This window comes from Semicossyphus pulcher, unplaced genomic scaffold, assembly GCF_022749685.1.
Source record: "Semicossyphus pulcher isolate SPU_LCO1_2020_fin unplaced genomic scaffold, fSemPul1.0.p SCAF_22, whole genome shotgun sequence".
In the NCBI taxonomy this organism is placed as follows: Eukaryota; Metazoa; Chordata; class Actinopteri; order Labriformes; family Labridae; genus Semicossyphus; species Semicossyphus pulcher.
The window spans coordinates 20,825,836-20,967,088 of record NW_027211696.1 but is presented as its reverse complement, the minus strand read 5'-3'; the positions used below and the strand labels follow the sequence as shown (position 1 = coordinate 20,967,088).

Below are 141,253 nucleotides of genomic sequence, written 5' to 3'. Positions count from 1 at the left end.
AGAAAGACGTTTTATTTGTGTTTAATGAGTTTTCATACAGAGCAGCTGCAGCCGCAGGGTGTGACTCAGGTGGGAAGACGAAATGAGAAACTTCCTTTATTTAATAGAATCTGTCAAAGTGGAGAGGAATAGAAAGGGGGGGGGGGATGAAAGTGTACGACGAAGAAATGGCAATAAAATGAAAAGGAAGGAGTTCAAAGGAAGGAAACAAGATAGGACGCAAAGAAAAGGAAGGAACATAAAAGAGCTGAGAACAAAGACGTGTGTTCTCCTGCATATGACCAGGATTTACAGAACAGGAACCCTTCAAGCAAATACAACGTATTAATCAGACAATGCACAGGTGATGTAGTGATGTCACGTCGCGTCTCCACCTCCGTGAAGCTTAAACCCCCCCGAGCGGGTGCTGCCATCTTGTTCATCTGTATTCAGAGTGTGTGCAGCAGAGATCGGCTGGTGGAGCCGCAGTATCAACGTCCCACCCCTTTCTCCACCCGACACACACCTTTACCCTGTGTCCTTGGCGTGTCGGAGCCCTCAGGTGTCCTTGGCGTGTCGGAGCCCTCAGGTGTCCTTGGCGTGTTGGAGCCCTCAGGTGTCCTTGCCGTGTTGGAGCCCTCAGGTGGGCTCAGTCTGCAGCAGAACAGCTTCTTGTGTCGGTCTGAAGCAGATATTCACGCTGATGGAAAGTTCAATGACTGTAGTGTTAGTGTTAGTCACGTCTCCTCTCGCCGTTCCTCCTCTACTCTGCTACTCGGGAACAGAACGCTGCAGGAGCCCCGTTTGTCCACAGAGCTGTCAATCATGAGGCCACGCCCCCTTTTTATAGCATCAAATAACTAATTAAAAGTGTCAGAAAATGAACACTTGGACATAAATCAGCATGATAAGAACTAACTATAATGACAGAAACCATGTTTGAGAAAAATGTATTTGACGTGTATTTTGATTTTATAGTTTGACTAATGTCCCATCTGTTAACATGGAGGAGGCGGGCTTTATGAGCTATACTGCAGCCAGTCAGCAGGGGGCGATAGAGAGGGTAGAGCTGTCATGTCGGCCATCTTTTGTTTTCTGTTTGTGTGTTTTTGACTCATTAATATATCTGCAGCATGTTTGTTATTTGTGCACGTTTCTGTTTTGTCTTATTTATTTGTTTTTCAGCCAGCATAAAAAAAACAAAAAACGGTCTCAAATCCAAGATTTTTATTTTTTTTACACTCACAGTAAAAGTAACATTTTTAATGCAGGATTTTTTACCTCCACTAGATTGTTACAGAGAGGTGTTACTAAGTGGTGACTCGTTCAGGGGGACAGTTCCCCCTCCTACCCCCTCTTAACTCTGGCTCCGGCCCTGCAGCTGTCACTGAGGCTCCGGCAGTCTGCAGACCTGGTCCCGCAGGAGCTCACCTTTCTGACTGATGAAGGCTGAAGAAAGCTTTAAAATCAGATCCCTCTGCTGACTCCAGAGTACATTTCACTGCGCAGTTTCTTCCCTCCTGACGCGCTGCTGGTGGTCGCTGCATGGAGCTGCTTTTCTACACACACACTCTCTCACACACACACACACACACGCACACCGTGCAGAGCAGATCTCCAGTCACAGACACCGTCTCTGCGCGCAGACACAACACCGTCAGCCCGGACAGGTGAGTGCAGCTTCTTCCTCCTCCGAGCCGCGCGCTGCTTTTTGGTGTATTTCCTTCTTCTTCTTCCTCCACACCGAGTCTCAGTCAGGTGGATTTGACTCGTGTGTGTGTGAGGCGACAGAGAGCAGCTGTACCAGCGGCTGTCGAGGCAGAAACACGTTGGATCGAAGCTGACAGAGGCTGCTGAGATGCTCAGGGAGAATCTGGATCACAGGTAGTTAAACAGCTTAGACCACAAAACATCTACAGGTGTAACTTATGAGCTGTAAGTGAAAGACATCGATGGGGGATGGACGCAGTGTGGAGATCAGGGGACTTAATTGGTTAATTGTTGCTTAATTGGCTCGTGACCGGGAGTTTTGGATGCTGAACGTGCAGAAGCTTCCTGATGATGTTGTTGAGTATAGTTAATAATTTTCAGTGATTCTATTGGCCACTAACATGATGAATGTGACATGAAGGAATTCCTGGTTACATGCAGGAAGCTGAAAACGAATTATTTGTGCTCCCAGAGAAGTAAAGAGACTTCATGTGTTTTAAACATTCATTAATTCGGTTGTACAGAGAGATGAGTCTGAAATGTTGTGCTGCACGCTCTGATCCTCTGCTAACCAGATTTACACATGTTGGTTTGAGAATGAATTATTTATTGATGTGTCAATCAGCACGGAATTAATTGGCAGTTTTGACACTTCTTTAAAAATGTGGTTTAACCTATTTGACATCAACAGGAACAGAATCTGTTTGAGGACTGTTGGTGACACAAACAAGACGTCACACACGCTGGGATCTTTGTGGCAGCTCTGATCAGTCGTGGTGTTCACAAACATGTCAGTTTTAAACATGAACATTTCCACCTTCAGTGACATTGCTTTAAAATGCCTCTAAACGTTGTGAAGTGTCAATCACAGGTTGATGAGTCTTATTTGTATTTGTGGCTCCGGTGACGCACGTTTGACGCTCACGTCTCTCGTACATGTTGACAGCTCAGGGACAGGTTAGACTGTGACGCACACTTTTCTAACATCAGTGACTTTACTTGTGTTAGCCTGTTTCTCTGCCTCAGTCTTGTCTCAGAGGTTTGAGCAGCTTCTGATGGCTGCTGTGCACACGTGTGCTTTTGTGCTGCAGGACTTGAAATGTTATTTCACACACAATAAAAAGGCGGCTGCAGCGTTCATGTCTGAATCGTTGCTGCGCTAGAAATCATCTCTTTATCTGGACGCTGCTGCTGTTCTGTTTGTCTGATGGATGTTATAAGGTCACGTTTTTCCTCACCTGTCGGATGGAGCACTGGTGCATCTTTGTTTATAAGGCCAAACTGCATGAACGGCCTTCCAATGTTCTCTGCCGACTCTTCAAACCCTCAGGAGCTGCAGCCGGACACATTCTGTCCGTCATTCCTCGACCTCACTCAGAGCTTTCAGTGCCTCCCTCATCCTGCTCTGAGCTGCAGAGTCACCTGAAACCATTTTATTAGCATGTAAGATTATAAGAACAGGATTATTGGACCAGTGAGAGTCACGCCTTGTTTCTGAACGCTGCTGATTTCATGTTTTGTCCAAAGTTTGTCTCGGCCAGGACTCTTTAAAGAGATTTAGTGGTGGGATTATTCCTGGTAACAGAAAGGTTAGGGATTTATCTGCACCTGGGATCCTCTCTGCTGCTTTCAGAAAGGCTCATGCTGAAGTTGTGACGCAACAAAAGAAGCAGAAAGTTGAGCTTTAAACCTGCAGACAAATATGAGTTGAAGGGCCGGATTTGGCCCACGGGCCGCTGTTTGCAACCCACTGCTGTTATGGAATAATTCATGATACAGTATGTTCAGCTGGCAGCTCCTGTGTGTGTGTGTGTGTGTGTGTGTGTGTGTGTGTGTGTGTGTGTGTGTGTGTGTGTGTGTGTGTGTGTGTGTGTGTGTGCGTGCGTGCGTGCGTGCGTGCGTGCGTGCGTGTGTGTGTGCGTGCGTGCGTGTGTGTGTGTGTGTTTGCCTGAGAAACAAGCAGATGTTGTCACAACTTTCTTTTCTTCCAAGAAGACAGACAATTTCCCTCCGCACCATCATCACCAGCACCACCATCATCATCATCATCATCATCAGAAGGTGTGATTTGAAATGTCAGTGTGATGCTGTAACGATGTTTCTGCACACAGTAGCTGTGTCTCAGTTCGGGGGCTGCATCCTTGGAAGGACGCGGTCTTCGCTCGTAGCCTGCGCAGACGCTGAGGACGAACTGAAATGAGACGGTCCGGTCGACAGAGGACTTCCTGTTAGTGTCACCAGCTGTTCCCGCCCTCACCAAACGCTGCTCCTGTTGTCTAGCAACAGGTAGCTTGCTTGCTAACTAACTAGCTAACATAACGAATGTCGCGTAACTTCACCTATTATTTAAAAAATCATTTGTTTCAAGGCCTCTTTCGGTTTTTAACATCTGTATCTCTAGCTATTCGATTCTTTTGCTACTCGAGTTCAAAACAAAACGTTTTACATTCAAAGTGTGTTCCTCTGTCGCTTGAGAGTCCGCCATCTCGTTTGAATTGGTGGCAATGCATCATGGGATACGTTGGGCCACGAAGGATGCACCCGATGGATCGTGGCCGGGAAAAGGAGGACGCATTTGTCGGCCGCATCTGAAGGAGCCTTTGAAATGGGACAGCCTTCAGCGCGCCGCTGTGACGCAGTCGGCCTTTAAATACGTGCTGTCGAAGGTTGCAGCCGCTGTTATTGGGACACGGCTCACGTAAAGTAATTTATGTTACATTTATGACTTTACAATCTCATAAATTTTCTCGTTATTGGCCACTTTTTTCAGGCAAATTTAGAATGTATAAATTTGGAGGAGATTACTCTTAGCCTTCGGACGCCGCCGTGTTTCTGTGTACGTTTTGGTGCATTTTTAGATTTAATTCAAAGTTGTGTCGAGGATTTTGCGGACGTTGTTTATCGAGCTGCAGTGAGAGCGTCTCGTGGGTCGTCTGTGACACATTTACACTTTCCTCTCTGAAAAACAAACATGTTTCTCTTTTATCTCCACGATGTTTTCATGTGAAGGATAAAGACTTTTGTTTTTTGTGACAAACTTTCAGAGAGTGAAATCATTCTTCGTGATTTGGCCGAGTGACAGCACGTACTGTCACACAGCCTGAACGTGGAGGCTGCCAGGCTCCATCACCGCCTCCAACAATCAGACCGCTTCGGGGGCGAATCCGTCATCCTGTCGGCATGCAGGTTACTGATTGATCACCCACTTTATCTATGGAAGCCTGTTTAGGACAAAAAGCAGATTTTTGCTTGTGTACTTTATTATCTAAACATGAAGCAGCTCCACTTTCAGAACCAGCACAACACGACAGGAGTTAATGATCCGAGCGTGACAGAGAGTTCGCTTTGTTTGCTTCTCGTTCGGCTGATAAGAAGCTGAAGCAGCTTTCACATGGGAACCAAGCCTGGAGTTACACCTACACAGGTAGATGATTCCTGTCAGACTCACGTGAACGTTGATTTATGGCGGCTATAATGGAGACGCCCTGTGGATTAAATACACAGAGGATCAAAGTAAACATGTGACGATGCAGCGGGGAGATAAAGTCAGTGACACAAACTGTGAACTTCCTCCTTCTCACGTCACTTTCGTTTACGGATGCACTCGTGAGCAGGTTTGTTTCACGAGGACTAAAACAACAGCATGCGACAACAACTCACACACACTTAGAAGAGGAAATATGTTGGCGGCACGTTTAGTCTTTTCTGTTCGGAAACACGAAGACGAAGTAGACTTTCATTTATAGGTCATTTCTTCTCCACAGGGGAAACGATAAAGACTTGTACATGTCGTCCACATGTGTCTTCGGTTGGATGGTTTAATGTTTAAAAAGAGATCAACCTGAATGTTTCTAATCGTCCTCTACAACATCCTCATCCTGCGATGATGGAGCAGTTACAATTAGCTGATGATTCCCCCGACTCATTAAACTGTGTTCAGGACTTTATTACTGCTTTTAGTTCATAAATATGTTTCATTCATCACATTATAGATTCTGGCAGATTACTATTAGCTAGAGGCTACATCCACCTCAGAGGCCGGAGACAGTCTTGCTTTTTAACGTCACCTTCTCATACTCAACCGTCTGCGTCATGAACGTTACTGTTCTCATTCTTGTCTCTGCACTACGCGTGATACTGAAGGATACCTCTAGAGGGCGCAGCAGAGAGCTCAGGCCGTATGCAGCTACTGTATGAGCGGGATGTAAACAGCAGACATGGAGACGCTCGAGGAGGTTACTGTGATGTTCATCCTGAGATCACAGCAGAAACAGCGACACCGTCTGCTCCGTCCCCGCTCCGTCTCTCCAACACGTTCCTCTGTGCACGGACGTAACGGTCCCGGACTTGTTTCCATTTAGTCCTGCAGGTTTCCACAGCGTTTATTTTGGAGGACATGCACGGCCGACGCTCCAAACAGATGCAGGGAACGTGGGGCAGCCATCATGAAAGCAGGTATATGTCCAAGTATATTATAGTTAAAGGACGTAGCCACCATGACAATGAAACTGAAGCTCCGCCTTGTTGGACGGTCTGTTAGTCCAATAAAGCGCACAGCAACACAGATTATGGGGACTGACTCACTGCTGGAGACAGCCTCTAGTGGACACCAGAGGAACTGCAGCTTTTACTGGCATGAGACCTTCCAGGAGGGACAGGAGAGCAGGTAACATCAGGTTAGCGCTGCATACAGGGCTCACAGCGGACAGTGAGAGAGGCTGAGGATATTAACATGCTGTAACATGATGTCCGCTGTCCGTCCCTGAGCACATCAGGTCCTCGTCTCCTCTGTAGACTCAGATCCAATCGCTCACTGAAGATGAACGAGGATTTACAGAGCGAGGACGGCTAATTACATCTGGAGCTGGCCGTCATTCAGCGCACTCACCTTTCGCAGAGATCATTAACACACGCTCTGCGGAGAAAAGGTTTATTAATCATCACTTTGATGAGCAGCTTTAATGTTTTCCTCCGAGACCTCAGTGATATTTAGCTAACACGAGCTGTACGGGGGTCAGAGAGGAAGGATTTACTTTGACTTCTGCTTTTAATTTGGCGGGCAGAGAGAGACACACAGGAAGCTTAGATCCATTTAAAGCAGCCTCAGGGACTGTTTCCTCTGAAATCACAGAAGGTGTGTCCCACTCACCGTGAGGTGAAGATCCGGGGTCTGTTCGGATTACGTTTTTCTATTGTTGAGATTAAAAGGTAAAAAGATTTAGATTACAAACCCTGTTTTTGATACTAATTATGTGTCGGGCAGAAACTCGTGTCCTATTCCAGTTAATCCCCGACACGCTGCACAAGGCCAAGCCAAACACAGGAGGGGAGGAGTCTGGCCTAGCACCTTGTCAGGTACCTGTGTTCGACCCAGATCATCTGGTGAAGTGAGGGCTTCACAGACTGAATCTAAAACCTCCTGAACGACTCGCAGACTCATCAGGACGTCCTCATAATATCAGACTAACGTGATATTTAGGATTCAACATCTGGAGGATTACGTCAGAAAAACAGAACATAAGACTGACAGAGAAAAGGAGCCTCTGAAACTGTACACATTGTAGCCCTGAGGCTAACATTAGCTAGCGTGCTACTGTTGTTATTAAACCAACAGGTACAATCTCAGCTCCACTTCCTGCTGAGGGATGGACAGTCCCTGTTAGACGTGTCCTCCTCGACGTGTCCTCCTCCAGACTTGTTTTTTCTCACGGCAGAGCTTCATCTCGCAAGATCACGTCAGATGAAACATCAAGTGTTTATCTTGATGTGTATATCTTGTGTTTGATATTAACAGAAGGATATCTGTGAAGTGTCTCCTCGTGTTTGATGCAGCCAGATTTTTAAATCTGAATTCTTTAAACTTGTGAATTCAGAGTCTGAACGCCTCCGAGCAGTCCGGCAGTTTTCAGGGTGATGACCTCTTAGTGAAGGGGACGCAGACGGAAAGACTTGCATGCTAACGTTAGCCTCTGCTAAGATCACGCTGATGACTCACCTAGCATAAGTTTGTTTTACGATGAAAGGTGTGTTAGAACCTCTAAAGACCTGTGTGCAGTCTGTAAAACTTAGGCTTAGATCGAGGATGAACTTAAAGGTCACTGTGACCTCTCATGAAGGTTTTTGGTTAATTATGACACAGTTTCACACTAATGTCTAAAAAGATCAACTAATGAAGCTAAGTGATGAAACGCAGACGTCCTAACGTCCTGGATTCTCGCGTGCATGCATGATAAAAACAGTAAAGGGACCTGCTTGTCACAACATCGCTCCACAGCGCTGCAAGTGGTCAATAACTCTGCAGGGTACCTTTATATGTGTGCTTATTAAGACTAAATCTGCAGTATGCACTCAAGTTTTATACACAAATTACAAGTTAAAACCTCCCTGTTTAACCTGTTGAATTTAAAAACGTCTCCATGTTGACACAGACAGATGTTTTTATTCCATCTAAATGTCCATCAGCAGACAGGATGCTGAGGAAAGGAGGAGCTGGACACAAAACACACACAGATTCATGAGTCATTCTCCTGCCGAGCTTCACTCAGAGACGGAGAGGAGACTGTTTTCATCCCTGATACTCAGCACCGCTCAGACCCAACATGTTAAACATTTCATGCTTTTACACTTCACATGGATCCGTCCGCAATTCTCTGCGGGACTGACATGTGTTGATGTTTGTTTATCATCATGTGGCCTTTAACTGCTCACCTTACAGTGTGGGATAGAACCTGTAAGTGTGGGGATCACTGTGCCAGCTCCTAACTGCCAACTTTCTGTCAGTTTTATAATCGATGAATTGACTTATTGTTGCTGGTAAGGTGTAATCTATGAAGTAAACTGGTAGGCCATGCCTGAAACATGTTGATGAGGAACCACACAGTGTAGGTTTGGTTTCAGAAGTCTGGCGACGTATCAAAGTGTATTTTATATGAAGATTATGATGAAATTGGTGATTGTGCTTTCCATAGTAACAGCACCTCAAATCCTGTTTCATCGTACAGTTTGATCCTCATACTTTTTACTTTTCAGACTTTTTTTTAAAGGGGTCTGTGTTCAAAGCTCACCAGCCTCTCTGCGTGGGTTGCTGTTGTAACATCAGTAACCGTTTCCTCCGGTGATGCAACTTTTCAAAGCTGGAGCATGAGAAATACAGATCCATCATCTCGCCCTCCAAACAATCACGCTGTCAAGTCTGAGTGCAGAACTCCTCCGTTACACCTGACAGGCTCTGCAGAGATGAGTGACAGCTTTGAATCTATTAAAGCCAGAGAGAGACGAACAAATTTCACATTAAGCCTGTATCGAATTTGCAAAAATTTCTTGCCGTGTTTTTTTTCAGTCCAGTCCTTCGAAAATCAGTCTGCAAAAACGGATTTGCGCGGTGCAGCGTGAACAAGGTCTTAGAAATTCCTATTAGAGCAGCGTCGTCCAGGTCTAGCGTCTTTTTTAAGGACAGTATAACCTGCAGGTAAAAATCTAGATTACACCTTTTTATTTGAAAAACCTGCAGCGTGGGTGACTTCACTTCTGACAGCCAGGTTTTGCCTCAGGCTGCCATCAATAGACAGATAGACCTTTAGTGCCATCGCAGTGCATGAGTGCAGTACAACGAAATTAGATGGCTGTCCTCACAGAGATCAATGAATTAATACATTTTTAAAAGACGACATCCTCCTTAATATTGTACACCTATATATTGCACATTTGCACCATCCTTAATATTGCACACACCCATTTATTGCACATTTGCACCATCCTTAATATTGCACACACCCATTTATTGCACATTTGCACCATCCTTAATATTGCACACACCCATTTATTGCACATTTGCACCCTCCTTAATATTGCACACACCCATTTATTGCACATTTGCCCCCTCATTAATATTGCACACCGATATATTTCACATTTGCACCCTCCTTAATAATGCACACCCATATATTGCACATTTGCACCATCCTTAATATTGCACACCCATATATTTCACATTTGCACCCTCCTTAATATTGCACACCCATATATTGCACGTTTACACCCTCCTTAATATTGCACACCCATATATTGCACATTTGCCCCCTCCTTAATATTGCACACCCATATATTGCACATTTGCACCCTCCTTAATATTGCACACCCATATATTGCACATTTGCCCCCTCATTAATATTGCACACCCATATATTGCACATTTACACCCTCCTTAATATTGCACACCCATATATTGCACATTTGCCCCCTCATTAATATTGCACACCCATATATTGCACATTTACACCCTCCTTAATATTGTACACCCATATATTGCACATTTACACCCTACTTAATATTGCACACACCAATATTTTGCACATTTACACCCTACTTAATATTGTACACCCATATATTGCACATTTACACCCTCCTTAATATTGCACACCCATATATTGCACATTTACACCCTACTTAATATTGCACACACCAATATTTTGCACATTTACACCCTACTTAATATTGTACACCCATATATTGCACATTTACACCCTCCTTAATATTGCACATTTACACCCTCCTTAATATTGCACACCAATATATTGCACATTTACACCCTCCTTAATATTGTGCACAACCATATATTGCACATTTGCACCCTCCTTAATATTGCACACCCATATATTGCACATTTACACCCTCCTTAATATTGCACACCCATATATTGCACATTTACACCCTCCTTAATATTGTGCACAACCATATATTGCACATTTGCACCCTCCTTAATATTACGCACAACCATATATTGCACATTTGCACCCTCTTAAATATTGCACACACCAATATTTTGCACATTTGCACCCTCCTTAATATTGTGCACAACCATATATTTCACATTTGCACCCTCCTTAATATTGCACACACCCATATATTGCACATTTACACCCTCCTTAATTTTGCACACCCATATATTGCACATGTGCTGGTGGAAATGTAGTGTTGCACAGTGTTAATGTTCGGGTGTTCAACTGTTCTGACATAGAAACTCTTGTTCAGCCTGTTCGAGCTTTGATGCCCTGAAACGACTTCCAGAGGGCAGCAGTTCAAACAGGTGGTTCCCCAGGTGGGATGAGTCCTTAAGGATGCTGTGTGCTCTTCTGAGGCAGCGTGTGCTGTAAATATCCTCCAGGGAGGGGAGAGGGCAGCTGATGATTTTTGGGGGCTGTAAAAATGACTCTCTGGAGTGCCTTGTTGTGTGCTGCGGAGCAACTGGCGAACCACATATGCAGTAACTCAGCACACTCTGGATAGAGCAGCAGCAGAGGGACACCCGCAGTCTGTCAGCCAAGTTGTTCTTTCTGAGCATCCTCAGAAAATGGACGCGCTGCTTTGTCTTCTATACGAGCGTGGTGGTGTTAGCATTCTAGGACAGTTCATCATCCACGTGCAGGCCCATGACCTCAAGTCTAACACCTTCTCCACGCAGTCCTCGCTGAAGGGATGCAGATCAAATTTCTGCCTTCCGACGTCGATGATCAGCGACCTTCATCTGGCAGGTTTGGCAACAACAACCTGCTGCTCATTAATTTTTAAGGAGGATAATTGAAGGTGACTGAAATGAGCTGATTAACATTTTTATCAACACCCGTCTCTCTCGCCGAACAGTAAGAGGACAATTTGATGTGAAAAATCAACCTGGAAATAATTTCCCCGTGGGACAAGGTCCTTGAAAGAACTTTGAAAGTTTCTAACTGTCGAGACTTGTCTGATGTTTGTGAACGCATCAGACTAAAAGATTTATTGATCATAAAGATAATATTCAGAAGATGCATCCAAAATGTAAACTAGTATCACAGCCAACAGTGTGTGCATTAAGCTTTCTGTCAGTTCAGAGCTGTAAAGTGTTTGTAGCTCGTTTTGTAGCTGAGCGTCCTTCAGTGGTGGTGAGCAGCAGAAATGGCATCACGTCGGGTTTGTGTTAAGGCTGAACTATAGTGATGTCGACTGACAAGTGTGAGGGGAAGCCTTTAATGAGGCCTAATGGGAAGGACACGTTAAATAGTGTTTGTGTCTGAGCTCTCCTCATAAGGTGAATAAGTTCTTAACACATTCTGGCAAAGAAGAAATGTGTCTTACAGTCGGTATCATCACACCTATAAACACCAGACATAAAGGAGGGATTTAAGTGGGCCTTGTTCGGTGCTCAAAGATCCCTGTGAGTAAATGTAGTCAGTCAGCTAGCATCCAGTAAATTCTGCTCAGTCTGACTCTGCTCGTCTCTAATGTGTTAAATCGTGATTATACTCTGAGTCTTGGTCAGGGTGTCGTCTCACACTGGACACGTGCGGGTCAGGTGTACTGAAAGTCTAAACTCCCCCTGAGGTTTGATGTCAGGTTGTCTGCCTGTGGCTCCGTCTGCAGGGTTTCCCCTCTCTGCCTCTTTGACCTCTGCAGACTCTCCTCACCAGTCACATGACAGAGAGGAGACTTCAAGCCGCAACCAATCATTTCTTTTAGGGCAACATTTTCAGTCATAATAAATCCACAAAAACCAATCTCGGAACCACAGACTGAAAAAAAAGATGGCCGACATGACAGCTCTAACCTCTCTGTCGCCCCCTGCTGACTGGCTGCAGTATAGCTCATAAAGCCCGCCTCCTCCATGTTAACAGATGGGACATGAGTCAAACTATAAAATCAAAATACACGTCAAATACATTTTTCTCCAACATGGTTTCTGTCATTATAGTTAGTTCTTATCATGCTGATTTATGTCCAAGTGTTCATTTTTCTGACAAGTTTAGTTTTAATTAGTTATTTGATGCTGTAAAAAGGGGGTGTGGCCTCATGATTGACAGCTCTGTTGACATATGGGGCTCCTGTGGCGTTCTGTTCCCGAGTAGCAGAGTAGAGGAGGAACGGCGAGAGCAGACGTCACTAACATTAACACACCTGAGGGCTCCAACACGCCAAGGACACCTGAGGGCTCCAACACGGCAGGGACACAAGGTAAAGGTGTGTGTCAGGTAGAGGAAGGGGCGGGACGTCGATACTGCGGCTCCACCAGCCGATCTCTGCTGCATACACTCTGGATACAGATGAGGAAGATGGCTGCGCCCGCTCCGGGGGTTAGGCTTCATTGGCTATTGCAATCTTCTCCAGGCATCTGTTTTGCCGTAGATGTCTTCTTGAAATTCAAACCCCTTTCTATCTTCTTCACTGGCTATAGACTGTAAACACTGAGCAGCACATGGAAGCTATGAGCTTACTTCGCTGACAGCGCTGACATATTGGCATTAACCCTCATCAGATGATCGCTGCCGTGTTCTGAGATTGATAAGAAGGTGCAGAGTCCCCTTATAAGAATGTGAATGTTGCAGATACTGATCACAGAGAATGGATCTGTGTCTCCAGCTCTGCAGCGGCACATGAAATAAAGACTTGTTTCCTGAAGCAGATCTTCATTGTGCACGCTGAACCTCAGACAGAGATACAGTCACTCGTCACGCTCCGGTGTAATCATCAGCAGAGAGTGGGAGGATTGTTCGACTTCTTCTTTTACTCATTTCACTCTATTTATACAGCGAAGAGCGAACAAGAGCCCAGGCTGAATGTTAACACTCTGCTGGATATTTGTACTATAGACTAAATTAATGTAGCCTCTCTCTCTCTCTCTCTCTCTCTCTCTCTCTCTCTAAACATGTGACTTATGAATATGGAAGACAACAGTTGCATCAGATCTCTGTGCATGTGTTTACCTGCAGCTGCGACTTAATATCTTGTAGATTCGCTGCAGAGACGAGAAAAAGAGCATTATTTTAAACTCCTGCTGCATCTCTGGTCTCTCTTTAACCCCCAGAAAAGGATTAAAACAGAGAGCAGAGGGCACACAATAGGCTGATAGCCCTTCAGCAGGATCAGACACAGGCTTCCCGGCTCAGTGTGACTCAGGTTTAATTCTGTGGCTGTTTCAGGTGAGTTTTATTCAACGTGCAGAAGAAACGAGAACAATCAATGCTTTGGAAATCTCCCTGAGCAGTGTGAGTTTCTGCTGACGATTAAATGAGCATCATGCTGTGTTGAAGCAGACTTCAAACGAACGATTGAGACCGTAAACTCGTTAGGAACATGTTTACTAAGGGAACAAATCAGGAGAGGAGGAGGAGCATTTTCTCTTAAGCCCCTTTCACACCTGATCTGCACTCTGACCGGGCTGCATGTGTGAACGTAAACGGCCAAATCTTTCACCCCGACTTTCTGCAGACTATTTCCTGCAGCCTCCTGGTAAAATGTCTGCAAGAAGTCGGGGTGAGCCGACATGTGAACACAGCAGGTAACAGTCAGGAACCTTCACGGCGAGCGAGTGGGCGTGGTGATGACGGTAATATCATGTGACCGGTGTGAAACCAGAAGAGCGACACAGAACAGGATGAAGAAGGATCGTTTACAAGACGACAGCAGAGATGAGAGATGAAGAGATTCAGGAGCTTCTGGCTGTGAGGGCCGACGCAGAAATTGTTCAGCAGTTGTGAGGACCCATGAGACCCCCCCTCCCCATCCAACAGGCAACATCTGCGGTGAGGGAAATCACTGTGAGGGCAGTCAGAAGTGGATGTGTGAAAAGACTGTGATCCGACCAGTGGAGTCGCCCCCCACTGGCCATTACAAATACTGCAGGTTTTACCCCCTCCTACATCCTAACTTTCTTCTCGTCACATTTTCAGATCAGGCTCCTTACTTTGATCAATGCTGCCTTCACAACATCAAGACTGATTTCAGCCTAAATGGATGAACACCACATCGAGAAGCTGCTTCCTTGGTGTCTCCATCAGCTCATCTCACGCAGGACAGACGTCACGTGAAGAACAGGAGTTGACAGACGTGTGAAGACAGACAGACAAGAGGGGAACTGCAGCGTGGAGAAGAGGCGTCTCGTGAATGTGACGTCTGTGAGGACTTGCAGTGAAGCAGCCAACATGGCCGACAAAGTTTTTCGCTTTTTAAAGTTAGTCTCCAAATATGAGCTGAGCTTCAGTTAGCTTAGCACAGAAACTGCCGCTACAGGGACACATCTTACGTCATACTGTGAGGACGCTTCAGAGCCTGGACGCTGCTCGGTGACTGCAGGACACAAGTACAGTAAACGTCTTTTTAACACGTGTCTGAACTTCTACTCGAGTAAACACGGAGTGATACTCAGATACAGTCTGTGGTTCGAAGCTTCTCGAGGCCTACACCTTTAAAGAGGAAGTGAAATTTCTCTCACTACTTTCTGTGAAACCTTTTGACAAAGCGAAGAGCCTTTCTTCAGACTCAGCATGTTTATTTATTGATAATGTAATAATATAGAATTTGAACCCTTGTTCTGTTTCCTCAGTGGATGGATGTCGGGGCAGGTTCCCTCCTTCTCAGCATTTTCTTTAGTCTCTCAAAGATTTCCAAAAGCTTTTTCCTTAAGAATAAAACCTGCTCTAAAGTTCAGAGCTATAACTGCACCATAAGGTCTCTGTGTGGGAGCTAATAACAAGATATAAGTTATGAAACTCGGTGCGGCATTTATAGGAAACATCATTAATCATCCCGCCCATCGCTGCGTTACGAGGAGGACAATGGCCCTCGTTTATCACGCCGTGACAGAAGCTAACACGAAATGAACATCAGGAAACGTTCAGAAATGATCACACGCTCCAACATGAAAGGTGTGTCGTCAGAATCAGAGACGTTGGTCCTCTCCATCATCACGCTCAGATCCCTTTGCATGCTAATTCTGTTTATCTCTCAGCTGCTGCTGCATCTGAGCACAGATTAGCTCCTAGCAGCTGCCTTTAGCATCCAACGAGCACCCTTACAATCCTCCTTCATCCAAAACAAAACAATAATCACATGAAGCAGTCTTAAAGCAGCATTATGATTTTGACATGTCAGACTAAACAGCCTCATAATGAAGCGTCAAAGCATCCGATTGAGAGGCTTCGCTGTTTGTGATGATCGTGTCAAACAGATCTGCAGACTGGGTGTGAGATCGGGACGAGCTCTTTTCTCTGAGGATTAACATCACAGGCTGGTTTTAAAAGTAGATCAGGCTGCCAGCAGACCTTTCTTAGATAAGACTGTGACTCGGAAACTTTGAAGTAGCACCAGAGGAGGTGGGCTCGTTGTAACTGGAGAGGATGAAGCTGTTGACGAGGATCATGTTTGATCTTCGGCAGCTTGTATACTGCTGTGTGGGATTGCATAAGATGGAGAAAAGAAGAACGATTGTGTGTGTGTGTGTGTGTGTGTGTGTGTGTGTGTGTGTGTGTGTGTGTGTGTGTTTGTGTGCGCAGCATCAGTGCTGTCACTGTTTGTTAAAGCCTGTTTACACTCCCACGGTTTTGGCACAATGTCCTGATTGCTGTCACTAACGATGGATGGAGAAGTTACAGTATTTAGTTTTTCATCTGTTAATTGCTGAATTCAGGATTTATATTTAATTGAATAAAGCTTTGAAAGTGGAATTCTATTTTATATAATAGGTATAAAACGTTTTGTAATGTCTCCAGTGAATGTGTTCAGCCTGCAGCAGTGAAACAGGCTGTAATGGCTGCAACATCATCCTTTGCCCGGTTAGACTACGTCCACTAAAAGTTCTTGTTCTTGTCACTGACAGGCTCAGATTGTTATTCCACAACATTAAGAGCAAGACTGCTACAGAACTGTTAATGTAAGATCCTTTTTTTTACCCAGAAACAGCCTTCAGATCGCTCTCTTCAAACACACCAGACTCCATTAACAAAATCAGTCATTTTAGCTCACAGAACATTGGAGTTGCTGGTCTATAGTTGCCTTGGTCGGTTCTATTTTGGGGGGTTCTTTTTTTTGTTTTGGATCCGAGCTTACCATTTAAAACGCCAAAGTCACACAACAATACAAACAAACAAACCAATCGAGGCGAGGAGCAGCTCCTGTCCTGTGAGATAAAATCAGTGTTTTTCTGAATGGAGTCTGGTGTGTGTGCAGAGAGCGATGTAACGTCTGTGTGTGGTTAAAACAATCATCTTCCTCTGTAACAAAAAGGTCTATCTCTGTAGGGATCCTTTCTGTCATGTTGTCACGCACTTAGAAGAACAATCTGAGCCTGTCAGTGGAAACAACAAGAACTTTTAGTGGACGACCTTTGACCCATCAAGGATTATTTTGCAGCCATTACAGCCTGTTTCACTGCTGCAGGATGAACACATCTACTGGAGACACTCACACACGTTGTGTACCTGTGAGTCATTTATGTTAAAGTCGGGGCCAGATTAGAAAAATAGCAGAATTGTCCTTTAAATGAAAATCCATATTTGTTTCAATAATTCATGATAAGATGGCGCTCTGTACTCGCTCTTTGTTTCAGGAACAGAACAGTCTGACAGAAAGTGACTGTCAGATGCAATCAGGGGAAGAAGTGTGAATGTGCCATCTGCATCACTGTGACAAGCACAATAACAGATTTTCCTGTTCTTCGTCCTTGTACTCGTCCTCCTCTTCTATTTTTACTGGACCCCCCCGCCCTCTCCAACCCCCTCCTCCCGGCTCCTTATTCAGAGTGTGAAGTTGTTTCTCCTGCAGCTGCGTTGACACTTGAAATCCTAACAGACATCAAACCTGGAGGACCATTTCACCCACAATGACCGACCCTACATTTCACCAACTGTTGTCTGGCAATGTGGAACAGATCGGAGACGCCACACAGCAACTCTACGCTCCGTCGGCAATGTTGTCTGAATGTGTGCAACAGTCAAGGTCGGAGCTGAAGTCAGAACTGCAGCTCGACTCTTTGATCGGAGAAAACACTTGCATGTCTAATTCATATCAAAGCTTCATTCAGAGACTTCTCTGTGACTCGGCACTTCCTCTCCTTTTCAACACAAAGGAAACCATGATGTAGCTTAACCCAAACCGGATTAAATAGCACTACTATCCGGCTGTCCCAGTTCCACACACATAAGTTATTTATATCTCTGCAACTGAAAACACTCACAGTAACCAGAAAACATCTTTACAGCGCCCTCCACTTGCTCTCTCCGTTGGCTGTAAGGTGATTTAAAGCGTTAAATGCTCTTCGCCTGCACAAATGCCTCGAGACAAAACCTCCAGTACGTTACAGTCACACTAAGATTTCCCGACAACACGAGGAGGTCTCAGAAGAGCCTCCAGAGGTTGAATCCGAGGAATAAACAGCAGGTCTGAGTCAGAGAGGTGCAGTCATTTAGGAGGGTGTCAGCAACACAAGAGAAAAGTGTAAGGCATGAATTGAACGGGTCAGGCTAGCTGCTAACATTAGAATGCATGGCTAGCTAGCTTACTACCTAGCAACCTAGCATAGACAATCTGACCTCGTCAACAGGAAGTCAGCCGTTTCGTAAGACATTAAACTCTGTTAACCTTAATTTCAACATGGTTAGTGAAACACTGGGCTGCACGATGGTGCAATGGTTAGCGCTGTTGCCACACAGCTAGAAGGTTCCTGGTTTGAATCCCCGTTTGGACACAGCGGGCCTTTTTGCATGTTTGCATGTTCTCCCCTTGCATGCGATGGTTTCCTCCAGGTCCTCCGGCTTCCTCCCACAGTCCAAAGACATGCTCATTAGGTTCATCGGTGACTGAATGTGAGCGTGAAAAGTTGTCTGTCTCTGTGTGTCAGCTCTGTGATTGACTGGCGACCTGTCCAGGTGTAACCCCGCCTCTCGCCCAATGACAGCTGGGATAGTCTCCTTTTCCCTCGTCTTCTACGTGGATTTTCTGTTCCGCTGTAGCTGCTAGCTTTTTGCCTGGAACCTGTTAGTTAGCATGACATCACGTAGCATATGTAGCATCTAAGTTCAAGACTCGTTTACACGGTTCTCTTTTTAAAAAGGCCTCATCTAAACACCTGTAAAAATACTGAAGACTGAATTTTGAACAAACTACTGGCGTTAGCATTTGTTAGCTAGCTACAGCTGATTCAATCTGTTAACAACTAATCTGATTCTTGCTTTTGTCTTTTTTCCTTGAATCATAAACCCTTTGTTGAATTGTTGTTGTAATCTTGCAGTGTGATCTTTTTACTTTGAACATTTTCCCTGTGAGAACGTAAAGCTCGAGCAGTAACGCTTCATGAGGCTGTAAGTGCATTAAAAACACCTCCCGGTCTCATTATCTAACCAGCAGATTATGTAGCTCCGACTCTGATTTTCAGTCGGCCTTCTTTGAACTTCATCGCTGAGAGAAACTGGGTCATTTTTCCTCATTGAGAGAAATAATGAATAAAAAGGATTGAACCAAAGGCTCGTGGAAACGGCAGAGATTGATTAATGTTGGGTGGTAGTGAGGCTCTGCAGATCTGTAACCTTCTTTTTATTAGACTGTGCATCAAAGATCTCCTCCGTCAGCCTGTGAAAACTATGAATGTTTAATGCCTCAGAGAAAATCAACCTCTGAACATTTAGTGCAATATGTTTGTTATACATGACGAGTAATTCATCTTGGAATTCATTTTGAAGACACAATGCTGCTTTAGTGTCACATCCACAAAAATAAGACACAACTTGTAAAGGAAAAGAAACTCGTTTCTGAGGAGATGAGACTGTCGGCACGTTATCAGCATCAGCAGATATGTCATTTTTCTGCTGGTATTTTCCGCCGATAAAACTCAGCACGAGTGTGCGCGCACTGCCTGCACAAAGTTCTCAACAATATACAAATTAAGACTAAGAGAGAAACATAAACATCAGAGCAAAACTAGCTCACATATTCACGGACGCACGCACGATAAAAAGAGTCCGTCTGCGATCACTGATGTCTCCGTAGTAGGTGCAGTAAACAGGTCCGGGCATGTCTCCCTCACTGCTGTGTTTCGGGGGGATGCTGCATTCAGGTGTGCTCAGAATTGTGAGTGATCAGACACAAGATACAACGCCTCTTCATGCGTGAAGAAGGGAGCACGATGTCTGCGGTGTGGCAGTTTTTCGCCACAACAATAAGAGCAGGCATGATGTCAACTCCACTACAGGGAGACTCGATGTTCTCTGCAGTTAGGTGGAAAACAACACGTGCCTCATATATCGGTACTGAAATCGACAAAAAGTGTTGGAAAATAGGACCATATCAGATATCAGCAGAAAATCCAATATCGTGCATCCTTAATTTTTTTAAAAAACTTTATTGAAAACAAAAATCATTAAATCCTGTACAATGCACAGGGTTTGTTGTCCTGCAAATCCTTCTCTTACACAAACACCATGTACATGACGCACCTGAATGTCCTTGAGTACTTTTAATAATTAATATATCAGATCAATGCTTGTGCGTTTGTAGAGCCTCACAGTCCAAATAACACCTTCCTCACAACGGGGGAGTACAAACAAAACATCCTGAGAGGAGTTAGAGGTCGTCCAGACGACGGCTGAATCACTCAGATCCAATAAAACATGTTTTTATTGCAGACATGTTAATAAGGATAAAATCAGCTCTCCGACAAATGAAAACAATCAAACAACACTGAACATTATGGGCTGCAAATTATTCCTCAGACGTTAAAATATCTCAGCTGGCTGCTGAATTATTCTTCCCACCAAAAACCTGCTCTTTGGAGCCTCGTTGGATTAGCATTGGCTGTGTAACAAATGCATCACAATCACTGGCTGTTTTTCTAGTTCCGTTTAGTTATACTTGGTACTGAGCCCACAGAAAAATCATCACACACTGTTTTGTGGATGCCGTTTTGCAGTCTTGAGGAATTATGTCCGTCACCATCTTGATGTGTTGGAGCCAGAAGTGACCATATTTGGACAAAAGGCTGGAGCTGAAGTAGTAGAGGGTTAGCAAAAGTTCCAATATATAAAGTTTATGATCAAGGCTTGTTCAGTTGCATGCTAATTAGCGAGTTAGCGACAGAGTTTCCTTCAGAATGAATCTGTTTGTGGTGGTAACCAACGAGAGTCGTTCATCAGACTATTGAACCTAAAGTCTGGTCCACACTAACAGATGTTTAAAGTCCTAACAGATGTGTGCAGAGCAACGATCCGACCCAAACAGCACACCGCACACTAACACATTCACTCACCAACAACCAGAGTCCCACTCTCACAGCTGGAAATCTGACTGAATCTCTGGCACTCAAACGAGACTTCAGAGTAAACAAACATGGCGGCCGACGGGCAGGAAGAACTGGTGATGATAGTTTTTGGACTTTTTACAGAAAATTCAGGAAGAAAAAAGAACAAACTGTGGATGAAGTGGTGGAGACGGTGTGAACACGGGCTGCACATGTTACTTTATTGGCCATCGCTTGGATCCATGTGACGATCCACAGAGAGCGTGCTCGGCTGTCCTCGGGGTTCCCCCCCACACAACAGGAGATCAGATCGTACATACTGAACATGTTTAATATTTAGGATTAGGGCTGATCTGAGAGCTTTGAAGGATTTTGAAGATTGTAAGCGCTACATTTCAATTTAAACATGACACGTTTGTTACTTATCTCAGAGGAAACTTCTGGCTCGAACGGTCTGCAGAACACGGCCTGTTTTCTCGACAGTATATCAGACTTTACACACAGCCAGATCTACTGTTGCAAAGGCGAGGGTGACGGAGGTCGTGCTTGTCAGGGAGAATTAGCATTAGATATCTGATGCCTTCACTGTCGGGTTTGTGCACAAAATGAGTCCCAACCCGGAGAGGAACAAACATAGAGCCATGCAGGAACAGATGTCAGAGGTGTGTGTTTTTGTAACACCTGTAGGTCCTGTAGGACCGAGCTCTACACACTCTGATAAACAGACATTTTAATAAGGCATGAATGTGCAGAGCAGGAGATATGGAGCGTTTTGATGAGTGTCGTTGGTGTGTGTCAGTGTGTGTCTGTGTGTGTCTGTGTGTGTGCAGTAACACCTGTGAGTGTTGCAGCTCCATCCCTCAGGTCCCTGAGAGGCTGTCAGAGGAGGGAATCAGAGAGACAGACAGATCTCCAGAGAGGAGGTGGGGCTGTCAACTGATTACATCCCTGTGTGTGTGTGTGTGTGTGTGTGTGTGTGTGTGTGTGTGTGTGTGTGCGTGTGCGTGTGTGTGTGCAGTGTATGCTAATGCGAGTGAGCTGTGATGAATGCTGTAATCAGTGGCTGTGTATTGTGTCAGCAGGAGGAGATGGTTGTTAATAAGCTGTATCTTAATCAAACAGCCTCGGGGAGGAAGAGCTGCAGTTAAGAGAGGAGACGCGCTGCATGTGTCTTTATCAGCATACATGTGTTTAAGAGAAGTGGGACCTTTTGTGTGTTTACATGATGTCTGTCTCTCTGTTACACGGAGCAGGACGATGCAAAAAGCAGGCAGAGTTGAATGTCCAGTCCAAGGCTGTGTGGAGGACTTGCAAGCAGCTGTGTTCTCCGTCACCTCTTTTCTGTTGAAGACAAAGGTCAAAACACATGAGCACGAGGAAAAAGGCCGAAACGAGGCGGCACAAAGGAACGAACTGGCAACATGAGGGCAGACACACAGGGTACATTTACTAAGACAGTCAGGGGAAGACGAGGCACAGGTTAGAGCGGGAAACCACAGGAAGCAGGAACACAGGTGGTTTCAAAATAAAACAGGAAATGACAAAATGCAAATATAATTAACAAAGGCGTGACCTCAGGTAACTTGATGGAGTGTGTCAGGATAAAACATAAGAACTGGCAACTTCTGCTCGTCTCTGTTCTCTGAAGTTAACGTCCCAGCCTCCTCTCTGTCCATCACAGTTACACATATAGTTTGAAAATGCCTGCAATCGTTGCAGATGTTCTTTGTGTCTCTGGGGTGCAGCTGCAAAATCCGTTGTTCTTCCGGAACAATTGCTGTCACTGCATGAACTGATGGTGCTCTAAAAGAGCTGCAGACGATGTCAGCTTCTGGTCTCCAGCTTCACTTGAATTGCAAGCTGGCTTCTTAACTACACTACAGACAGGGAAAATGGCACCCCAGAATATGAGAGCAGAGGATGCTGTTAGACGGGATCTCCTTCAGCCTCTTTGATCCAGACTGTTCAGTGGCTTTGAAGTGAACGCTCACGAGAAGTTGGATTCAGGTGTTTCCTGTTAAAGAAAGGTGACTGTGACTCTGTGATGGTTTCAGCAGACTCACATGCAGAGGATGAAGTCTCCACATTAGACCCACTAAGGCTGCATAATGTGACATTAAAGCAACAATGGTTTATGTTAATGAGTGTTTGTGGGAGGCTCAGCGGAGGATAACCAGTTGGTCTCGGTTTTCCTTCATTCGTCCCACTTCTCTGTTTCAGTCGTTCTCCTGCACTCTCTCTCCGTCTTCTTCACCTCTCACTGCCTGTCTTTGATTCTGTTCTCTTCTGTCCCTGGCAGGGAAACACTGATGCTGAGCTGATCCTCCGGGATGTCGACTGTGAAGGAAAAAGAGGACGACATCTATATTTGAGTCCCTCCTCAGTCACCGACTCCTGAAGCTCCTGATAAACACTGAGCAGCAGCTGCACCTGCCTCCCTCGTCCTGTCATCTCTGCTCACGTCTGGATTTAATCTTTTTTTGGAGAAAGAAAAGTTCAATATCAGCCTCAGGGATTTGACCCCTGACCTCCCCCCTCCTCCCCCCTCTCCTTCCCCCTGCCATGTCCAACGACAGCAGCCTCCTCAGTGTGTGGGAGGCCTCTGATTGGGCAGACACCTCCCAGTGCCCGCCCTCTGTAGGCGGGGCGACCTTCCTGATTGTAGCGTACAGCGCCGTCATTGCGATCGGGTTACTAGGCAACGCAGGCCTGGTGTTCATCATCGCTCGGCAACAGGAGTTGCGCAATGTCACCAACATCCTGATCGCCAACCTGTCGTGCTCCGACATCCTGATGTGTGTGGTTTGCCTGCCGGTGACCGTCATCTACACGCTGATGGACCGCTGGGTGCTGGGGGAGGCCCTGTGTAAGGTCAGAACACACACACACACACACACACACACACACCAAGCAGTAATCACTGTGGCCCATAGAGCCTCATGCTGTTTATACAGTCTGTGAATGTAACCCCGTCTTCTTACCTGTCTCCAGGTGACTCCCTTCGTTCAGTGCATGTCAGTGACCGTTTCCGTCTTCTCGTTGGTGCTGATCGCGTTGGAGCGTCACCAGCTGATCCTCCATCCTACCGGCTGGTCCCCCGCTGCCGGACACTCCTACCTGGCTGTAGGGCTGACGTGGCTGGTGGCCTGCTTCATCTCTCTGCCCTTCCTCTCCTTCAACATCCTCACTAACGACCCCTTCCAGAACATCAGCCTGCCTGCAAACCCTTTCAGGTACAACATCTATGAAACTGTTTTTGAAAGAATCAAAGATTTCTCCAGATTTTGAACATAAAAGCGACCTCAAACTAACTTTAGATCCTAGCTAACTGTCCGAGCGAGTGGCGCTACACACTCATGGTGCACAGCCTAAACAGCTGGGTAACCATTGGGTTATCTTTGAAAATAACAACAACAGCACGTAACTGCAAGACAAGATGAGTTAGAGACCTCCGTCATCTTTGGAGAAATCCAAAGATGCTCTTTTTTGAAACACCTACGCAGGAGAGAAAAGACGGAGTTCAGAGCTGCTTTAAGTTGAGATAAAAACAAAATCAGGATTTCTGCCACATATGTGTGTAGGTGTGTGTGTGCGTGTGGCAATCCAACACACCGTTACAGCATCAGGAAAAAGGCCAACACACTCCAACATTTAAAACAGCAGAATGTCCCCGGGGAAATAAACTATGGTGGCTGAGAAGGGCAAAATCTCTGCAAGAGCTCAAAAGATTTCCCTGACCACTGTCCAAACAAACGACTAAATCACCTGCACGATGAAAAACCTGCAGCAGAAGGCCAAAAAATCCATTCATGGTAAACGTGCTGCAAATACATGAACAGAGCGAAATCCAAAAGGAAGCCAGAAAAGAAACGCAACAGAAAAAAACCGTTAGAAGGGAAGTACTGCGTCCACTTCTTCTACATGCTCGAAGGCAGCAGCACAGTCGCAGTCCTCAGCAGTGTTTTTTCTGCATCTGCTCCTGTTTGGTGATTTTTTGGCTCCAAAACAAACATGTTTGCACCGAGCTCGGGCACAGCTGAGGCTGACTTTATGCAGATTATGTGCTGTGATATTTTTGGCTTGAAATTATATTTGCAGCAGCTCAGACCTCCGTTTACCGCAGCTTCAGTTCAGCGGCCATGTGCACACACAGAATAGAGGCTTTCACAGGTCCAAACATGGGATTCAATCTGAAAACAACCCAGCCAGAGGGGCACAGTCGGACCGGATCCGAATACATCTCAGAATAATTACAGCCCGTCCAAAGTGCATTTACTCAAACAGACCTCCACAACACAACACAACACAAAACAACACAACACAACACAACACAAAACAACACAACACCGTGCACCCAGGTTTTTACCACATTCACTTTTGCATCCACTTTCAGGAAGATGAGGGTAAAAGTAAAAGACGGGACTGAATCGATGATTCCTCAGGCATTTAAAAGGAGCCTGACTGTAAATCTGGACTCACTATTGCACCACATGAATAAAAATGAAGTTAAAAATGAACATCCTTCTCAGAGATGTGCATCACTAGTTGAAGAAATGCATCAATCAGCAATTAAATATTCTTATTATCCAATTTGAATATAATAAATCTATACATGTGTGTATATTTAACTGTGCACACACTGCCTAGTGCGTTGAAACCGAACCCCTCTGCTGCGTTCAGCTGAGGAAGAACGAATTCATCACTTACATCTGTTCCATCAAGAAGTGGTCGTACTGCAGTTTTACACATTCGCACCAGCTGATTAGAAAACGTTTGCAGCTGAGGGAATGTTACAAGTTAAAGATCTGTCGCTCTGTCTCAGACCTGGATTTCGTAACAGTGCTGCCTTCGTCTCTTTGTTAAAGTCCTTCAGACATTTTCATTATGTAAATGATCCTCGCAGCTTCATTTCAGACGTGACAAGGCCGTCCTGGTGGATTCTGAAACTCACAGAAGCCTTTAAAAGACGACTAACGAGAGTGTGAAGGACATCAGATGTTCTTACGGTGAATCTTTTTAATCGATTAAAATGAATCATTGATTCGTTAATTGATATGAGCTCCAGTGTCAGGCTCCTTTTCAAGTTCTATGTGTGCCAAACCAGTAAGGTATGTCTTTATTCAGGTGGATTGCAATATGAAACATAAATCAAGCTAAGTAACCTGAATTGAATCATCTCATTACCAATAACTTCCATCATGTGGCGGCAGGTTACAGTCTAGTGGATGAGTAATCCCTGTCTCCTCTCAGGGATCATCTGATCTGTATGGAGCTGTGGCCATCAGATAAGCACCGTCTGGCCTACACGACGTCGCTGCTGCTCTTCCAGTACTGCCTGCCTCTCCTGCTGGTGCTGCTCTGCTACCTCAGGATCTTCCTCCGCCTGAGACGACGCAGGTACATATCATAAATATTCAGTTTTCTTAACGTCACCAGGTGTGCCACAAGGTTCAATTTCAGGACCCACTTATATTTTACTACTCGTGTAAATCATGTGGGTCTTGATGTAAATCTTCTCTAAATCGTTATGCAGATGACACCATTGTTTATTGTTGTGCAACAAAGCCTGGCTTCCTGCAGTCTGTGTTTGACTCTATTCAGTCACACCTGATGTTGTTGTTTCCTGCATCATGCCTGCACAAGGCATCCCAATTTCATATTGATCATCTATTAAAAGAAAGTGGGACTACTTTTTTTGTAAGCAAACTGCACTTTTATGTTCTAAAAGGAATTCTTATCATATCCAGTGTGTGTGTTGTTATGTTGAGATTAAGGCTCTCTATTTATAACAACATTAAGCCTGAGGTTCGGAATGGTCTTTCAGTGAACTGTCTGACAATAGGTGTCCTGCTGTGTTGTGCAGGGACATGGTGGAGCGCAGCCGGAGGACTCGAGGAGCCCAGAGGATTAACGTCATGCTGTTAGCCATCGTCGTAGCATTCGCTCTGTGCTGGCTGCCGCTCAACGTCTTCAACACGCTGTTTGACTGGCACCACCAGGTCCTCCCGGACTGCCAGCACGACGCCATCTTCTCCGCCTGCCACCTAACAGCGATGGCTTCCACCTGCATCAACCCCGTGGTGTACGGCTTCCTCAACAGCAACTTCCAGAGGGAGCTGAAGGCGACGCTGCAGCGCTGCCAGTGTGGCAGTCGGGCAGCGGAGAGCTACGAGAGCTTCCCTCTGTCCACCGTGGGCAGTGAAGGCATCACGAAAGCCACCTCCCTCAACAGGATGGGGTCAGTGTGCGTCCCCTCGCCCAGATTTGAGATCAGCTCTGCGATACCAGCGAAAACAATACCAGCTATCACCTAACTATAAGAACAACCTTCTGACGACCGGCTGGAACAGTGTTTAAATAACAGACCGCTGAACAAGTCAAATACTTCAACTGTACTTCCATACGTTTCCAGACAGAGTGAAACAGCATAATTCAACCAAGATGGCCGCTCAGGGGCCAGAAATGATGAGGATGGAGGCCCGATGATGTAGCTGTAAGTCCAGATCAAAGGAAACAGTATCTTCTTGTTGATGGAGTCTGTTGAGGATCTGTTAGCCGAAGCGAACAGGTCCCAGGTAAGAACAGGTCGACATACATAATGTTTGGTGATCCATATAGAAGACATGGAAACAAAGACGTAGCTTTTGTATGTAGTTCAGATTGAGGTTGTAAGCTCTTGTTTTACAGTGTGACAAAAAAGAATGTAAGTAAAAAAATATCTATTAAAAGGAGTGATAGAGAAAAGGATAGTTTGTTCTGATTGAACCCTGTTTGGATGTTAACTGTAGAAAACAAGATGGACAAAGGATACAGGCTCGATTTTTACTTTATCGAGCACTTTTTCAGACGGTTAGTTACAATATCACATGATGTTTTTTAAGGATTTTAATGATTTAACTCTATTTGGTAACATAACGCAATAAAAAGTTAGCGGATGATATGCTAACTCTTAGCCCCGAAGGTAAGACAAGGTTTTCACGTTGGGTAGTAAGCTAGCTATATCAAGGCATGCTATCAATAGCACCTTACATTAAAGCAGATAAACTCACAATATCATTCATTTTACATTTTTATATTTTTTCAGTTTCAGAATGTGAATTTAAAAGATAACTTTTCCGAACTCTACCGAGTATCTCTCTTGTCTAAAGGTGGGCCCATTTGTAGGTTAATGCTAAGCTAATTTTGGGTACTCGCTGTAGGCCGTGATTTAAGCAAAAGGTCAACTCTGATCATTAGCTGTGTCTCAGTTCAGGGGCTGCATCCTTCGAAGGACGCGGTCTATGAAGGATGAGTCATACGTAGCCTGCGTAGACGCTAAAGCTGAACTGAAATGAGACGGTCTGGTCTACGGAGGATTTCCTGTTTGCGTCACCAGCTGTTCCCGCCCTTACCCTTGTGTCACCAAATGCAGCTCCTGTCGCCGAGCAACAGGTAGCTAGCTGGCTAACTCTCTAGCATAACGTCACATAACTTAACCTGTTATTTTAAAGATAGTTTGAAGTTTCAAGGGGCCTTTTGTTTATTAAACATTTGTATCGCAGCTACTCGACTGAGCTGAAACCAAAAACTTTTACATTTAAAAGTTTATTCCTAGGCCGCTTGGGAGTCCGCCATCTTGTTTGAATTGGTGCACAATGAATCTTAGGGTACGTTGGGCCACGAAGGATGCACCCGATGGATCCTTCGAGGCCTGGAAAAAGGAGGATGCATTTGTTGTCTGCATCTGAAGAAGCCTTCGAAAAGGGACAGCCTCCGACGCGCCGCTGTGACGCAAACAGCCTTCAAATACGTCCTTCAGGATGCAGCTGCTGGATCGTGACACAGCTCGTGACCTCCAACCCAACAGGGGAACTATTTTAGGTTTGTGAGAGAGATGAAGCAGTAAAGTGGAAACGTGTTTTATATGTAACTTTGCAAAGTGTAAATGACATCATTCTGAACACTGTTGATAAGCCTGCCTTAGTGAGCATTTAAAGTGATGATCAGAGGCTGTTTAACACGAGTGTATTATAGAACTCATTTAAAGGTTTCCATCACACACCACCGGACACGTGATGAATATGCTGTTGTGTGCATATTTTGAATGAATGTATTTTTTCCTTCATAAACACGATACAGTCTGTGAGATATACGGTCATCATCGATGCCAACCAGCCTTACTGATCTCTGAATGACTTTGTGGGCCGTTTGAAGTTCTGTGGACTCGACAGGTTTTGTAGCAGTTTTCAGACCCAACAACACAAGTGACAGAAAACAACAAGAGTCGTTTTAAAGACACGATCTGGTTTTATCTGCTCTGAGATTATTATTGATAACATGAAACAACAACGTTTTACTTTGTAGTTTTACATTTAATCATTTATATTTCACCTTCTCCATCTTTTATTTCAGGATTTAAACTGTCTGTATTCTTCTTAACAAAATCCAGATTTTCCTCTTCATATTTAATGATGTCTTTTTAATAGGGATGCATGATATTATCTGCACGTTATCGGTGTCTGCAGGTGATGGCTTGAAAATGACATATCAGCATCGGCACGTGACCTTTTGTACAACGCCTCTTCCGTCAAGCGTGAAGAAGGGTGCAAGATGTCTGCGGTGTGGAGACATGATATATACGAGCAGGCATGATATCAATTCCACTACAGGGAGACTCGATGTTCTCTGCAGTTAGGTGGAAAAAAACATGAGCATAATATATCGGTATCGCAATCTGCAAAAAGGGTTGGAAAATATCAGCATATTGGATATCGGCAAAACGTCCAATATCGTGCATCCCTACTTTTCACTCTTCACGCTGGAGCAGAATTATGATTTATTTTCTCTTTTCACATTTAATTATTGACATTATTTCTGCCTAATCTTAGACACACAATCAGGGAGCTTAATTTTACCGTCTGTGTCAGTCAGTGAGTTTTGTTGCTGAATTCTCTGTTATGTTCGTCGTGCCATTAAAACCAGTGTGAAACATAAACAGGTGTGTGATGATGTTTTGGTTTAAACTCCACATTAAAAAAGAATCACTTGTTATTACAGGAAATCTGCAGGTACGTGTTTTCATAAAGCGTTTAAAAATCACACGTTCATATAAACAATAATCAGGAAGTGATGTCATACAGACTGAAACTGTCCCTGGTATCATTCTCTCTGATGACCAGCGAGACGCAGGGTCATGAAACCAAAAGGTTTTACTCGACAAAAACAACACGCAGGAGATGGTGATCCATTTTCAGCATCGTCCTAGGATTTCATATCCTACGCTGTGTTCTGGACACTATTTTCTCTCTTAACAAATCCAGTATCGCTACGCCTGTGGCAGGCCGGTTTCTCTGAACTATCCCTTTAAGTTGTAGCCAGCAGCTAAACTCTATAGCAACAATATTCTTATTCAGTCCTTCCTGGATTTCACAGAATTTTCTGTGATCGTCGCGGCTGAAAATTCCTGATTTTGAGGCGTCTTTTAAAAAAAATGTTGTTGACAAAATCCTCCTTATTAAACCTTTAAAACTCTGGAGCTCCAGACTGGATTAGGAAGCTCATGAAAGAGAGACGATCAGATGATTGCAGACCTCAGGGGATCAATACTTTGAATATCAAAGTTTGATTAATGACTTCACACGTGCAGGGAAAAATTCTGAAGTGTCAGATTTGCTGAAAAGTGCGGCAATCGGTTGGATTTGCAGGAACGCAACACAGCAACTTTCTGGATGGACTGATCAGTGTCCCATGAATTATGGGAAGTGTAGTTTCAAAACTTACAAGATTATTATTCTCCAAAAAGAAGTAACATTAAATTACAGATAAATTGGATCTCATGTTCCTGTACACTGACTCGTACACAGATATTTGTGCTGTTAAGGCTCGAAAGCCACTGGTACAGATATCTACAGTGTGTGTGTGTGTGTGTGTGTGTGTGTGAGTGTGTGACCTTTACTGCTGTGTGAGTGTGTTTTCTGCAGTACAGTTTGTTCTCAGGTCCTTTAATGGACACGAGCCAGGACCACCCATGTGCGGCTCCAGTGGTGCTGCCCTCCTGTAACGTACGGGTGAAGTGTTTCCTCCAGCTCAGTGAGACGATGGCGGAGGTCTCTGGAGAAGCGTAGGTGGACGCCAGGCTCGACATGAGGGTCTACCTGGGAGGGGATTTACAGGGTAATGACGGGATAACATATATTATAAAACAGCGTTTTTCCAACAGAGGATTATCACAGAATCAACACATAGATGTTTAATCAAAATGACCCAGTTTTCAAGACCCACTGACCAGCTCTTCCTGGAGCTTTCAGCATCATCTCACAGCTTTCATACATGGATGAAAATCTACGGTTCAGTTGTCATCATGTGGAAAAGGTCACTCCTCATAATCATCTCCCCGGAGCAACTGAGCCACCGCTAGCAACGAATGCAGGCTGTGAGATGCAGGTGAAACTGCAGGAGGAGTAATAGTGAACGATAAAATCATGATGTCAAACTGATTGTTAAAATCACTTCTAAAGGATGATGTAAAAACCTGCACTTAAAGCCAAAACTTTCAAGTAGAGCTTCTTCTTCTCCAAATATGATAGGAGAGGTTTATATTTTTAGCTAGCAGTTATGTTAGCTAGCTATCCATCATTCATCCTTAGCAGGCTAAGCAAGTTAGCCCAGGCGTCCCTCTCCCTAGCAACGTTTTCCAGCTCCTCCTGGGGGATCCCGAGGCTACCCCGGCCAGACAGGATTTATAATCCCTCCAGCGAGCTCTGGGTCTGCCCACATGTTTGACCGAATGTCGCTTAATAATTTAAGACCAGGATTCTGTCACAGAGACGGAGAGTCTGGCGTTACTCCTGGAAAGGTGAATCCAGCTGCAGCCTGCCCTTCGAGCTCTGGATGCACTCAGCATTATCGGGGTGAAAACACCTTAGTACTGACTTTTTGTCAAGGTTACCTGTGATGTGTGGGCCAAGCATGTAATTTCATTGAGTCAAGGCTGGTCTGCCTGTAGAGAGGAAGGTGTCTGAGCCTTTAAGAAGGATTGCATTCCCCCTGTTTGTTTTCTTCCCGCTGTAATTAAAGAATAAACGAATGTTTACTTGTTATTAACGTCACTGTTTGTTCTGATTGTGTCTCCTGAGAGGCTGAATTTAATTAAAATCCTTATCTAACTACAATCGAGTACCATTTACCTCCAAATGAAGGGAGATTGATGCCACCTGGGTCTAAGAGAAACTAATTAGAGAGCTGCTCTCTGATTGGCCGCAGACAGCAGGTGACGGGGTAGAAGAGATTTGAAGACGGCAGACTGGTCTGTTTTTAATCATCTGCACAGGACTCGAGATGATAAGATGCGGCCGCTCTTAATAAATAGCTTTTACACTGAGAAATGGAAGCATGCACGCTCCAACCGTCCGCAGGAACAACAACCACCATCAGCATTCTGATTCTCTTTCTTCTTTCGTCCTCGCAGAGATCAGCTTTGCAAATCCATCTAAATCTATTATTCCTACATTCAGCGTTCCCTCCAATGTGGGGTAAAATCAACCGAGTGAAGCCTCCCTGTGACGTTAGAGCAGAACGTTTGATACGCTTCATGTCGGCATGTTTACATGTTTCCTGAAGACTCACACATACTCCCTCGCCTTCCCTTGCAGTTGATTCCTGCAAGCTTTGATTTTTTTGGTTTAATAAAAACGTTCAGTTGTGTGTGTGTCTGTGTGCACGTGCACGTACGGATGTGCACACTATGGGAGGAATGCACTAAAGGATCGCACGGCTTTTTCACCGGCTAAACTGTGCTAAAAGTGACACAAAAAGACTCAAAGCACATGCAGAGTGTTCAATGCACTGACTTCCCTACAGACATATATCAACGTAAACCTCCCTCTCAAACCTGCTGGTTGTGTGTTGTTTCCCATCAGGCTAGCATCGCAGCCATCTAATTAGCTTTGTGTATGTATACGCGGCCGTGCACACACATGAACCTCATCACAGCACCGTCTCAGCTCTGTGTGCAGAGTCCAGGCCAGTTCGGTTTCCTGTTCCTGCAGCACACAGATTGAATTACCGGTCTAACTGACCCTGCTGTATCACTGCTGGGTCTGTGTGGCACAGGTGTATCGGGGGGGTTCAGTGGTTCTTAAAAAGATATCTAGCTCATATAGGCCTCTGTAGTATTAGTGTCTAATGTCAACTTGACTGGAGTAACCAGCTTTGCTAGCCTTAGAACATTAAAATGCGATGCCTTCTGTTTTCTCTCTCATTTTGGAATTATACAAGAAGTGTTTTTATTTCGGCTGCTGGTGATATAATAATTACTCCACTACTGTGAGGCCTCGCTGCTGTGAGATAAAAGAAAGCAGGCAGCATCAACAGCTACCAGGCCATTGTCCTCTAATGACTGGAAGGACACAATTCATCCGATCAAGGCCTGATTTCCCAAAGGGGGGAGGGAGTTCTGGTCCAGCACTGTGGGTCATCCTCTCCGCCCATTATCCTTCCATCCTAATTATGGAAGCTTACTGTCCTGCAGCAGACAGGCCTCAGACAAGCCACCATCTCTGCAGGAACACCACACAGTATGACTGTCTGTGCACAGCGACGATGTGTCGTATTTTAAGCTGCACTCTGAGTGTCGAAGATGCTCCAGAAATGTAATGTAACATGACAACAGCATAGAGATAAGATAAGGTTTTTCCCACCAGCAGTTTGAGTCCCTGACATGGCTGCAGGAGGAGGATGGGGGGAGGGGGGGGGGGGGGGGGGGCAATTTGACACTGTACACAACTACACAGTGTGCGTGTGAGATCTGAACTGCAGAGGGATTTGCTGGGCTTCTGCATGTGTGACTCACTTTGCATACATTAGCATTGCTTAGATTTATAAAAAGACAAAACATGGAGCAGAACAGAGGACGGTTAACGAGGGGAAGCTGCAGGATGTCATTCCCCAACAGAAGAATCAGTCTGGAGTCACAAAGTGCGGCAGCTTCAGAGGAGATTTCACACTAATTTCTCTTCTTTTTCTGTCTCAGCTTGTGGCCAAACGGTAAAACACAACGCAGTGCCATCAACCCCCCTCCCCTCTCTGTTCCCCGTTTCCTTGGTTACCTGTGATGGCACCCGCAGACACACACAGTTGCTATTTGTGAAAGTCACACACACATTGAGCGAAGAAGCATTTCAGCAGCCTGGCATGAAATGTGGTGGTCTAGTTTTTTGGGGAGAGCAGCTCTTTGATCACCTGAGTCACCAGTTTGATTTTCTCACACACACATACTGGTGCTGCTATCATTGTGGGGACCATCAGTAAAATAATGCATTCCCTAACTCCTTACACAAACCTTAAAGTGATAATCCCGGAGACATTCACGTAAATAAATGTCTGTAAGTCTCTCTCTCTCTCTGAATGAGGTAACACATGGTGACTGAGCCGACGGCCCACTGATGAAAGCCTTTGCATTTGCAGTATATAGTATTATTATGGGCTGGGTGTCTGTGGCGGCGCCCAGTTAGTGACGCGTTTTCCATCAGCCAGCAGTGGTTGGTCTGCCAGAGAGGGTAGGCGGAGCTAAGCGGCTGCTTTTCCGCCCTCTGCAAGTGTTGCGAGTAAACAGTAATCTACTATGGCTGAACAAACAAAGAAAAGATGGATGACTACAGATACAACTTCAACAAGAAGTGAAAATCCAAAGAAGAAGAAACAAACTCGACGCTCAGATGAAGCAAACAGTCTGAAAAGGAAAGCGACCGTCAGCCAGGAAAATCAAGAGTTACAACCGGAGCCGACCGTGGACGTCTGGTTATATTGGGAAGTGTGATCCCACAATTACCATCTATTGCCATTAGGTGGCGCCCGAGAGAACGAAACTGAAATCTTTACAATTGCCAGTTTAACCATCATAACTAACCAAAACCTTATTCTAACCTGCAGTCAAGTCTTTAGAACCAAGTCCTAACCTTTAAAATGAGGGACAGCCAAAACGTCCCCACTTTCCAAAACGTCCCACTTAGCAGGTTGAAACTCGCATTGGTCCCCACAAAGATAGAAATAGAAGAACACCACAATAATACATATCTGGTTTGATGAGGTACTGATGTTAGCATTAAATCTTAGCTCGGCTTGTTGGATAACTATCAGTTTCTCTAAAAGATCTCTAATGAGTTTTGTTTATGTTTGCTACTTACCAAGTAGCGACAGGCGGCCATCTTTGTCCTGATTTAAACAGTAGAGTGAAAAATGTTGCAACCCAAGCCTGACAAAGACTTACAACCAGGAGACTTTAGCCCTTGTTTTATAATCTCAACCAAGTACTTTTGGTGCCTGTATCTAACCATGGCTATGCTGTCAAAGATCGTTTAGGTTTAGGAAACAGCCTGATTGCATTTTGGAAAAGATCATGGTTTTGTTGAAAACAATATGTCAACTCAAACAGCAGTCTCCTGTTTGAAGAGGGTCTCTAACAGAAAGCCCTGAAGGCTCGGAGCACTAGCTAATAACAGCACAGTAAAGCTGAATAAGGAACAAGTCAATAGGAAAGAAAAATAACATCCGTACAGATAGGATGAAATCTACAGTATTTACCTCACATCAGGCCTCCATTAGTACCAAGCATGTTACAAACCCACTCTCCATTATGCTCTTTTGTATCGATGTATTCAGCCCATTCAATTCAGACCCACCAATGCGAGCACTTACACCAGAATATAAATACAACTCCACTACCGCTCTACACCTAAAGAGCCTCCACTTGACTGTGTGGTCACTGAGTGCCATTCAGCAGCATTAAGAGCTGTTTGCTGAGGCTTTTACGAGCCTGTGTCTGACTCAACTTTGAATGTGAATCTAATTTATTGGAATAATTAAATCCTGAAGCATTAGACGAGTTAAAGGAGCACACTGTTAGGTGTTTATGCATGAGTGCAAAATGTTCCACTCACAAAGAAAACCCGAAGAGGACATGCATACATTGATTTTATTAAAAGAAAGACCAGTTCGAAATGGGACTACAGCCCAGTCAGACTCAAACACAGGCCCAACACCAACACCTGCAGCAGCAACCTGACATCACTGTGCTAAAATATGAACGTTACAGTCATGGAAGAAATGTGTTTATAGGATTAACATTAATTAGCTCATGGTTTAGGACACCATGTTGATCAGTTAGATTCAGATTACTTTTTTGCTGTATCGAGTAACGTAAGGTGTTAATTCTGTATTCAACTAATCCTTTATTTAGTTACTTTTTCATAAACAGTAATCTGTTACTGTAAAACAAATCTCTGTATTTCTCTTTTCCTTTTGTCTCCACAGAAACAGAAACTCTCTGATCCTCTGTTTCTGTTTCTCTCCTCCTTCTTGGCAGGTCGCTGCGTACCAGCAGAAGGTAAACACAGCTGTGTCAGTGCTGACTGTAGCTAGCTAACTCAGCTAGCGAGCTGTCAGAGAGGACAGCATTTACTTTGTGGAAATATTCACATTATTGTGAATGTTTGGGTGAAAGGGACGAGAACAACACGATGGTGAAATGTAAGCTGTGTCTGGAGGAGAAGTGCTCGTCAGCTGTGAAGAGCTCGACTTCAAACGTGAAGAAGCATCTGCAGCTAAACACAGCTCCACAACACTGGTGGGACTAAGAGCCTGTGTTGTATTGTTGTCATGGAAACAGCTGTGCTTAATACTGTCTGCCTCTGCCCAGTTCACTGTCAGACTGTTAGCATCCTAAAGAGCTGTAAAGGTTACACTCCGTCTGTCAGTCCTGTTATCAGGCTGCAGAGTTACAGATTATGGGCCGTAAACGAGGCGATGTAACGACGGGAGAGTCGATACATTCAAAGGTAGACGTACAGCAGGCTGCACGCCGTCCTGGCGATATAACACACGAGTAACGAGTCGCACAGGGGGTTTAATTTTTGTTAAAGCAAAAGTAATCTAACAAGTTACTTTTCTCAGGTGGTAACGCAGAAACGTAGCGAGTTACTTTTAAAAGTTACACTGTCTGTAACAGACGTGGAAAGACAAACGAGGATGTGAAAAGCCTCCACAAGGGGTCGCCGGACAGGGAGGTTAGAATACAATAGGTGAATTTGAGTTACAAACTGACATATGACCATTTTCATCCAAATAAAGTGGTTTAGATAATCTTGTTTCTGACTTCTCAGTCGTTACTCTTGAATAAAACACCGTCAACGGCCTTTCTTTACCTCGTTAGCAGAGAGAACCAGGTCTGTATTTGGGGAAGGCTATTATTCCTAATATCCACAGCCTCCTGGTTTTCACATTAAAGGTATTCAAACCTGTTTTTAGCTAGCCAAAATTAGGATCCAAATAATGTAATAAAGTATATATATATATTAAGTATCCTTTTAACTCGTATCTTGAACTCCTCAGAATAATGCAGCACACGTGCTCCCTTCTGCTTGTGGATAAAATAAATGTTTTTCAGTTTAAATTCTGCTCTCTTGTTGTTGTTGTTGTTGTGGTCGAGTTACTTGCAGAATGATTTTGTCCTCGACCTCGTTGTCTACACTGAATGAAGTCCCAAGGAGACTCTCAGCTCAGCAGAATGGAACCTTGGCTGCTGGAGGAGTCATTTATCTGAGAGGATGATGCTCCCACACTGCTGCTGGACTGAAGGTTAACATCTCAAGAGAAAAGAAAAGAGCGCACAGTTGATGCCTGTCAGTGTGACAAACCACATCTGAAGGATCAAGTCGGCGGACTGCTAAATGATGGCAGAGAGGAAGTGATTAAATGACCTCCTCACTGTCGGCTCCCGACCTGCTGAATTCCTGCCCTCAGATCTGCACCTCTCCCCTTCTCCTCTGCAGTTTGTTGCCCCGGGTCATTTCTCAGGGCTGCTGATATTCATCTGATAGCTCCTCCATAATTCATGGAGCCGTTTGCTATAAACTAACGAAAGGAAAATGTGCCAACTTAATATTTTATCAGGAAATGAACTCACAAACAACCTCCAGTGTCCAAAAATAAAAAAAACATGAACATACAGTTACAACTAGCATGCTAGCTCGCTCGTCTCATCTGTGGTCTGATGAACAGTAAAGCACCGTGTCGCTACTTTCCAAGCTTCTCTAGCTGCCTAATTGAAGTGCAGCAGAACAACATGTATGTTAGAGAGAAGTCGTGCAAATATTGATACAAGCATGAAATCTGATGTATGTTTTTATTAACAGGTTTCCTTTTAATAAATCTACCCAATTAGAATGGCGGCCATTTTTAAAGATGGTAACCAAAATTGGGCCCTGCAAGTTGACATCCTGCTATCAAACTGTATATTCCAAATAATTCAAGGTGTTTTTTGCTCGTTTAACGTTGAAATACTGATTGTGCTGAAGTAAAATTACATTTGAAACTGAACAGTAACTAAAAATAACCAATATGACTTTAGTTAAGCAGATGTTCAGCTGTTTAAACCAGCAGAGTGGTTTTGTTTGGAGTTTTAACTGAAAACAGGTCAGATTAATGCAGTTTTATTGCCTTTTTCATTACAAATGTAATTTTCCATCACTACATCTTTACACAGGTGTTATACCAGTAAAATAGCATATTTTTAAACATAAAAATTCAAACCAAGATCATTGAAATTGGCCAACTTTACCCATTTCTATCTAAAATTTGGAGGCCAAGAGGGCGGCCATCTTGAAAAATGGCTGCCAATTTGGATTTGAAAATGTAAGCCCACGAGAAAGTTGGCCCTGTGTTTCAATTCATGCCAGATTGTATTTAGCTAGCCTTACACTGAAATAATGATTGTACTAAAGATGAAACAATAAGGAAAAAAACAATTTAACTTTTGTTAAGGTGTCAGAAGTACACTTATGGACAGCTTGGAACTCTCAGCCACACCTTTAGCAGTTTAACTGTTCCATTACAAATGACATATTGTCATTTTGTCACTGTTAAACTAGTATCTTAGTATCTTTTAAAACATGAAAGTTGACACCAACATTGAAATCAGTCAGCTTCACCCTTTTCTATCAAAAATTCAAATTGGAAAGCCGAGGAGGCGGCCATCTTGGAAAACGGCTGCCAAATTGGATTTGCAAATGTTAGCCTTCGAGAAAGCCAAGCCACATTTAATGCTTTTATTTGTATACATGCTTTTCCTGCCATCAGCTCCACTATTTGCAGGACCTGTTTGAGCTCGGTTTGCATGTAAAAGCAGCCATTAAGGCGTTCTTCACTCAAAAGTGGGCGGAGTTTCATCCTAAGTAACTGTGGAGCCCCTGTTTGTTAAAACTCTGAGGCTGAGACAGAAGTAAAGGAGACACACTAAGTGATGAAGTAGTTTATTAATATCAAATTAATCAGTAATACAGTGTAAACAGTGGGATGAAACCGTGACGTCAGTCGTGTCTGGAGTGAATAAAAAGCCACATTTAGACAGGATGTGTCTGAAGGGGAGGTGAGGTGGTTTTTATTTTACCTGCTCTGATTTTAATCCCACATGAAGCTCAGAGGAGGTTTATTTTCAACCCCACCCGAGTCATATTAGTCACAGACACTATTATCTGCTGTTTCTCTGTGAACTGGCAGATGCTCTTGTTATTTAAATCCCCTCTGCAGCGACGTCCTTGTAAAGTGGATTAAAGTGGATCTCTGAGCGGCCTGTCCTTCAACTTTTTTCAATCAGCTCAGCGTGAAGTTTGACTTCGGTGGGAAAATGGAGGAAATCGAGACTGATGTATCTAATGGGATAGATGGAAACAACATGAGTACCTGTATGCCAATGTCAAACTGACAACTGTCTCCATTTAAAGTACGCCGAATTAGCCGTTAGCAGCTCCTGTTTGCAGAGTGCCTCTTGATGACTATCATTAGATCACTGTGATACTGATGCTAATTCTAAGGCAGGTTGTGGTGCATCTTTTTTCTCTGATTTCTAAGCTGATTCATGGACATTTATTCTGAAAGGACGTCAGATATAATGATATCCCCGAGAACAGGAAGTCACATTAAATCTGAAAACATGTGCATATCTGTGTGTTCACATCTGACTCTCAGGAGGGGTGCCATTTTTGGCGCAAATGTCCCTCCTGCAGTGTCTCTGCCTCCTCCTCACCAATTGGCGCCAACCTTGGAGGCTTTTGTTTTTCCCTTTTGGCTTTTAGTCCTATTTACAGCAGAGGCAGAGCCGTGGCTCGGTTCTGTGTGGTATTTTGCTGCAGGTGGGAGGAGACATTTCTCTCCTCCTTCGATAATCACATACCCTGAAAGCAGCTGAAATTGGGCCATTCATATATTAGAATTCATTGAGGGTTTGCAGGGGATGGATGTGTGGAGATCACAATGTAAAGGCTCAGAGGATTAAAGGGGCTGCTTCTTCTTACTGTCAAACTGATCCTGGATTAGTTCTGTAAAATGTGTTGAAGAAAAAAAGCAGTTATGAGCTCAGATGGAGCTTATTTCTGTTCAGTCATGACTTTTATATTTTGTCAAGCTGTGTCGCTCGTCTTAGAGCCCAGACACTCATTTATGTCTGAAGTCAAATTAAGCTGACATGGGGACGTCAAACATCAGTGAAGGTGGTACCCAACATTTAATGTAGAAACAAGAGGTTTCCAATAAAGCAGGATGTGTGAAAAATGTTCTGCACAGATCCCACGCAACACGACAACAGGCTCTGATTACAAGGTCTGAGTGTAGACTGAACACAAATGATGTTTATATATGAAATCTTTGTGCAAACATTCATCATGTGTGTCAGCTTTTTGTGCAAAGTATATTCAAGCAATTTCATTCATTCAATAACAGTACTTTTTGTTTGTTGTTGTTATCAGTGTTTCTGTTGTTCAATTTTTTTCTTATGAATAATTTGTATACATGTTGTCACCAATCCTGCCCCCTTGTAGAGACGTGCTGGTTCAAATATGTGATTGTTTTGGAGTTGTGTGTGTAACAAACCAAAGACAACATGAATCAAGAAAACCTTGACGTAGGACTGCTCGATTAGACTGCACTGGTTTTAGTGGATCTTGAACAGTGAAGGTTCCTGAACCTCTCCATCTACAGTGATGCTGTTAGACTGACACCTGGTGGAGAATAAAGAAACTGCATGAAAGTTATGTTACTGCATGGATCTAAAATATCTGATGGATCTGATCCCATTGGAAGAGACAGCTGAGTCACATGTATTGCTTTATTGTTCCTGCTGTGCTCAGACTCTCTAATCAACAGCAAACACTCGCAAAACGGACACAATGTGCAATAACACTCCTGTAAAGAGTGCTGCATCTCTCCATCATCTACATGTGCAATACCTATTTTTATTTAATCATTTTTATTAATGGGAAATATCACTATCTCACTTCCCAACATGTGCAATACCTCTCTTATATTATTATCGTATTAGCTCTGTACATATATTTAGGATGCACTTGTTTACTTCCTTTTATATGCTCTTTATTGTAACGTTTCACTTTGCTGCTGTAACACTGTAAATGTCCCGGTTGTGGGACGAATGAAGGATTATTATAATATTACAATTTAGGCCTTAGAAACCTTATTGATCAGCATTTAAAGTAAACAGAGACCTTTCTGCTCATTTGTTTACTGAGGTTTTTGGAAATGCTCAGATTTTTAGCTGTCATGGCTCCAAATCACCTTGGGGGCAAATGTGCACCATCAAAGTAAACTAAAAGTTCTTGTTGTTTCCACTGACAGGCTCAGATTGTTATTCTAAGTGTGTGACAACATGACAGAAAGGATCCCTACAGAGATAGACCTTTTTGTTACAGAGGGAGATGATTGTTTTAACCACACACAGACGTTACATCGCTCTCTGCACACACACCAGACTCCATTCAGAAAAACAGTGATTTTACCGCACAGATCACAGGAGCTGCTGGCCTGCTGCTGCCTTCATGGTTAGTTTGTTTTTATTTTGTGTTACACAAATATTGTGATGCATCTGAAGGAAGCATTTTTAAACACCAAAGCCACACAATGAAACAGACAAACTAACCTGTCAAAGCAGGAGCACCTCCTGTGTTCTGCATGGTAAAATGACTGTTTTTGTCAGAGGGGTCTGGTGGCTCATGGAGCAAATCCAAAACTTTCTTAACTTAAGTAAAAGTAGCACATTGTTCGTATATTTAATTACTCAAAAGTGAATGTAATCAATGTGAAATTTAATCAGTAACAGTATTTTAAAGTAGTTCTCTGTATTTGTGTTGATAAATCAATGAGCAGACATCCGAGCAGCAGCCATTAACTTATTTATTATATTGAATTTACGAAAAGTAAAAGCAAACACTTGAATAAACAATTTTGTACATTTTTAGTCTGTTGTTATCCGATGGTTGGTGTGTGTTTGTTGAAAAGCATTCCACTGTACACAAGGCTGACGACGTTCGACAACCTTTTTTGTTTTTTTAACCTTTTTTAAAAACACCCAGAAGCGGACGACGCGGACGCTCCGGCAGCACGCGCTCTGGAGTAAGGCAGACACGACCCCTTCACTGCCACTGAGACGCTGGGAAATCAGAGGACTAATACTAATACATAGAGAGGGAGGAGGGGGGGTAATACAAAAGCTGATCAGCAGCCATGTTGGCTTCCTGCGGCCTCTGACCCAGACTGCAGAGCCCGGCTTCTCGTCTCTGTACACGGACATGCATCTGAGAGGAGCTTAAACTCAGGAACGCAGTTCGTTTTAAATATCAGCTGATTGTTGCAATGAAAACAAAACATTTACAGGAGAACATTTAGTATTTTTAAGCCTGGATCTGTTCTGACTTTGCACCCTGATGTTGTTTAAAGAAAAATACAGAAAGCTTGCTAAAAAAACTTCAGTCACTTGAGATGTCTTGAATGAAAAAACGAGCAAACGTCTAACTGCAGCCTGCAGACGTATTTCATCTGTCGTGTCTTGAGAAGCATTTCTGGACTGGAGGAACTTTTTGGTCGGATGACCTGGGAACGATCATAGTCCTAAGAACACGTACTGCAGAGCACAAGAGGAAGGTGTTTGGTGTTTGGTGATGGGATGAACACGAGACACTGCAGTACGAGCACCCTCCATCTTTAAACAGTTAAAACATTAGCTTTAAAAAACATTCGGTCTGAAAGTCTTTAAGGACATTTTGTGACTGTATCACAGAGACATGATACAATAAGAAACACGTTTGATGTTGAATAGGAAGCTAGTTTGGTTAGCTGGCAGAGTGAGCTGTAAGCTGTCCTACAGGTGAGACGTTTATTATTTAACTCAGATTGAAATTAAATAAACTCCAAACTAATTGATTATATTTTTCATCGTTTCAAGAACTTTTTGAGGAAAACATTTTCTGGATTCAGACTTTAAAAGTGAAGCTTTGCTGCTTTTCTGACAGTAAATCAGGAGTTTGTGAAGATGAAAGACGTCACTTGATTTAAGGAGCATATTTCACAACTTTTAGATTTAACAGACTAAAATATTCTGCTGACAAACTGACAATGCAGCCCGACTGAAGTTTATTTAGGAAGCTTTCAGAGCCTCGCGCTGCAGCCAGGTACTCAGTTTGCTCTTTTGAATCTCAAAGACTCAGACTGAAAAACACTAGATCCCTCCTCCTGTCCGTGTGCACGTCGCTCTGTAAACGTGGAACCTGATGGTCGAGCTTTAAATAAAAATCAAGGCGTTGTTTTACACTTTGTTTTAATCCCGTCAGCTGAGACAAAAAGCCGACTTGATGACATTTTCCTCATCGACACCAACACGTGACGTCATGTTCATGTAGAAACATCTCATTGGTAATTATGACAGAAAAGAGAATCAGTCGGGAGATAAATTAACCGCTTTAAATGTGCAGTTTAGGCCAGATATATAATACAGTGGTTATCTTTTACCTGCACACTGACACTAGCACTATCTTGAGACTCCTATAGTCCTGAACCCTTTGTTCTGTGCGAGCTAACCATGTCAGAAACAGACAAAGTCGACAAAATGGACATCAAATAAAAATCTAAATCTTCGGTCTGGAATGGAAATTTCAACAGTAGCAAAAAAAAAACATTCAGGTTTATTGACATGTCGTGATATTCTACACCTGGCAGGGCTTCTGCAGGCGAGAGAGCAATACCAATACTTCAACGTGGACTAACTGAAAGTAAAGTAGCATGGCCTGCAGTAAGAGTCCACAGTGCTAAAATCTGCCCTCTCAGATACCCTGACGGCCCTCTGTGTGAGTGTGTGGATGTTTGGGACGTCTGCAGGGAGGCGGGCACTGCCACCGTCGCCCTGCAGCAGGAAGAACAGGAAGCGACTGAAAAAGGAGGTAAATATGGAAACCAGCACACATAAACGTGTGTGTTTCTCTGGGGGGGGGTTTAGGGGGGGCAAAGCAGAAGGCTGACAGGGGGGTTTAGATAAAGATGATGCAGAGGTACCAGAGATGACAGGTGCACGAGTATCTCCGACAGTATGATGATGGGGGGGATCTGAGGGCAGTTCTGGGGGCATTTGCAAGGCGCCGGCCCTTCTAGAAGGTCTTCCTGTGGATGGCACGTGCTCTGTCTTCTTCATATTCCCGCTTCGACACCCACATCTTCTTAAAGGTGTCCAACGATGCCAGGATGGAGCCACTGCAGGGCGGAGAGGACGGTTCAATATCACATTTATCACATATGTGAACCTCAAACACAGGAAGTGCTGAAAACTGAAGTCTTACCCGATCCATGTGGAGTACAGCCTCTCCTGGGGAGCAGAAATCTGAACAGGACAAAAGCAACAAGGTGTTTTTTATTTAAGCTGTGCTCTTCACATGTCCGCTGTTTACACGTCTCATGTAGATGCTTTCTAAAGTTAAAGTTTTGCTGACATTCGACGTGTTTTCAAACCAGCTCTTCAGATGTGCTAACAGATGTCTGCCGAATAAAACAAAAACAAGTTCGCTGTGATGCACTTTTTTCCAACTAAACAGATGAAAATGAAAAAACAAACATCTTTCACTCTCTCATTACATGAATTAAAGTTTCACGAGTTAAACACTGGTTTCAACACTAGCAAATGTGCTCAAACAAAGTCAGTAAAAAACATAAATAATTAACTTATAATTAAGAGCGCGTGCAGACGTTTGTGTACATTCACAGGTGGATTTCAGGCTTCAGAGATGCGAGCTGCTCAAAAACACAGAGCAGAGAAAATGACATGTAGAAGCTGCACAGCTCAGCTACACGGACAGATAACATGGACTCACCTTGATCTTGACGTCTTTGGGTGCCAGCTTCTTGACTTCAGTTAGTAGTCGTTCCCCAAATCCTGAGAGAAAACAGAAGAGTTAGTAAATAAGTGAGAATATCAGTGGGAGACAGAGGGCATGATCTGAGGGGAGATCTTCTTATAAGTGACCCAAACTTCCCAGGAATAAATCAAATTTAAGATGTAAGCTGTCATATTTATAACACTTCAAAACAGCACAAACGTCCATCTTCACAGGTCCTTGAGATGATGAAATATTGCACATCTGTGTAACCACAAGGAGCAGAGAGTCTGCAGAAACATTTGGAACATCCAAAATTGAAGACCACCACAACCAGCAGGTGCACGTGTTCCTCGTCTGCCCTGCTGTCCAGACTATTATATTAGTGTGTGAGAACAGAGAAGTCATCAACACCCACCTTTGATCAGTGTGGATCCTCCACACAGCACTATGGTTGAGAACAGCGTGCGTCGGAGGTCCATGTCAGACTTCTGGATAGCGTAGGCCAGGACCTCGTGGATCCCCGAGCTCTCGTCTCCGATCAGGTCGGGTCTGAACAGCAGCTCTGGAGCGCGGAACCGAGCCGGACCGATCTGAGAAGGAGGTCACAGGTCAGGGTTTGTGGTCGGGAGGAGGAGGAGGATTTCAAAGAGGGAAATATTGACTCACGTTTAAAGTGCTTCCATCAGGGAGGACGTACTGAGCCTTCTCTGTTTCTAAAGTCTCGTCCTTTTGTGGGTTGAGTGACAGATAACAGGCTCTCTGCAACACAGAGGGAAACGCGTTGGAATAGACAAAATAAAAGTTATTCATATTTCAAAATAAAACTCCCACTTGCAGCTTCCTGTTACCTCTTTGACGGTGCGGACGACCTCGAACTCTGCGGACGTGTTGAAGTTGTAGCCTTCTTTACGCAGCAGCAGACGCAGGTACCGCGACACGTCTCTGCCTGCGATGTCCACACGCATGATGGAGTGAGGGATGGCGAAGCCTTCGTAGATGGGCACCACGTGAGTCACACCATCTCCAGAGTCCAGCACAACACCGGTGGTACGACCTGTGGCGTACCTGCATGAAACGGGGGCACAAGTTTAACAATCAGTTTCACACTTCATCCCAGGATTCATGACCCCTGCGATAAATGTTGGACTACTTCTTAAGTTAAGCAAAAGGTCAGAAATAGTGTTGAGGCTCATATTCCACTGACGCTGAGGAGCACTCGGCACCAGACGCAGCGAACCAGCTGGTTCATGTTCTAGTGTAAGTGGTCACGTCTTCAATAACAAGCGTTTACTGTTTGTTCCAGTGTTCATTTCGTTAATTAAAATTAGGACGAAAAATGTTCTTCAGCGACTTTTCTTTCCATGACGAAGACGAGGCGTCGATGAGCTAAAAATAGATCATTGACACGTATGTTTTGTTTTCTTTAACGGAATGAGGCGGGACTGAAATGTTGGTGGTGGGCTGTCAGACATTTAAAATGCATTGTGTCCCCCCCTGTGTGTCTGACCTGTCCATGCAGGGCATTCCTGTAGCTGGGTATCACAGAGATAACGGCTATCACAAAGGTGGTTGTGAACTTTCTGTTACCCAGGTTCTCTGCTTCAGGCTCTCTGCTTCAGGCTCTCTGCTTCAGGCTCTCTGCTTCAGGCTCTCTGCTTCAGGCTCTCTGCTTCAGGCTCTCCGCTGGCTATTTTTTTACTTTTTCAAATAACATCAACATAGTTTTAAACTATACGGTGAAACCACATGAAGGATGTTTGTCTTCAGAAGACCTGAAGTCAGCAGAGAAATAAGCCTAACCTAAGCTAGGGGCCGCTCGAGGGCAGACCCTGAAGCTCTGCTGAATCAGATTTGCTGCTTTTCACACTTTCGCTTTATTCTGGGTTTTTTTACATTTTAATCATGTCATGTTTTTTTGCAGAAAGTTCCTGTTACAACCTTAAGACTGAAGAACAATGGAGGGTCCCTTTGAGACTTGTTTTGTTTGTTTACAGACTTCCGTGCTCTTGCTCCTGCATTGCTCTGTCTGCTGGTCAGAGCCACTTTGAATCAGGGACACTCCTGCAAGTGTTGAGTCGGTAAAACTGCATGTTTTTTTAATCACCAGGAAAATTAAACTTAGTGCAAACTCCAAGTCGAGTGGACCCTGTGATAACTATGTTTTTTAAAAGTTCAAATACTTGTCTTCACGCCTCGTAATGTCTGCAAATGTGCAGTTTGGACTGACACGCTGTGTGGTGTGGTTACACAGTGTGCACCACATGTTGCCCCAGCCCCACTTGAGAATTCAGTCAGCTATAACACAACAGTGACAGTAACAGCCTTGTTTTCTCTACAAAAACAACTCAAAAGTTGCAGAACTTGATATAACTGATGAGCTGACCTAGTAAAGTAAATACTACAGCTCTGTCTCCATCTCACTAACACATCCACACACAGAGCGAGGTGTACTCACAAGCTGAGGACAGCCTGCATGGAGATGAAGAGCGCCGGGACGTTGAAGGTCTCAAAGAAAACCTCTGCAGCCTTCTCTCTGTTCTTGCTGGGGTTGAGAGGAGCTTCAGTCAGCAGCACAGGATGCTGCGAACAGAAAGATGCATTCAGAGAGGGATCCCTGACCGTCCAGTACCAGATCTGCCAAACATGTGACCTTGTTATCATGCAGCAGCAGGAGGAGAGGCGCTCACCTCCTCGGAGAAAGTCTGCAGCTGCTCCTTGGAATAAACGTACTGCCAGATCCTCTCCATGTCGTTCCAGTCGTTCACGATCCCGTGCTCCATCGGGTATCGAACCGACAACAAGCCCCGGTGCTCCTGGTCAGCAGAGAGGTGGGGAGAGACATCAGTCAGAGGATGGAAGTCAACACCAACAACAAGTACAATCAGTAGAAGCTTCTGCACTACCACTCGGTGTGTTCCTGCCTGGTTCAGGATAACTTTTCAGGATAAACGGCCAAAACTCTCCTTGTAACACACAGCAAAACACTAAGCATTTTTAGTCTCATAAATAAACAACTCACTCTGAGGGAAAGGCTGTTGTTAACTAGCTAATTAGCAAGCCAATGAATTAGGCTTGGGCACAGGCTGTAATGTATAGTGTTTATGTCTACCTGCACAGGGACGACACATGGAAGTTCAGTGTTAGCTAAATCTGGTTCAATCTAACAGTACTTCCTTGAATGAGACACCATCTGACAAACAGAAGTAATAAACTAAACTACAACAGCTGCTGCATGTGTGCATCACCAGTTTTATGGCAACTGGCAAAGAGAGGCAAAAAAAAAGGTCACATGACATCTCAGCTCATGTTTGCCTGAGGGCGTGTGGGAGACACAGTGGAAGGAGGCTGTGTGATCAGATGATTAAAACTTCATGCTTGTTTAACTTAAATAAAACATTGGACCTGTTCAAGAATTCAAAAAGTCGAATTTTTTATAGTGTTTTGATTATTTTTATGCCATTTTTATGGATGACAGAGAGACGACTGAAAAGATTAAAGTCCCCGTCCAGTGAAGGTTGGCATCTTAGCCCTTAAGCCTGGCATTGGCTTATTTCAGGTTGATTCAATTTGGAGGAAACCAATCGACCAATCAGAGAATTGCAGGAGGGACTTGGCCTTAGGCTGACTATGAAGCTCCATCCAAGAAGAAGTGCAACAGAAAAATGACAGACTGTAATGACAACATATCAACTCTTAAATCATCAAATGGTTCAGTGGCATAAAAAATGTCAAGTTTTCATTTTTGCAGCCTCTCTGCAGCTTCTGAGTGGCTGCTAGATGGATGAGTCAGTTACTACTGACTGGTTTGGGTGACACACAACAAACTATACATGTGTCACCATGAACACATGTCAGACTGAGTGTATTGTAAAGTCATATACTGCCTTGTATCAAACTGTTTTAATGTTGCTGTGATTTCTTTAATTCGTACACTGATGACGATAAACTTAAAACACAGGATGCAAACAAACACGACCGCCAGTCCTGGAAAACGCTCAAGAGATTCAAATGCTTAACAAATATCCCCAATGCATTAGCAAGAGTGTGTGTGTGTGTGTGTGTGTGTGTTTGTGTGTTACCTCTGCCTTGGGTCCGATGAAGAGGTCTCCCTCCAGGGCTCCTGCCATCACGCGCACGTGCTTTGGGCGCCCCACACTGCATCACACACACAGAAATAATCATTCAGAAGTTAACAAAAGAAAGAGACACACAATAACACAAAATAAATCAGAGAAAGTTCATCTGTAACTTTTGTTATTATAGTTTAAAGAAACAAAAAGCCAAACTTTTTTTGGACCAGCCTCTTTAATGTGAATAGTTTCTTCTTTTCTCCGTTTTACAGAAGTGTACATTTTGTATTTTTGTGATTACGACTGTTTGTACAACAAAATAAACAACATGAATTTGTCAACTTGGTCTCTGAAATTTAGATGTGTATTTGTCTAAAATGTATGGCATCTTACAGAAAACTTTCAGTGACACACAGATTAGTTGATAATGTAAAGGTGTGTTGAACAGACCCTTGTAACCTGAGTGCTGTGGAAACACTTACTAGTTAGGGAAGCAGTATTTGGGGATCTGGTCTCCTGCAAAACCAGCCTTGATCACCCCCGAACCCTGGAGAAAAAGACAGATATGACATTTAACATCAAAGAATCATTGTTGAACTGAGCTGCAGTGTTTTAATCTCTGAGCAGAAAGGGAGGTCATAAGACGAAGCCGGGGGCCACCAGCAGTCACACACTGTGCCCTACATCCCTCCTGTCTCAACGGCTACTTTGTCTCAGCCTTTCTGGTCATGACAGCACAGGACAAAGTTAGAACAGTCTGTGTTGAGGACTTTATCTCAGACAAATATCAGCATAGAAAATATTAAAATATAAAACCTGATAATAAATTATGATGGGTGTTGCCATAAATCATACCCTATATTATTTAGATAAGATATCAAATTTTGATAGTTGTGATTTCCATGTATTTATTGACCAAATACTGTCAGGTGATGCGTGTGTGCACAACCGACAGACTTGTGTCCGTCAGTGTTGGGTTCATAATGGATCTAGCACTTTGTACAGCAATAAAAGGGTATATTTTTGCTAACACCTGTCAAAACACAACATGTAACGTTAACATGTATGACAAACATGCGCAGTAGCAATATTTCTGAAAATTACATTCGCTCTTTTCATCATCAGCGACGATTTGATTATTTGTATTCCTGTGACTGCAATGCTAACATCCGTGATGGTCAAGCCAAACCTACTGTTTATGCTAACAATACATTTGCAGACACAAATAGCCTGTATCCTGCAGAGCTAATGGCTCAGGACGATGACTCTCACATCCTTGCTGACAGCTCAGCCTGCTATGCTAGCTATTTAGCATTACGAACACGGTGCAGATCTGTAATAATACAGCTACAGAACCAGGGACAGCGAGCTAACGTTTTGGATCTTGCCAACCGAAGCTTAGCTAGCCGGTTAGAGATGCAAGCTAGCTGAAGCTTTAGCTAGCGCTGAGTAAATCAAGGGATGCTACATCTATTAGCGACTGGAGCAATGCTAGAAGGTTTTGGGTGCAACACTGTGAAGTAAACTGCATGTTTAGTGAGGGTAGCCGAGGATGACCACTATATATTTAGCGAACGTTGTAACACAATAGTTAACCAAGCTAGCAGTTAGCCAGCGTTCCCAGACAGCGGCCTCGGTTTGGGTGTGGATGAATGACATCATCATACTTACATTATCAATCACAACCGGCTGGTTAGCTAAAATGTCATAGGATTCCATGACGGACTGGATAATTCAGATATGTTTGTATCGATCCGTGCGTGTATTCCTCTTCGTTTAGTGTTTTAATCATGTAAAAGATAACGCCCTGTCACTCCGCACTCTGCCGTCTCGACGCCGCCGCTCCTCTGTGCTGCCGCTGACCGTTGGCCCGCCTCCTCACCACAACAACATCAGCGCGGCGTCGGTTTGACTAACAGGAAGGTCAGCCAATCATATTAATGAGAATTTTGACTGACACGAGCAATAGCGAATCACAGTGTTTCATCGAATAGCCATGCGTTTCTTACTTGTTTGCCGTCAGAAGCAGCAGCTTTGTCAAACATGTGGAAACACCAGCATCTTCTTGTGACAATAACGCCCAGTTTAACGTTAATGGTTTATTATTCTAATCTGGTGAGTCAGTGCGCAGAATAGTCACCTTTTAGAAAAGGTTACTTTTATAGTTAATAAATGATAAATGTAAGGTTTAAGGAACGAACAAACAATTTCTATATTGGCAAAATCTAAGCTATCAAGTCTGCAGTTAAACATGACATTATGTATTGTACAGTTTTAATCCTCAAGTCTGCAGTTTTAACTGTTTATTACTAATTAACTTAAGTTTAGGTCGTTAAGCTTGCAGTTATAAATGTTAAAATGTAATTAATGAAGGATTATCACATCCAAAGTTATTAAGTTAAGTTAAAAAGTTGTTAATCAGTGGATATTGGTCCAGATGTTCTGCAGCAATTTCCAGCTAATCAGTGGCCAAAGATCAAGGGGATTTTTCACAACTTCAAAGTATCATTAAAACACTATAAAATCTACAATTTACGTCCTGCATTCAAAATATACTCTTGAACAGAAGCACTGGCATCAAAATGCTCCAAAGAATAACTATTCAAAATAGGTAATTACCTTTAATGCATTAACAACAGGGAATTTCAACATTAAAACACTGCAGAATATTTCATAAACTGATGGTATATTGTGTATTTAGAAATGTAATCTACAAAGTAACGATGGCCGTCAGACTGAAATGTAGTGAAATAGAGCTTTATATTTGCCTGATGTGGAAAGACTCAAATAAAGTACCAGTACCACATAATACTAGTAACTGTCAGCCTGTGCTACTGCTTAAGTAATTTTACTCGGCTTCCTGCTTGTCGCCAAAGGGATATGTATTGCGCGAATCGTGTCGTTTCCAACACACTATGAACGCAACAAATACCGTCACAACTGCCGACCAATCAGAAAGCTGCTAGCTAGCCTGCCCAGGTAGTTGACATATCTGTATGAGCAAAACGCATTATAGACGTACGGTTAGAACAGAAAAACATTTTCTATTTGGATATATCCCTATGTTTCAGGTATGTATTGTTTTTGTATTGGTGTTTTCTAAATTATTAGGCAACGAGGTCAGATATATTATTGGCTAAACTAGCATAACTGTCGGTTACTACCTTTATGTGAAAGTAACTTCTTAGCTCACATTAGCATTAGCACGAGAGCTTAGCCTTTGAGGTCAGAGCAGCTGATATATTGAGTTTGAAGTAAACCTTTACTGTCAAACGAACCAAATGACATTTAGATTGATAGATGGGAACTTTAGGTGTTTTAGTATTTTCATTCTTAAAGTCCTAATGGTTGCTAGTTTATTTCACAAAAAGACTTTTGTTATTGGTTTCGTGTTATAGTAAGTAATGTTGTGTTCAAGTGCTCTGTTAAGTACCCGTCACCACTTTGGACTTGAAAGAATTTGTTTGGGGACATAATTAGTATCAGCAGTTTGGTTTCACGTTCAGGTCGAGCAAAGGTGGTGTCTGTCTTCACTTGAGTAAGATAAAGAGAGAGTAAACCAAGAGGGAATAAAGTGTCCAAAGGTAAAAGAAGATCTGTCAGGGACTACATTGAAAGTAACAATCCAAAGGAAACAGCCCAGCATTTTGTAAATTAACCAAATCATTTTTAGAAGTAAATAAAAGTAAGAAACTTCACTGACACTACTATAGCTATAAAGTAAATGTAGTTTGTTAAAGGTAGGTTCTTTCTCTTTAGAGGCTTAGAAAGTATACAATGAGAGTATTGTAAGTAGGGCTGCAAGTAACGATTACTTTCATAATCAATTAATCTGCCTAAATGTTTCATGATAATAGGATAAGTCATTTAGTCTTTAAAACGTCTAAATATTGAGAAACATGTTTAGCACAATTTTCCCCCAAAACAAACCAAAAGACTCTGCGTTTTCCTCCACTGTGTCTGAAACCTAAACAAATCCTGGGTAAATGTCTGTGTTTGTATTAATAACTCTTTAAATGCTCTCTTCACAGGTCTCTGCTGCAGTCTGATGGGTTCATGATCACATCCAGGAGAGCAGAGCCCGTTCAGCACCATGGCCCTCGCTGAGGAGCAGCCTGAGAAGTAAGAACACGCCTCCTGACTTTATGTCATGTTGGGTTTTATTGCACAAATTTAAATCTGCCTGAGTTGTTTTCATGAAGGCATTCGATGCTTAAGTCAAACAGGAGATCATAGATTTTTTTGTGGTTCTTAATTGCGTAAACTGTCCATTGAATATACTAAAAAGCAGCTCAAGTGTAAGTGTGTGTTTACAAAACTCCTGCACGGTTTTAATTTGTAAATACAGGAAAGGAAGTGGTTGTGATTGGTACCTGCCATGTTGTCTGTATTAACTCAAACAAACCAAAGAATTGGATCTGATTGTTACATAATTTGAAAGCAAAGTTTGGTAGACAGATCTTGCTTTATAGGGAATTAGTAACATTGTGATTCTGTGTGTGTGTGTGTGTGTGTGTATGTGTGTGTGTGTGTGCGTGTGTGTGTGTGGTGCAGACATTGCTGGGTGTGTTTTGCCACTGAGAGAGACGACCGCAGTGCAGAGTGGGTGAGCCCCTGCAGGTGTAAAGGCTGCACTAAATGGATCCACCAGTCGTGTTTGCAGCGCTGGCTGGATGAGAAGCAGAAAGGAAACAGTGAAGGAACAGTGAACTGTCCTCAATGTGGCACCGAATACCACATCACCTTCCCCAAGATGGGTGAGTCAAACTTTACAGCTTAATAACAATAAGTGTTCAGTCAGCCTCTGATATCGTACGTTTGGAAAATATTCTTCTTCTTGTGAACATGCGGTTTGTTGAAAAGAAGAAGAATTCAGTCAAACACACGTCCTCTAAATGTCAGTTTTCCTTTCCTCCTCAGGCCCAGTGGTGTATTTCCTGCAGCAGGTAGACAGAGCTCTGTCCCGGGCAAGTCCTTTCGCTGCAGTCGGTGTGGTGATCGGGACGGTGTACTGGTCTGCCGTCACTTACGGAGCTGTGACCGTCATGCAGGTACAAAGAGCTGATGATATACTGCTCAGTAAAGACTGTAAAGCCAGCGAGAGTTACAGTTTGTTCACTTCCTCGTGGTGCTGTGCAGGTTGTGGGACATAAGAAGGGTCTGTATGTGATGGAGCGAGCCGACCCGCTGTTCCTGCTGATGGGTCTGCCCACCATCCCCGTGGTTCTGGTGCTGGGAAAGATGATCCGCTGGGAGGATTACATCGTGAGGCTGTGGCAGCGATACTCGCACAGGGGGAAGCTTCAGTCAGGTACAAACACACACACAAACACTTGGGATCAGCTGATATAATGTTTTACAGTGCAATGAATCAACCTAAATTTTCCCTCAGGTACCGGTCGGTATCTGCCCCGTGTCCCAGTGGACGGGCCCGGATCAGGAGACCACCTCTCTGTGTCCAGGACTCTGTGTGGAGCTCTCATCTTTCCCTCCATCGCTAGTCTGGTGGGACGGCTGCTGTTTGGACGGGTGACCTCTAATCTTCAGCGCACTGCTCTGGTAAATATACTTCATGTACTCTACATTTACAACATAAAGCAACCTTTTTCTGAAGAGCAGTGACATACAAAGTCATTGCAAAGAAGCAAGAAGAATTTTTCAACCTGAGTGAGAAATTTTAGTGACGCTGTGTCCTGAAAGCCAATGAGAGATTCTCAGGATGTCCTGACATTGCATCAGAAATGGTTTAACCAAAATCTGTTGTGGCTTCATAGCGCTGTAGTGAGACAGATCTCAGCCCACCTGTGACTTGCTAGATACAGTGAAACTGCCACTAAGCAGAGACAGATGGACAGGCGCTCCACAGCTGAAACAGAACACCGGTAGTTGTTGTCCATCAGAGAAGTCCTGGTACTGATCCGAGCTCACAGCTCATCACACTGGGCACTGGTCAGCCTCAAGGAGCTGGAAGCAGCATGAGAGTTCATCAGACACAGCTCAGGAGGAGGAGGGAGGTTAACCAGCTGTGTGAGACTTAGGACGATGTTATGAGTCCAGCCATGATTGTGCTCTGGATGAATGTTGAGTCTCTTCCTCTGGACTAGAAGTCACAGAAGCTACATTACAGGCCTTAGTGCTCACTTCCGATTTATTGCTCGGATCCAATTTTTTTTCTTTGGCTGTTCATATTATTTTTTTAAATTTGGCCGACATCAGATTGCAGTGTGAGCTGGTCATGGTCCTGAACTGACTCGCATGCGCAGAAGAACAATAACATAGACTATGCGCAGCACGCTGTGGTATGTAAACAAAACATGTGCCATAGAGGTCAGCGTTTACGGTTTCATGCATAAATTATTCATGTATAATATCACCAATTATTTATATCTCTCGACACCGGTCTTCAGGATCGGACAGGATTACCATCAAGGAAAGGTAGGCTGTAAATGTTCATTTACTTATTGTTGCCGCTGGATCATACGGCTGTATTCTCGTGCGTAATGGGCACTGGACAGCGGGTTGTATTATCTGTGGGCACGATTGTCGGTGCCCCTGGTACTTCTGTTTGAGGATTATAATAAATGTTCTGTGTGAGTGTGTGTGTTTCTGCGAGTAGAGAGAGTGAGCATCAGAATGAGGAGAATCTGTGCTCTGCAGCCACACTTGACACGGGAATTGTCTATAGACTTTTCAATACGCCATTACTCATTTTAAAATTATTTATTTATTTGGCATATTTTCCCGCCAACATTTTGGCCGTTGATTTCTTTATCTGAATGACAACGAAACGTGCAACATTTTTAATGATGGCTCTTTGTGGAGCAATGGCTGCTACTTCACTATGGAGGTGTGTGTGGAAGCGGAGTCAGAGCCAAGATCCTTCCATGTTTATAGTTACAGTTTGACTCCCACCTGCGCAGAATTGTGACCAATGTTAATGAAGAGTGACGTAAATGTCGCATGAATTCCGACTTGACAGTTCAGACTCAAAACATCGGACCTGAATCTGATTTAGGACCACATGTGAAAGTGGCCCAAATCCAGTTTGAAAACATCAGACTCCATGTGATTTGTGGTGTTCACACCGTCGTGGAAAGAACAGACCCAAGTCACATATGAGCAGAGATTAGCCTGCAGTGTGAACGTAGCCTTAGATTCATATACCACACACTTGTCTTTGTGTTTGACTGTTGCACAGCTCCCACACTCCTGTTCTCCTCTTCCTCCACAGGGTGGCATCGCATTCGTGCTGATCAAAGGAGTGCTGAAGGTGTATTTCAAACAGCAGCAGTACATCATTCAGGCCAAACGGCATATCCTGAACTACCCCGAGAGAAACGGAGAGGGACAATATGAAGGTGCAGAGGAGGACACGGAGGACAGTGGGAATGAATAGTTTCACTAACTCAGGCAAGAAAAAGAAAACTGTGGGGCAGGAAGAGATCAAGAGAAAACACAGGATGATGCTCATGTAGACGAGGGGAACGGTTTCTTTCACTTTGTTTCCACCTGGCTTTAAACATTTCACACAAGCAGCCGAATCTCAGACAACAGAATGATATTTGAGGAGTTTAACTTTGACCTTAACTGTTCTACATGAGACGTCAGGGGTCAGTTCATGTATTTATCCACTTTCAATGTGTTTACATCCCCTGCAGTTACCTGATTCCTGCAACACCTTTTATCAGGGTTCACATTCAATCCAAATATTATTGCAATCGCAAACAGTGAAGTGCAATCTAATAATCACGAGCTGCATTTTGCTTTCTGAAGGTAAAACAGCAACATTATAACAAAGAGATGACCCAGCCTAAATCTCAGTGTCAATAAAAATTGTGATTCAAACATTCTTAATAATCCTGAATCATTTCGCAATTATAATATTTATCAGAATAATTGGAATATAATAATTTCCTTCTCATGCAGCCCTTTCTTGTGGACAGGAAACCTGGGATGATAATAGGGTGCAGAGATTAGAGACAGTTGATATGTCAGCATCTGCAGGAAAATGAAAGATTCATATTCAACATAATTCCTTTAAATTCCTTTTGAAGCTGAAACTAAAACAGGGTTTTTTTTAGATTCTAAAAAAGTCAGTTTACACCTCTGAACTTTTTGTTAAATTCACACGATCACAGGAAAACAAGATTAGGATCATCTTAACCTGCTTGAAGCCGAAAGCGAACCATCAAACAGGCTCATGTTTTGTTACACCTCATTCTCACGTACGAAGCCTTAACCCCCAGTATTTAATGTCTTCCTGTTTATGTGCCTTATTTGAAGCACTTTTTCATCACAAACACACTTTACAAAGTCAGCTGACAGCCAAGTACTGAACTGTAACACCATCTGCTGACCTACAACATCTACTGCCATGTCCCGCTTTGTATTCAGCAGAATGCCCTGACTGTTTTCCTTTTAACTACTGTTTCAAGATGTTCTCATTCTTGCTCATTCTTTCAGAGGAGTGTTTCCTGTCCGCTGCGGCTTACAAACACAATAAGTTGTACAATGAACTTTGGTCCATGTCATTCGATTCATACAAGAACAGCCGTGCCATAAGCATAATTGATCTATCACACTTAAGTCTCTATTAGTTCTCGCACACAGTTCAGGAATCAGGTGTTCTTGTTTTAATATTTAGACCTGCTGAATCACAGGTGCTCTGAGCCTAGAGTTTATTTGAAGCTGTAGAGAAACAGCCAGTCGAAGCATTTCATAGGTGTGTTGAACACGATGAGTTCAGGTCATTGTTGATTTCACTTGTTGCACTTCCTCTTCCTGCACAGCTTAAAGTGTCTCAGTTGTTTGGAATATAGAATAAAAGTTTGAGATTATCATGCTACTGATAATAAAGCAAAGACACGTGCCATGCTGCCTACATTACTTTGATTGTCTGGTTTGAAAGCAAAAAACACGGAGAGATGCGGTTATTAAAGCGTTTGTTTTCTTTGCCAAATGAACGAGCTCTGGGACTGACGTTGTTGTGTTTAAATTAAAGATGCTTTTATTTAATGTGTTGGTGAATATTGTTTAATAAAGCTCTTTGTTAAAACAAGCGTGACATTTTTTAACTCTCACAAACACAACTTGAAAATACAAAAACAGATTTTATTTCCCAAATCAAAACAAAGACAGGCTTTACAGATTTCTGCACTACTTAAATGTTTATTGAGATCTTTTTAGTTTGCTTTTTTTAATATAATAATAAGCATTGTTGAGTAGCAGCTTTGGCACTGTAATCAGCCAAAGAAGTTTGCACCCATCACCCATAATTTGATACTTTGTCTGATTGTGTATCATTTATTCCAATCTGGAAAGAAAATTAAGTAAACAAATGAGTGTAGTGATGTGAAAAGCACAATATTAGCTTTATATTGTGGAGGAGATTAGCAGGAAATGGAAATAAAGTGAAGTGTAAGTACCTCAAACATGTACTTAAGTACATTTAAAAGTGATTTTTCCTAATTAAAATGATAAATGTTATATTTTCTTGTTATCCCGCCCACTCAGCTTACTGATTGGCTGTCGCGTTCCGACGACGCTTGCTGATTGGCTAATTTCGCTTCCCTGGGCGTCTGAGCGGAGTGAGCAGAGAAGAAAAGGGAAGAAGAGATTGTTGGCAAAGAATGTAAATTATTCAATGAATAAAAGCGGATAAAACTCTTAGAAGCCGACAGTGTAGATGATCGTATTTTACCATGAGAAGAGTCACACTGTTTGTTAACGGAACCTCCTCCAATGGAAAGGTAAGCTGTGAAGATAGAAGAGGGAAATAGGTGTGTTGGTTAGCATTCATGTAACGTACAGGCTAATTTAGCTTACCTGAAGTTAGCTAGTGTAACAAGCTAACGTCAGATATTTAGTTTAATATCCGGCCCTGTAATGTGAGCTGGTGTGTGTTAATGGGTGTTATCATACAGGTGGTGGCTGTGTACGGCTCTCTGGAGGATTTACTGTCGGTGGCCAGTTCGAAGCTGGGAATAAGAGCCTCTAGTGTTTATAACGGGAACGGCGGCCTCATAGACGACATCACGTTAATCAGGTAAGACATAAAATAGTGTTTCTAGCATCATACGTAAAGTAGAGTTGGAAGTACTCAGGTCATTTACCAAAATAAAAGTAGAATACCACACTCTTGAAATATTCAATTAAAATGCTAATTCAGCACAAGCACGTATAATCAGCACAGCACAGGTAGCTCTAATTCGCACTTCCTCCTCTGGCACCATTAAAATGTTTACATTGTTTGCATGTGATTGTAATAAAGGCTGTGTTTCTGTTCCTGCAGAGATGATGACGTTCTGTACATATCAGAGGGAGATTCATTTGAAGGTAATTTGAAGTGTGACTACAGCAATGGAAAATAAGACCTATACATGTTAGAGCAGAAGTGTAAGCAGTACACATGAATCCTCTTCCTCTGTCTGTGTTTAGATCCTCAGGAGGACTTCAGCGGCCTTGAAAAGTGTCAGACTCACACTGATTGGCTGACTCTGAATGTAGGTGGACGCTGCTTCACCACCACCAGGTAAATGTGACTAAACTAGACTACAATACTAGTTTAATTCTAGTTTATCGCTACTTACTTTAGGCTGCAATTTGCTTGCAATAACCCAGAGATGGTCCGCCAGTGTCACATGTGTTTATTTGCTTATTGTAAATTCAATTCTTTGAGTGTTTTCTAATGCTTACTTCCCCTGTACACTGTGCAACCTGGGTAAATGGTTCTTTAAGTCAATGAATCATAATAATTGATACATTGATTTAAAACTGTGTCATAAATTATGAAAAATACAAAAATTGGGACGTTTTTTTTCTACATTTAGCTAAAAAAAACACACAAAACATATTGATCCAAGTAAGTTTTGACATCAACAAAATATTTGTTAATACTCCAGCAGATATTAAAAGTGTGAACAGTTTATAGTTTTTTAAATGTTCTCATTTTATGAGCAGAGTGCAAAGTCTACATTTCCTACATTTGTATTTCCCATTATTGTGATGCGATTTCTGGGAGTATCTAAAATTGTTCCATATCCCTAAAATCTGTACAACCTGAAAGGTATGTAAGATGTGTTAAACTCTATGTATGACAGATCTGAGTTAGCTCAGATTTAAACAGGGTTGTGCAAACAACAGTCGCAGGAAGTTCCTCTTTGGTAGTTTAAAATAAAAACCTGCTAACGCAGAGGCATCAGTCGTTTGAGCTGTCTGATTTTATTGTAAGTAATTCTGTGTGTGTGTGTGTGTGTGTGTGTGTGTGTTTCCTCAGGAGCACGCTGGTCAGCAAAGAGCCTGAGAGCATGCTGGCCCACATGTTCAGAGAGAAAGGTGACTGAACGATTCACTTCCTTAAGAGGAGTAATTGATCTCTTCACGCTGTTATAATATCTGTTTGTCTCTTTGTTTTTGTCCAGATGTTTGGGGGAACAAGCGCGACTCTCAGGGGGCGTACCTGATCGATCGCAGTCCAGACTACTTCGAACCCATCCTGAATTACCTGAGACACGGACAGCTCATCATCAATGAGGGCATCAACCCCCTGGGTACAACAGACACTCAATCCTGTGTTAAACAAGTCATTTATTATATCACTGCCTGATGTTCGGTTTGTCCTCTGCAGGTGTGCTGGAGGAGGCTCGATTCTTTGGTATCGAGCAGCTCGCTGAACAGCTGGAGACGCTTATAAAGGTGTGTAGAGCACACAGTATGTAGACTGATTTATACGGCACATTTCATGCAAACATGCAGCTAAAACATGGCAGAATTTTAAATAACAGACAGAAAATAAGAAACATTTACAATAGATACACGGTACAAAGTGAATTCAGATTAAATGTACACCAGGGTTAAAAAAAGGTTTACAAATCGATGCTTAAAACTCACAAAGAGGCTTTAAAATAACTGAAGTGTTTGTGTTGTCCAGGCCTCTCAGCCTCCGGACGATCACTCTCCTCTGAGCCGCAAAGAGTTCATCAGATTCCTGCTCGCCACGACCACCAAGTCAGAGCTGCGCTGTCAGGTAAATAAAAACAGCCGTACAGACTTTAAACACCCACATCCTGTTTGACACTCTGTATGTTTGTGGTCCGTCAGGGTCTGAACTTTACCGGGGCCGATCTGTCTCGTCTGGATCTGCGCTACATCAACTTTAAGATGGCCAACCTGAGAGGAACCAACCTGACCCACGCCAACCTGAGCGGGGCCAACCTGGAGCGAGCGGACCTGTCCATGGCCTGCCTGGATGTGAGTCTGGTTTTCATTTCTTAACCTTTGTTTAACCAGGAAAGAAGCTGTTGAGATGAAGACAGGCAGCAGCGTGTTTCTGACAAACAATGAGCAGACATACATACAAACATAACACAGGAAACATGATACAATTCAAGACATGAAATAACAAGTGACACCAGTCACTGGGTCTAAAACGACCACAACCATTAATACATCAGGCAGAACATCTACAGCCAGGTGTGTCCAAGTTATTCAAGAGCACCTTAAAAGCATCCGATGACAGCAGTTCTGTTAGCTCCAGCTCTTTCTGTAATTCGTTCCATGTAAAGGGAGCAGCAAGCTTAAACGCCTTTTTCCCAGATCAGTTCAGACCTTATCGTAAGAACTCGTTTCGTAAGAGACTGTACGCTCCTGCACTCTTCTGTCTGATGTAGCTTAGAAGGTACGAGGGAAGCATACCTAAGAGACTTGTAAATAAGAACAGGCCAGAGTCTATTCGTGGACAAGACCATCCAACACGTGCAGACAGCAAACCGTGATGAGTGAGGGCTTTAAAATGAGCGATGAACCTCGGTGGTGTCCAGAGCATGTAAGTAAGGCGTGCATGTATAAAACATCACCATAGTCCAGCACAGACATAAAAGTGGCAGCAACCAGTCTTTCTTTAGACTCGAAGGAAATACCAGAGTTTACACATCCAGTCTTAAACGCCAATTTATCCCCCAAAAAAGTCACTTTAAGCCAGCCATGACTTTAAACCTGGCCTGGTCCTGAAGAGTGTCTGGATCACAGGCCTGGAGTGAACAATGCTCAAAGTCTATAACAAGGTTTCTGCTTTATATTTGATCAGCACAGAAAGAAAGAACTGTTACGTTTGTTTCATTTAATAATTGCAGAAGAAGATGAAGTAATAAAGTGACAGAACACCGTGTAAAAATATGTTCGTTTCATGTGTTAATATGAGGAAAGTAACAGCCTCCTCATCGCCCCACACAGACCTGATGTGTCTGTGATATTTAAGTGACATGCTTCATGTATGTCTTCAGTCATTCACTTCATCCCGTTTCTTTCCATTGATACACAAACCCCTCCCTCCTCCCTGAGCGTTAAACCTGTATGTAGGAGTAATTACATTTTTCGAATAAGAATAAAACGAGACGCTCATTTTTCCACATGCACCTAAAGGCAACATGAGTTTGTTGAATCAGGAGTCTCAGAAATGTAACAACACAGTGTCATATGTCACACGGATGTAACGACCTGTAACTAAACACAATCCTCCAAATATGTGCCGAAAAAAACAAAGACACAAGAAGTTAAAGTCATTACATCAGTTTGGTTTTGATCAGCAAAAAAACGTTTAGATCAGAAGATTTATTTGTGACTGTATTCTTTAATAAACTTTGTGTGTTGTTTAAAATCAAACACAAACAAGGCTCGACATTTTTCTATGCACTCGTCACAAGAAAGAAATGCTGCATGATTACAAACAGTTATTGTGTGTGTGTGTGTGTGTGTGGGTGTGTGTGTGTCTCAGGCAGCCAACCTGCAGGGAGTGAAGATGTTGTGCACCAACGCTGAAGGAGCGTCACTGAGAGGCTGCAACTTTGAGGATCCTGCAGGAATCAAAGCCAACCTGGAGGGTGAGGCAGCCAATCACACGTCTTCTCCAGACACACCTGAGCAGGTTTAATATTTGCATTGAACCCATGTGTGTGTGTAAATGCGTGTGTGTGTGTGTGTGCAGGAGCCAACCTGAAGGGTGTGGACATGGAGGGCAGTCAGATGACGGGGATCAACCTGCGAGTCGCCACGCTGAAAAACGCCAAACTGAAGAACTGCAACCTGAGAGGAGCCACGCTGGCCGGGACCGACCTGGAGGTGGCACACGCACGAACACACTTACACACACACACCTTTACCTGCTGCTGTGAGGCAGTCTGTGATACATTCAGGTGTCGTCTGTTTTTCCCAGAATTGCGACTTATCAGGATGCGACCTGCAGGAGGCGAACCTGAGAGGCTCCAACGTGAAGGGAGCGATCTTTGAGGAGATGCTGACTCCTCTGCACATGTCTCAGAGTGTGCGCTGACACAACAAAGTCTTCTTCATAGTGCTTTAAATCACAGGAAGTGGCGTCAGGAGTCGTGACACGTGTGTTTCATGATCAGCAAGAAGCATTGAGATAAAAATAAATGCACGTTCAAGCAAACAATCCAACTTTAAAAATGAATTAGGGCTGAAATTAACAGTTATTTTTATTAGAAATACATTTCTTAATTGTTCTTTTGATATATCAGTTTGTTTTAAGATAACAGCCGGCACACAGCACAAAGCGACGTCCTCAAACGTCTTGTTCTGTTCGACAGTCCAAAATCGATAAATATAACTTATACTGAAATGAATAAAACAACAAAAGCAGGAACGAGAAGATTTTTTGCTCGTTAAATGATTAAAAGATTATTAAGAACGGCGTTTAACGTTCTGTTGATTTAAATAAACGACTAAAACATGACTCAGTGTTTTATCTAATAGAGCTGCAACCATCGATTATTTTGTGACATTTAATTTGTTGATTGTTTCGCTGATTCACCCGCTATCTCTTCGTCGATAAAATGTCAATAAGTAATTTAAAAAAGGGGGTCAGTGTTTCCTAAAAAAGATGCTGATCGAATGTCGAGTTTTTTCCACGACCAAAAGATATGTAGTTTACTAAAAAGAGAGCCAGAAAATGATCTATATTAAATAAGTTGTAATGTGAGATTTGAGACTTTTTTGTCTTTAAAAGAATCTTACAAATAGTTGCAGGTTAATTTCTGGTTCACACTGACTTTGTGTTTTGTGTCTGAAATGGAGAAAATCTGATTTGGAGAAAAAACAAACTGAAAATCAAGTTTCTACTCTGGCGTTCATTTTAAGTCTAGTTTGACCATGAAACACACGTCTGTTACGAGTCTGATTCCTCTCCGGACTCGTCTCTCCCTCATGACGACCAATGAATGCCAAACTGTCTTCTGCTCTGAACCAAACGCCAACAAGTGTCCACGTGTTTTAGAGTTTCTCCTCGTTTCTTTGCATCCATCAGAGAAAGCAAAAAGATCTTTGTATCATTTCTAAAACATGTCTTTGTGTCTTTTCAGAGGAAATGAACAAGTGTACATAAATGAGAATCGTTAGCAGAGGCTTCTGAATGTAGTTCTAGATTGTTCTTCAAAGTTTATGATATTCATAAGCCTCCAAACTACCTTTTAATGAAAGTAATCAATGCATCGCTGACCTGTGGGGGAAAGGGTCTTATTATTCTAACATCTGCAGCAGCTTTAGTCTTAAAGGGCCAGTTCACCGATTGTCAAACTCAGTCCTCTCATGCTATCATGGTGAGCTAATTCCATTGTGGTAGAAAAAGATCAAATTTTGCTCTGTGCCTCTGGAGGGCGCTACCTGCTTCTCCAACGGGCCCTGGAAAACCTCCACCAGACTACGTAAAACGCGTCATCTGGTGGAGGCCAGGGAGCTCGCTAAACGACACTTCCTATATCTAGCCGCCGCCTCTGATGTCATGTCTCGTTCAGACTCGTCAGGTTTGAAATGTCGACTGCAGACCTGAAGATGTTTCAGACGATCCACCGGTATATTCTCGTCGTATTTCAGATTCTGTCCCTGCCTGCAGAGAAACAGTAGTATTTCACTCCAGCGTCTCTCGCTGGGCCGTTCCTTCCAGAAGGAGGGACGCAATGCATGCTGGGTGTTGTAGGAATGTAGAATTGGCGAAATCACAAGCTGTTTGTACAACTATGCTTTGGTGCCAATTTCAAATATTACTGCTTCTATGGATTACAGAGAACACCAGCTTTGGAGGAAGTACTGGGGTTTACTGAAGCTTAAATGTGGTGAAAAGAGAGTGAGGTTTGGTTACAAAGGGACCTCGGCTTTGTTTGCATTGTCTTTCAAATGTCTTTTTTAAGGCCTTTTATCAATTTGACATTAAAGTGAAATAATTTTTCTGTGTATGTGAACAAACTCCACCTCAGTCGTATTTACCTCTGACAGATAATGATTGACAGGTGCTCACTGTTCGTCCTGCTTCTTGTGTTACTGATTTCGTGTAAGTAAAATGCCTTGAACAGCTGAAATGTAAATGAATAAGATTGTGCACATTTATATCTATATAGATGAAATCCTGTAGCGTCAGATGTATTTTAGAAAAGTTTAAAAGGTGGGCTCACTGGTGATGTCTCTGCTCATTGAACTGCTGGTTTTCTACATGATGTTTGGTTCTAACAGGAACATGTGTGTAGTAGTTAATGTCATATGTCATATCCTGCTGAATGGTGTGTGTGTTTCTTTAAGTCGACACACGTTACATGTGAAACCACCGAGGTGCTAAACCTGATCTGTGTCTGTTCTGCTGTCGTGTTTATGTTATCATGTTTAATAAATGTTTTTTCTTAAAACTTTATTTTCTTCTTCATTCTTTAAAAACAACAACCTCTCACTGCTCTTCCCCTCTCCTGTGTGATTTGCAAAAATTATTAAAACATTTATTTATTTTTTGTATATTATAATAGACCTTTCTCTTATTCTTTACACCGACTTTGCTGTTTAATATTTTGTATATTCATCCATCCATCCAAGAGGCGAGGTTACACCTGAACAGGTCACCTGTCAATCACAGGGCTTACACACAGAGACAGACAACCTTTCACGCTCACATTCACACCTACGGGCAATTTAGAGTCACCAATGAACCTAACGATCACCACCATCTGATAACGAGCATGTCTTTGGACTGTGGGAGGAGCCCACGCATTCACGGGGAGAACATGCAGACTCCACACAGAAAGGCCCTCTACGTCTGAACCAGGGACTCGAACCAGGAACCTTCTAGCTGTGAGGCGACAGCACTAACCACTGCACCACCGTGCAGCCTTTATCTTAATATCTGAATATGAAATTGTTTCATATACACAATGAAACCAAAGATATTTTTTAGCGTACATGGAATTTCAATGGTGCTGAGGATGCATGGAATTAATATAAAGACAAGTATAAGAGCAAGGGAGAAAACATAATGAAAATATAAGTGGCAATAATAAATGAAAGAAAATAAAATGTAATAAAAAAGGTATAAAATCTATTTGTGAAGAAAGAAGACGGTGCAGGAATTTAGTCACAATTGATTTTATTCTTCTGCATGTTTGTGATTTACCAGAATACAAGAAACATGTTGCATTTTATTGATTATACACTCAGATTAAATCCTGTACAACAGCGTTGTGTCGTTTTGATTCAGTTGATTTAAAAGAGAACGGTTTGCTTTTAATCAACAGCAGCTGGATGTTGTACCTGCATGAACCAACAGAGGGCAGTGTGGTCTGAGTGTCCGTTCCTTCAAGTGACACTATTACTGAGGATTAATAAACGAGTACAGTAGTGATATTACAGTGTAAAATACTTAGCTACAAGTTAAAGGATTTCTTTTAAAATCTGACTGCATGCAAAGTAAAATTTGACAAAAGATGTTTGTTAAAAGTTTCATCATTTCCTGAAGCTAAATTTGATCAAACAAAGGAGGAAATAACGCATTTGTTGGGGACGATTTCCAGCAGCGGATTAGTCCACATTTGGTGATCTGCTGAGTACTCGGAGCTGCAGGTGTGTGTTGGATTGAGTGAAAAACAATCTAGAGTCTGTGTGTACAAAGTCATGAAGGAACATGTGACCCAGTGCAGCAGTGAGGCTCACTGACGTGTTTTAACAACAATATAGAATATCAGCAGTCGTCCTTCAGCGCCTGCACTCTTCCGCTCGGTGCTGTTGATAGAAAACACCAGAATGAGCTTCAGGCTAAACCTCCAGATCCGGGCCCTGACCTTTCAGATGTTGATTTGGCCGCAGCTCCGGTTTACATCTGTGGTTTATTTACGTCCACGTGCATTCCTGGTGTTTCAATTCAGGAACACGTAAACAGGTGCGCCCTAAAAATCAGACCCGAGAATCAACATCGTATTTACTGTAGTATAAGACCATGATGGGTGTGTGTTTCCTCTGTTGTCTTCTGTTCAACCACTGCAACATGATGTGGTGCTGTGTTTAAAGGGGAAATGAGTCTGTGGGAGGAGGGGCCTGATTGGTGGTTTGTGGTTGAGAGACAACAAGTGCTCCAATCAGAGTTCAATACACATCTATAAACCACAGTAATAAATCACAGCAGCAGTGTTTGTCTTCTGTACAACAACATTAACTCACTTCCTTAAAGCTGCAGTGAATTAATCTGAGCAACTTTGGGGCTAAGACAGCGTGAAAACCTGCCACTGAAACATAATCACCTTTCAGAAGTTTTTATGGTGACCTTTTTAGCAAATAGTTTCTTACATAAGTACAATATTCACTCTTTTTAGCTGCGTGTATCACTGCAAAATAATAACACGATTATCACAACAATCTGCAACTTTATCAGCTTTATGTAGTGAACACAACTTAATGTTCTTGAAGGGCAATGAGGTATACTTTTCCTGACTTATACTCTCCTGTTATCTTTATTTATCTCGGCATTTTGGCTGTCGCCATCTTGTTTTTTTGGAGCCAGAAGTGACCATATTTGGACCAGTGGGAGGAGTCGGATAGGAGCTGGCTGTTAGCAAATGCTAAGCTCTTGATGCAAGAGGAGGTTTTCCAGGCACGTTCAACTGACCCAGAGTTTGATGGAGGGATTATATATTCCACCTGGCCTGGGAACGCCTCGGGATCCCCCTGGAGGAGCTGGAAAATATTGCTAGTGAGAGGGACGTCTGGGCTAACTTGCTTAGCCTGCTGCCACCGCGACCCGACCCCGTATAAGTGGAAGAAGATGGATGCATGGATTTTGGCTAGTTATAAACAGGTTTAAAACTACTTACAGAAAAAAGGACCTCACTGTCTTTTAGTACAACTGAATGGTGAACAACTTTTCAGGTAGCTGTGTTAGCAACTTGTTAATCACAGGTAGCCCCGCCCTAACCCCTCCCCTCTTCCTGGTCTGTGTGACTCTCAGTGGGAGCATCAGTGACTAAATGAACATCATGCTGTGTTGAAGAAGACTTGAAACTAGAGACTGAGACCATAAACTCATTAGGAACATGTTTACTGAGGGAGTAACTCAGGAGAGGAGGAGGAACACTTTCTCATAGACTTCTATAAAATTAGACTCCTCTTTGCAACCAGTGGAGTCGGCCCCTGCTGGACACTAGAAAGAACTTCTACATTGGCTTCATGTTTCCGACAAGGTGACAGAAATCAGTGTCTAAAATAATGGCTCCATCTGATGTCATATTTTTGCAGCTTGAATTCTCATCATGTCAGTTTTTGGTTTAACCAATATCAGCTGTTTTGCGGCCTGGCTGGTATAAACCATCCTGACAGCTGCCAAACACAGCACTCCCCCATGCTTTACTCACCGTGCGTTATAGGAAACTGGTGGGTGTACTTCCTGAGCACTGTGTTGCTTCACTTGATGTTTGGTCAGACCTTGCAGGGGTCCTTGGCTCATATGAAGGAATAAAATGCGTGCTTGTGGGCTTGAAGTGTTTATGTTGAAGAGGCCGCTCTCTGCACACCTTATTGAGCTGAGTGTGCTTATTACAGCTTGGTCAGTAACGCTGGTTGGTTTCAGAGGATGTGGTGTTTGCAGAGGGATGTTTGTACAGCAGGGATAGAGGGTCTTCTATAGGAAGGTTCAAACCAGGAAAATACAACCTGGGTCAAGAATGCCAACAAACCTTTGGTTAAGGTGGAGACTGTTGGTCCAGGAACCAGAAGAATCTGCAAGATCAGTTGTGTTTGTCTGGTCCCTGTCCTCTTCAGACTGACTTCCATCCAGTCTGACAGGTTGGTGCAATTATAACTAATCCAACATGGGCCAGGTTTAAGGGCAGTTGAGGCATTTCCTGGCTGCTGCTGTTGTGGAACGTTCTGAATCCGCTATATTGATCAACCTGTACTGTAATTCATGTTACATACAAATGGTAAATAGAATGGACTGTACTCACGCTTTTCTAGTCTTCCAACCACTCAAAGCTCCTTTTACACTACATGTCACTTTCACCCATTCACTCACTGATGGCACAGGCCTGAGAGCCAATCTACAATCAGATCTCTGCACATTCATACCCGATGGATACCGGGAGTTCAGTTCAGCGTCTTGCCCCCACTGCCCAAGGACACTTCAACATGTGACTGCAGCTGTCAGGGATCGAACCCCCAACCTTCAGATTGAGAGACGCTCGACTCTACCGCTGAGCCACAGTTGCCCCCAAGTACTGAGGGTTGGCTTTTGATTTATGTCATGCCAAAGGTCTTTGATTGAGTTTAACTAGAAGCCATGTGAACTGGATGTTGGAGCCAGCTACCTAGCCTAGCAGCCTTCCACCCCCTCGCACATTTTGTTGCCCTGAATGGTTGTTTCGTTCTGAGGAATTTGGTTCTGCAGCCCCTTATGGCGTCCTTTGAAAATAGAAAATGAACTTAGGGGTTCAAGACTAATTCACATTTGCGGATAGTCTTGCAATGCTAAGCTAGGGAAAAGTTGAGAGATGATTTGGTTCAAGAACACGTGACAGTTGGCGTCATCTACCTGCAGAAAGCCAGTGTTTACTAATCCTTGTCTGGTTCATGCCCCCTCATGACCTCCTGTAAAAGACCACGAAATCTGTGCAAGGTGATGGCTTGTCCGATATTTGTAGGTTACTGCTTATCTTCTAGTTCATCCCAAGCTCAACTGGAACATCAGCTACAAAAAAACTGCAAATTGATCTACTGTGGTGTCTGAAAATGAGCAAAGAAGGCAAAGAAGGATTACACCAAATACTGGAATTCTGCATTTGCTCAGGATGTAGTTAAGCATTTAAAATTGATTGAACTGATTCTTTCTTTTACAGCATACTTTATTCTGCTTCCAACTAAATATGGTGCAGGTGAACATAATTTCATTTGCAGTGGTAACTGCATTAAATATTAAAATATGGCCTATCCAAGATAACATGGACAGTTGCTGGGCCAACAACAGCCACTAACAGAGTTCTGTTACAGGTAGATAGATTTGTGTGTCGTCTGCATAGAGATTTAGTTTATGTTGTATTTTTTGAAGATGCGACCAAACATGTACATAAAGATCAAAAGTGGTCTAAGTATTGAGCCCTGTGGAACGCCTAATTCAACGTCAGAGCAAAAAGAAATAGTATTATAATGTCCAAGCACTTGGGTATAGTATGGTACCAGTGTTTTCATGAAGCTGAATAAAGACAAGCTAAAGAACAGTTGTTATGGTCCATTATAGTAAATATATCCATCTCCTGTGCAGAAAAAAACAAAACAACTATTAGTTGACCTTCTCTCCCTCCCACTCTGAAGCTCCAACAGAACGCTTATAAACCCATGTGGCTTTTTTAATTAATCTCAGCTGTTTAAATCAAACCTCCGTCCATCCACATGTCTGTCATGGTGTTGAAATGACAGCAGCCCACACATATATGAGCTCATGTGTCTGAATCACTGTCACATCTGTTCCACTGACATCACCGGAACTATCATCCCTAATGTTGTCGGTTTTATTAACATGACCTGTTTGAGTTATTATTGGAAAAGAAAACACTTGTGATTTATTGAGGAATAAAGTTACAGACAGCATAACGATGGGTTTTCCCTTGTCCAGTGAGGGAAAAGGTCATGGGGTCATCAGTTTTAGCTTTTGCAGATTTTTAAATGTCTAAATCTGCAAAAGAAAAAGTGAATTAATTCTGCTTATATCCAGCGTGGTCAGTCTTTAGGCTTCCTCTGCAGCCCGATGAATTCTTAATTTAGGTCTTGATGGTTCCTTTCACTTGTTTTCCTGATTTCTTTCATATTTCTTGTCCTTGTCATGTTTCCACTATTTCCACTCACTTGATCCCCTCACCCACCAGCACACCTGCTCCCCATTCCCTCATTATCCCTCTTCCTGCACATATACCACCCCTCTTTCCCCACTCTTTTTCCAGCATTCGCTCCAATTTCTTGCCTGCCTCTTCACAGCTCCAAGTGCCAACCTTTGCCTTGAACTTCTTACTGACTTAACATCTGATTCCGTTCAACTGCTCTGCATCTTTTGAATCCACATCTTTGGGCGTGAAACTGAATACCTGCAGACTCTCGACACTCTCTGAGAAACCTGGGATGACACGCAAAGAGAGGTCTTAAAGTGTTCATAACAGGCTTTATTTTAGACATTTACGTTATGTGTGGGTGTTTATACACTATATCCTTTATGTGGGTGTGTGTGGATGTGTGTGTGTGTGGGATGTGGCTTTCTGAGCTCAATGAGGGAACATTTTCTTCAGGCCAAATAAAGCTGCCCATGTAAACTCCACATTCCTGAGCTTGCGGTGTTTCTGTCTCAAACTCTCTTTCTTTTATGGAGGGAGGAGGCTGCATGTGTTTGACTTTTGAACATCTGCACGACACTGACCCTGAGTTTCACACACTTTCTGCTTACTGTTGCATTAATCTGCACGTTACAAAGCAGAAGGATTATTTCATATTAGTGTATTTTAAGCAGTTAGATGGCTCCTAGTTGGCTCTACAACTGTTTGCAGCAGTGGTGGAAAGTTACTTGAGTATAAACATAAGTATATCCATTTATGCTACGTTATACTCTTCGTTTCAGAAGGAAAGGTGTACTTTCAACTGCATTTCATTTATTTTTAGATTTCATATTAAAATTAATCCATGAAACAGGCTTATTAAAAAAAGTTATCATCTCACAACTCCTCCGATTGATCCTGTGATCCTTTTGGAGCTACTTGAAGCTGTTTGTGTACTTTTACTGTGAAACTTTAACTTCATGGAGCTGATGATACTTGTGTACTTTTACTCACAGTACATAACATTGTGTCCCATCTCCTGTTCAGTGTCAGTGAGACAGGATGATCCAGGATAGAAACGTTCAGACGGACTCTCTGTCCCACCCAGAAACCACCGAAACCTCCAACCAGCTCCACAACAATCTCCCCGCGGCTGCAGCCTCGGTGACCTCAGGAGGGACACACTCGTGATCCTGGACAGAACCACACACACAAACACGTGTGCACGCATGCTCACACACTGAATTACAGGCGACCACACAGGGCGTTATCACACCGAGGGTATAAAACTCTCTCTGCTTGATTTACTGTAAATACAAACTGCAGCATTACTCTGCACTATCACCCGGCCCGGCCCTGAGCAGGACTCTGTCATTAGAGAGCAGCTCGGTGAGGCTGAACTTCTCATCTTAATTACACACTGTCCTTTGCAGAACCTCAGAGAGCCTTCAGGATGCTCCAGCTCAGCAGCTCTGACAGTCAGAGATACACAGAGGACATGTGGCTGATCAGAGTCGGTCACATGTGCCTCGGCCTTCGAGGTCACTTCAGCTCTCATTTGCATACATGGTTTTTGGGTTTTCCACAGCTGAAGTGGACCTGGAAGAAATCCAAAAACACGACACCACAACACACGAAAGACTTTCCACGAGATGCTGAGAGAGAAACAGGATCTGACTAACACAGTCAAACTCTTTTGATCATCACCCTGAACTTCGAGCTCCATGTGAACTCTGGTTAAGACCTCCTTTGTTCAACTGATGCCTAACATACACTAGAAGCAGCTGAAACTGTGATAAATACAATCATCATATATCATATACATATCATATCATGACATCACACCCACTTTTTACAGCATCAAATAACTAATTCAGAAAATAAAACACTGTGACATAAATCAGCATGATAAGAACTAACTATAATGACAGAAACCATGTTGGAGAAAAATGTATTTGACGTGTATTTTGATTTTGTAGTTTGACTCATGTCCCATCTGTTAACATGGAGGAGGCGGGCTTTATGAGCTATACTGCAGCCAGTCAGCAGGGGGCGACAGAGAGGGTTTGGACTCACTTTTCGGGAGCTGTTATGTCGGCCATCTTTTTATACAGTCTGTGATTGGGTCAAAGCTGTTACAGTTTAGTGCTAACAAACTAGCTAAACTAAGATAGTTAACAACTTTCTGCTTATCATGAGCAAGCATGAATTAGCATATTAGCATGCTGATGTTAGCATCTGGCTTATAGCACTACTTTTCCTATTTTTTATGCCGTTTCCCTTGGCCTATATTGAGCGCCAAAACTGTTGAGATTTTTTCCCATCATGCTCCTGGTGGAAATTTACAAGAAGAAAAATCAACAATGGACAAAGACAGAAGCAGCTTGATCTCACTGCTGCCCTCGTGTGTGCACTGGTTAGTGTTTTCTCTGATGGTTGCTAACATGAGGAGATAGCATGCTGCTAACAAAGCAGTTCATTCCTCCCAACTTCTAACTTGGATTGGAGCTAGACACCGCTAAAACCGTGTGCTAAAAGCAAGTGAGCATCCAACTACGGCGTCACATTCAATAAGGGCGCGATGACAGTAATCTGTAAGTCTTCTGAATTTTAGCCAGGGTACAATTTTAGCACCATCACCCTCAAACAATAACCGTTTTTCATTTGGGACAATGAAAAAAATATCCCAACAAAGTCGTCAGTGTGCGCTCAGACGAAGAAATTACATCTTTAAAACTCATTTGTTGTATTTGTCTTTAGTTTGTACCTTTTTCTTTGTGGGTTGTAAACTTATTCCTCCTTGTTTATTGTCTCCCTGTAAAACACTTTGTACATTCTGTTTCTGAATGTTCTGCATAAATCATCTTCATTTATCCTCTTGTGGGAGGAATCTGATGAGAAGAGCACCTGTGTTTGCTCCTGTCACAGTTTAAAGAAGTCCTGAGGCTGGTTTTTGGTGACTGGGAATGTGTGTTTTACTGGCCTGGCTCGTCCTGGCTCTGCTCTGTCCAGAGTCAGGGTTTGGCTCTGGCTCCAGTTCTGGGTGGGTCCAGACTGGTCTGGCTGTGTGGTTTAACAGGGTCAGTAGTTAGCGCTGGGCTGGGGTTGGGGCTGCTGCTGTGGCTTTGGCTCACAGCTAACAGAGACATCTGCTCTGTGCTCTCACAGGGAACATCCAAAATAATGACTGAGTACAAATCTCCTCTGCAGGGAGGAGACTGGAGGACTGATCATTGCATCAAAGTAAAAGTACACTATAAAGAGGTGAAAATAAAGAAATTAAAAAGGTAACTTGCAAGAAGAAGGAGAAACAGAGTCCTGGTTAATGAAGCATCTGCAGCCTCACACAGGTAAGACGAAGGAGCAGGCTATGAGCTCTTCCTGTAAACTTCCAGGGGGCTGATGTTCAGCTCCATCACTCCATAAATATCAGCAGCACTACAAGGTCCGCTCAGAGACCTGCAGCAGCCAAAACCCGAGCAGTTTTTACACATTAAGATCCACAACACCATCTGCAAAAGATTTGAAATCACAAAGGCCCTTTTTACGCACGCAATCCTGACAATTTTCTGTCCCTGAAACTTTCCAGAGTTACAATTTCACACAAGTCCCTCACAGCGGGAGATTTCCCCTGTCAGACGAGCAGGGGGTCTAATGAGGCAAGACATGGCGTGAAAAGTACGCTGCATTCCCCACAACTGGCAAACAAACGGCCATCGACCCTCCCAGCCTGAAATAGTTTAATTCCTCCACTGCCTTAATGACTGTTCCTGCAAAGCAAATTACCAACATTTAGAGTCTTCACCCTCTTTGAACTGGACTCTTGTTTGTAGGAGTTTAAGAATTTAAACTTTGCAGTAATTGTTCGGGATGTTTCTGCACTTTTCAGTGTCTGTTTGGTAGGAACGATCTCACAATCGTCTCTCTGTGTCTCTGCTCACAAACACTCACGGTCATTGTTCACGGCCTGACACTCAAACACACATTATACCAGTCTGACAATGAATCCACAATGGACTCCGTGTGTGTGTGTGTGTGTGTGTGTGTGTGTGTGTGTGTGTGTGTGTGTGTGTGTGTGTGTGTGTGTGTCTGTGTGTGAGTGTGCGCGCGCTGGGTGGTGATGTAACCAGAGTTAGTCTAAGCAGCTGATTTTGATCACAGGAAAGTGATACAGAAACTTTCCTGTGTACTTTACTCTTTGCTGTACATGTGTCTGACAGCATCAGTTACTTTACAGATGATTTATTTCTGCACAAAAACAAAGGAAGAGTTTCAAATATGATGTTTATTTTAAATGAAATACCCAACAGTTTATGGAAAACTTAAACGATTAGTGACTCACTAATAAATCAATTAAAGGAACATTTATTCGCTGAAACATTTCACTAAAGTAAAACTTAACATTTATAGCTTTAATGACACTCACAGAAACCATTTTACTCTTTGATAGTTTAACTTGCATCACATTTACATTGCAGGACTTTCACTTGTCATGGAGTACTTTTAAAGCACAGTATTGGCAATTTATCTATGAATAAGTAATGGACTTAATATTTCTTTGAGTAGCTAAAGTTGTTATAAATGTAGTGGTGTAAAAAGCACATTATGTCCCTCTTAAATATAGTAGAGTAGAAGGTGGTACAGAATACCAGTACCTTATGACTAGGTACTTCATTAAAATGCTTCCCAAATGTTTTAATTGGTATTATCATTTATTTTACTTCAGTTAATCATCAGAATACTACTTTAAACACGATGTGTTATTAGAACGAAACAACAAAGACAACAACAGTAGAAGTATAAAGCTGAATATCTCAAGTAAAATGCAGGTTTTTCACAATTGTAGTTAATCACAGTCCTTTCCTTGACTGTTATTTATAGTGTGGCTTTAGTACATTGACTGTAAACATACTGTAGATGAGTTAAACATGGTATTTGACTTGATTGTGTAACTTTACAGTACTTTCCCCGACCTGCATATACAGTGTGCTGCAGTAAGGGATCTGAATACTTCCTGCACCACTTCCTAATCTCTAACCAAACCCAATGAAAAGAAATCAATGTTTAATCTCTGGTCAGACATCAGAGCACAGCAGGAATTTAAAGGAGAGGAAATCCTTTCCCTTCCTGCTCCTGCGAGACAAAGAGGGGGGAGGTGAAAACACACACACACACACACACTCTGGGGGGAGGAGGTCCGGGCAAGGAGCTGGATTCTCGCTCCACTCGGAACATGGAGTCAATGAATTGATGGCTCTGGGGGTATTAATCGAGTGGGGGTGTGTGTAGGAGGAAACTCCCACTGAAGGCGTTTCTTCTCGGTCAGTGTTTGTGGAGACAATTCGGTCAATGAGCTGCACTTTTCCCACGTTTTTCGCTGCAGGAGCGGAGGGTCGCGTGAACTTACGCCGCCGAGATTTTAACGGTTATATCCGCGACAGGAGATGAGTTTAAGCGACTAAAACGAGTCTTACTCTGTTAAAAGCATTAATCACAAAGCTGCAGACAAAGTACAAAGTTCAGCCTGTTTTAATGAGGTGTGTTACAGGAGAGAAAATTCAGTCGGTGTTTTTTAACTCCTGGAAAGCTAACGTCTTATTAGCTAACTTAACCGTCGAACCGTTGAATTCACGAGCTCGGATATAACGGCTAACTCATACAGGTAAGGCTCCGTTTCAAAACCTTTCTACCAAACATACTTGTTCTTTGTAAGCTAAATTATCTTCGTGAAAACGTTTCTGTTCTCAGATGAAGCTGATTGTTTATGGGACAGTTTAAATTGTTTGAAAAAGCGTAGGCAGAAGTATTCACGTCATTCATGCTAACTTTAAGCTAAACAAATAACGTTAGAAATCATGCAAAATGCTTAATAGTTAGCAATGTTTAAAGTTGTGCCTTTAAAGCATTTTAGGACATAGCTTCGTTAGTTTATTTGCATGAGTATAAGTTGTACTGCACTCCTAAAAATACTCCGAGCAAAGGTTCTGCACTGAAAGCTTTGTTTGGCTGAAAGTACATACGTACAAGTTAAGCTAGGACTCAAGTAAAGAAATTAAACAAAAGATTAAAATAATGACAATTAAGTCCAGTGTTTTTTTGAGAAAGTGCTTATAGTACCAAAAGTACAGGTTTACAAAGCAGTAAAAAAGTACTGTGAGTGTTATACCTACTTTATATTGTGTCTGACTGTTAATACACATTAGTAGCATGTTACTGTTGTTGTTGTTGTTGTTGTTGTTGTTTGTAACTAGCCACCAGTGGTCAAAGAAATAACTGTTAAGATCTTTAGCTTAAGTAAAACTACTCTGTGAAAGTACTCCATTGTAAGTATAACTCATACAAAGCTTTGTTTAGGTAAAAAGGTTTGTGGGGGGGTATTTTCAGATGATTTACTAAAGTAAAAGTACAAACACTACACTATAGAAGTAGTCTATTGGAAGTTAAAGTCCTGAATTGTAATTATATTATCTGCTAAGTAACCACCAACAACTTGTGGAGTAAATCACAAACATATTCAGAGTGATAGTAAAATACAGTATAAATACTCATTTGCATGTAAAAGTCTTGCATGTTAAAATAGAAGTCCTGCATCTGTTTTGTTGTGTACCTTCAACAAAATGTACTTCTGAGTCTTGTTGCATTAATATTTATGCAGAATCAGGCGAGGAGGAAATAATTGTTTGTTTTCCGTACCTTTACCAAAGTAAAACCTTGAATTCAGGACTTTAACTTTACATGGAGTATTTTAACAGTGTAGTATTGCAACTTGTACTATGGTAAATAATACTTCATCCATTACAGTAAATACTCCTCTGGTGGGATGAGCGAGGTATTTGCATGTTTGACGTACATTATAAAAGCTGTAGTACTTCCCCATCTGTCACTTCCCAGCAGCAGAAGCTGGGTGGTGAATGGCATTTGTACAGTGCATGGTTACTGTCACAGTGATCTGATTGTCATGTGTGTCTGCTGGGCTGTTAAATCACAGTTTGTGTTGTCAGGATGGAATATGTGGAGTGTGCACGAGGAGTGTGACTCACTTTTCCACTCAGCCTTCACATCTCCTTTTATCATCATTCAGCTGAGACCAGCTCCGACCAACACCAACTCTTTTCTTTCTCCTGCGTGTTCCTGCAAATGAACTCTCTGTGAGGTTTACAGCCTTCTCGCTCCACATCAGCATGGTGTCTCTTCCTGTTTGTGTGTTGTTTACCAGCTCAGATGGATGGATGGATGGTGTGATGGGTGGTGTGGTTGGTGTTAGTATGAGAAGTATTCGGAGCTGCCAGTCGGCTGCAGAATCTGGTGTGTAGGTGAGGCCTGCAGCACGGGACGTTTAACACAGAGGCTGCAGGAGAGGGAGAGGAGTTCAGTTGTTAGAGCTGAAAGACTTTCTGTCTCGATGTCTGGCTCCAAAAAGCAACTTTTCAAAGCATCCAAGAAATTTGATTTGAGGCTAACTCCAGCCAGAATTATAGAAGGTAAAAATGCATCCATCTCTCCAGGACTCATGCGTAATCTTTCCTCCACCCACTGCGTGGAAACATCCACTCACTGCCTGATGTGCTTAACACATCCACCTTCTGTGTCCTCCGTCATTATGATAACAGCAGCTAAAGTTTCACAGGAATTAACCGCTTGTTGTCTGTCTCATTAAAACTACCAATATGAGGGCTTACAGACTTTCCAAAAATCAAGTAAAAAAATTTGAAATGAAACACAATTCCTTCAAATGAATTTGAATGCATCCACTGCTGCTGCTAAATGATATCTGACGTATTTGTCTGGCACCATCACACTGATTTTAACATTTGTAACAGCTGTATTTACTCTTCAGATTGATGATCATACAAACATGCACAGATATCACAGCAGATGCTTGGGTGTTGCATCTCTCTGCTCTTAACGGCTTGGCTAGCTTGTGTCTTCCATCTTCATAACAAACAACAAATATTTAGATCACTGATATCATATGTCAGTCTGGCATGCAAGAGGTCAAGATCCCCTGGATTACAAGTCAAACTGCCTCAAACTGTCTTTCGCACATTGAATGTTCATTTGAAATTAAAACAGGTCATTACAGTTTGAATCTTAACTCCTGCAGGTTTGAAAGGATGTTTGAGTTTTGAATATAAAGTGACAGCTCGAAGCCTTAAGTACAGACAAGGGACACTTCATCAGTAGCAATAAGGAAACAGTTCCATTGTGTGATAGTTTGTCTGCTCAGTTTCAGTGGCGGGCGGAGAAAACAGTTAGATTGTAATGTGTCGATCTGCAGCAGCCACCACCTAACTGTCAGCTGACCAGACAAACTGAGAGGTCAGCAAAAGGCAGCTTTCTTAGCTGAATTATAATTGCTGGTATGTTAATGTTACATTATGACTGTATGTGAGTCTGAACAACATTCAGCAGTTTCAGTCTCCTCTGACGTCTTCCTGCAGGCTAAGATTGTGTGCACTCTCTCTTTACTTCAGACATACGAGTGAAACCATGAGCTTGGATTTTTAGAAATATGAAGTGTTCAGGGTTTGAGTTTTTCCAGAACAAACAATTAGCTGATTAAACTATTTGGCTGATTAATTCATGAGGAAATGAATCCTTACTTGCAGCCTTACACCAAGAAATGTGGTGAACAGTGATCAGGGACGAGCTTTCTGTTCAGCCACTCTGACAAATCTGCTCTGAAGAGCTGCAGCTTCATATTGTTGCAGGATTTAAAATCTGGATCCATTCACTGTCAGTGTGTTTGCTGAATATGTCATTGTGTATGTGAGTGGGAGGGAGAGAGACCACAGCATTTCCCAGAATTCCTTTGGAGGAAGGATTTGTCACCATGAATCGTTTTGTGACTCCGGTCACATAAAACTTTGTAATTCTCACAAAAAGTCTCATTAATTTAAGAGGCTGCTGGTGCCAAAGTGTGTCCTCCATATCTCTCTCAGTGTGTGTGTGTGTGTGTGTGTGTGTGTGTGTAAAATATTAAATATGTCTTCATAGAGCTGGCACACTCTGCTGCTCTGCTCATCATGCTCTGCACACAGTCTGAAGGACAGACTCAGTAATGAGATGGATCAGGATCTTGTCCTCTGTGTCGTCCCGGCTTTAAGCTCCCGAGAGACACGAGCTGAGGGCTCAGTGAGGGCAGCCGACCCGTGTTGTTTATGAGGCTCATTAGTTGATGAGACTCCTGCTGCATTTACTGTCCTTTATTACGCCTTCAAACTTCACGAGTTCACCAGCTGAACTTCTTTTCATTAGTCAGACTGATCGATCAGCTGCCGCCTGCAGCCTAAGTGTTGTGATTATGGGAAGAATAATACAGATGTATTGTCACTGCATTTGGTTTGTCGTGTTGGTGAGGCTGTAAATTGTCTCTCCTCGGCTCCCACACAGAGATAATGTGTTCAGCAGAGGACTTTCACACCTTCACGGTGACACATGCAGCAAATGGTGCTGCTGTCTGCCTGTGTTTGTTTTAGGCAGAATGTGTGTCTAAAAAGTGTGATTTACTGCTCACACCTGACACACATTTATCAGTCACAGGTGGGCTGAGGGGGGGGGGGTCTATGGGTGTCAAAGGTTTATGGGTCCACATCAGCACGTCTTCACCCCCTCTGACAAACAGCTGCACAGGTGTGAACAGCCTGCGAGTCTAAACACCATGCTGTTGTTTCAGTACCATGTGTTTTCCCAGCAGCCTTTGCTGTCCATTCATTTAATGAATTTCTATAAAAACATAGGAAAGGAAGGAGATCGATGTTGAGACTGTTATAAATTAAAGACGGTGTTTGCACAGTGACCGATGGTCTCTCTCCTCTCCTCCTGCAGTTTGATCCCAGTCTGAACTCGCAGCGATCTGATGTGTTAGGACACCATGTCTCCCCCCCGCTGTGTGCTGCTGCTGCTGCTGTCCTGCATCCTGCTGGTTCTGCTGGTCCAGATTCCTGGGGTTCAGTCCAGACCGGCCACAGAGGACACAGACACAGGTAAGATACTTCACAGATGTCTGCAAACTTTACTCTGTTTAGAAGAGATGCACCGCTGGAGGAGAGCACCTAAAGCACCTGGAATTAATACAGCAGGTGGCTGTTTGTAATGTACTTGTGTGTACATAAACAGAATCATTTTAAAACAGTTGCTTCGTGCTTCAGTCCTCCCATAGCTCAGAGTTTTAAGTCAGTCTACAGCTTCAAATATTAGTAGTAGCTTTGCCTGATGACTTGTATACAAAATGAGACATTCAAAGATGGTTTATGTACAAAAAGACAACATTAACACCTGAGTGTCCCATAAAACCATATCAGGCCAAGTTAATGGAACAGCAGGCAGTTTCCTTTTTATTGTTTGGCACATTCACTTTTTAATGAACGTTCATTCATTAGAGCTGAGTAAATCTATCTTCATACAGTCAGAGTCATTATTGCAGCCCAAGCAAGCAATACGTCTGTAGCACATTTTATACCCAGAGAGCAAACGGAAGTGATCACAGAGCACGAGGAACAATAAAGAACTATTAAAGCAGTAAGCCTGCAATAGAGACAACAGACACGAGAAAGCTCAATGCAAACAATGGAAAGAAAAAACACACAGAACAGAAATAATGAATCCAACAGAAGGACCAGTGTGCCGAGCGGCTTCAACTATGTCAGCAAAAAGATGGACAATGACAGACGGAGAAACTTTAAGAGAAAATCAAAGAAGAAGAACAAATTTGACGTTTGGATGGAGACAAACAGTCGGTGTGGTTGTGCAGACAGATGTTACTGGTGCTGCTGGTGTGTTCCAGCCTGTGTTTAACTGGTTTGTCTGGTGCTTTCCTCCTCTCTTTTGTCTGAACGCTCTTTCATGTCTCTGTGGTCGTGCTGTTTCAGACTCTGAATTACACAAAAAAGCTCATAAAACTTTCCAATGAGAGAATTTCTTTAATAGGAGAGTGACTTTTTAAAGGTTTGGCTGCTTCTTCTCGGCCGTGAGGCATCTGAAACTGGTTAGAGAGTCTTCCTGGTGAAAGCGGGGCTTGGCTCTCGGGGTGCTGGTTATGGTCTGTGTATCCTGTCCAGACTCAGGAACAGATGCTCACAGTCTGCTGGGTTACAGCCGCTCAGACTGAAACACAAGAAACTCCTTTCAGAAACTGCTTCCTGCCTGTATTTGTGTGTGTGCATATTCATGTATATATATATACCTCCTGTGTGTTTGTTTTCTCCTCCAACCATCTGGGCTCCAGCTGAAGGCCAGTCGATGTGATACTTTTGTTTTGGAGCCCGTAAATTCTTGTTTTTCTCTCGCATCAGATTTAGCCGCCGTGTTGCAGCCGCCTGCTTTCAATTTCCACCTCGTTCTGTTGTCTTGTGTCTCAAATGAAGGTTTGAGACGTTTGAAATGAAACCACTTCCCTCCCTGTACTCTGTCTGCTCTCTGAGACTCAGTAAAATATTCCTGTAAGAGCGATGAACCGACGGAGACCTTATAAAGAACCCAGCCCTGTCTAACCAAACGCTCTGCTGGTTATAGAAGCTGTTTGATGTGTTTAACAGCAGCTGCCATAAGCTCTTATTTTCAGCTTTTACACAGTTTCACACGTGTCCCAGCGGGTTGTTTTTGTAACAGGCTTCTTCTGTTCACCTTCACCAGGACTTCAGGTCCCGGAAGGGAAAAGTACTTTAACAGAGGGAAGGCTGGTTAGTAAGGAAGACTCGAGAACTAGCAGCTCTGTGAGGTTGTACTGAGCTGAATGCTAATGCCATCACGCTAGCATGCTTACAGTAGCAGTGCTAGCATGCTCGTGTGTAGCAGGTAGGATGCTTATCATGTTCACCATCTTAGTTCATCATGTCAGCATGCTCAAGTTTGGATTGAAGTGTTTTCAGATCAAGTTAAGACTTTGTTGGTTTTTCAACATGGAGGTCCATTCATGTTGGTACAGTCTGTGAGCAGGGAGAGTCTGGAGGTTTGTGTGTGTGTGTGTGTGTGTGTGTGTGTGTGTGTGTGCGTGTGCGTGTGCGTGTGTTTTGTTTGCATGCTGTTAATGGCCGGGCAGAGAGGGAGGAGGTCTGTGAAGTGTCGGAAGTGTTCGGGTGTAGCGCTGTGCTGTGGCGACAGCTCCTGTCTGCACAGAGTTTGAACAGGAAGGCTTAAAGCCTCATTCACAGCGACACTGTTCACTGATCCGGGGTCAGAGGTCAGAGGTTAGTCCTCACACTGGTTTCATTGTCTGTTGGAGGGAACATCTGAGGAGCCTCAAAGTCTGCCTCTCCTGTTTGCACACAGCTTTTAACATTCAGCTTCTTTTGTAGCAGACGCAGTTAAATCCTCCGAAGACGAAGAAGACGATGAGTCATCCTCAGAGGAAAACAAACTGTCCAACGAGCTGTCAACCAGCAACGAAAAGATCCAATGTGAGCCTCCAGCAGTTCTCCTCTCTCGTCCTTTGTTATTGTGTTAAAAATATGAATCAGTGCAAACAAAAGTCATTGTAATCATGAGGTCTGTGTGTCTTTGTTAGCGTTGGCGCCCCAGTGGGTGATGCCAGAGAAGATGGAGAAGAAGCTCCACGCCGTTCCTGCCAGCAGGACAGTGAAGTTTAGATGCCAGGCGACAGGAAACCCTGTTCCCTCCCTGCGCTGGTACAAGAACGGGAAAGAGTTCAGGAAGGACCAGAGGATCGGAGGCTTCAAGGTGGGTTTCTGACCCATCCTGTAAAGAGGGAACAACAGAAGTCATAACAGTTGTTTTAAAGTCGTTTTTTCTTTCTGTGTCAGATCCGAGATCACATGTGGACTCTCATAATGGAGTCAGTGGTTCCATCTGATAAAGGGAACTACACCTGTGTGGTGGAGAATGAATATGGGAGCCTCAAACACACCTACCTGCTGGATGTGGTTGGTAAGACTTTGGACTTTGTCCACATTAATCTTATTTTCAAAACACCTCCAAGTCCTGTCATAAAGATCCCATCCACTCTGAAACTCTGAACAACAGGAGAGAGACAAAAGGCTTAAACATTCATTAGTCCCTTTCTACAACTCTCTCTCCTCCAGAGCGTTCTCCTCACAGGCCGATCCTGCAGGCAGGACTGCCGGCTAACCAAACTGCAGTGGTCGGCAGTGACGTCGTGTTCGTGTGTCGAGTGTTCAGCGACCCGCAGCCGCACATCCAGTGGCTCAAGCACATCACCGTCAACGGCAGCAGAGAGGGACCAGACGGACACCCGTACGTCCTCGTCCTCAAGGTTTGTGTGCACCAGCCAAAGACCGTTTATGTCAATGTTAAGTCTGTTAACCACCGGGAATATGTTTGACCAGTTACACATATACTGTCAGTTAATCAGTGAATTTGCACAAACTTTAAAGGCAAACTGAAAGCTTGACTAGCAGAGGATCCTGGGTAAAAATGCAAAGTGCTGAAGAAGCTTAAGAAAGACGACTCCTCAGACTTGGCTCCTCACAGGAAGCACTGCTCTCCATGTGTTTATACACATGAATCATGTCAAAGTCATACTTTTGATTTATCATTTGGGATGTGAAACTTTTATTTAGAGGTTTGGATCCAGCTCGTGGTGCTGCAGTGAGTTCTGCTCGACTTAGTTTGAGTTGAAGGCTCACAGAGGTTTATAGCAGCTGTGTTAGACATTTACAATTTGTTCCTAAAGTTTTAGAAAGAAATGTACAAGCAAATTTGAAGGTAAACTGAAGCACAGCAGGTAAAACTGTATTATTATTACCTTAGTATTATTTACAGGACAAATCAGTGAAACCAACTTCATGGTAAAAGAAGAAATGGGTACCTCAAACTTTTGTCATTGCAGTCGCAGATTAAGATGACGACATGTTCGAGGCCTGCTGTGATTCACTGACATGAAGTGTATTTGTTCTGACCTTCTGTCTTTAAATGACATGATTATAGTTACATTTCTCTGACTGAGCAGAGTTAGACCACATCTGTGATGTCATGTGGACTCTGTGATGAAAGACAGGGTGGGTTGTTGTGTCTGGCAGGTGGCCAGCAGCTTCTGCACGTATTATTATGTTCTTTTTACAATCTTAACAAAGGCTGAGGACAGAATCAGGACGGAGTTCGTGTTCACATACAGGCATCTGTTTGCTCTCAATGTTGCACACAGCACAGTTTACAGACATGCATCTGGAAACAAAGACAACACACATAAACATACACATACATAGAGGTTTATATACTGTATAGATGTAATTAAAAGTGAACAATGACCAAAAACATTTAACATCTACAAACAACTGAAGTGTTTCTAAAGATTATAAACAAAAGCATAGTGAAAAGAAATAATGCCATGTATCGACATGGAGCTTTCCTGCATGTCTACATGTCTACAGTTTATTATTCAGTGTTTGAATGAAGATGAATGATATGTCCATGTTTAGGCACAGTGTGTATTTTAAACTGTAAATATATAAATATATAGTTTGTAGTTCAGTAGCAGACGGACAGACAGCAAGGGGGCAGAAGAACGTATTTGCTTCCTCGTCAGACCCTGGGACAAAACCTTCTTAATACTTTGGTGGAAACACGACTAATGTTTATTTTTCTTCCTGTTTGGACTCAAACAATGAACAAGTATCACAAATGGTAGAAGTATGAGTACATGTGTGTGTGTAGCAGCCTGATAAATCTTCTTCTACTGCATCGGCCTGTGCTGAATACCCACTGGAGCAGCCAATGTGGATTAATCCGCCGCTGAAAGTAGTCCCTTGAAAATGCTCCCGTTTCCTGTTTGTTTGATTAGAAAGTAAAGTGAGCAGCAGTTTCAGGACTTAACCGAGCCTCTGTGTATTTGTGAGATGTTTTTAAAGATGGATGTAGTCACACTAACACGTGGATTGTTTTGGTCGTTGTTAATAATAAAAGACAATAATGTGTGTCTGTGTTTTCCAGACGGTGGGTTTGAACACCACAGATAAAGAGATGGAGGTGTTGACTCTGAGGAACGTCTCTCTGAACGATGCAGGAGAGTACACCTGCCTGGCAGGAAACTCCATCGGCGTGTCTCATCACTCTGCGTGGCTCACCGTCGTCAGCGGTACGTTATCCACGGTGTTTGCGTGTCTCTGAGGATCCGACTCTCTGCTGATGTTTGATCTCTAACGCCTCTCTGCCCTCAGACCTGCCCCCCGCCCCGCTGCCCTCTCAGACCTACCTGGAGATCTTCATCTACTGCCTCGGCTTCTTCATCATCATCATCCTCATGGCCATAGGCGTCATCTGCAGGCTGTGCTGCGCCCCGAAGAAGAGCGACTTCAACAGCCAGTTAGCCGTGCAGAAGCTAGCCAAGAGCATCCCTCTGAGGAGACAGGTAACACAGCAATGTCCCTCCACTTCCTGTGTGTGCTTTTACTTCCTGTTGCCGTAGCTGGCTGTAGTTAAGAGGCATAGTAATATTTCTGAACTCTGAACACGTCCACATTCATAAGGAGCTCAGACAGCACACACACTCACAGCTAGCCTCCTCCTCTGCAGGTGTCCGTGGAGTCCTCGTCCTCCCTGCAGTCTGGGATGTGTCTGATGCGTCAGTCTCGTCTCTCCAGCGCGGCCACCACCATCCTGACGGGAGTGTCAGAGTACGAGCTCCCCCACGATCCTGCGTGGGAGCTGCCTCGAGACAGGTACGACGGCCTACACAGCCTGTCTCTCTGCTTCTCTCTCTCTGTCACACATGCACAAAGAAGGTTCACAGCTCCAGGAACACATTTTATTATCAAGCGTTATGACTGGTTTTTGTTTTTTTCTCAAGTCACCACTTAAGTGCATCATTTAACTAACTGCAGTCCAGCCTACACTTGAGGCTACACCCTTCCTTTAGTCCAGTCTTCTGCTGTTACCTTCTGTACGCTCATTTCAAATTATGTCTGTCTACCGACGTGGTGCCAGTCGATCCTCAGAAACCCACAAAACAGTTTCTCACACCTTCTAATTTCTTCCCTACGTGTGTGGTCCTTCTCCCCAAGATAGAAAAGTCTCGTTTCACTCTGTCTCAGGCTGAAAATAGCTCATCCAGCAGAAAAAGGCCAAACAAGCTCAACTCTTAGCTCCTCACAACTCCTTCCCACAAGGTGCTGCAGAGCTCTGACAAGTTCAAACACATACCTGAGAGCTTATTTTGTAAGATGACTCCCACATCTCTTTAGTTTACTTTGAAATCATCGTGCCGTATGATAAGTGATTGCTACCCTGACAACTTAACCGACTGTAAACTTCAGCTCTGCAGCAGAAGTTGATCTATGTTCAACCTTCATGCAGACGATTCTGCAGCTTTCTGCTGAAGCCGTGCACCCGTGTTTCCACTGTCCTCAGATTGTGGCCATGTCCTGTTGCACAAGTGATTTTCTAATTTGTGAGTCCTGTTGATTCAGACCTCATGAGCATTATAGAAACCTCTTCTACACCAGAGCAGCCTCTGACACAGGACTTTAGTCTGAACGCCCACTCAGTGATTTCCCTGCTGCTTCTCTTTGATGAGCATTCTCAGTCAAAAAGAAGGGAGCGACATTATACATGTGTGTAGTCCATGTGTGCTGTGCTTTACATCTTAACCTTTGAAGGAAAAGCTCGATTTGTCAGCAGAAAAGTTTACCTTAGAAGACTTCCTGCTGCTTCCTGCCTCCTTTTATCTGATCTTTAAATTCTCACTTAAGTCATATTGTTTGCACGCTTTATCTCCATGTGTTTTATAATTGCTGCTGTATCCAAACTGAGCTTTTCTTTTGGCAGCATGCGTGCATCACAGAGTCTTGTTCTTGTAACCTCACAGACACTATAAACTGTGACTGTCAGTAACACGTGTGCTGCGGTTGTCGTCCTCAGGCTGACCCTGGGGAAGCCTCTGGGTGAGGGATGTTTCGGTCAGGTGGTTCTGGCCGAAGCTGTCGGGATCGATAAAAATAAACCAACTCGTCTGACGAAGGTCGCCGTGAAGATGCTCAAAGGTGAGAAACTAAACCGCCTCCCTGGATTACGGCAGACACAGTTTGAATACAGAGTTTAGCTCATAGCTCAGGTTAATAGTCATTTTAAAATGTGTCTATATCAGACAGAAACACAAAGAATTAAAGGGAAGGTTGTACAATCAGAAAACACACAAATTCTACGTCCAAAACAAGAAGCAAGAAACAAATCGACATTCAGTTGTTTTTAGTGTTTTAATAGTAACAGAGAATTTGATTTTCCACCTTCATCCTTCTCCTCCTCCGGTCTCTTAACAAACCAGATCTGTTCTTCTTGTTGTTTGCAGCCGACGCCACAGAGAAGGATCTGTCTGACTTGATCTCAGAGATGGAAATGATGAAGATGATCGGCAAACACAAGAACATCATCAACCTGCTGGGAGCGTGCACGCAGGACGGTGAGTGACCGTTGTACACGTGTTAAAGATGCGGAGGAGAACTCAAACTCTGGTGTGTAAATGTACTCAGTGTCTTCCCTCCTCTGTCCACGCAGGTCCTCTGTACGTGGTGGTGGAGTACGCCTCTCAGGGTAACCTCAGGGAGTACCTGCGCGCTCGACGACCTGCAGGGTTGGAGTACTGGAGCGGGTCGAGGGAGGCGTCTCTGGACAGTCTGGAGATCAGGGAGCTGGTGTCGGCTGCGTACCAGGTGGCCCGAGGGATGGCGTACCTCGCCTCAAAGAAGGTCAGTTTTGAACATCATGCAGCAGCGTGATTAATCCTGAGGGTGGAGATTTAAATGGGGCCTTGATCTGCACATAGAGATTAGTTTGGGACTTGTTTTATGTTTGTGTTGGTATGAATCAAAGACAGGAAGTGAGTCTTGTTCTGTCTCCTCCCTGCAGTGTATCCACAGAGACCTGGCAGCCCGGAACGTGTTGGTGACAGAGGACAACGTGATGAAGATCGCTGACTTCGGCCTCGCCAGAGACATCCACCACATCGACTACTACAAGAAGACCACCAATGTGAGACAGATTATCCGTCAGTACATCGATAACATTTAGTTTGAATGTGATTTATTCTCACTGTTGTCCTCCTGTTCCTGCAGGGTCGCCTGCCGGTGAAGTGGATGGCTCCTGAAGCCTTATTTGACCGAGTTTACACGCACCAGAGCGACGTGTGAGTTTAACTTTAAAGACCTTTTCTTTCAGGCATTCACTTTGTACTTATAATAACATAAAGCAGCCGAATCAACATGACAAACTGAGACATGTTGCTGCTGCAGGTGGTCGTTTGGAGTCCTGCTGTGGGAAATCTTCACCCTCGGGGGGTCTCCTTACCCCGGCGTCCCCGTGGAGGAGCTCTTCAAGCTGCTGAAGGAGGGACATCGCATGGAGAAACCCTCCGCGTGCACCCAGGAGCTGTGAGTACACCCCAACACGCTGTCCTCTCAGGGGAAACGCAGCTTTTAGATAAACAGTATAACACAAATATGAATGACCTTAATGCTGCTTTCAGGTACCTGATGATGAGGGACTGCTGGCACGCCGTCCCGTCCCGCAGACCCACTTTCCAGCAGCTGGTGGAGGATTTAGACCGAACGCTTTCTCTCATGGCAAACCAGGTGACGTGTGGCTCAGAGGCAGACCCTTTCACTTCCACTTTAACCGACAGTTCGACAGCTGTCAGCGTCTACAGCCACATTTTGTCGTGCTGCTTTTTTAGTCGATGTTTTAAAGAGCGGGCCGACGTGAGTGAGACAGGAAAACTTGAGCTGAACTTTAAACTGTTTTCAGCGTTCAGATTTGAACAGCACGAGTCCTGCACCGACCTGTTCACCAAGAAAGGCCCCCTGTTATTAAACACACAGAATGCACAGTCACTTTAAAGGCCTTTGTTTTATCTTGCGCAGTAGGATTTCTTCATCATAATTAATTGCAGCCTGTTCAGCAGAATGAGTCTATGTTGCTAACGTTACTCACTTTGTGGAAATGTACCATCAGATCAGTGGCTGTGAGCTCAGGTCAAAGGTTGTGTCGTAGGCTTTGACCTGCAGGCTGAAAGGGCTCCTTTTTAGATGTTTACAGTTCTGCGTCACTTTCTGCAAAATGTCCAAAAAATACAAATACTGTATTTGTGATTTAATGTAAATATATTTTCTATCCAACATGCAACTTGTTTCTGGGTTCTCGGCCCGCTGCAGGACTCAAACTGCCTCTGTCCTGTGTTCTGTTCACACATCGAGACATCAGCCTGACGTCTCTGTTTCTGTCTCTGCAGGAGTACCTGGACCTGTCCGTTCCTCTGGTCCAGTACACTCAGGTCGACTCGTCCGCCTCTCCTCAGTCCTCCGACTCTACATAGGCGTCCAGGGACATTTTTTTCCTCCTGGATCACCTTCATCCCGTTTCCTCTGCTGCACGGGGCGACGGCGCTCCCAGACGAGCTGCTTCTCTGTCGTTTATCAGCAGCAGCAGCAGCCTGATGTGAAGAACAGCTGGACTTGAGCTGGATCCTCAGCCAGGCCTCAGGAAGTGGCACACACACACACACACACACACACACACCATGTCAATCATGACGGGTGCAGAGACTCAGAGAGTTCACCCGCTGATAGAAGAGTGTGTGAGCTGCGGCCGCTTCCTGTTCTGCGTCAGTGCTTCGGTTGTGTTAATAATGTTTCAGTGTGAATATTGTAAATAATATTTGTGTTTTATGGAAGACAAAACTGGATTTATAAGAGAAATATGAAATGAAAAGAGAAAAGGATGAAGAGAGAAAAGAAATAACTGAATGAATAAAATACACAAAACTTTTGTAGATAAATCTATAAATGCGTCCTGTCTCTTTAAATCTAAAGATACTCATTTATAGATTTATTTCTTTGTGTGTTTCTCTTCATTAACTTCTTTTGCACCAGTATTTATGTGTGGTCCTCTGCAGTGATGTCATGTTGCCAAAGATGATGTCGTCCAGTGTTACAGTCGAGTTTTGCACTTATCCTCCGGCTGCTTTCAGCCCGACATTTACAGAAAAGCTTCTAGTTGAATGTGTAAAATAACTGAATCTAACAGTATTAAAATCCTTTGACTTTGTACTCCGGCTCTGTGGCTGTTGTGTTCTGATTCAATGGACGTGATGTGATTTTAGACGAATGCAGTGTGTCGGAAAAACATCCCAGCTCTTCTCACTAAAACAACCACCAAAGTGAACTCGAGATATGAGAGTGCAAAACAGCTTCTTTTAAAATCATGATAACCATTGTTCCCTAAGACGTCTGATCCTATAGGAGTCTATGAGAACATGCTCCTCCTCCTCTCCTGATGTATTCCCTCAGTAAACATGTTCCTGATGACTTTATGGTCTCAGTCTCTAGTTTCAAGTCTTCTTCAACACAGCATGATGTTCATTTAGTCACTGATGCTCCCATTGAGAGTCACACAGACCAGGAAGAGGGGCGGGGCTACCTGTGATTGACAAATTAGCATCTCTCCGGCTCCACCCTCTTGTCCAAATATGGTCACTTCTGGTTCCAAAGACAACAAGATGGAGTCAGCCAAAATGCCAAACTGAAGACTTCAAAACATTGGCTCCATGCTTTTCTTTTCTACAATCTATAGCAGTTATTATAAAGTTATAACAGTTGAGGATAATTAATTATTTACATGATTATTTGAGAGTGCTGGAAATATCTGTTTAATGACATGAAAGTAGATTCTGATGTGAAGAGAGGCCGAACCATGCAGGGTTAAATATCTTTGATTTGACAAAACAGACATTAATCAACATGTGGTAATATCTGAACATGTGCAGCTCAATCGCTGTATTTAAACAGAGTCCAGCTTTATAACCCGACATCCAGTGTGGTCGTCCATCACAGACATAAACACTTACCTGATGAAGAACGACCTCAAGGAGGAGGATAAAACACGACTCCCTGTGCGTCCAACAGGAAGAACTTATTGAATATGTGCGTTGTACAAAAACAGATGAATTACAGGAAGGGGAGTTTGCACCATCTATCACACGCACTCACACACACACATATGTTTTCCCTGCAGAGCCTGCAGCAGCGTTTCCTCCCTCAGAGAGGAAACGTTGTGTTACGTACGGCAGGAGGCCCCATACATCATGTGTGTCTGTGTGACATGTTATTCTCTCTGTAGCTGCAGGCTGACGAGTGCTGTGTATTCTGTTACACACTAAACTGAATCAGTCCAAACAGCCTCTGGCTCCCTCGTCCCTCAACACTTCCTGTTTCCTGCAGAGAAACATCCATTTTCCCCAATGTCAGAATTCCCTGAAAATTCTAATCTTTTCCAGAGAAAACGTTCCCGACTCCCTCAGAGAATCTGCCGATGTAGATCTTTGACAATCATCCCTCTCATGCAGAGGTTATGAATAAGTTCTGTTAGAAATAAAACTGCATATGTCTCAAATAAAACAATAAAACCAGCAGTGAGGAAACATTCGGGACATCATCTATAAAAACTTTGCTTCCTTATTGCTTTTATTGCGCACCTTCAGTAAACACACACAGAGCGGCGTGTCTGTGCGTCTCAGCTCTGACTCCTGGAGATGAGGCCTGTTAACAGCTGCTGTCTGCAGTGACGCCTCAGCAGACCCTCACAGAGCCATCAGAGCCCCCTGCTGAGCTGCTGCAGGTAAACACTCCTCTGTAGGGTGTGAAGAGTCCTTCTCACCCCGCCTGATGGGAGCTAATGGGCCATAACACTGAGGTGAGGAGCCATTATGGGTCAGCTATTAGCTTCTGTGACAGATGGTCAAGTGAGAGCCGACACGGTGTCACTTAACTCCCCCCACACGGAGCCAACACGCCTGGACAAACACTGAGAGTCATCATGATGTTTACCTTTAATAGTAGCAGTACTTTAAACTGCTACAGGGAATTCTTGTCATGTATTTTTAAGCATGGGCTCCTTTTTTACATATGTTGAAGTCTAAAGGTACAAATAGTGTCTGAGTGTCTCCAGTAGATGTGTTCATCCTGCAGCAGTGAAACAGGCTGTAATGGCTGCAACATAATCCTTGATGGGTCAAAGGTCGTCCACTAAAAGTTCTTGTTGTTCCCACTGACAGGCTCAGATTGTTCTTCTAAGTGTGTGACAACATGACAGAAAGGATCCCTACAGAGATAGACCTTTTTGTGACAGAGGAAGATGATTGTTTTAACCACACACAGACGTTACATCGCTCTCTGCACACACACCAGACTCCATTCAGAAAACACTGATTTAAGCTCACAGGACACAGGAGTTTCTTGCTGCTTCTATCACTTAGTTTAGTGTTATTTTGTGTTACACAGATGTGAACAGGTGTGATTTGAGGGTGTTTTTGAAGATGTCCAGGGAGGCGGCGTTGCAGATCTCTGCAGGCAGAGAGTTCCAGAGGGTGGGGGCCGAAACACTGAAGGCTCGGTGCCCAACAGCTCGGAGGTGAGAGTGAGGGATGGAGAGCAGGCCTGCATCTGAGGACCGCAGACTCCGGGATGGGGTGTAGGGATGGAGGAGGTCCTTTAAGTACTGGGGGGCGAGGGAATGGAGAGACTTGTTTTTGAGGAGGAGGAGGAAGCTGGTTCTATGTTGCTCTACAGTCATCTCCATTAAACTTTATGTGCTCTTCTTTATGACCTTTGACACGAGCCGAGATATCCTGCCAACTTTCAGCAGGTGTTCAGAGTCATGATCAGCAGTGCTGCCATCATGTGGCCTGTCTGTCTGTCCGTGTGTGAAACCCTCCATGACTCAGTGAATGGAAAACTGCTGCTGTGCTGCTGAAACAAAGACAGTTTTATATCCACTGTTACTGTAATGAGGACGAGCTGTGAGCTCGGTGCTCTGTTGATCGTCTGTGCTACGGATCCATGAAGAACTATCACAGCAGTTTGAGACGACTCTGTTACAAGTAAAAGTCGTAAAAACACGTTTTTATAGTCACATGCAGTTAAAGTATTTTTGTTTTAATATATAATCATGTCTGTTTCTGCTTCTCATGTGTAATGTGTATTTCCATTCAAAGAAGTCGAGCTGTGGAAGTTTAACACAGACAGACGTCAGCTTTAGACACTCAGAGGTCAGAGGACGTGTTTATTCATTAACGCCACCTGGTGGCTCGTCTACAAACTACACAAATAAAGTTTATTCTTCCTCTTTGTAGTTTGACCTTAAACTGATATTTTAGAATGAAGCAGTGAAATATCTCTAACATGATTGTTGTAGAAATGTTTGACACCATCAGACAACATTTAAACCATTTGCAACCTTGAACACAGCAGGAGGAGCTTTCCATGTCAGAGGAACATGGCCGTCTTTTCCATTTTGAATGCACGTTAATGTACAGAATAGACATGTCTGATACACGTAGGCAGCTGGATCCAAAAGCTTCCTATTGGTTACATGAAAAGTGCAAACCCACAGCAGCATGTCAACGAACGCAGAGCTAAGATCTTGTTTTCATCTTTGAATCAAAAGTACCAGTTTCCCTGTCAGCAGAATCCAGAATATTTCATTGAAACAAAAACAATTAAAACATGGCTGCAGATAAAACCAACACGTAGTGCACACAGCCATAAAACCTGGAGGTACTTGCGCTTGATGTATAAAAAGCTATTAACTGCAGTTTCTCAAAATCATAACATACCGTTAACAACAGTGAGCCACGCAGATTGATGAGAGATTCCATCAGAGTTTCCAGCCAGGCAGGTGTACTCTCCTGCGTCACTCAGAGAGACGTTCCTCAGAGTCAGCGTCTCCATGTCTTCTTCTTTGTCTGCAGTCTGTAAAACGTAAAGAAATGTGACAAGAAATCAAAAAAAATTGTCAATTAAACCGTCAACAAATCTCACAAAAACGCCAAAACCAACCACATGTAAGACCCTCACAATAAGTCTTTAAAAACATACGTAATATAGTGAAATAGTGCATTTATTTGGGACTATTTCCCACGGCGGATGAATCCACAATCACTGCTTTAGAGCAGGGGTCTCCAACAGGTAGGTCTGCCTGGACTTTAGTAGGTCGCCAAGAGGTTCACAGACTCTGTACAAAAAAATCCAACGACAATAAATGCACCTTGAAAACCCCTTCCCACTTCAGTTCAATCAAACACACAGACGTCCCGCCCCCTTCAGTACAAAACAATAGGATAGGCCGATCAGCTGCCAATAAAAAACAGTGATGCCTCTGGCATGTTTGTCAACGTCTGAACCTAACCAATCACAGCAATGTTGCAGCAACCTCCATCGACAGGTCGGGTCAGTCGTGCTGTATGTTGAGCTAAAGTGAGTCTGGTGCTGTTAGCCTGTGAGCCACAGTGAAGGTGGCCACGCCCAGACGTAAAATCTCCACGGGGAGCGGGAAAGTTTTATTCATGTGAATGAGTGTGTGCGCCTCATCTGTGGCATCAACGGTTCAGTGGACAGAAGAACCAACAGGGGGCGCCACCAGCAGTTACAGGGATGTAACGCAAGTAGCTCTTGGTCACTTCCACTTTTTCAAAGTAGCTCTGGATATTTTTTTCTCTTCTTGGGCCTCTTTAAAGAATCTCACAGATCTGCCTTCAGGTGAACTTTGTTTTGAGGGTTCACAAAGTAAATGTTTGGAAACCATGGATTTAGACTTTACAAACCAGATTTTGTATTTTGGGGTCTAAATAACTAAAAAGTACAAACATTTTTGGAATTGCTCCAGTGGATCTTAACTTCCTGTGGTTTAACTACTTTGAATGTACGAACGGTCGATGATACAAACCTTGAGGACGAGGACGTACGGGTGTCCGTCTGGTCCCTCTCTGCTGCCGTTGACGGTGATGTGCTTGAGCCACTGGATGTGCGGCTGCGGGTCGCTGAACACTCGACACACGAACACGACGTCACTGCCGACCACTGCAGTTTGGTTAGCCGGCAGTCCTGCCTGCAGGATCGGCCTGTGAGGAGAACGCTCTGGAGGAGAGAGAGTTGTAGAAAGGGACTAATGAATGTTTAAGCCTTTTGTCTCTCTCCTGTTGTTCAGAGTTTCAGAGTGGATGGGATCTTTATGACAGGACTTGGAGGTGTTTTGAAAATAAGATTAATGTGGACAAAGTCCAAAGTCTTACCAACCACATCCAGCAGGTAGGTGTGTTTGAGGCTCCCATATTCATTCTCCACCACACAGGTGTAGTTCCCTTTATCAGATGGAACCACTGACTCCATTATGAGAGTCCACATGTGATCTCGGATCTGACACAGAAAGAAAAAACGACTTTAAAACAACTGTTATGACTTCTGTTGTTCCCTCTTTACAGGATGGGTCAGAAACCCACCTTGAAGCCTCCGATCCTCTGGTCCTTCCTGAACTCTTTCCCGTTCTTGTACCAGCGCAGGGAGGGAACAGGGTTTCCTGTCGCCTGGCATCTAAACTTCACTGTCCTGCTGGCAGGAACGGCGTGGAGCTTGTTCTCCATCTTCTCTGGCATCACCCACTGCGGCGCCAACGCTAACAAAGACACACAGACCTCATGATTACAATGACTTTTGTTAACACTAACACTCGACACAAGAACACAGCATCACTTCCGACAACTGCAGTTTGGTTAGCTGGCAGACCTGCCTGCAGGATCGGTCTTTGACGGCGCTCTGGAAGACAAAGTTTAAACAATGTTCACATGAATTTGCTTCTCTGAAGGGAAAGCGTCTAGATGCCTCAAAAGGCCGTCAGTCTATTTTCTTTCTGACTCCTTGCCGGGGTTGGTTTTGACAATTCTCTGATCCTAGTCCTCCATGAGGTTCGAGGGTGGCAATGCTGGGGTAGAAGGGGTGGTGAGGGGTTGGATTGGAAAGATGAGTCTTCTTTGAGGAGTTTGGGGAGTTAGCTGTGAGGTTTTGGGGAGGGCTCTTCATCGTTGTGGCTGATTGTCTGGTTTACAAGACAAAGAATATGAGGGTTAGAGGCGAAGTGACCCAGACTGGTGGAGATCAACAACACGATGTTAGCCAGTGCTACTTGCAACCGACTCAGGGGTGTTGCAAAGTTGGAAGCAGCTTCCAGGCATTTGTACATGGGGATTTAATATGGATGTTTGTCTGCCAGGTCCACGACAGTTTCATACTTAGGCATGAGTCCTTCTGCTGGTAGAGTAACAGCTGTTAGAGACGAGCTTCTAACACTTGTGCTAGCTTTCCTCCTTCAAAGTCTGTTACTACCCATTCCTGGGGGTATCTCCCACTAATCACGTTTAGCTCAAGAGAATTCCTTCATTAAAAAAGGAGTAGAAACCACCCACAGTGGTTTCAGAGATATTGACTTACCAACTTGCAGATGTTATCTGCAGTTGGTCAATCAACATTCAGTCAAAGTCTATTTCTCTTATTTGCTCTTTCATGTCGGGAACACGGGCAGAGTGCACTCTCAGCCACGGCCTCCTGAAACACTTGTTTACCACAAATACAGGCCTTTAAATCTAAGCTCTGTGATTGGTCATGTTAAGATATCTATCTGTAATTGTTTAAATCTACTGAGGAGAAAAAAGACTTCAGAAATCTGTGAAGTATCTTACCTGTGTCGTCTGTGGGCGGTTTGGACTGAGCCAAAGGAATCTGGACCAGCAGAACCAGCAGGTTGGAGGACAGCAGGTTGGAGGACAGCAGCAGCAGGACGCAGCGTGGGGAAGACATGGTGTCCTAACAAACCAGTTCACTGTTTCTTCCAGTCCCTGTCCTGTACTCGTGGGTGAAAGAACTTCCTGGCAGAACGTCCTGAGAGCAACTTTGAGGGAACAAGTACCAAGCAATCACAGGACACTAGTTCTATCCGCTCACAGCACAGGAGGGCGGGATTAGGCAGAACTGTAAACAAAACTGTCTATCCCTGGTATTTGGATAAAAGGCCATGTAAGCAGCAAGGAAGAGGACAGCAGCCAATCGGGCGGCTCGCTCGCCGCAGCAGGGGGAGTTTAATGAGAAATGGAGCGCTGCCTGTATGAGTATTAAACTTAAGCTAAGGTTCAGGCTTTCAATTAGATTATCAGGCTCAATTTAAACCCAGCTAGAGAAACAATTACACTGGCAGTCTGAAGCAGCACGGGATCATGGGAGTCGTATGATTAAAACAACCACCGTATTTCTATATGCTGTGATGTCGGCAGAAAGTCCATAATGTCAGTGCAAGTCAGCAAAACATAACGCAGATCTCGTCGTGTTTCAATGTAACATATTAAACCTTAAAAATAACATTTCTATGGGGGACAAATCTGCTTCAGTGCAGCTATCACCATGAAAATCACACAAGCCAAAATCAGTCATATAATATCCTTTATTTCACACAAAAATCCAGCCAAGTCGGCGTACAGACTTCTGTTCGTACATCTCACTCAAACATCTGATAAAACTTTGACAATAAAATGATCCCAGACCAGCGAGCAGGACTCATAAGAGCTCCACGACCAGCATGAAAGCATCTTCTGAGCTCCGGCCTCTTCCTCTCTCACTACATTAAATATAACCGCCTCATAAATTAAACTAGTTTAGGAAAATAAATATCAATTCTAATCACTGTAATCGGCCTCTTTTTAAACATTTCTAACACCGTTTCAGAAACATGACTGAGCAAATCATCCCAAAGAAACAATAGTAACATTTGTAAAAGTAATCATAACCCCGAATCACCGTCTAAAGCTCTTGGCTACAAAAGGTAATCATTGTGATAAAGCTGCATGTTTGTGTCGCCGTGCATATGTGAAAGAATATTCAGGATTGCATGCGTGTTCATGATTGCCGTGTGTGTGTTATCTAGTTCTCGGCTGTGGCGCCTTCCTCCAGGTTGTCCACAGATCTCTTCCTGGCGAACAGGTGGGTGGGGTCTCGGCCTCTGAAGCCGGGCTGGATGTTGAACACGGGCATGTTTCTCCAGCTGGACGGGTTGCTGTACGCTGCGGCGCTAGAGCCGGTAGCGCAGGGTTTGTTCTGGACGAGCTGCAGGAAGGTCTCCATGTCGGGGCCTAAACGCGCCATGAGGCCGGCTCGCACCGCTGCCACCGTCTGCTCGTCACAGGACTGCAGGACCTGCAGCAGAGTGCTGTAGTATCTGGAGAACAAGACGAGACAGGAAGTCAGGAACAAAATGTGCACAATAATTAACTTTAACAGGGAACTCTGCTATTTACACCTGATTTGACTCATTTTAGGGTCTAAATTACTACAAGGCACAAAAGTTTTTAGATTTCTTCAGCAGGCAGCCATGAAGACTAACAATGGTGCAGACTGTAATGGTGGCAATGTAATCATTGGGGAAACACACACCTGATCAAAGTCCATCCTTTAAAAGTTCTTGTTGTTCCCACTGACAGGCTCAGATTGTTCTTCTAAGTGTGTGACAACATGACAGAAAGGATCCCTACAGAGATAGACCTTTTTGTTACAGAGGAAGATGATTGTTTTAACCACACACAGACGTTACATCGCTCTCTGCAGACACACCAGACTCCATTAACAAAAAGTTATTTTACCTCATGCAAGTTGCTGGTCCACTGCTGCCGTGATCGGTTGTTAGTTTGTGTTTTTGTGTGACTTTATTGTTTAGAGGGTTAGCTCAGACACAACACAGCTCAAAAACACAAACAAACTCACTGGTCAAGGCAGCAGTAGACCTGCAACCCCTGTGTTCTGTGAGGTAAAAATAGTGTTTTTTTCAATGCAGTCTGGTGTGTGTGCAGAGAGCGATGTAACGTCTGTGTGTGGTTAAAACAATCATCTTCCTCTGTAACTAAAAGGTCTATCTCTGCAGGGATCCTTTCTGTCATGTTGTCACACACTTAGAAGAACAATCTGAGCCTGTCAGTGGTGGAAAAATCCTGTTGTATGAATTGGATGCTGAGTTAGACAATAGTTGTCTTGAATATCTTGCTTCCTGCTTAATACAAGGGGGCGGGGCTTAGCCTCAACCAACCAGGCCACACCTGAACTATTAAGAGGCCTGGATCAGGCCCTGCTCAGACTACAGCGTCTTCTACAGTGGACTGTTCAGGTGCATTATTTGGGTGAGTTATGGATATTTGTTGTAGCTGATTTAGAACTATGAGGGTTCTTTTGTTTACTGTATCATCTGTCAATCAACTACTTTAGTGGAAAACCACCTTTGAAAGTTCAATCAACTGTTTTCATGCTTTAACTTTCTACAGGTAAGACAGAGAGGTGCTAATCAGCCAAAACAAGTCACTGCTAATAATCAACTGTTATCATGCTAACATGCCAAAATAAGATGCTAACCTGCTAAACAGTATACCTTTTTAACATCAGCATGTAAGCATTGTCTCTGTGTTAGCATGCTGGTGTTAGCATTTAGCTCAGTACAGCTGTGTCTGCGTGCAGCCTCACAGAGCTGCTAGCATGGCTGTAGACTCTTAGTACTGCTAATGTTTTAGGCTGTTAAGCTTCTCAGGAGTCGTGCCTGCCCTGCAAACCTGTGATTATTCCAGGTTTTTACTGGTGATGAGCCCTGAATGCCTCTCTTTGAAGACTGAGAGTTAGCAAGGGCCAGAGGCAGGTGTATTCGTGTCACCAGTCCTCACCTGTTGGGGAAGTGTGTCGGCACCTGCACCACCTCTCCGATGGCATCAGGGTTGGTTCGAGCCACAGTGCAGATGTCCAGACTGGTGTAACACTCCTCTTGCACCTTTTAAAAACACAGAACCTCGGTCAGAAAGCGGACAGCAGTGCTGATGTCACTGAGTTTCTCTCATAGACCGTATATAAGAAGCTGGAGCCACTGTGATGTCACCAGTTGGTTTGTGGACAACTGTTTTGAAGCCTTTGGCATTTTTTGGCAGGCACCATCTTGTTTTTTGTAGAGCCAGAAGTGATCATATTTAGAGGGTGGAGCTAGAGAAGATCAAGGGAGTTCTTAGCTAATGCTAGCTTGGTTAGCTAGCTGCATCCATTCTTCACTGTAACTGTAGTTGTAATGAATGTGTGCCGAAAACAAACAGCAACTTCTCAGTGACTTTTAGTGCAACTGGACACTTAAAACATTTTTTCAGTCAGTTGTGTAGCGACCTGTCAATCACAGGTAGCCCCGCCCTAACCCCTCCCCTCTTCCTGGTCTGTGTGACTCTTAATGGGAGCATCAGTGACTAAATGAACATCATGCTGTGTTGAAGAAGACTTGAAACTAGAGACTGAGACCATAAACTCATTAGGAACATGTTTACTGAGGGAATACATCAGGAGAGGAGGAGGAGCATGTTCTCATAGACTTCTATAGGATCAGACTTCTGCATGGGCTTCATTATTTAGACTCTGATTACACGTCCACTTCTCATACAGTCTGTAGTTTCTCTGTGAGTTTACAAACCTCTGCGATCATCCTCTGGAAGATGTTGCAGCGGCGGATAGTTTGGAAAACCTTGGCTGTGATTGCCTGAGAGATGCAGTGCAGACTCTTCTTGACAAAGGTTTTACCCTGCAGGACAACACGCACACACACAGGTCAGACAGACAGGCAGGTAGAGATAGACAGGTAGAGGTATACAGACAGAACGACAGACTGACCTCTGTGTTGAAGGTAGCAGCTGTGTGCAGGAAGAGTTCACAGATTTCGTGCATCCCGTCGGTGTCACAGGTGGAGTTTTCCAGACAGGAGAAGAATCCGCAGCCGACGGCCACGGCGCCGTTCAGACACCTGGCCACATCACCTGCAAACACACACGTGGAAATATATGAATACTGCCTCAGACAAGGGCTGATATGTGAATGCACATTTCCTATGTAGTCCTTCAGAAGAAAGACTAACCCAAAGTACTTACGGCTTATTTTAAAGCTTTTACTAATACAAACGAGTGAAATCAGATCGTACTGTTGGAGTCGGTTGAGCTCATTTTGAGGTACCGTATTTTTGAAGGACTGCGTCTCAGGATTGTTTTCATTCTGTATTAATCTGCTGATCATTTTCTCTATTAATCGATTGACCTTCACAAAGCAACAGTCCAAACCTTTAAATTATTACAAACACATTCAAATGATTCAAACGATTCAAAGCAAAAGCTGCAACTCTAAAAAAAAAACATGTTTTTAATGCAAAAATATTTGTGCTGTCAGATGTACTTTTTAATAACCTGTTTACATGAGAACAAAAGCTCATATTTCATGAACTCTTAATATGTCAAATGTGCAAAAGTCTTAAATGGTAAAGTAACTTAAGCTGTCAGATAAAATGTAGAGAAGTCCAAAGCACAATTTCCCCCTCAGCTGTCGTGTAGAACCGAACCACTCGAGTAAAAAGTACCGAAAACAAGAAGCAGAAATCAGTCTATGATCTAAAAATGAAGCTGGGTAGTATGTTGTTGTAAAACCCTGCATGTTTGCAGGATGCTACATTTAGTTAGACATATTTTAAACAATATGACATTTAATTAATTTTAAATTGCATTAATAAGTTGAATATGTAAATATTTGGATGAACTGCTCCAAAAAGTGTCCCAACAGGCCCCAGTCTCCCCTACAAGCAAAAAGTAGCATGAAGTACTTTGAAACAAGCTACTCGAGTAAATGTACTCAGTTATATTAAGTCACAGCCCAATGAAGACACTTTGAAGAATAAATAAAGTTTAACTGTACAGAAATAAGACAGTAAAAGAGATTCTGCGGGTTAAACCTCGGGACTCACTCGGGCTGTTGGCGGAGAATCGTGCCCGGCGGGGAGCAGCCTCCTCCGGCAGCAGCTCGAAGCAGGCGGCCGAGCTGACGAGGAGGAGCAGGAGGAGCGGAGCGGAGCCGGGCAGCATGCTGTCTCTCTGTGAGGAGGTGGAGGTGGAGGAGGTGGAGGTTTCTGTGGTTCAGGGTCTTGTGCTCCTTCACACCGTCCACTCCTCGTATTTCTATCAGGCCCGCTGCAGACTGACCAATCAGAGCGCTGCACGCCCGCGGGGGGGCGCTGTTAATGGTTCATTCATGCAGGTAATTAACGCGCACAGGTAATTGGATGTTTCCACACATACCAGGAGATAAGAGGTGTGTGAACTCGCCGGGTATTTTTAGACTTTTAAAGCAGAACACAGAAACGTCAGAAGATTTTATCTATATTATTATTTTATTTAAAAGCGCGTTAGCAGGTAAATAAACGCGAAAATAAAACAAAATTCAACTTAATGGCGTCAATAGGCAAGTTTCAATGTGAGTTTAAACGTGCAAACCGACTGATACAGTCTAATAAAATGTAAACAGAAATAATTTATTGTATTTTGAGGTTTTGTGGCTGTTTTTATCTGTAATGTGTGCGTTTCTATAAATAGCAGCAGCAGGAGGAAACAGGATGAGTCAGCTTGTGAGTCCGGTCACGTCTGTAGTTTCCTGTGATGTGAGTCAGTCAGGCAGAAGAAGCTCATCAGTGATGTGAACACTTTTAAAGTTTCATTTAAAGTCAAAGTACTTTAACATCAGTGTGAAAATACTCCACACATACGAGCTTTAGTTAGAACATTCAGGTGTTATCAGCAGGTACTGAGTATTGATGTTGCATTTTAACTACTTTATATATTGGTTAATTAAACCTACAGCAATGAATCACATTCTATAATAATAATGTGACGATATGAGAACCAGCAGAGGAATAAAAGTACAATATTTAGACGCATTAAGCTGCATCAGAAGAATGCATTCTTGATGTCAGACGCTCCTGCAGCAGATTTGTTCTCAAAGCTTCGTCTCAGTCTGATCTCTGGTCTCTGATCTCTGATCGTCCTCAGCTCCGTTTGAAGTTTATCTTTAAATTCTTAAACTCAAACAAGAACTGCAGCTTCTTCACACTGAGCTGGAAACGTGTTGTTTTTGGAGGCAAGTGTTGCTGCATTTATGATTTGAAATAAACAGAAAGAGGTGAAACAATCTGACATGTGTAACATCTGTTAAACATACCAACAACATGAATATAAACCGTAAACTAGATGAAATGAAATCTGCATGTTTAGAGCCTTTAATGTTCTGTAGAGCTCTGATTTCATATGTGTGTGTTTAAGGTGCTTATAGCTCCAGATCACCTTTTATTTATAAAATAAGAGCGCGCTGTTATAACAAATTACCTCATGATTTAACATATGAATCCTCAAAAGATTCAAACAGTAAATAATGAAGAGAATTAATATAATCTAATATAATAATTAACATGTTCGTGTGCATTAGTTAAAATAATGATTCTCAACGTTTGGTCCAGGGACCCCTCGGGGTCACTGAGGGGTTCCACGGGGTCCCGAGTAATTAATCTGCACTTTAATTAAATCCCTAATTAACACAGTGAGAAGGTGTCTGTAGGAAACACCTGCAAGCAGACGTCAGAGGGGCCTCTGTGGTCTTTGTCTGTTTACGGTTCTGGAGTTAAATATATTCTAAAATCATAAACGTACTGTAAGAACAGGACTCTTTGTGTATCTGCTGCTTTTTATCCACAGGAAATGTTCCAGTAACCGCAGGCAACAGCTTCATGTGATTATGGGAGTCACAGGAAGTTTCTTTTTACAGAAACAGGGAATCAATTCTTTGATTCCAGCTTGTTTTCTCTCCTCCTCTATGACTTTAAACTACATGTTTGGATGTTTGACAAAACAAACCTGTGAGGCTGTTGATGAATATTCCAATAGACCAAACAACTTTCTGATTAATGGAGAAAACGTTGTACGATGAAAACGATCAGCTGCAGCTTTCATTCCTTCAGGTTAATCTGGAGAAAAGTTTCGTATCATTTGTTTCCCAGAAGGAGGTGAAGAGACTCTGAAGGGTTTTAATTAAACTTTATCTCACTGCCAACAAGACAAATTACCAGCAGCGCTCCGGCTGACGCTTTATGATTTAATGAACAATCACAAAAGAGGCCAGAATTCAAATTAAACTTTATTATACAGACGGGACGTTTTGTTTACAGGCGTCAAACAATCAGAGCAACAATCTCTGATCGAACACACAAAAGTTCGACATGCTCGCAGTAAATAAATCTGTCCTACAGCAAAGAAAGAAATGAAACTAAACTGCATAAAGTCAGATTATAAATAAATAAATAAAAAAGTGTAAGGTAGACGATGTAAGAACATCTGATGATTGTGTTTGTCCATATTTGTACAAACATCTTTAACACTTTATTAAAACTCCAGACGTTTACATTTTTCACTGTGCTGTTTGTCAGTCTTTGTTCTTAAGGTGACGGATTCAGATCGCCACCTGTAGCGAGCTAATCATGCTAACGTTAGCCCCATTATCAGGCTGTGCTGTGCTGGAAAACTGTGTGTGTCTTATCTGTGTGTGTGTGTGTGTGTGTGTGTGTGTGTGTGTGTGTGTGTGTTTTATCAGTGATTGCTGGGTTTCCATCACGGACCAGTTCACCACAGGAACCAGTGAACCCAGCAGGTCAAAGGTCAACAGGCTGATAAACATCTCCCCCCCACCCCCCTCTGAACCAGAGACGTGAGGAACAAAGATCATCTGAGGATTTGAGTTAAAGTCGCTTCATTTATTTCCACTCAAACGTGTTTTTATCTTTAATTCAGTCCTGATTTTAGAGAGAACAGAGTCACACTTCAGCCGCTCACATGGAGCCACAATAGGAGGGCCATATTCTCCGTGTTAAGACGCCCAGCGTGTGTACAGCTGAAGCAGCTCAACATGATTCACTGAAGGTTTGAATCTCTGAACGGCTCATAAAGTCCAGTTAGAAAATAATTAATCTGCCAAGCAAGTGTTGGGACGTACTGAACAAAAGATTATTAGGAAACAACGCAGATTTTCAAAATAAAGTCAAAATATTTCAAGATAAAAGACAAAAAGAGTCGTACAGCGTAAGAGTATCAAAATGTTATGCCTCAAACTGAATACAACACAAGCGGAACATGCTTTTCACAGACGTGTGCCGCCTATCTCGAGATAACAAAGCTGGTTCTCTCGTGATGACGGGATCATTTTCTGTCGATCTAGAAACCGAGCAGGACATGCCGTGCTGCCATCGCCCACACTGATGAGGTCACTCTGCGCCTGTTCCTGCGTGTGTTTTGTGCTTTTGCAGCTCTGGAGATTTGCGTTATGATCATCTGACGTTACCTGGTGGTAAATACGTTGAGACTTCCAGAAAACAACTGAAATGACTGAGTAAATAAAAGTATGGATGCATGTCCGCTTAGGGCTTCCGTAGATGTCAAAATGATATTCTAAAAATACAAACCTGCTGGAGCAAATGGTTGGCTTAAGTTAGCATAAACTCTGATACAGCATCGGACCCACTTCCACTAAGGAATTCTGCACAGTGGTGGTGACAAGTTTTTCCAAAGCAAACTATAAACACAAGAACTAATTTAACATCATTTTTTTTACTCCTCAGTAACGCTGTGTTACCTCTGCAGGTTAGAGTTAGCAGACAAACACACTGCTGAATACCTTCCTGACCCTGTGGGACTCGTGCTTTGTGACGGATGAAAGACGTCTGGAGTCTCTTTTCATCCAGAAACACAAAAACCTTTTTGTTGTTGTTAAATTATGATCATAAACTTTCTGTTCAAGGTTTAACAAGCAGTCAATTTGTGAAAAGTCGTTCAGGTGAAACGTGACTCACTGTTGGCAGCTGAATCACGACTGTTAAACTGAAAACACCATTAAAAACACGTATTTTTTTTACAGCATGTATTTTTCCTTCTCTGCTCATAAATGTCACATGTTGTAACGTGGGCATCACAGAGAGCTGTGTCTGTTATGTTTCCCCCTGTGCATCTGTTACTGAAATAACTCTAATGTCCCAGCAGGCCTGGTACCTGAAGGCAGCACACATCTGTTTCTTCTGTCAGTGCGAGGTGATGTTGATCTTTTTATCTCAGTCAGAAATGTTAAACTGTTTCTTTAAGGCACCTCAGGAGAATTACAAAACACTTTAATACAAAGGACAGAACACAAGATCGTCTCAGAGTCACAGAAAGTGTCAGATAAAGATAAATAACTGAATAAAACTGATGTTAGTAAGCAGCATGAAACTCATTTACTTTCTCCTCTTTCAAATTAAAGCTCCAAATAAACTTTTTTATCCTGGAACCAAAAGTACTGTTAAAATGTGAAACACAACAACATTGTGAAATCATTTATAACAAAGACTTCTGTTCGACTGCACACGAGTACGGTGCTCTGATGAGGAAGAAACATCTGAAATATAAACAGAAAATAAAGTCCAAATATTTTTAAGGTTTCAGATTATTAAAGAGTATTACAATCTTACAATATAGTTTCTTTTTGTCACATTACAATTATGTTATTTAAAAAGGCTCCATTAAATAGATATGTGTTCACTTGAAATATCTGTTAACTTTATTATCTGATTATTGTTTTGAAAACATTTTTGACTCCTTACTTGAGATATTAACTTTATTCTTGAGTACGGAAGCCCAAAGCAGACACACATCCATACTTTTATTACTTATTGATCTCGTTATCTTTAGATAACAAAGCTGGTTTTGTCGTGATAACAGGATCATTTCCTGTCGATGTAGAAAACAGAACCACACGCTGCTCACTGTGATGTCACAGAGCGGGACACGCTGCCATCGCCCACACTGAGGAGGGACGTTCAGCCTGTTTCTGTGTTTGTTGTGAGGATACGAGTTCTGATCATCTGACATTAAGATGCTGCAGCGCTGTTACCTCGAGATAACCAGATAAATAAACAATCGGACGTGACTCGTTATCACGGGAAAACGGAGTCAATAAAATGTATGGATGCATGTCCGCTCAGGGCTTCCGTACTTGAGATATTCTAATAAGCGCGTACTTTATCATTAATTTTGTTCATGAAGTTACAACATTGTTCCTAAAATGACACGATTCTTGATTTGTAATTATTTCTTCCAGAACTTCTGACATGTTTCTAAAGATATTTTGAGGCTTTCCTATAAACAACATAAAAATATATCTACATTTATTTCATTGTTATCACTTTTTACACAGATAAGCCACTTTACTTTTACCTCCCAAACACGGCCCTACACTTGTCTCTGTGATGTCTCTTTACCTGTCACGTGTTGCCTGTTTAAGGAATAAATGGCTTCACTTCCTCTGAAGAACCCCGCTCCCTCTGTGTCTGTTAAAACTCCAGGTCCCAGCCGGACTCTTCGTCCGTAGGAGGCTCTTCTGCGTCTTCTGGGAAGTAGTCGAAGTTGCTGTTGTCCAGCGGGCCGTCGACCTGAAGCAGAAGACAGAGAGTTAACCCTCCCTTCTGTTTACTGTCACCTCACAGAGACGCTGACGGGAACCCACCGTGGGCGTGAACGGAGAGTCGATGGTTCCCTGCCGGAGTCCGTCCCAGTTGAATCCCTCGAACCACCTGAAGGAGAACGACGACATGTGGCCGTTATCACAGAACCGCCCCCACAGGTGTCACATGATTAACATCTCTATGTCTCACTTGTGTTTCTGGATGTCCTTTGCTCCGTTCTTCTGGTTTCCGAGCCGCTCTGAAGGATTGTCCCTGAGAGACACACACATGGACACACGTTACAGGTGTTCAGGAGACATAAAGAGTTTACACACATACTTTACAGTACAGGTGTTCTGACAACCTGCAGAGACGTTTGATGAGGTTAGTGCCGCTCTTGGTGATCTTCTTGGGAAACTCGATCATGTCGATGCCTCTCAGGATGATGTTGTACGTCTTCATGGGGTCAGAGCCGGAAAACGGAGGACTGGAGACACAGAGTTGAACAGGTTTGGGTCTCGAAAAGCATCAAAATGAAGAGTGCAAAAAACTTCAGTTGACTGGTGGTTTTCTGCGCCGTATTAAGCCTGCTGTTAGCTACGTTCAAGATCAAGTCAATCCAGATCCTGTGGAGGTAAAAAGCTGACTCAGAGGGATAAAGGTCGAGGTACAGGTTAAACATGCTGATATAAAATGTTTAACATCTGCAGGCGTACCTGCCGCTGAGCAGCTCAAACACCAGTATTCCCAGAGACCAGCAGTCGGCCGAGCTGTCGTGTCCTTTGTTCAGGATGATCTCAGGAGCCACGTACTCGGGGGTCCCACAGAAGGTCCACGTCTTCTTCCCCAGACCCACCTTCTTCGCAAAGCCAAAGTCCACCTGAGCAGAGAAACACACATAGTGAGTATTTCACTGAGAAAACTTTTGTTTTGTGAGATCTGCAAACATGTTTCAGACCAGCTTGGCGTATCCTTTGTGGTCCAGGATGATGTTCTCTGGTTTGAGGTCTCTGTAGATGATCCCTCTGGAGTGCAGGAAGGCCAGCGCCTCGATGACACAGCCGGTGTAGAAGCGAGTGGTGCCGTCATCAAACGATCCCCTGAGAGACAGATCCAAACGCTGAGGAGTTCGTGCTCTCTGATAGACTTAACACACAAACGACTGACTCACCTGTCCCTGAGCAGCGTCCACAGTTCCCCTCCGAGACACGCCTCCAGCAGCATGTAGAGATATTTGGAGTCTCTGAACGTCCGATACAACCTGCAGGAAGACAAAGAATCCCGACGTATAGATGCATCATGTAACCGAGACTCTGGATTCTTCTGCATCATTTCTGAAGGTATCTATCTGAAATGTTTTAACCTGGCCCATCTTTTATATATTTGGGGTTTTAATTAACTAAAAGGTACAAAAAGTGTGTGAATGTCTCCAGTAGATGTGTTCATCCTGCAGCAGTGAAACAGGCTGTAACGGCTGCAACATAATCCTTGATGGGTCAAAGGTCGTCCACTAAAAGTTCTTGTTGTTTCCACTGACAGGCTCAGATTGTTCTTCTGAGTGTGTGACAACATGACAGAAAGGATCCCTACAGAGATAGACCTTTTTGTTACAGAGGAAGATGATTGTTTTAACCACACACAGACGTTACATCGCTCTCTGCAGACACACCAGACTCCATTCATAAAAACACTGATTTTACCTCGCAGAAAACGGGGTTTTGCTGCTCTATTGTTGCATGGATCTGTTGGTTTGTTTGTCTTATTCTGTGACATTAGTGATTTAATTGTTGTTTCGAATCCAACTCAATATTTGGGTTACACAAAAAACAGTAGCTGGTCGAGGCGAATAAAGACCAGCAGCTTCTGTGTTCTGCAGGGCAAAATCACTGCTTTTATGAATGGAGTCTGGTGTGTTTGCAGAGAGCGATGTAACGTCTGTTTGTGGTTAAAACAATCATCTTCCTCTGTAACAAAAAGGTCTATCTCTGTAGGGATCCTTTCTGTAATGTTGTCACACACTTGGTACTCTTGTCTGACCTGATGATGAAGGGACTGTGAGCCTCCATCATGATGCGGCGCTCTGACAGGATGTGTCCCTGCTGGCTGGTGTCCAGGATGTGCCGCTTCTTCAGCACCTTCAGGGCAAACGATCGGTTCGCATCATTCTTTAACTGCACCTGAAAACAGACACACGTTCAGCACAGACAGACACATTAACAGCCTGTATGTTTGTGTGTGTGTGTGTTTGTTTACGCACCAGCTCTACTCGACTGAAGCCTCCCATCCCCAGAGTGCAGATGATGTTGATGTCATTAAGAGACACGCTGGAGAAGAAATCTGCCTCCGCCTGCAGCCTGCAGGGAGCAGAGGAGGACAAGACATGATGTGAGAGAGAAACTGGACAGAGCTGGTCCAGAGAAGAGCATCATTAGTCTGTCTGCCTCATATTTGTCTTCTTCACTCTGTGCCACAGAGCTCCATTACTGTCCATCCTCCACCAACGAGGTCATGTTCTCGGTGCTCTTGTCTGTCTGTTTGTCAGCAGGATTACAGGAAAAGTACAGGCCCAATTTTCTTTAAACTTTGTGGATGGATGAAGCATCGACAAAAGGAGAACTCATTAAATGTTGGAGCTTAGCAGCGCTAACAAGCAATTCTGGTCATGCTAGAGAAACGTTAACAGGTTAGACCATCTAAGATCTCCATCCAGGCGTTTCTTCAGACGGGTTAAATTGGCAGAACTTTTATGTAACAACTCGAAAGTTCTCGAAAGCTGAACTTCACAAGCAGGAAAAGGTCGACTCAAATGTTTGTATCACTGAGTGTTCACGCAGCAGCTGTTCTACATGAGCATGGATATCTGAACTCACTTCGCCTTGAGCTCGTCGCTGTCGTACTGCTTGTTGTTGACATCATCCAGTCCTCCAATCAGCTGCTTGAAAGACCTGGAAAGAAAACAGATGAAAGAACAGCTGAGCCGACGAGTAACACAAAGGTTTCTCTTAAAGAGTCCAAAGTGAAGCGCAGACTCCTCCACCGTGTAAAACTTGATGTTAACGGTGAACAAAGATCCTCACTTACTCTCTGTCAATGACCAGACATGTGACGTCTCCCACAGCTGTGACGCTGGCTGTGCGAACGTCCTCACTGCAGGGAGACGGAGGACAAGAGAAGTAAAATCCAGGTTAAATTTGTGTGAATTCTAACTGTGTTAAAAGAGCGTTTTATTGTTGTCCTGACATATAACCTGTATGTGTGTGTTGTGTTTACTGTGAGCAGAGGATTTAATCACTGCCTAGGTTTGTACAATCCCTTTGGATTAATTTGCCGGTGTTGGACTGCTCGTCTCTTGTTGTGACCCTTTGCTTCACTTTGCTGTTGTCTGCATTTTGGTCCTTGGAACATTCCAGCTTTCAGTGAGTTAAATTCTAGTCTTACTGCATTGATATACATTTGCACTATGTAGCAGGTAAGGAGAGATTACGGCAGACCGTCGGTGGTTATTTTAAGTTTCCCATCTTTCACCACTATCTCACTGGGCGTGCGAGCAGCGAGTCCGCTACTTCTTAATCTCTATTTACAGGCAAGGACGTGGATTTCCAGGAAGGCAAGTGTTCTGCTTTCCGTTTGAACTACGCTTGTAGTCTGAGTAATATTGACCAATCACGTATCAGCAGGCTGCAGCATATGCAAGAACAACAGTCCGCGTGGAGAGCAAGAACAGGCGGAACGACATCCCGGCTCAGCGTGATCTGACGACGACTTATCTTCTTATTAATCTCTGTAAACAGACATCTGAATGCTAACAGCTAACAGCTAACAATCTGTTCTAGATATAAAATTTAACTTGAGATGAATTCCCCTGATGCTGTGTAACGAAAGCCGTTCAGCGTTCAGATTTCCCGATTTCCTCGAATGCATCAGATCGATCCGACCTCCGTTCAACAAACGAGCGTTTTAAACGTTTTCTTCTCCTCTTGAGGACAGACCTGACGAAGCTTCAGTTTTTACTTCTTACAAATCTGCATCGTGATGTTGACATTTGGGCAAAGGTCAGACCTGTTAATAAAAAGTGAATCACAGGAGAACGGTTTGTCTTTCTGTAACGATGCAGCACGCGGAAAAGGAAGTCCCGATGGGAAGTCGATTATCGCTTACCGCCCGGCACGTTCAGCGGTGTCCCCAGAGGCTATATCGTCTCAGACTGTAGCCGACGGGCCCAGATTGGCTACATCCCGGCGTCATTTACACAGTCGAGAAAGCGATGTGTGATGTCACAGTGTGCTTCGTGCATTATTCATACAGCCTATGGTTTGGGCAGGTCCAAAGGGACTGTCGATCGGGCACTCATTGGTATGTCATGAGGGTAAAATGTGCTTCTCCTTTAGTCTTAATACAGCTCGCTCCTTTGGTTGTAAGATAACAGACACGATACATTCGACCACTAGAGGTCGACACCCTCTGCCTTAAGATGCTGAATGATTCTTAAAACATGATGAAGAAGGACTCTCAGTGAGGTCTTGTGTGTTTCACCCTTTCAGAGCCTGCTCTCCAAACCAGTCGCCTTTAGAGAGAGTCTTCACCATCACCGGCTCCTCATTGGCTGAGTTCTGCTGAGAGACTTTCACCTGCGGACACAGGAAACAACCTTTGTTTCATATCAAGTCTTTAAAAGGTAATTTAATTATACGACTCTTCTATGCAAAGTTTGTGTTCTGGACACATCCTTAATAAACCTGATTTCACTACCAGACGTTGTGCTGTTATCACCCTTCTTCTTCCCCTTTTTCTCTGTTCATTGTTCTCTTTGACCTCCAAGAACTTCCTCCATTCTCATGTCATTCTTCTTCCTCACCTGTCCTTCACTGATGATGAAGAATGTGTCTCCGGTGGCTCCCTGACGGATAATGTAATCAGAGTCGCTGTAATGAGTCTGAGGGAGAAGGGGAGACGTGAAACATGAGTTCAGGATACCTCCGATTACCAAACAGAACGCCTCTAACCGTTTGTATTTGTCAGATGAAGGAACAGATGGCAGAAACAGATACTGTGAGAGCTTATAATAGAAAAGTGTTTGAAAATCATCACCTCCTCCAAAACATCAGCCAGTTTGCTGAGAATGTCCTCAGGTAGCGACTGAAACGAGGGAACGCTGGGGGGAGAGTTTCGAGTGAGAGATGTGAGTCACTCTGATGAGGACGGAGCTGAAAACAGTCGAGTGGTGAACGAGTGCGTGAGCTGTACCTGCGGAGGAAGTCAGTGTACTGGGAGTGTTTGATGAGGCCGGTCCTCATCATGATGGTCTGGAAACCCGGACGGTCGATCGCCCACAGTTTGATATCCGTCAGAGCTACAGAGAGAGAGAGAGGCAGAATATCAGGCTCAGGAAACACTGGATATCTGCTACAGGCTCTGGATCACTGCAGTGATTTTCAGCCTTTAACTAAGTAATGTTTCAACACTGCTGTCAGTTTATCAGCTCAGTATGGATACAAATACATGAGGGAAAGTCTGTGCTGCAGTCCACTGACAGCTGGAGGTCGACAGGCCGGGGTTTGGTTTCCCAACTTCCAATTAAAATCCATCCATCCATCCATCCATCCATCATCTATCCATCCATCCATCAAACTTTATATCTCTGTATCTATATACCCATATATCTGTCCATCCGTCTAACTATCTATCATCCATCGATCAATCTATATATCCATCCATTCATCCATCCAAGGTAACTATATTATCCCCGAGGGGCAATTTCCTGTACAGCCAGCAGTGACCACACAACAATCAACACAACAATAAATAATAAGTAGTATAAACATACCACAGGAACCACAGTACGTACACATCTATGTTTAATCGTTTAAAAAGCCGACGGCAGCCGGGACAAAGGACTGTTTGTGTCTGTTGGTCCAGCATCTCGGCATGATGTATCTGCGGCCTGACGGAAGCAGCAGAAACTCACCGGCGTCTCGGATCGGAGTTCTCGGAGTCCTGACCTTGTGCAGGTCAGTGAGGTCGTTCAGGTTCATGCCTGCAACTCTGCCGCACACTTTTACAACCCCCTGCAGTCTGTCTTTGTTTTAGAGGGAAAGTGAGCCGCACCAGCAGGTAAAAGGTAAGAACAGATTCAATAAAACATCTTCATAAAACGCTGATGTGCTTTCATACACACAGCATCAACATGGAAATCAAAGGACAGCTTGTCATCAATGTTGGTGCCGAGTTATTTAGAATGATGCACCAACTCAACTGCTTGGGTCACAATAATAACAGGAGAGGTGACTGAAGGATTCTTCCTGAAATCGATCAGCATCTCTTTTGTTTTGGACACATTCATGTCACCAGTCAGTGACTTCCCCCACAACAGGACCGTGATCAGGGTCAACACTGCTGAGCAAGGACGCAATCGCAGAATCATCCGCAAATGTAATAATACGACGCCCCACATGTTGGCTTCGGCACTCATTTGTGTACAGGACAAATAAAAGCGGCGAGAGGACGCAGCCCCGGGGTGATCCAGCGGAGGAGACAAGAGTGTCTCTAGTAACCCTCACACGTTGTGGCCTTTCGATTAAAAAGCCAATCAGCCAGGCGATCAGGCCAAGATCAAGATCAAATGTGTGGCTGAATACAGTTAAAAGCAGATGAAAAATCAACAAATAGAAGACGAGCAAATGCCTTAGCTCCCTCTAAGTGATTCAGAATTAAGTTTGACAGGGTGCCCACTGCATCTGCTACACCTCAGCAGGAATCTTTAGTGATCTTATAAAACGGCAGATTTTTTGTTTCACCATTTAAAATAATTTTATTGTGGATAAAAGAGATCTTAAACCAAAACACATGCTTCAAACTGGACAAAGCCAGAGAAAATAGAAAGGGAAGAGTCAAGGTATAAAATGGTATCATCTGCATAAAAATGTACTTGTAGAGAGGAGAGAGACAAACATTGTTAATGTATAAAGGGAATTGAAGAGGACCAAGAATAGAACCGAGGGGGACACCTAAACATGACCTCTGAGAATAACTGAGAATGTGTTAGTTTGTGTTTCTGGCTTCCTGTTTGTAGCTTTCAAATCTGATTGGTTCCTACTGAAGACTTGCACCTTTAAAAGAAACTCACAAATGTATAGTTTCATGTTTAGAAAGGGTTTTTTTCAAACAGTAGGAAGGAAACAGTGCCTTTGTTGGGGGCTATGCTAGTCTAGGTAAGACCTCTGTTTGCCCGGGTAGCTGCTAACATCAGCTGCTTTTGCTCCTAAGAAATGTTCTTAATACAGGTTATTTTTACACTGTTTTATTGGAACTTTTCCTTTAGTTAAGTTAAAATGAGTTCCTGTGAAACAAAATCAGTGGGCTTTCAAACCAAAAACTGCTGCTGTCCATTAAAAGATGACAGTAAATAAAGCAGAAATGAACATTTGTAATTGCTCAGATATGTGGAGGAGAAACTGATGGCTGTTTCTTTGGTGCTTAAAAACGTGCTCTCCCTTGTCCAATCACTTGAATGACATTGACAAGGACACTGATTGAAAGAGGCAGAGTGGAGAAAGAGCTCGGTTTCTTCTTTTAGAGGTACATAGGTTGTAAAGAGCTGCCTGATTATCTTCTTCTTCATACCTCACGCAGCCAAGAAGCAGCGTGCTGTAAACACTCACAGTTTTATCAGTCAGGGTCTCGGCATCTTTCCAGCACTTCAAAGTGAAAAACACACAAACAGGAATCAGCTTGACAACCGCAGTTAAAGCCAATCCATCATCTGAAGCCGGCTGTCAGCCAGCAGGATGAAGAGATGTGAAGTGCAGAGAGTAAACATGCAGAGTGTTGCAGCATCAACAGACAGGTGAAGGGCTGAGCTCTCCACTTGAACAAAATAAAACATGTTTAGCAATTTCCCCGTGTCCTTGTTCAGGTGTCCTCTATTCTCAGGTAAGTGTTTTTATAATAATAACGATGATAAATATTTATGAAGCGCCTTTAAAAACAGAGTTCACAGCGCTCTGAATGCAGAAGGTAATTTTAGAGCAGAAACCAAAAACACGAAGACCGAACAAAACAAGACGACATGAAAGTACGACACGTTTATTATAGGACACATTAAAGGAATAGTTACACTATGTTTATTGTTTGTTACCGTGGGACGGGCGAGAAGACTGACACCAATCTCACCTCTGTAGGATAAATATGAAGCCTATCGAGCTGCAGTTTAGCATAGCTTAGCACAAAGACTGAAACCTGTTAGCCTGGGTCCTTAGAAACGTGCATATCAAGTTGTTTAATCCGTCTAAAACCTGAAGTATAAAGATCATAAGTGAGTGTTAGATCGTCTTTGTGACAAATGACTTGAGACTTGCGGTCGTAGGGTTGGTCCGCACACACAAACACCCACTAAACGTTAACGCTAACAGTTAAATCACTTCAGCTTTGAGGAGTGAGTCTGACATTGGAATAAAACACTACATTTAAATACTCAACAGCCAAATGTTTGTCTGAAAGAGAAATAAGGGAGAGAAATCTTTGTGAGAGTGTTCTGGTGAATCAGCCGTCCCAAAGATCTGTGCCGTTACAGCAGCAGCCAGGAAGTGTTTCTGACAGATGGGACTTTATTAATCAGAGGAAAATTAAACTGTAGAGATGTTTTTATTGGTTGACCTTCATCACAGGTTCCATTTGTCACGGATGAATAAATGTAATAGGACCATTAAAGCTTTTCAGAGCCTGCATTTCTTTCATTCCCAGCAGCACTGAAAGCTGAGGAGGCCTTCACCTGCTCCGTCGGGGTCAGCCGGCCCATTGTGACGCTGTCTGACAGAGTAGTGAGCCATTTACGGCACCTCTAAACACCGACACAAGCATGTGACAAGTGTGTGTTTGAGTGTTTACCTGTGACTGTTGCCGTGCGAGTGCAGTTGTAGAGAATCGCCAGCTCTCCAAAGACTTTCCCAGGGCCGATGTTGCACAGCTTCTGTCCTTGTTTGGACACTTCAACCATTCCCTCTGTGGACACATACAATCACTGTGAGACGGACTGTGCATCTTTTGTGTCGGCTAAACCTGCACAAATAAGACCAAAGGAAAACAGGTTATTCTTAAATCACTTGTAAACGGTAAAATGCACATCTTTCTACGTTGCAAGGAAAGTAGTGAGTCTGTATGCTGCTATTTGCATGTATATATGTATTTATTTGGTGCAGCATTGACCACTTTCTATGCAAATTAGACTTGAGTTGCTAAACATGCCCCACTTACATGAACCATTGCTAACAGCCACACGCAGTCAGAGTGAAAACTGATTGTGCTGTGAAGTGCATTTATATAAGGGCCGTCGTTGTATCCGGACGAAGGCCACGTCATGCTCGGCGAGCACGTGAGCAGATATTTGTAAAGAAAATCAAACTTGTTGATTGAACTGTTTTCATTCTGCCTGATGAGTTCTGAGTTACACATTCTGCCACATGGATGATTATAATCAGACGCATAATAAGGGCAAATTGCACTCAGCTGCGCGTGTGTTTGAGCTGTAATATCATAACCCGGGCTCATGTCGATGTTTGAAAAAGTACAGTACATAGATTTGAGTTCTTGGACTCAAACTCCCTTTGTTCTGTCCGTCAGCCTGAAATACAAACTCTGTGCAGTATATTCATGTCATGAACACTGTTTGCCTGCAACAGAAGAGCCCTTAAGAAGTCAAGTGAAGTCAAATGAACACATTTGAACCAAAACAAGAATCTTTTCTCGAGAACAGACCAAGCAATGTTGGTGTCTTGTTTCTAACAGGAGAGGAGCCGCAGCATCCTGGGAGCCTATCCCAACTGTCACTGGGCAAGAGGCGGGGTTACACCTGGATATGTCTCCTGTCAATCACAGGGCTGACACATAGAGAAAAATGCTCGCATTCACACCTACAGGCAATTTAGAGTCACCAATGAAGCTAACGAGCATGTCTTTGGACTGTGGGAGGAAGCCGGAGTACCCGGAGGGAACCCACGCATGCACGCGGAGAACATGCAGACTCCACACAGGAAGGCCCGCTACGTCTGAACAGGGGTTCAAACCAGGAACCTTCCAGCTGTGAGGCGACAGCGTCAAACCGTGCAGCCCTAAGTTGAATATTATTGGTGCAAAATCTTTTGTGAATTGGAGCATCAGGCGGATTCATGGTGCTTTCAGCGGCTGCAGTCGATTCTTTGTGAGTTCAACCTGAGAGCAAAGAACGATGCTAACTTCAGCACGCTCACATTGTCATAATGACGATGCTTACAATGTTTAGTGTCCTCAAAGTCAGTAAGATCCTTCAGTTAGAGATCATAAATCCAGACCTGTATGTAGCAGACAGTACAGACATGTTCACACATTGACAGACTGAGAGACTTCTGTTCACAGCTGAATAAAGCGAACATTGTCGGATCATCAGAGGCATTTTAAACAGCTCTTCAGTGGACGGAGATGACAGCAGCAGTTGTTCTTTCAGGAGAAGAGTGTGACAGAGCGGCTGTCCTTGAGACTGAGGAACAGAAGAGTTTGTGGAGAGAGAGTGAGGGTGTCAGGAACATGTGACTGAACCGGACTGAAGCTAAAACACACACGTTCCTGTGCTTTTATTCATGTAGTGTGTGTGTGTGTGTGTGTGTGTGTGTGTGTGTGTGAAAACCAGACAGCGACCTCATCAAATGCCTCTCGTCCTGCTATTTTCTGCACATTTGTGTCACATCATGTCTCTGATAGAGCCGCTGTTTACGGGTTATTTTGCCATTTTGTTCTGGCTGTTCTCAGAAAAAGAGTCTGTCTGTCCAATTCAATGTTTCACCTTGGATTACTTCGGTCTCACTGAGCAGGAACGAGCCGCAGAGGACAGATTCTCTCTGTTCCCAGAGTCCTTTGTTCCTCAGCTCAGTATCCTTGTGATATGAAGCATACACTGCGAAGTGTTTTTCACGTCAAACGTTCGGTGCGTGTTTTCCTCGGTATCGTATCAACCAAAATCAGCCGACTAGTATTTGTGTCATTTGAGAATTTTAACATTTGTGAGTCCAGTTTTCTGGTTTCAGCCGAGGTTTCACTTCGTGCCGTCTCTCGGAAGTCTGACAACATTGAGATTCTCCTGAGATTTAAAAACAATAAATAGAAGTGGAGATGCTGAATATGAGGGCTGCATGGTGGTGCAGTGGTTAGTGCTGTTGCCTCACAGCTAAAAGGTTCCTCGTGTTTGACCCCTGACCCTTGTTCTTGCCCTGTGGATTTTCTGACCTGGACTCTTGTGTTGTCTCCTGTTTTGGATTGGACCTGGACTCTACAGTAAGCTTTGGTTTTGCCTTGTTTTGTTTCCTTTTGTTGCTTTCATTTTTTTTGTGATTTTATTGGTGAAAAAAAACAGAACAAAACAACAATTGTGGAAGTGGAGACAAAGAACACAAGGACGGACATTAAACAGGACAAACAAACACGAACTCGAGGTGGTACGTACTCTGTATAAAACACACAAGGATGAAACAGTCATAATAATTACAGTAATGTTAGTGGGCTCTGTTATATCCTGCATGTTAACGTGCTTGATTAGAGGAAATTAGTAAATAATAACAACAATAACAACTCTATTAATGTCAAATTATTAGATTACATATATTTCATACACTACAATAATTACGATAATAGTAATAGTTCAATAAATATATCTCTCATTAGTCTGCGTCGGGGTCCTCTCCCTGTTTTTGTTTACATTGAAAGGTGACAGGTCGGATGGAAGAATTCACTCTTTCCAAATCTGCAACGATATTTAACTACTTCGGCATTCTTCAGGCCTGTTTATTAAAAATGGTTTTATTCTTGGGTTCATACGGCTGTCGAGCTGTCCGGTGTCTGTCTGTGTACACTTTGCTTTAGGAAAATACAAAAGAAAACTGTGTAATGCATCTTTAACAACAGGTATATGCTAATGATGGCTAACATGGCGAGAGGAAACCCCACCTGCCACAACCCCAGGATCTTGTTGCTTTTGTTTCAGCTGTGATGTCAGTCACTGTTCCAACGTCCGACTTGGAAAGGTTAATTGACGCACGATGAGTACTTGTGCAGCACTTGTAGTTTAAGCTAGTGTTTGTATTTGAGTATTCTGATTTTATGCTCTTTACATTTCCTTCACTTGAAAATTATTCACATTGATGATGCATCGTCGTAGATTTAAACATCGACAAAGTAGCTAAGATTGGCTTCACAAGTGTCTTGCGCAGCAGTTAGCCGCCAGTTGTTCTGACATCCCAACTAAAAGCTCTGTGATAAAAATATTAATTGCACTTTTATCATTAATGAAAATAGTTATTATAATATTATCCGGATTAAACACACTGATTTTTGTCACCCAAAAAGAGTGCAGATGTCGACCTTACCCTCCAGAACGTAGACCATGGAGCCGTCGTCTCCCTCCTGGATGACACAGCAGCCTTTGGCCAGACAGGTGGGATGCATGCAGTCCATGATGGTGAGGATCTGCACACATGAGACAACACATTAAAAACACACACATGTCAAGGATGAAGGTCACAGGTGTGTCCTTACCTGCCCGTGTTCCAGGTGTTTCATGAAGTCGTTGTCCATCAGAGCTCTCTGGATTAGCTCGCTGGACCTGCAGGCACACAAAGACGTCACACAGGTTAACACAGGTGTGTGTGCATGTATTTGTGCGTGTGCTTTCTGTGCTCACTCTTTTGTCTTGCAGTAGCTGGTGAGTGTGACGTCAGTGAGCTGGGAGGGGTCCAGCGCTGTGGGCTCTGCAGAGATGGCCTGTCTCTTTGTGCGCTGAGGCTCATCAGGAGCTGCTGGAGGCTGAACTGCTGCTCCTTAAACACACCACGACAGACAACAGCTCACCAGTCAGGGTCTAAATGACTCACAGGAAAGAACAATGTCTCCAGTAGATGTGTTCATCCTGCAGCAGTGAAACAGGCTGTAATGGCTGCAACATAATCCTTGATGGATCAAAGGTCGTCCACTAAAAGTTCTTGTTGTTTCCACTGACAGGCTCAGATTGTGAGCTATTGGGGGACATTAGTGTTTTAAACGGCTCGTGCGTATCCAACACAACGTGTATTTGGTACAAAAAATCCTCACTCATGGAGGCATCGGTTAACCTGCAACTCCTGTACACTGAGAGGTAAAATTACTGTTTTTGTCAATGGAGTCTGGTGGAGTTTAAGAGTTGGGTGTAAAGGCTGTTGCAGTGTACTGAAGTAAAGTGGCTGAATACTTCCTTCACCAGAGGACGGGGATGTCCTGGTGGCCTCATGGTTAAAGGGTGTGCTACAGTCTGCAGTTCTGCAGTCCTTTCGTTACAGCTCAAGAGAAGGTTGCATCATAAATATATCATAAAAAGCACTTGGTAGATATTTTTAGGCTCTATTTTTTGGACTTTTTTAGGCCAGAAAATAAATGAGTCAGCATTTCCTTTACTCTCTGAAGTATTGAAGGGGTTGGAGGAAATGATAACTGAACAGATAAAATATGAAAAATAATTAATGTGATGTCTAGTTTCAGTTGTTGGGGGGTTAAAGGAGTTCTGAACTCGACTCAAATACTTGAGTAAATATACATACTTACATTCCTCCTCTGCTTAAAGGATATGTGTCACATTTCCTAACAGTAAGTCCACCTTAACTCACAGGTAGGTCAGATGAATTGACACACCTGTACTCGGCGTCTCCCCTGAGTTTGAAGCCTGCGTGGAGGCGCTGCGGTGTCGGTCCAGCTCCACCTGCAGCTGCCGGATCAGATCATCTTTGGTGTCGAGCTCCAGCTCCAGCTCGTCGATCAGAGAGTCTCTCTGCCGCAGCTCCTCGATCTTCAGCTGCAGAGCCAGCTGCAGGTCCCGCAGGGTTCCCTTAGACACGGCCATGTATAAATACATGTACAAGTGCTGCAGGACGGGGAGAGGACACACTGTTACTACTAATCAGTTCTTCAGTAACGTAGTCTTAGGTACAGATTTGAGTATTTCCATTTAATGCTTCTTCCATTTAATGCACAGAATTTTTGAGGTTTTTACTTCTTTTATTTCACTATGTTGTTCTTTTTACTGCACTGTATTTATGTCCTAGCTTTATTTACTGGATATCTTGCAGATTAAAATTATTAATGTCGACACACGTGATCCTTTATATTAAATATATTTCATATTTGTAAATTAAAATACTATAAATACAGTAAGTTAATGCAGTGATAATGCCTAAATAAGCTGTATGTGATCAATCAAACACTCTGAAAGGTGCAATTCTGCATAATTAGTATATTTTAAGCACATTTACTGCTGAAAACATATTTAAAAATGATAAATACTTAAATAATAATATAGTTTAAGCGTCTCAGCTTTATATAAACCAACTCTCCAGCTGCAACATTAAAGTGATTTTTACTCCACAATATCTGAAGTATATTTTACTGCCAACAAAATATAAATCAACCATCAAATGTTACAATTATATCATATAATTAGTTTAAGCAACTCAGCATTATGCAAAGTTGTTACAATGAGCTCCACCTTTCGCAGCTGCAACATTAAAGTGAATTAATAATTATAATTTATTCTAAAAGTTTAACGTAATCAGTTCTTTTACTTTATATTTTGATGCTGATGCTTTATTTAAAGTTCAGAGTATATCTGCACCGTAGTTCTGCTGATTTCCCTGAAGTAACAGATCGGACACAGAGCTCGTCTGTCTCGGTAAAAGTCCCAGTAAATATTTAATTCTCACCACAAACACACAGTAAACAATCATACGATAGTTTGAGTCTGTAATGAGACGCTTTGCCACGTGAATTCTTCATGTACTCACTCTGTCGGTGTGAAGTCCGGATCGTTAAAACGCTGCTGTAGTAAGAGGAGTCCAGCCGGAGGAGGAGAGCTGCTCCTCGGACGGTTTCTGCTTCTAATAAATAAACAGATTTATTCAGGAATAAACACGTGCAGGCGATTTCATGGTTCTTCATAAAAAGCAGCGATGACCAGAGTCACACACACTGACTGAGCTTCAGCAGTTTGACTCTCGGAGGATGAAGCGACTCGCAGATGCGCACAGCTGAGTTTGACAGCACTCCTACAAAATAAAAGTCCAGGTGTGGAGAAAAAAGCATCTATTTTGCAGGACTGCAACTAATTGATATTTCTGGGTTTATCTGTTGATTGTTCTCTCCCTGATTTAATTGATTGTTTGTGAAAATAGTGACAAATATCGTCATAATACACCTTCACTATCATTGCAATACCCTTTAAATTATTACAATTCATTCAAAATATATCAGATCATTCAAAGAAGCTGCTATCATGTTTTTTATATACTAACAAGACTTCAACGCTGATTTTTTTAAAAAAATAGCTGCCAATATATTTGTATTAATCTACCAATCGAATAATTAACGTTTCATTTCAGCTGTACTTGTATAAACTATTGAGTAGTTTATTTTATAACAAAACATATTTTTACGTAAAAATCTTTATTTTGTTCGTTAACTAAAGTTTTCAGATAATTATATCGTAGTAAAAAGTAAAATACGACGATGGCGGTATAGATATTTTTTTATTTTAATCATATGTTATGTTATTTTATAGTTATTTCGTGTATTTTCTCCCTTTCGCCTTGTCATTTCTGCTGTTGGACTGGTGTATGACTGCTCTCCGCCGCTGGGGGTCATCAGGGCGCTGTCACCGTCTCTGCTCTGCGATAAGAAAAGAAGACGAGTTTGAGCCGGAAGTGCTTCTTCTTCTGCGGAAACTGCAGTTACTTCAATACAACAAGCACGATGGCGGCGGTAGACGGAGAATTCAATCAAGGAACAGGCAAACTGGAGTTGTATCCTGTAATATCAGCTCCGCATTCTAATCTTTGCATCATGTTTGTGTTTTAAAGTTGTAGTTTGATTTTAATTAATGGAAAATGACACGATAACGGTTAACAGTTAGCTTTAAACCACACATGTATCTAGCTAATGTTAGCTCTGTAGTTTCACTGTGATTTACAGGCAGATGAATACTAGTTTTAACGATAAAGTATCAGTATGATTTTATTAAGGGTTTGTTAATGTTGTAAATGAGTGTTTTATCTCATGGAATAATTTGTTATTCATATTTTCATCACAGCTACTCTAACAGGTTTGTTATTGTCGCTCTGTGTTTAGCCTGTATGCTGATTCTAAATACTGAAGACAGTGGTGGACTGTACTCAGGTTAAAACAGTAATACAGTAGAGTAAAAACTCAAAAAGTCCTGCTTTCAGAATTAAATGAAAGTAAAAAAGTACTTTTTATGCTGTATAGCCTATTATACTAGAGAAGATGGCTGCTGTCAGTTCGAGGAGATGCTGTAGATGTTTCTTGTCCAAACATCAGCGTGCTCCTCTGGTCTTCCTTGACCCTCCTACAGTTCTCTGGACGTCCCCTTCCCGTCTTCCCGTGAGGCCACCATCGCTCTGCGCTCTCTGTCTCCTGACAAAGAACCGAGGAGAGGAGGCATCAGCAAACAGCTCACAGTGTCGGGCAGCATGCTCTCTGTGTGAGAAAACAACTCTGCTTCTCTTGTCTTCAGCTTTATCGTTCTTCTTTGGCTTTCTGTTGAACCACTTCTTCTTCGTGTGTTTCAGGCGGTGGAGCGCGGATGAAGCTCGGATCCTCAGAGTGTCTGTGAACTCGTTTCTGGATCATCTGTCGCTCGTTGTGGAGACCATGGAGATGTTTGGTCCTCCTGTTCCACAGTGAAGCCTGACTGATTAATCAGGACTGTTCTGATCCTCCTCTGGAGTTTTAATCTCTGGAAATGACTCTGAAAGACAAACAGTTTAAAACTCTGAAGATTGGAAAAGGAACTCTGGCAGCTGGCAGCTTTAGCTGTGCGACTGTCTTTTTTTAAAAACAGAAAATCTGATTGTCTGTGTCTTGATGGGCTGGCTCTTCCACCGTGGTTTGGTCTTTTCTTAGATATTCTTTGGGAAAATAAAAGGCTCTCCCGACCAACAGCTCTCTGGAGCTGACATGAGGTGTTTGTCAACTCAAAAAATTCTCTGGTTACAACCTCAAATATGAGGATTTATTTGTCAAATCCAATATTTAACAAAACAAATCATATGAGAGGACTTTGCACCAATACCGTAAAATACTGTACACACAATCTTTAAGCTTCTTGTGTACAGTTCTGGTTCAGTCTCTCAGTGTTCTCAGAGAAAAAGCTGTAGAGGCCACTGTACACCTGCTCAGCAGCAAACAGCAGACAGACACTGTTAGACACAAGCTGGTGAACACAGTGAGGTATTAAGCAGACAGATGTTTCCCTCAGGAGGTGGTGGAGACCAAAACAGAGATATTATTTGACTTACATTCTTAACATTTCCCTCTGAGATATAGATTAATAGAAGTGTAAAGTAGCATACATTTTAAATACTCAAGTGAGGTACAGCAAACTCAAAATGGTATACAAGGAATGTCATTTCAGTAGTAAGTTACATTTCAACACTTTTGTAGGCCAATAAGCACTTTAATTGGACATTTCAAATATCAGAATTTCCTTTTTCAATGTGATTTTCCTCTATCTATATTACACAGTAGCTCATTACAGTGACAGACCAGCAGAGGGAGCTGCATGATAAAAGAAAAATAATCCACAAGTTTCTTTTGATCTGATTTGGTTTCTCAGCTCAACCCAAACACGTCCCTTTACTCCCAGAAGAATAAAAACACCACACTTCTCTGTTAAAGTTATTAAAACTCTTCTCGTGTGTCTTCATATGTGGAAACAATTGAATCCAAAATCAGAACTTAATTCGATCAAACTCATTTCAACACTTGCAACACTTTTGTCTGACTGACGGTAATAACGTGAACACTTCACAGTGAAAAGGAAATGAAGTGTCGCAGAGAGCCGCAAAACTGACAGAGTCATAATGAAAGTTCAGACGACACGGAGAGATGATCTAATATCCCTCCTGGAAACACTCTCTTCACTTCACAATAAAAGCCTGGAGTTACTTAAAGTGCTACATTATAAGAATAATAACGGCTTCAGGACTTTATAGAAGAAGAGTCATTAAAAGAATTACTCCACAGATCTTATTGTTTCATCTGAGCTGTCAGGTTGAATCACATGGATTTCAAAAGTCCTGCTGTGTCTCCTTGTAATGAAGAAAAATAGGAGTCTAACAGAACGACATGATTTATGATGCATTTAAGTTGCAATAAAAACGTTTCTGTTCAATATGTCAAACATATACGACGAGTTTTGTCTCATCAGTCCTGAAATGTAACATTTAAGTTCTCTTCCTTCATACAAGTGTGAGGTGCTCGTACTTTTCTTTTCATGTCATTTTCTTCGTTCACTCCAAAACCAAACCGTCGATTAATAAAACAAATCATTAATAATTTAAAAACTTCAAAATGAGCTCCAACCGAAACATCCTGTTTTTACATGAATGCATGAGTGATGATAACCTAATGACAGAATATAACATAGAACAACTGTCACAGGAGACATATTGCTAGTTCCTGTGTGCAGAGGTGCGTTCAAGTACATTATCAGCAGCTGTTAAAAACAGTTTAATGGTCTCCCTGAAGAAAAGAAGCTTTGTTTGTTATGGTATTTGGGTGAGACTAAAACAATATTTATTTTTTGTTTTATTGCTCATTATAAAAGAAGCAGTAGAAGCTGCCGTGTACAAACACCAGAGCCCCTTGAAAATGTCACAACTTTTTTCCATACCACAGACGGAGACAAAGGCAGGTGTTAACAAAGAGAGGGTCAAAAAGGTGAAGGTTCAAGAGAATTGTGATTGAGGAGCTGGATTATACGTGAACCGAATTTAACCCAGCATGAGTCCTGTTCTGAACTGGTCCCAGGTTTAAACCAGTGGTGTGTATTTTCAGCTACATGCACTCGTATCTTAAAATGTCTTATTGTTAGAGGTAGTTCTGTACTGCAGGACTCAAAATGCACTCAGTCAGGATTAAATTTACCTGCATTTATAAAAATCTGGCTCCACATTCTCTTTAGATTTCTGTATTGTCAGATAGAATATCACACAAGCGTCGTACTTCCATCTACTTTGGTCTAATTTAATGCCATAACATCTCGTGACAAACAAAAGTGGAGTAACAAAAAGCTGTGAGCTTCTTTAACTTTGCTTTTTGAATAATTCTTTTGAATTAGTTTATCCCTCATATTCAAACGTGTTAAACCCAGACACCACCGACACTGTTATCCTTTTATAAATGTCCTCCTTTGAGCTAATGTTTTTAATAACCCAGATAAGCATTGTGGCTCAGAACTATTGTCCACTCTAACAGCGGCTCTGCATCAATCTTTTAACAACGTGAAGCTGGTGAGAGGTCTGAAAAAGGATGTTTTTAATGAGAGAGAAGTGACTTGAAATGAGCAGAAAGCAGCTTGTATGAGCTGCAGTCTCACATTGTGTGTGTGTGTGTGTGTGCATTAATGTTCATTATTGTTTCCCTCTGAGGGACAAAGAGCCGGGGTATCAGACGTCATGACTGTGGCAGAGAGAAGGCCGACTGTGCAGCAAATGGACGAATACAATGGGCTGACATGCTCTTTATTTTTTTACTTTAAAAACGGTCGTAAAAAAATGTTTTGAATGTGTTTGTATTCACGCTTACGTCACGGCTGTGTGGAGGTCAGTACTGCTGTGTCCAAACCGAAATATGTCAATAACTTTTGGATGTTTTGTCATGAAATTAGAATCAGACATTCATTTTGAAGTTTTCAAATATCCTGTGAGATATCCCAACGTGACATTGATGGATCTGGAAAACTGAACGGATAACTTTATGTAGTCTTCTTTTCTCTAGCGCCATCATCAGGTCAACATTTTAATGAGTCCAATTCTTTAGTTTATGACCGAATACCTGCAGAGCTAATGGCGTTATCGTCAACCTCAGCTGTTCTCTGTGTTTAGAGCAGATGTTAGCATGCTAACAAGCTAATGTAAGATGGTGTGAGTGGTAAGCATCAGAACATATTCTAATACATTTCTAGATAGCTGATGGTACTTGTTGTTCATCTGAGGGCTGCATGGTGGTGCAGTGGTTAGTGCTTTCATCCTACAGTTAAAGGGTACCTGGTTCAAATCCCGGTTCAGAAGTAGTGGTCCTTTCTGTATTAGTCTGCATGTTCTCCCTGTGCATGCGTGGGTTCTCTCTGGGTACTCCGGCTTCCTCCCACAGTCCAGAGACATGCTCGTTAGGTTCACTGGTGACTCAAAGTGTGAGCGTGAAATGTTCTCTTGTCAGCCCTGTGATTGACAGGCGACCTCCCCTGCAGTAAGTGGTATAGATAATGGGTGGATGTTCTTTTGACACAGAGGTGATATAAAACACATCACATAAAAACGGTCTCTGCAGTAATACAGGTATTCCAATAAAACATCACAGTATGTGAGCAAAGTGGGTAACGTGTTCCCATTGGTTCATATTTATATCTGTTATATAAACACACACTTTAGTAGTAAAACAGACATTCAGGTTTGAATGAAGTGGAGGCCACAGCGCTTATTAAAAAAGCATTTTTCAGGTTTGTTTTCAAACAAGTGACTCATCATCTCTGACATTTAAACATCATCCCACTTTCACTAATGACAAGTGCCTGTGAAAAGCTCAATATAAGCCACTACTGTGAATTAACAGAGCGGCTCAAACCAAAGCTTTGATATGTCAACGTGAATGTGAGGGCAGGGACAGAGGACAGCATTTAAAATGACAGAGAGGGGTCTGTGCAGAACTGCAACACAGGTACGACAGGCTCAGGGTCATTAAGGTGGATTCAGGTACATTTAATAAGAGAGGACGTGTTATTATTCTGCAACACCTGGAGGAACATCTGCAGAGAACATAAGCTGTTTGAGTGAAAGTAATTGGAATTAATTAAAACTCTGAAGTCACTGAAACTTGTTAAAGACAAGAAAGATCTTTATTATTCTTATTCTCATTTTTATACTTCAGTTAATTTGAAATAACCCTGTTTATATCGAATTAAAGTGTTTTCATTTGAGTTTTATGTCTGTACTTTTTTGTATTTGTTAAACCTAAAGCAGAAGACGTTTTGTTCTTGGTTTGTTTGAAAAGCTAAGTTGAGGTAAGTTAAAGTAAGGAACATTAGAAACCGACCTCAGCGGTGGAAAGTCCCTTTATTCAAGCTCTATCGATCTACTATCGCTTCCCCAGCAGGTGAAGATATAACTGGTCCACACTGTCTCTGTCACGGACACACCTCCACTCATTAACCAATCATTTCACTCACCTTTCTTTTAAATCACCATCGCGCCGAAATCCAAGATGGCGGAGCGGTGAGACAGTCCTCTCGGCTGTTTGACGTCCAACTTCTTTTCTTGTTTACAGTTCGCGTTAAACGAACATTTGTGTTGCTCCTTTGCTCAAACTTCCGGACATTTAATCCTCGGTCTTTCTTGGAGTTCGCTTCAGCAGATGACTCGGCGGAAAACCCGGAATGGATTTAAGGCCCTCTCAAGACTTGCAGGTATCTCCATTGACTGCCTCTAATTCAGGTAAAAAATCGTAATTAATATATTTTAGTTTCCCCTCTTTCTATACTATTAGTTTCTTTACTAATAACCCAAATTGAATAGAACAAAAGTGATTGTTTTGTCAGTGATTTGAACATAACTAAACTGATAGTTGAACAGGTGTTTATACATGTTTGGGGGATTTATTCAATTGGAAAACATGGACTGGAGTTTTGAAATGGAACCTTTTTCTGTTTCTACTTTGCTTGCGCTTGGACTTTTAACACACCTGATTGAATAGAGAACTTTCTGTTTTGGTGCTTCATTGTTTGTCAACCAGTTTTGCTTTTGGCCTGTGTCATAAGGGTTCAAAATAAGGCTGTTGTGTTGTAGTGATTGGATTTACAGCTATGTGAATGCAGATGTTTTATATTTCTCTCTGAAAGCCATTTTCTTTAACACTTTTTATTCTTAAAGTGAGTTCTTTATGTTTCAGACCTTAGGAACATTTTGCTATAGGCTAAACTAACCGGAGCCCCGAGTACCAGACTCCATTTACAAAAGCAGTAATTTTCCCTCACAGAACACAGTAGTTGCTGGTCTACCTCTGCCTCAGACGGTTAGTTTGTTTCTGATAGTGTGTGTTGCACAAATACTGTGTTGGATCCAAACAACCATTAAAGTCAAATCACAACACAAACAAATGAAGTGATCTAGGCAGCAGTAGACCAGCACCTCCTGTGTTCTGTGAGTTAAAATTACGTTTTTTGTCAATGGAGTCTGGTGTGTTTGCAGAGAGCGATGTAACGTCTGTGTGGTTAAAACAATCATCTTCCTCTGTAACAAAAAGGTCTATCTCTGTAGGGATCCTTTCTGTCATGTTGTCACACACTTAGAATAACAATCTGAGCCTGTCAGTGGAAACAACAACAACTTTTAGTGGACGACCTTTGACCCATCAAGGATTATGTTACACCCTGTTTCACTGCTGCAGGATGAACACATCTACTGGAGACGTTCAGAAACGTTTTTGAAATGTTTTTCATCACGACCAGGAACAGGTTGCTGAAAAAATGCAAAAACTGAATAAAAGTCAGAAAAATAAACATAACTGAGTAACAGTAAAATCTGTATCTCATATTATCCCCTTTTTAGAGGAATCATTAGAATACAAAACAAAAATATGACGAATAAATCTTTTAAATAATTGCGCTTAACAACAGCCTGGAGCAGGCTGTAATTACATTTTGGAGTCATTGAAGCTTTTAGTGCAGTAATAACGGTCTCATTCATGCTTCAATCTAATTATTCCAAACTGCTCTTTAACCAAATAATGTAACATTTACTTTTCTGCAAAGTCAGAGAAATGAAGTTCAGACATTATCAGCAGTGTGGAAGAATGACTTCACAGCTCATGATGCGTGTGCCCTCGAGGAGGAGCTTAACGAAGATTAAAGACCTTTTGCTGATTCTGTATTTTTACTGGTGCATCTTGCTAAAGGGGCGTTTAAAGTCAACACTTCTTAGTCCTGACTGTGTCATTGAGGTGTTGACACGTAATCTGAAGTGCAGTGAAGTGACACCAAAGATGCTGCAGTGATCTGCGAGAGACTCCCACTGTCCATCTTTAAAACCAAATAACATGCACTTTTAAAGCACACTGGCTTCTCAGTCGAGCTCTGCAGTCTTAGTGTTGCATTTGTTTTTGTATCAGAGGGCCACTGGAGTCGCTGTCCTGGCTTATCAAAAAACACTGAGCTTCACTTTTCGTCGATCCGCCTTTTGATTCAGAAAATTGTCATATTGCTGCTTTTATTTTATCTTGGTTTATAATTCTGTTTACAGATATTTCAGAGTTCAGACTTTTGTTGTTGATGGTTTCAAAAGTCCCCAGATCATTCAGTAAGGTGTCCCACAAGGCTCAACATTAGGCCCCCTGTGTTTTACTCTTTACATACCGTTTCGTTGACATCTTAGCTCTTTGGGATGTTCGTTTCTATTCTGACACACCATTTTGTATATCAACATTCATGACAAGTCCAAAGCCATCAGCTGAATAGCTGAACTTAGCATAAAGACTGAACACAGGGTGAAACTGTTTGCCTGGCAATGTCTAAATGTAAAAAAATCCAACTACTAGCACTTCTAAAGCTCAGAAATAAACACGCTGTATCTTCTCTGTTTCATTTGTACAGAAAATAAAATGTAAAACAACAGTTTGCTTTTTGAAAGGGAGTTCTATCTCGGCAGGCACTGTCCAGCATGTAAGCCACCGTGGGACAGTAAATACTTGTTACTTGACTTCCACGTATACGTATTGAACAATTAAGAAAAAAAGGTGTTGATAACTGAGCTCAGGTAGGCAAGCTGTGTTCTTTGTGTCTGCTCATTGGCTGAAGCCTTCAATGGAACAGACTGTTTTGTGATTCATGTAAATGTTCTCATCAAAAAAGGGGAAAAGTTCAGCGGATATCACAACATCTCAAACTGTTCCCTCATTAGCTCTTTTTACGTTGCAATTCCACCACAGCGGCAAAACGAAGCGCCGCTGCTACGACGCCTTCGTCATTTTACATTGGACAAAGCAACGCCGCCGTAAAGCCGCCCCAGTGTGTGTTTTTACAGCAGAAACAAAACGTGCACGACTTGTAAACAAACACACACGTGGTGCTGTTCTGGCCTGCCGGTTCTGCCGTTTACACTGATGCTGTTTCGCCTCTGTTAGTACCTCCGACTTCGCCCCACCATTCTGCCTCTGTGTGTTTTACATAGAAGACGAGATGTAACAGAGGGGTAATCATCCCCCCTTGAACCGGCAGTGTAAAAGGGGCTATTGATTGTTCTTGACTCCAAAAAGAAGGACTCCATTTACTCTTGTCATTTTACGTAGCTTGTACCTAGATGAAGTCTTAAAGCAAGTGAAGACACTTCTGTTTGTGCTAGAGCTGCAACTATCTGTCAACTATTGTATCAGTTGTTACAAAAGGGAAATTAACTGCCGACCAGTTAGATCGTTTTTTCACGCAAAACTGTCAAATCTTTATGGTACCAATTTTTTACACGCCAAGATTTGTTACTTTTCAAAAAGGCGCCTTTTTGACATTTTATACAGCAAAAAGTATTCGTCAGTGTTTGATGAGAATAACTGTCAGTTGCAGCTCTCGTTAACACACTTGTCTTTTTGTAATTAAAAATTTGACCAAATGAGTAAACGACTCAAAACAAACACCAGAGATGAATAATCTGATTTCTTAGCAAAAACAAGTTTTAATTTCAGTTTGACTTGTGTCATAAATACAATAAATCCCTTCCGAGGTTTAAGTGTATTTTTGAGGGTTTCTTTTTTCACACCAACCAGTCAGACTCACGAAGCAAAGAGCTTACAGGCTAATATAAAACTGTATTTATATCCACACTGCTACATACTGTAGATACGACTGATTACAAACACTAAGGATCATGAGGCCAAAGCAGCGTAAAGTCTGTGATTCTCTGTCTGAGGCCGTTTCCCATCTGTCTCCAGAACAGAACAATCATCATTAACTGCAGTCATTTCCATTTGTCATCGTTCCTCCTCCTCGTGTCTCCTCTTCCTCACGTCTCTGCCCTTCCAGTAATGTTTGCGAAGAGGCCTCAGAAGTCGTCGTCATCGCATATATCCAGATACACGTCGAAGGCCTCTCGGTTGCAGTTTCCGTCGGGGGTGAACACGTACTTATGGAAGGTCCCGTCCACACATATGGCTGCAGGAGGGGAGAGACGACAAGTTTAATTACAGCTTTGTTTGTTTTCAAGCAACGCTGAGTCGAGTGGTGTGATACAACAAAGAGGAGGACACAGTCTGGAGCTCATGTCTCTGTCGGACACAAACAACTCGAACTGTTGGCAAACATTTGAAGTGATTGGACCAGTAATGAGTGAGCACTGCCATCTGAAGTGTGGCTGCAGGGAGGAAATTTGGAGGATGATAAAACATTTGACTTAAAAGATGGAATTTCAACAAGAGGAAATTCAAATGAAGGCTAATTTCTCTCTCCACTTGGGTGCAAAAGACACAGGGAGTGAAAATGATGTAGAACATGAACGTATAGAGAACGTAAGGGCTGCAGCTGATGACTGAGTTCATGTTAATTATCATCCTGTGTCTCATGTTTCTTGATTAATAAAAAAGTCCTTTGACTTAGGGCAAACACTGATCATGTCTTTTCACGACTCAAAGATATCAGAGGAAGAAGAAAATCTTAGTGATGTTACGATGCCAGAATTTTAAACTTTGTTAAGATACGAGTAAAAAATGGAACTAGATACCTGTTTCGTTACCACGGTAACAATAAAGGAACTGTTAGGTACCAAAAATGGGGTGATCACAGTGCTGGTACAAAACAGTAGTGATGTCCGTAATGAAAGGCTTAATGAGCAGCAAAAAATGTTCATTCATTTTATTTGATATTATTCAGATCCATAATGAAATATAGCATCCCCCCTCATCATCAATCATTAACATAAGAAGTGTTTAGTCTGTTTTTCTTCTAACTTTGGGACGTTTCTGGGTGTCAATAATCGTCCAGGCTTCGGCTCAGAGCCGATAGTCTGCAGGTCGGGACGTTGTTGTGCTGCTTATTTCTGTTTCACTGCTTTATTTACATTTACGGCGCTCGCTCTCTTCACTTCCTGTCTGTCGCTCGACCACAGCTGCTCTCTCTTTTTTGCTGGGTTGAAAGTCTGACTGTAGATCTGCTGTTTTTTTTAAGCTTTGGTACCTTTGGTGCTATTGAACGTCAAAAATAACAGATCGCATCGTTTTAAAACGCGTGGTATCAAAGTATCAAAAAATGGGACTTTCTTCCCACTAAAATGTACTTTATCTGACTGAACCGATTATCAAAGTAGTTGGTGATTAAATTACGCAATAATAAATAATCAATGAATAGATGATTTCTTGCATCTCTTCAGCTGTTTTCCTGCACTCTTATTTTGGGATGCTGTTTTTCTTTGTTGGTATCATAGCTTCAGAGCCTTTTTGTGATACAAGCAAAGATGCAATATCTTGTATAAGAAGTTGACTTTAAAATGTGAAAATCCTGTCGATAATATGAGTCTGTTTCAAACTGTGGTTTCTTTGCTCAGGTTAATAATTCAATGTGTGCTAAGAAACCAAATACGAGAAACAAATTATCATTAAATAAGAAATGTTTGGTGATTGTTGTGATCTGCGTCCACATGAAATCCATCCAGAGACAAAAACAAACGTGTGTGTTTTCACGCCGTTTCCTCACCGATGACGGAGTTGACGTTCTTGGACGTGTTCTTTCCAAAAGCACAGATACAGGCACACTCGGCCGGCACGGTGAAGCTGGCCAACGACCACTGACTGTCCACGTACTGACCAATCACAGGCCCCACCTTCCCCACACGAGCCAGGCTGCGACAGACAGAGGAAAGAAGAGCCACGTTTTGAACCACTAAGAGCAGTTTGGGGGTTAAAGAAACGTGATGAGAAGTCAGAGTTTGGTCTTACGCAGAGCGGCGGTTCAGTTTGGTGTCTTTGAGTGCAAAGATGTGAACGGTGCCTTTGTCACTGGAGGCGCACAGAAAGGAGGAGTCGTGGCTGAAGTTGATGCTGTTTAAAGAAAGCAGAAAAGAGAATGAAAGTGCAACACAACAATAATAAAAATGTTTTAACTTATGGTGTTAAATATTTAAATGATCTTGTTTTCCATCTCACAGTTGGGATTTTATGGACTTAAATTATTAGTTTCTACTTTAAAGCCTCCAACTTTTTATAACCGTTTTTATCAAGCCGCTCTTTGAGCACCCTCCATCACGTAAGTCATATTGGCAAATGATCTTAAGCTCCAGTGGTTTTATGCTGCGCTTAGTTTTATTTCTCTGTTAGACCAAAAGTAGTTTTTGTATTTCGTGATGTTGTTATTCACGTGTTCCACTAAAGCACCTGCTGAAAAGTTTACTTTCCTCCCTGCAAAACTTGAATCTCAGCCACAAACCAGACAGTGCTGAACATGTCCGTCTGTTGTTGTCGTCCATTAATTCAGTGATAAACACATTGCATGTCCTGCAGCTGTGTCATACTAAAAGCCTCCTGGTTGTTTTTCAGTGGAACATTTTAATAGGGCTACTTCTTGGTGTGTGGAAACAGTTGAATTATGTTTTCTGAGAGTCTGCAGGGAGTTTTTTAAAGTCTGAAAAATAGCCCAGATGACATCCTCCGTTTGAGCTGTGAGGCTACAGTTTAATAACCGAGCGCCTGGAGGGGCATCGTTTGAAGAAAATAGTTGTTTACAGGCAGGAAGGTCTGATAAAAAGATGCACAGATGCATTGTGGGAGTTGAAATGTAGGAGCCAGCACTTTTGAAGCTTTACCCAAAGTAAGTTTATCTCGACCTCTGCCGCATAGGGCTGTGTATGTTCATCTGTTTATACAATATACAGTATAACACATCAAATCAATATACTGCGGTATATTCTGTTACAAGCAAGCAAAACATTGTGTCCTTAATAAATCTGCCTCTTTCATGGGCCTGTGTTCTTTGTTTTTACACTCACGAGGAGGAAAACGGAGGATAGACACGCAACACAACCACTGCCACAAATTGTAGCATGCTAGCTATTGATTATAAATTGATTTCTAAACGGCATCACAAACATAGTAACTTGTTTCTCGGTTGCATGGATTTTGCTGCGTAGTTTTTAAACCTTTTTTATTTCCTGTTTTAGCCAGACGTTCTGTCGGTCCGCTGCTTTGATCCAGACTCAAATATATCAAGTCCTGCATTTTCTCCTCAGGGTAAATCATCTTCAGATTTTTCATCTAGCTAGACAGTCATCAAAAATCCTGACGAATTTTACACCTCCATGCATTTTCCAGTCAATGCAAAATGGAAGTTAGTCAATTTGTCTTTTTGTCAGTTAGAAAAGACCTAAGAACAGAGTGGGGACATCTGGTTTCAAACGCTATTAAACCAACGTCACTCAAAGTGTACAGATGCCTTTAACACAAACTATCCTTCACTACTTTGATGCGTACCAGTAAAGAGTGGCGGGGTCAGTTCCTCTGCGCAGCTCCACCAGCTTGTCTCTGGTCGTCGTGTCAAACAGGCGGATCAGAGTTCCTTTGCGAGAGGCCGAAGCCGCCACGCTGCCGGGCTGATTCAGCGCCACGCATGCGATCTCACTCTGGTGAGCGTTGATGGTAAACGGGGCAGATGATGTACCGGGTTTGGTGTTCGACAAGTCCTAAAGAAAAACACATTTATATTTAAATTCTATTTAGTTTGAACGACTAAAGTAACGTGTTTTGTTTCTGTTTTTTGTAACTTACAACCAGCTGCAGGCTGCCGCATTTATGACCAGGAAAGACCAGCAGCTGTTTCTCCAGACTGGGACATAAATCACACAGGCCTGCAGGAAAGAATGAGAATTAAGTCTATTTGAAATGTTTAACAGTTCATCATAATGGAGACAAATGTACATACAGCAGAGACTCTTTACCTTTGGGGTTATCTCTGGTGTCAAACTCGAACAGTTTGACCGGGTTATCTGGGAAGCTGTACACATAGATCCTGTTCTTTAACACTATGATGATCCTGAAAGGAAAACCACAATTATAGTTATTATATTTAAGTAATACTTGTTGTATTTCATTAGCTGCAGCAGAACAGTACACTCACTTGTCATGCCTCATGCGAACAGCCAGAACCGGTTTGGTGAAGGTGAACTCCAACACCAGTTTGTCTTTGGGGTCTCTGGACTCTCGGGCATCGTCCCAGATCAACACTGAGGAGAAAACAAACAGGTTTAAGCCATTCATCTTTCCATACCGCTAATTCTGTGCTAAGAATTTATAGTTTTTATGTAATTTTTTCACACAAGCATAAAGGTCAGCGCTGCTCTAAACTAACTCACCAGATATTTCAGAGAACTTGGGGTTGACTCCTCCTCCAACTATGGCCAGCAGGTTGGAGCGATGCAGCATGGAGCACAGAGCCACACTGCCCACCTGCTCGTGGTCTCAAAACACACACAGACAAAAAATATAATTTTAATATCATTAGTGTAGTAACAGCTGTTTTTCTGAAGCATTACAGGAGCTGCTTTGCATTGGTACACAGTGAGAAAACCATGTGACTGTCATCACTGTTGGCTAAGTGCTATAGTCAATATTGGTGTCATGCAAATATATATTTTAGGTATCTCAATAGGCAAATGAATTAATTAATATGGATCAGGCTGCATTCATAGAAAGTGATCTAACAGGTTTGTCCAAATCCTTTCTTTTTTTGTTGTCACAATATGAGCTGATGGAAGTATCAGCAAAAAGATCCATGTGGAAAAATATTAACTATAAAAACTAGACTGAAGAAACTGACCAGTATATACATTCAGTCTTTTAGCTGGTACTGATTTTTATTTCAACTCAAACTCAAGAGAAACAAAGTACAGTCTACTCACCCAGGTGTCCTTTCTCCATCAGCGGCTCCACGTTGTAAATCCTGACCCCTGTCTCCATAGCACAGCAGAAACAGCCTGTTATTCATGAAAGAAAAAATAAATATTAAAAAACTAAAAAACTATCTGGTGCCCTCGGATCTTAGTTAGCATGCTAGCTGTCTTCTCACTCTGGTCCTGGTTGAACTGCAGGCTGTTTACTCCTCTCTGCTGAGCCATGGCTGCTAAACTCCGGTTACCGTAACGTTTCCGGTGAACTACAGCTTCAGCTGGACTTAACGGACAACCTGTGATGGGACACAAACATCATGACGGCTGTGCAAGAAGATAAACTTAATGTTCGTCTGGACGCCTTCAGCTGACAGTTAAGCAATGTTAGCTACAGTTAGCTAGCACACATTAGCATTAGATAAAAAAACGATTTACCGCGACTTACGTCGCGCTATCACTTCGACATTTATAAATCTATAAAGTCTCACCATGAACACGAAGTCTCGAAACGATGTCAAGGTTTTACAAACGTTTAAAACACGAAAAACTGCGTGAAACACAACAACAGAGATGTTGCAAGACGACGATTGTTTTTGTTTTCAACCCGTGACGTAGTCGACATGTGCTTCCGGTTTTGTTCCGCTTCCTATTCTTGGAAACTTTTAAAGCACTTTTATATTTATTTTTTATATATATTTTGCCATAGACTGTATACATATTTATTATTAGTAGTATTATTATACTACTACTACTACTACTACTACTAATAAAAATAATAATAATAATATACATTTTTGCCTGGCCCTTCTGAAATAATTATTTATACTTTAACAAATATATACAACACTGGCATGATACAATATATTATGCATCTTAAATAAATTATATAATAATAATATAATAAAGAATTTAAAACTTTATAACACTTAATACAACTTAATCAAACTTATAAAAAGTATCTTGAAACACACTGGGATGTCTCATAACAAGAAGAAAATTAACTAACCCCATGTACATGATATTTTTTTGTGTTCACTCTGAGCCTAATGGGAGTGATGGAAGAAGTACTCAGATATTTTACTATAGTAAGTACAAGTATTACAGTTTTTTATTTATTCTGCTTTTTAAAGGAGCAATTAATCCTTCAATTTAACCTAAATAATCAGATGTGAGTAAGTGAAAAATACTAAATTTATCTCATAGAAATGGTTCAGTAGAAGAATAAAGTTGCATAAAACAGGTGTAAATAAGCTTAAAGCACCTTGAATTTAGACTTTAAAACAGGTCACATGTACAAAGTTTCTTTCCACCAGTGATGGAACAGCTAGGCTCGATTATGTCTGGAGACTGGAGACCTCTTTTTTCCATGCTGTCAGCTGTGAAATAAAGCAGAAAAATGGCCCAAAAGTATGATCTGATCTGTGACCTGTACTGAGGAGAGGTGACGGAGGCAGACAGAGCTGAAGAAAAGCTCTTTGTTAAAGTCGTTTCAAAGCAGCGGCTGAGTCAGAGGCAGAAAAAGACTCACAATGTAGAAAATTCTGGTAATTAGGTTTTTTTTCACCTTAACAGTGGAAGAGGGCAAATCCATTCTGTATGAATTTACACTCATTTGATGAGGAAGGTCCAGTTTGCACAAAGAAACTCCTTCTCGTCAGATGTCCTAAGAAGTGTTCATTCAGCATACGTTGATGTCAGTCAGTCTAATGCACAATCAGTACTTTACTCTGAAAATGATGTTTACATTGTTGTTCAGGTATCTTTTTTTCTCCAGATTAAATGACCTGAATACTTCCTCCACCCCTGCCAAGTGTCACAGTGAGAGACTCATGCTGCACAGTGAGAAAATTAAAGAGTAAACAAGATGTTTATACGTTCTGTATAATAATAAAAAGACTCATTTAAAGATCAACAATCTATTGGCTCATCTTGAGTGTGAGAGCAGTCACAAATATGATCTAAATCACAGGACAGTTCGGCCCTGTGTGGATCAGCATGTACAGGGACGGTGATGAATCATCATTTTAATAGAGAAACTTCAAAGCCGCTCAGATTGTTCCCGTCAGGCTGTTTTTCTGCACCAGTAAAGATTCTTTCGCCTCCTGTAAAATGCCCAATAAAAATGCCCTCTGGTTATAAAAGTCGACGATTACCATCAGGACATTTTGTGTGGCGAGGGGGCATATCTGGTCTCCTGGTTTATTATAAGCATGAAGGCACTCTATGGAGCCTTTGCTTATGAACCCTTTGTTGGAGTCCAGGCTATAAAAACTATTTTTAATCCGAAGTTAAATCAGTGAAACTCAATGCTCTTGACTACAGGAGAAAATCTGTGTAAGCTGAAGGTAAACAGACATATTTGCACACCTAAGCTGTGTACAAATGAATTGGGATTTCAGATAATTACCCTTTTGCATCATCACTGACAAGTGTAGAGTTACACCTCCTGTGGCAGTGTTTCTCAAATGGGGGTACTAGTACTCGTAGGGGTACTTTGGAGAACAGGCAGTACTTGAGATTTTCTTCAAATATTGATTCAATATAAGTATTAGTCATGCATCATTTCTAAGATAGTCATACCAAAGTAAGTTTGATTAAAATGTCAAAGTTAGATAAACCACATTTTTAAAATAGGCCTAGTATTCCTATTTTTAATACAATTCACTATACTCACATGGCAGCCATTTTGCCGGGAACGTCACTCTTGGAGTAGCATGAATGCTTAAGTCATTGTGCTATGCTAAAGTCATTGTGCTATGCTAAAGTCATTGTGCCATGTTCCAGCTTGAATTTGACCAATTGTTATAATTTCACCACTTCTCGATAACAAACTGAAAAAAACAATGTGTAGTAAAACTCTCGAGGGACGTAGGCCATATTTCAAGTTGAAACACTATATTGGATAACCTACAACTAACCTTAGCGTTAACCAACATTTAGCTAACATTAGCCCGAGTTAAAGATGAATTGATTGGGCCATTTTGCCTTTATTGATAGGACAGCTGAAGAGAGACAGGAAATATGGGGAGGAGCGTGTGGGGGATGACATGCAGCAAAGGGCTGAAGGCAGGAGTCAAGCCTGCAGCCGCTGCGT

The 141,253-nt window shown here is 42.8% G+C and overlaps 10 protein-coding genes across 11 annotated transcripts; 5 read left to right on the top strand and 5 right to left on the bottom strand.

Moving 5' to 3' along the window:
• The first annotated feature begins 23,284 nt into the window (after positions 1–23,284).
• On the top strand, positions 23,285–29,915 carry npy8ar (neuropeptide Y receptor Y8a). The gene is made up of 4 exons (XM_069673320.1): positions 23,285–23,593; positions 23,714–23,955; positions 25,973–26,119; positions 26,586–29,915. The coding sequence occupies exons 1-4, from the start codon at positions 23,285–23,287 to the stop codon at positions 27,034–27,036; spliced, it is 1,149 nt and encodes a 382-aa protein (XP_069529421.1). The 3' UTR covers positions 27,037–29,915.
• Positions 29,916–41,917: 12,002 nt separating this feature from the next.
• actr1b (actin related protein 1B) lies at positions 41,918–50,818 on the bottom strand. The gene is made up of 11 exons (XM_069673075.1): positions 50,643–50,818; positions 49,454–49,518; positions 48,981–49,056; positions 47,589–47,714; positions 47,357–47,481; positions 45,750–45,966; positions 45,568–45,660; positions 45,317–45,491; positions 44,896–44,957; positions 44,368–44,408; positions 41,918–44,281 (listed from the first exon to the last, which is right to left on the bottom strand). Exons 1-11 carry the CDS (start codon positions 50,688–50,690, stop codon positions 44,179–44,181), a joined length of 1,131 nt encoding a protein of 376 aa, XP_069529176.1. The 5' UTR covers positions 50,691–50,818; the 3' UTR covers positions 41,918–44,178.
• A 1,144-nt stretch (positions 50,819–51,962) lies between these two features.
• Positions 51,963–58,010, top strand: marchf5l (membrane-associated ring finger (C3HC4) 5, like). Its single transcript, XM_069673369.1, has 7 exons — positions 51,963–52,042; positions 53,003–53,093; positions 53,526–53,728; positions 53,892–54,022; positions 54,111–54,282; positions 54,364–54,530; positions 56,203–58,010. The coding sequence occupies exons 2-7, from the start codon at positions 53,065–53,067 to the stop codon at positions 56,365–56,367; spliced, it is 867 nt and encodes a 288-aa protein (XP_069529470.1). The 5' UTR covers positions 51,963–52,042; positions 53,003–53,064; the 3' UTR covers positions 56,368–58,010.
• A 551-nt stretch (positions 58,011–58,561) lies between these two features.
• On the top strand, positions 58,562–65,664 carry kctd9b (potassium channel tetramerization domain containing 9b). The gene is made up of 12 exons (XM_069673291.1): positions 58,562–58,720; positions 58,895–59,016; positions 59,263–59,306; positions 59,409–59,502; positions 60,247–60,305; positions 60,392–60,520; positions 60,598–60,665; positions 60,901–60,996; positions 61,071–61,220; positions 62,743–62,848; positions 62,953–63,086; positions 63,181–65,664. The coding sequence occupies exons 1-12, from the start codon at positions 58,673–58,675 to the stop codon at positions 63,295–63,297; spliced, it is 1,167 nt and encodes a 388-aa protein (XP_069529392.1). The 5' UTR covers positions 58,562–58,672; the 3' UTR covers positions 63,298–65,664.
• Positions 65,665–76,339: 10,675 nt separating this feature from the next.
• fgfr1b (fibroblast growth factor receptor 1b) lies at positions 76,340–91,087 on the top strand. Of its 2 annotated transcripts, XM_069672915.1 has the most exons (17): positions 76,340–76,742; positions 80,909–81,066; positions 83,377–83,478; positions 83,586–83,758; positions 83,842–83,965; positions 84,121–84,311; positions 85,988–86,132; positions 86,215–86,405; positions 86,570–86,715; positions 87,914–88,035; positions 88,341–88,451; positions 88,547–88,737; positions 88,898–89,020; positions 89,104–89,174; positions 89,281–89,418; positions 89,514–89,619; positions 90,276–91,087. In XM_069672915.1, exons 2-17 carry the CDS (start codon positions 80,955–80,957, stop codon positions 90,357–90,359), a joined length of 2,130 nt encoding a protein of 709 aa, XP_069529016.1. In that variant the 5' UTR covers positions 76,340–76,742; positions 80,909–80,954; the 3' UTR covers positions 90,360–91,087. The 2 variants fall into 2 exon arrangements, with proteins under 2 accessions (XP_069529016.1, XP_069529017.1); XM_069672916.1 differs by lacking the exons at positions 76,340–76,742; positions 80,909–81,066 and adding an exon at positions 83,257–83,268.
• Positions 91,088–93,313: 2,226 nt separating this feature from the next.
• On the bottom strand, positions 93,314–97,668 carry LOC138602422 (fibroblast growth factor receptor 1-A-like). The gene is made up of 8 exons (XM_069673895.1): positions 97,551–97,668; positions 96,730–96,902; positions 96,601–96,630; positions 96,318–96,509; positions 96,111–96,234; positions 95,749–95,955; positions 94,656–94,784; positions 93,314–93,483 (listed from the first exon to the last, which is right to left on the bottom strand). The coding sequence occupies exons 1-8, from the start codon at positions 97,666–97,668 to the stop codon at positions 93,314–93,316; spliced, it is 1,143 nt and encodes a 380-aa protein (XP_069529996.1).
• Positions 97,669–98,772: 1,104 nt separating this feature from the next.
• On the bottom strand, positions 98,773–102,770 carry stc1l (stanniocalcin 1, like). The gene is made up of 5 exons (XM_069673633.1): positions 102,653–102,770; positions 101,539–101,681; positions 101,342–101,449; positions 100,560–100,663; positions 98,773–99,076 (listed from the first exon to the last, which is right to left on the bottom strand). The coding sequence occupies exons 1-5, from the start codon at positions 102,768–102,770 to the stop codon at positions 98,782–98,784; spliced, it is 768 nt and encodes a 255-aa protein (XP_069529734.1). The 3' UTR covers positions 98,773–98,781.
• Positions 102,771–108,085: 5,315 nt separating this feature from the next.
• LOC138602421 (cGMP-dependent protein kinase 1-like) lies at positions 108,086–122,084 on the bottom strand. The gene is made up of 20 exons (XM_069673894.1): positions 121,877–122,084; positions 120,897–121,032; positions 120,752–120,818; positions 120,583–120,682; positions 117,080–117,193; positions 113,441–113,546; positions 113,285–113,348; positions 113,052–113,129; positions 112,730–112,824; positions 111,278–111,343; positions 111,067–111,141; positions 110,454–110,550; positions 110,234–110,373; positions 109,368–109,457; positions 109,155–109,296; positions 108,913–109,076; positions 108,561–108,683; positions 108,407–108,469; positions 108,259–108,325; positions 108,086–108,184 (listed from the first exon to the last, which is right to left on the bottom strand). Exons 1-20 carry the CDS (start codon positions 122,082–122,084, stop codon positions 108,086–108,088), a joined length of 2,094 nt encoding a protein of 697 aa, XP_069529995.1.
• A 1,901-nt stretch (positions 122,085–123,985) lies between these two features.
• On the top strand, positions 123,986–126,458 carry LOC138602248 (L antigen family member 3-like). The gene is made up of 3 exons (XM_069673689.1): positions 123,986–124,035; positions 124,605–124,733; positions 124,822–126,458. Exons 1-3 carry the CDS (start codon positions 123,986–123,988, stop codon positions 124,934–124,936), a joined length of 294 nt encoding a protein of 97 aa, XP_069529790.1. The 3' UTR covers positions 124,937–126,458.
• A 6,497-nt stretch (positions 126,459–132,955) lies between these two features.
• On the bottom strand, positions 132,956–138,747 carry wdr45 (WD repeat domain 45). The gene is made up of 11 exons (XM_069673519.1): positions 138,648–138,747; positions 138,339–138,455; positions 138,172–138,246; positions 137,626–137,730; positions 137,391–137,496; positions 137,212–137,306; positions 137,042–137,121; positions 136,748–136,956; positions 135,221–135,322; positions 134,979–135,124; positions 132,956–133,445 (listed from the first exon to the last, which is right to left on the bottom strand). The coding sequence occupies exons 2-11, from the start codon at positions 138,385–138,387 to the stop codon at positions 133,336–133,338; spliced, it is 1,077 nt and encodes a 358-aa protein (XP_069529620.1). The 5' UTR covers positions 138,388–138,455; positions 138,648–138,747; the 3' UTR covers positions 132,956–133,335.
• Positions 138,748–141,253: the final 2,506 nt, after the last annotated feature.

Bases quoted from the DNA above. Each gene is read 5' to 3' on its own strand.
- npy8ar (XM_069673320.1), top strand. From the start codon at position 23,285: ATGTCCAACGACAGCAGCCTCCTCAGTGTGTGGGAGGCCTCTGATTGG. The intron at 23,594-23,713 runs GTCAGAACACAC...ACCTGTCTCCAG, and splicing joins TGGGGGAGGCCCTGTGTAAG to GTGACTCCCTTCGTTCAGTG. The intron at 23,956-25,972 runs GTACAACATCTA...GTCTCCTCTCAG, and splicing joins CTGCCTGCAAACCCTTTCAG to GGATCATCTGATCTGTATGG.
- actr1b (XM_069673075.1), bottom strand. From the start codon at position 50,690: ATGGAATCCTATGACATTTTAGCTAACCAGCCGGTTGTGATTGATAAT. The intron at 45,661-45,749 runs GTAACAGGAAGC...TCTGTGTTGCAG, and splicing joins TCGTCCGCACCGTCAAAGAG to AGAGCCTGTTATCTGTCACT. The intron at 44,958-45,316 runs GTGGGTGTTGAT...GTTTTCTCTCAG, and splicing joins AGGATCCACACTGATCAAAG to GATTTGGGGAACGACTACTA.
- marchf5l (XM_069673369.1), top strand. From the start codon at position 53,065: ATGGCCCTCGCTGAGGAGCAGCCTGAGAA. The intron at 53,729-53,891 runs GTGAGTCAAACT...TTTCCTCCTCAG, and splicing joins CATCACCTTCCCCAAGATGG to GCCCAGTGGTGTATTTCCTG. The intron at 54,283-54,363 runs GTACAAACACAC...ATTTTCCCTCAG, and splicing joins CAGGGGGAAGCTTCAGTCAG to GTACCGGTCGGTATCTGCCC.
- kctd9b (XM_069673291.1), top strand. From the start codon at position 58,673: ATGAGAAGAGTCACACTGTTTGTTAACGGAACCTCCTCCAATGGAAAG. The intron at 62,849-62,952 runs GTGAGGCAGCCA...GTGTGTGTGCAG, and splicing joins AATCAAAGCCAACCTGGAGG to GAGCCAACCTGAAGGGTGTG. The intron at 63,087-63,180 runs GTGGCACACGCA...TGTTTTTCCCAG, and splicing joins TGGCCGGGACCGACCTGGAG to AATTGCGACTTATCAGGATG.
- fgfr1b (XM_069672915.1), top strand. From the start codon at position 80,955: ATGTCTCCCCCCCGCTGTGTGCTGCTGCTGCTGCTGTCCTGCATCCTG. The intron at 83,759-83,841 runs GTGGGTTTCTGA...TTTCTGTGTCAG, and splicing joins AGAGGATCGGAGGCTTCAAG to ATCCGAGATCACATGTGGAC. The intron at 86,406-86,569 runs GTAACACAGCAA...CCTCCTCTGCAG, and splicing joins GCATCCCTCTGAGGAGACAG to GTGTCCGTGGAGTCCTCGTC.
- LOC138602422 (XM_069673895.1), bottom strand. From the start codon at position 97,668: ATGTCTTCCCCACGCTGCGTCCTGCTGCTGCTGTCCTCCAACCTGCTG. The intron at 96,631-96,729 runs GTCAGAAAGAAA...TTTGTCTTCCAG, and splicing joins AAAACCAACCCCGGCAAGGA to AGCGCCGTCAAAGACCGATC. The intron at 95,956-96,110 runs GTAAGACTTTGG...TCTCTCCTCCAG, and splicing joins CTACCTGCTGGATGTGGTTG to AGCGTTCTCCTCACAGGCCG.
- stc1l (XM_069673633.1), bottom strand. From the start codon at position 102,770: ATGCTGCCCGGCTCCGCTCCGCTCCTCCTGCTCCTCCTCGTCAGCTCG. The intron at 101,450-101,538 runs GTCAGTCTGTCG...GTTGTCCTGCAG, and splicing joins CTGCTACCTTCAACACAGAG to GGTAAAACCTTTGTCAAGAA. The intron at 99,077-100,559 runs GTGAGGACTGGT...CTTGTTCTCCAG, and splicing joins CCGACACACTTCCCCAACAG to ATACTACAGCACTCTGCTGC.
- LOC138602421 (XM_069673894.1), bottom strand. From the start codon at position 122,084: ATGGCCGTGTCTAAGGGAACCCTGCGGGACCTGCAGCTGGCTCTGCAG. The intron at 121,033-121,876 runs GTGTGTCAATTC...GGTGTGTTTAAG, and splicing joins AGGGGAGACGCCGAGTACAG to GAGCAGCAGTTCAGCCTCCA. The intron at 110,551-111,066 runs GTGAGTTCAGAT...TGCTCCCTGCAG, and splicing joins AGCGACGAGCTCAAGGCGAA to GCTGCAGGCGGAGGCAGATT.
- LOC138602248 (XM_069673689.1), top strand. From the start codon at position 123,986: ATGGCGGCGGTAGACGGAGAATTCAATCAAGGAACAGGCAAACTGGAG. The intron at 124,036-124,604 runs GTATCCTGTAAT...ACCCTCCTACAG, and splicing joins GGAACAGGCAAACTGGAGTT to TTCTCTGGACGTCCCCTTCC. The intron at 124,734-124,821 runs GTGAGAAAACAA...CGTGTGTTTCAG, and splicing joins TCGGGCAGCATGCTCTCTGT to GCGGTGGAGCGCGGATGAAG.
- wdr45 (XM_069673519.1), bottom strand. From the start codon at position 138,387: ATGGCTCAGCAGAGAGGAGTAAACAGCCTGCAGTTCAACCAGGACCAG. The intron at 137,497-137,625 runs GTGAGTTAGTTT...TTTTCTCCTCAG, and splicing joins CAAGTTCTCTGAAATATCTG to TGTTGATCTGGGACGATGCC. The intron at 137,122-137,211 runs GTAAAGAGTCTC...TCTTTCCTGCAG, and splicing joins CACCAGAGATAACCCCAAAG to GCCTGTGTGATTTATGTCCC.